Source organism: Haliotis cracherodii, unplaced genomic scaffold (assembly GCF_022045235.1).
Source record: "Haliotis cracherodii isolate W230 unplaced genomic scaffold, xgHalCrac1.p SCAF_3, whole genome shotgun sequence".
Taxonomy (NCBI): Eukaryota; Metazoa; Mollusca; class Gastropoda; order Lepetellida; family Haliotidae; genus Haliotis; species Haliotis cracherodii.
The window spans coordinates 63288105-63416998 of NW_027266286.1; the positions used below are offsets into that span (position 1 = coordinate 63288105).

The window sequence follows — 128894 nt, forward strand, 5'->3', positions numbered from 1 at the left end:
ACAGGCGTTATCATGCTGAAACTCGTGGTTGCGGCGACGTGCCAAATGAGGTATGGCGTGTGGTCTCAAGACTTGATCAATGTACCGAGCTGCTGTGACAAATTTTTTCCCTTCCCTGGACGGATGTTCTGGGAGACCACAGGGCCGACACTCTGTGCATGACCAATTCCATCCCACACCATGATGCTCGGACCACACCACGAGTCTCTCTCAACAATACAAGCTTCCGAATAATGTTCCCCACGGCGTCGCCAGACTCTCTTTCTGCCATCTGCTGTTGAGCTACAGTAACGGCTGTTTTCTGAGAAGAGGACTCTTCTCCACTGCTGGTGGTGCCAATGCTGGTGCTGTGTCCCGGCGATGATGTGGTGTCTGAATGGGTCCTCGGTGTGGCCTGTGACAGTGGAGGTTTCTGCTCGTCAATCGTCGATGCACGGCGTCCGTACTAATGTGTCGCTGGTGTGTCCCCATGGTCTGTCGAGCAGTTTCCGAAGCAGTGACAAAGCGATCTTGAAGATGCTGTCGCACAATATGACGATCCTGACGTCGGATGGTGACCCTTGGTTTTCCACTACGTGGTCGGTCATCTGTAGTGTTGGTGGTCTGGTACCGTTGCTGGAGTCTGTATATGGTCCTTACGTGGACTTAAAATACATTGGCTACTTGCCGGGCGGTTTGTCCAGCTTGCAATCGCCCAAGGGTTTGGTGTCGCTGATTTCTTGTCAATCTTTACATGTGGTAGCAATTCAATAACGAATGAATGAGATCCGACCTGGGTGGATTATTATAGGGCAAGAAATGGGGGAACGCATGTGCATTTCAATTTGCACGGATCACGTGCATCGCCCGTTGACGTGATACATTTTGGTGATTGGTTTTATTGGAAACTGCCTTGTTTTTTATCATCAAATTTCATTTTTCCTTACAAGGTAGTGTTGAATTTGAGAAACTTTGACAAAAATGACACAGATATTTAAATGACAACTTTTCATGCAATGTTACTTGGGGTGACGTTTTTTTTGCGGTTCAGTATACATATTATGTATAACACAGAGCCCTATAATGCTTTCTTTAATATGTACAGTAATAAACACTGTTACTGCAGAAGGTAACCAATGGCATCTTTATAATGGTTACCTTAATGTATATAACTTTCATGTGATTTTAATGAAAATATATACAGATATTCATGACATATCCAGAGTTCAGCATCAGGTACTTCATGCAATGCTGATGAATATCCAGAAGACTTAAAGTCAAACATCTTTGCACACAGCACATTCACAGCTCTGTCAATTTCCGATAGATGCGCTTTCGGGGAGGAGGAAGGGCATCAAAGATCATGTGGGAGATCTTGGTCTTCACAGTTTATGATTTCAACGAATCGGATGACATTCGGATGACGATGGGATAGTGATGCTTTAAGACGACTGTGGAAGCTTTCTGGATCATTGTTTGTCTTTGAACCAAGCGTGTCGTGATGGTTCCAAAGTTGAAGTTGGAATCTGGTATCGTCGTCAACCCAGTTAATCACAACGTGGTCAATGAACTCAACAGCTCCTTGAACAGCATGAGCAGAGTTCATTGACACAATCCATACATATGACTCATTTTAATGAGTTCAATTTCATATCAAAACATAATCAGCTCTCTGGTTTCTTTTAGTGAATCCAATCAATTTTATATCTACACTTTTGAGGTTCCTTTACTGAATCTATTCATTAGAACAATTTGATAACCAGCTCAAACCAAGTTATTATTCGGGGTTAGGCCTGTGCCATTTTGTGAATGGGTAGACCGAAACTCATCACATCCCTTCCTTGTTTTCATGTCTGACCGACCCGTGAAGATCCGGGGTAGAATAGGTCTTCAGCAACCCATGCTTGCCGTAAAAGGCGACTATGCTTGTCGTAAGAGGCGACAACGGGATCGGGTGCTCAGGCTCAAGTTATCTGACAGCATCACTAAGGCGAGGAGAAAGGAAGTGACGAAGAAGAAAGTGGACGCCATTATGTCGAGTGACACGTCGCCAGCTACTCAAATAAAAGCCCCAAAGCAGAGTCGATTGTAATATTCCGACTATACCATTAGCATGCGTTTATGAATGACTATCAAATAGTGATGATACCAGGTGTTCGCAAAAAGGCGAGCGTTGCTTGCTCCATCGGTGACACCCGACGCAAACACTTGTTCCCCTGAAAAATCAAAAGAGGGAATTGCATCGGACACTTTTTTTGTCAGCGATGTCCTTGTTGAAAGCTTTACTGAGGCCATGAATGTTGTTACCATGATCAAACAACTTCGAAGGAAGAGTTGTATGACGTTCGTTGAAATCGTGGAAGAAAGAGCAACCTTGATTGTACCTGAAAAGTTGTGAAATGTAAACACCAAAGGCTGGAGCGTCTGGAATATTACTCGACATAATGAGAAAGGTGACTAATGGAAGGTTCAGATCACCCCTCTTGTCTTTTTGAGAGTCTTTTGTCAATCTAAATCTTTATACATATGTCTAAATATGAAAAAGACAGCCCAGTTTTACTGGTCTCCTTTATTTCTAGTTCAGAAGGGTAAATCAATGGAAGGGTAATTTGCTATTTGACCGTTTTGTAACGATACCAGATCTTCGATAAAACTCACCATACGCACGAGTAAAGCAAAGTTAGATAGGTGACTACAGAAACACTCCGTGTAATTTTCTCCTTGGTTCCTGGTGTAACATCCTCTGGATTCCCATTTACTAAAAACACAAACGTCTTTATCATATAATGGTTAGTGATATCAATGCACTACACTACTCCGATAAACCTGACATCATGAGCCAATAAATAGATTGGAAAGGGAAAGTTGTCTTTACGAAAGTTGAAGTCATCCCTCTTGTCACACAGTCTCATCATCATTTTGAAATCAATAACTGACATTTCAGTATGTTTTCGAGCAATTGGTATCAGTTTTAATTTCCTGATGCTTCTTTTTAAAACAACAGCTTTCTGGGCGTGTATGATCTTGCCTTGTACTATAAACTACGTTTATAACGAACACGCTTATAAAGAACTGACGGATATAACGAACTGTGTTTTGGTTTCCGTCCATTGGCTGTACGAATGCTTATAACAAACTACAGTTATAACGATTTAAACATAGTGGTCCCCTTTAGTTCGTTCAAACCGTAGTTTACTGTATGATGTTAATCCTGATTCGGATCGCCTTTGCGACATCTACATGTACAAAACGCCATGTAGTGACAATTCGCGAGATTTAATATAAATATTCTATCCAGATATTAGTCTAATGACATTTGCTTTTTGAAAACAATATTCCGTGTATTTTCTAACAGCTGACATTTTCACGGCGATATTAGTGTGTGCATGGTTTTAAAAACATCAATTAATGATAAATGCTAATGTGTTGCAAACCATTTCATGGTATCAACTGATAGCTTCCTGGTTGTAATTGTTAAATAGATCGATATAACGCGGTAGAGTTCCAAACATTTCGACGAACCGGATAGGAAAGCCATAAACAATAATTCAACAAGTTACTTGGTACAAGCATATTTTTGTAGAACACTGTTATTACATTCATGTTAAAATGTTTAAATGTGGAATTATGGAAAAATGTAGATTCTCTCCTGAATGACTGGTAAAAGTGATGGATGACCTTTGACGCAGTTTGTATAGAAGTTTGAGGAAATATCATAATGTAATGAACTAGACTGATAATCATTTTGGAGGCTTTGGTAAACACCGCTATCTTGTACATTAAACCCATCGTGTAAACATTTCAGTGTGTGTTTATCTAAAATTGGAGTAAGTCCTTTTATAGGAGCGCTGTATATATACTAGCGCCAAGAATCCTATTCACCATAACAAATCACATTAGATTTATCTCGCATTCATATGATGAAGGGGCAGATAGTAACTTCGGTACAAACAATAGAAACGTTGGTATCCATAAAGGTTTTATATCTATGATACTAAAAGTCTTATGTTTGGTTCCACAAACGCCTGGCAAAAGACGAAATTGTCTTTGGTAATAGGATTTCAATTCTTTTGGATTTATCTGCTGTGGAATGGGTACCCACAATGGCGCATTATTCCGATGGCATATGTGTCTGTATGATGCATGAATATGTTGAGCATGTTGTTCGGATTAAAGCTCAGTAGTTTACCCAGTATGTTTACCATTGTCACCATTGTCACCTGAATGTGACAAGATTACATGTGGTTGTCAGTCAGGACAAATGATGTTTGTATTGTGAAACCCTCGTAGTGCCTTTAGCCAGAGGATGAATTTGTGGATTTTTACGACTCACTTGACACATGGTATTTCGTTCTCGATCATATTTAGCTTCTCTGGGGATGCGATAGATATTACCATGAAACGGGATATCCGCGCACTCTGTTTCCCGTCGAGTGATGAAGCGGTGAGTATGGATATAAAGCCCAACACCATCCTATCCAATCTATTGATACGAGCCGTGCTGTCAAAGACGTCAATCAACAGACCCTGCTTGCTGTCGAACGTTGGCGGAACCAGAGATGAGTATGATTTTGCTGATATTGCTGTTTTCATTTCAAACTCATGTTTGTGGTCAATAATACTGGCAGGAAGTAAGCTTTCAAAAGATATTGATTGTTCATTTCCAATATTTACAGAATAACAGATTCTCTTTGATTAGGTTTCTTGGTTGTCAGCTCGAGGGTTTCACTGAAGTTTTAAAGTCCTGCATAGCTTTGGGCTTTCCTGTCTCAATTATCTGACATATCTCGATACAATTGAAATACTTTCAAGTGAAGCGTTTAATTCGACTTTCTGCATCCTATCCTAACCGTGGAAGCCGTTTTGTACTTAAAACATCTTCATTTTTTTCAATCATTTTGTATCGTTGACATTTAGAGCAACGTCTGTTATATTTAGTAAATATGCTGTCACGATCTGTAAAACAAATTAGACTTTAGTATTTGAACATTCATATGTAGTTATTCATTAAAGTACACTGTTCGAAGAAGACAGAACTAGATGTTAAGGGAAGCTACACTGTGTTAAATATAAATATTTCTATTAGGAGGTCTAATCTGATCTGATTGATTATGGATATTTGAAAAGAGTAGTGGCATATATAATACATCGTGCCTTGATGTAAATGGCAAGGGGTATAGGCCAAGAAGAAATTGGACGCGATTATGTCGATTGACACGTCGCCATCCACTCAAGAAATCCCTACACTCCCTACTTCCCCCAAGACACCGCAACCGAACCAGACAGCTGAAGATATCATCCACCCCGAACGATTCCCCACAAGCCCTCCCATGGGTACTGCCCTGACCGCAGCCCACGGGTTTCAACACAGACCGGATCATCAGCAAGATATTCACTCCACGGAACTTTGATTTTCCCATACAGGTCCCCTCAAGTCCTCCCATGGGTACCTCCCGGACCGCAGCCCACGGGTTTCCACACAGTCCGGATCGTCAGCCAGATATTCACCGCACGGAACTTTGATCTTCCTATACAGGCCCCGTGAAGCCCTTCCATGGGTACCGCCCGGACCGCAGCCCACGGGTTTCAGATATTCATCGCACGGAATCTTGATCTTCCCGCACGGGACCACACGGACTATAATTATGTCTGCGGTCTCAGGTTCAGCTAGACAACCATTGGCTCTCGAACGGGATCTTCAACTGTTATGGGTCCTTCAGGTTACCTACTTGACCCCCGCACAGACTCTTCTCATCACGGGCTTGTAACGGATCACCATTCCCACCGGACTCCCATGATGCACGGATATATGTTACAACCTACTACCGGTAACATTTTACTTGAATCCTGTACACCAACAGAGGACCCACAAGTGAAATTCATGGAACCTTGTGATTATTTGGAACCTCAACACGGGCATGTCACCATTACTCGGACTCGGACTAACATTCTACATCAACATTATCTACCATTAAGAAGTAGTCCATGGACATCGGTGCCTACATAAATTGGTTTGTGGCCGGCGTTCATCACGCCATTCCACCCTCAGATGCCTCTGATGATGACACTCCTTCTGACACCCCATTGTCGATTTGTCTAGGCCACTTTGGCCTTATCCACAGACTACTGCATGTTATAGTATGCATGCAAAAGGAACATGGCATATCTCTGCCCTCTCTTCCCTCTGCCCTCCGGATGATCGATATTTCTCCATGCTCCAAATGATCAGATGATGGATGTTTCTGCTCGGTAAATTAACCTCACTATAGTGTATGACCTCTTCAATCCTGGCACCTGTATCTCGAGACTCTAGTGTCCCTTCAGTATAGCTGGTGTTTGGTGATTATGTGAGGTCGTCATGCAGTCTCCCTCTACCTCCCGGTGCAAGAAGTGTGGCTGATTCATAGCCCTGGGAGATCCTCATGAAACTTGCACGAAGTGCAGAAGCACGGCCTGCAGCAAGAACAAGAGATGTGAAGAGTGCAGCAACACATATGAGAAGATCTTCTCTAAGATGTCCGAAGCCTCGACTAAGAGGCGCGAGGCGGCAAAGAGGAAAGTGGAAAATATCAAGATGGCTGAGAAATCAGTTTCCACTCCAGCGCCTCCCTCTCCAGCCGACCCACCATCTCCTGTACTCACCATGAGTCTGATCCACCAACTGTTCAAAGAACAGCAGGAGTTGGTGAAAGGCATTCCCAAGACGAAGCTCTGCAATGGATATGGACGTAGGAAAGATCAGGAAGATAGCTCTGGCAAAGACTCTCCGATTTTCATCCACGGCGGTAGGCCCGTCAAGGCCACTCGGAGGCGGAGTCAGAGGGTGTTGAAGATCATACTGATAGCTCACCCCAAAGAGATACCTTCGTTGAATTAATTGAAGAACTCTATCATCTTCTGCCTAAGCTTCAACCGCATGTTACATAAAATTCGCCACCCAACGTGCCTCTACATCGTTTCAACATATTCATCAGAAATTACCTTGGCCCAGTTACGCTGGCAAGGTTGTTGACCAGTTGACGGATAACATTCACAAGCTCAAGCATGATGAACGACTACCTTTACCACTTATGAAACGGAAGTTATACAGGACGCACGAGGCTACACTTCCGGAATTCCCAAGTATGGATAAAGACTTTAACAAGACGCAATCATGATACTAATGTTACGTTATCGGCATCGCGGCTCAAGGATTTGACATTGGTCTCCAGATAATCTATGGATATCGGAGCATATATGAATTGGTTTGTTGCCGGAATCAGACACATCACCCCACTATTACAACCATCCTATGAAGGAATAGCGCCAGGAACACCCATGACTATTAGGACCGATCAAGTCGAACGCATCAATAGCCTCCTAGACTCGATTGTCAGGATGCAGGAGAACTTACTCTGATCCCAAGACTGGACTTCTACACAACTTCTAGGCCTACAACGTCAACAACCTTTAGCCCTGTTCAGATCCAGAGCCGTGTCAGACCAAACCAAGAGGTTCTTGATGACAACCTATATCCAGTATCACAACATTTAACGGAAAATTGGGACACGTCATAGACGAAGTTAAACAAGACACCGCAGAACGTTTTCATACTTCAACCATAGACTTAGATGCTAAACCTCATGAATCATCCCATTCACAGAAGTATTCCAGGGATTATAAATCATTAGCGTCCAAACAGCCTCCTAAGAAGAAATTTGTTTCCTCCGGGAAGGATTCGTATCAACCGAAGCAGAGGTACGACAGTCTTCTCAGGATTCCTTTCGCCAGCCAGATTACGAGAAACGGGGATATAATCCCCTATAATCGGGAGGCAGAGGTAAACGCAAGTTCTGACTTCCTTACCACCCCCTCAGACGTTATAGACCCTTTCGACCTGTCTGTGGACAGCGATCTACGCCTACCGTCTTACACCATAATGCCAATTTTAGGCCCAGTGGGAGGGCGTTTTCTGTCATACGCCGAAAATTGGAAGCACGTAACGCCAGACCACTGGATTCTAGACGTCGTGGCTCACAGATTTGGCCGTCAGGAAACTACTAAAGAGGCAAGCCATTCGGGAACCAAAGGAGACCAGGGTTTTTACTCTCCGGTCTTCTTAGTCCCGAAGAATGAACACAACTGAGACGAGGATGATCATAGACCTTAAGACCCTCAACAAGAGATATCTGGTACTTCCGTCAAAAATCTGTGGTACTATCGGCATGGACACCCATGGTGGGGGTTCTAGGATCCGACAATAGCAGCAGAGAGGGTGAGAATACACTCCTTGATTATTCTGTGTATTAAGTGTAGGGTGGATTAGAAGCACCTTAAAATATCAGCTATCAACTATCACCGCCGGAAATGACGTCATTGCCGGAAATAGCAGAACAGGGTCCAGGAAGTGACGTCTTTGGAGTAGTAATAGACCTAGAGAGACGTCATTACCAAAAGAAGAAGAGACATATCGGAAGTGACGTCATAACCGGAAATGGCGTAATCGACGGTTTAAAAGTCACAAATCCAGGGTTATTACGATGAAGATCAGCAGATATAACGGGAAATCTAGTGAAAATATCGCATATTTGACTGATTCTTGACACAGTTCTGATTTTCAAGTCCTCTAGGTGAATTCTGTGGAAATTATCTCAGTAGGGTTAGAATCAGTACATAATGGTTTCCAGAAGAGGAGTGCTGTCAATTACAAAGGGAGTTACTAGAGGCAGATCCCACTGGGGTCCCTCGGGTATATTCTGGCAGATATGTAATAGAGGTATAAGTTTCGTAGGAAATATCGAACAATGGTTATCATTAAGGAAGAGAATTTATGGATGTCAACTTCTTTATTATGAGGAACATAATGTTTCGATGAATATGCTTACTCCTTCATCAGGTGTATTCTTAGAAAACTACATCTATTACATACGAATTACTCCCTCCCACCCCAATTCATCTACCTCTAGTAGTAGATGAGGGGAAAAAGTGATATTGCCGCCATTATGATGTCATGGCGTGGATAGTTATAAAACTACTTGGCGGCAACTAATTGTACAAATGTGTAATAGACAGTGAAGAGGACGTCTGTTGAAAATCTGAAACTTTTAGTTGAGTGAGTGAGTGAGGTAATGCTTTACGTCACATCGGCAATATTTCAGCCATATCGTGACGAGACTTTTAGTTGAAGCCAAAATACAGGCTTTATGGCAGATATGTAATAGAGGTTATTAGAATTATTAACAATGATAAATATTATTGGACTTTTGCTTGAATTGATAAAATCTAAAAACAAGGGAATGTGGCCAAGAAATTGAACTTCAGCTTAATTGTAGGTATATAATCTGATATCGTTCAATAATGGTCAAATAACCAGTTGTCTTACACTTATTTATCCACCTGAATTAGAAATAAAAACGATCAGGGAAACGAACACCTCATCTGTTTCATGTGCGAGGAACAATATTTCATATAGTTTCAAATAGCTAACTTTGTTGCACGAGATACACTTCCTAAAAACGTATAGCAAACTCGCCTATACTTTACACATTGCCACACGTAAAATATGGCGTCGACAGTGAGACATTCTGGTTACTTGCATGTGCCAATATGCATCACTACCAAATGATTCACTGATCGGGTGCAACGAAGGAAAATGTTTCCAGTTAACATGAAAGAAAATGAAAATTGCTTGCAATAAGCAACACTGAAGCTGGCCAATCACAAAATGCAGTTGCCAGACACTTTGATAAATCTCAAAGTGTGATATCCCGATTGATGGAATGGTAAACGGGTGGGGTTAAGAAGGCAGGATCGATATGTAAGTAGAGTTTCGTCGACAAACACATTCATTTCTGCATCAGAACGGAGGGGCACCTTCAGGACTACCAGGAAGCTTCTGGTCTGAAATCAAGACGTCCTTTCAGAGGAATGCTCCTGACTGTGGCAAACAGGGTTCCCAGACATTAGTGGTCACAGCCGTTTGCAGGTCGTCAACAGCGGCATTCAACAGACACCATGTTGTCCGATGACTCAAGGTTATGTTTATGCTTTACATATGGTAGACAGCGTGTTTGGAGGCATCACGTACGGCAACAGGACGGATCTGATGATCATGCAAGGGAATATGACCGGTAAACATTATGTGGACTACATTTACGTCCAGTGGTCATCCCATTTGCCCACTGCGTACGTCAGAACTTTGGGTTCCAGGGAGAAGATGCGCTTCCTCACAAAACTCGTGTTTCGCGTCCTCACAGAGCTGAGATTGCACGGTGCCTCACCATTGCCCTGGCCAGTCAAATCTCTAGTCATGTCACCAATCGAACACCTTCGTGATGTTCTCAGACGAAAGGCTCGCAATCGACCTTAGCGTTTCCAGATTTTGTACCAGCTTGGGCAGGCCTAATATAAGTATATAGAATGGCGAAGGACTCCACGGGAGACAATCCAGCGTTTGATTTCCACTAGGCCCATATGTCTTGCCTGCATCGATGCTCAGGGGGCATGAATCAGATATTGACTTTACTATGAAGGTTGAATTCCACAACGTCATTTCTTTACATATCATTTCTGAATAAGTGGGGGCTTCCCTTAAATATTGTTCAAAGTATATGTAGATCTATACATACAAATTCAGAATGACAAAACACTATTGACAAGACTGTATGACTTTATGTTCAGCTTATATGATATGCTTTTGTTTTATAAATCACTATCAAATAGTAATAATATCAGGTGTTCGTAATGTGATGATACCAGAAGCATCAAGTCCCCTGTTTATAAATTTCACATTCAGGAACAATCGTTTTCTGATTAAATGGTGTATGTTTCCGGTTTGGCATTATCAAGAACTATACTCCCTAGTCGATACAGTGGGATTGTACTGTTTATGGACGTCAGTAAAAATGGCTGAAGTCGTATGATTTCAGAAACGAATACAGAGTATAACTTTGTTCTTAATTTGTACAATCTCAGTGGTTGTTGGAGAACGGGCAACACCTTTTCCAAATCAATATTATCATTTAGCTTGCGTCCTTTGTTGTGACTACGGCGGTGGTGCCCATGGGGTGAAGGGGAAAAGATTACGATTGCCAAAGTATTTAATTAACAACAACAGTTTGGACGCAATCCAAAGTTTTCCCCCGGACAATATAAACTGCATTTTAGGTTATTAGATTGATGGTATATGTTCTCTAATATTCTAACATGCATGCAAAGGATGTATTGAATTTCAGAATGGAAATATTGGTAGAGTGAGTGAGTTGGATTTAACGCCGCTTTTAACAGTATTCCGGTTATATCACGGCGTGTCAGCTTAATGTGGGAGGAAAGCCCGAAGTGATGCAGGTCTCAGAACATAAACATAATCAGGACGAACCTGGATTCGAACCCACAATCATAGGTTTCTGGTGTGCCCAAGAGAAGCAACTTTGCACAGCGAATCACGGCGCCTTAGACGACTGGGCCACCCGTGCCCCCGAAATATTGGTAGAAACAATTGGTACTATCTTTTTTGATGACTGATCTATGCTGGTCCACTAACGTCGACGTTTGTTGCGTCCCTCAGAGATAAATCAACCCACAAAGGGAGTATTCAAATGCCCTAGATGATTAGTTGGACGTGACTAACAGGTTTTTTGCAGTATGTTTTAGCTTTAAAGATTGGAATTCAGGATATATTTTGGGTTATAGGTAAGATATCATTGTTTTCCCAGTACAACGATGTTAAATTTCTCATCAAATGAATTTAGATATTGCTAAATCACAATTGTACTGCCTGATGAAACTCCTGTCTCGCGAATCTATGTGTAGACATTCGTATGAAAGCTCTCATGTATCTGTGTGTAGACATTCGTATGAAAGCTCTCATGAATCTATGTGTAGACATTCGTATGAAAGCTCTCATGAATCTGTGTGTAGACATTCGTATGAAAGCTCTCATGAATCTATGTGTAGACATTCGTATGAAAGCTCTCATGAATCTATGTGTAGACATTCGTATGAAAGATCTCATGAATCTATGTATAGACATTCGTATGAAAGCTCTCATGAATCTATGTGTAGACATTCGTATGAAAGCTCTCATGAATCTGTGTGTAGACATTCGTATGAAAGATCTCATGAATCTATGTGTAGACATTCGTATGAAAGCTCTCATGAATCTATGTATAGACATTCGTATGAAAGCAGTAATGATTTAGAGGTTTTAACTTAAATTGTGTAACGATCGATGTTGCATCTTGAGAAACTGTCTTAACTTGGCCATATATAGGGAATATTTCCATTTTGTCAAAAAACATAATGACTGTATGTCATCTAGTCATCGACGTGACAGAGTTGATATTTTCTCGACCACGAGTGAAAAAGACAAGTCACGATATGAGATAAACATCTTATTTGAAATTGTTTCACTTATCATGTATTTTGTCACTGATCTTCAGGAACTATCTCTGTAAACCTAAGTGTTGTTAATCAGACTGAAAATACAAAGTGCTTTTTCGCTCGGGAGCAGTGGCAGGTTATTTCATTCATTTTTTACATTATCTCGTCACTAAACACTTACTGGATGTTGTTTTGTGTTCCTACGTTGACAAATCAGTGACAGCCAGCAGAGGGACTTCCGGTCCACGTCACGCGGTGATGACTCAGATGGCAGTGATGGTGTTTCTTATTTCCTTTTACAACCTGATAGCCGTCATGTCTTTTACATACTCCAACAATACTGGTATGAGTATAATTTCAACCTATATCGTTATCACTCTTTCATCATCAGCACGTACTTATAACCATATAGCAAAAAACACCAATGCTTTGTATAGATTCGAAAAGCTATACCAACCTGTAAGGGACGAACTATACATTTATCTTTATCCGAAGCTAAACAATTTCATCAACAATAACGTGTACATTGTACATGTATCGTAGTTCAACACAATGTCACTCTAAGTTTAACCGTTATTTTGGCAAGTTTTTAGTTGTAAATAGTTGAGTCATATTTGAATATTTTATGCTATGGCAGTCACATCGAATTCCAGTTTTTAGCCGTTTACATATTCAGTGCCGTGGCAATATTGTTTAAGCCACCTCAGTCCTGCTAGTTATATGAAGACCTGCTTAAGCATATCGCGCATATTGTACATACTGTGCATCAGTGCTTTGATAAATGTTTGGGGGCGGTCGGGTAGCCTAGTGGTTAAAGCGTTCGCTCGTCACGCCGCAGACCCGGGTTCGAATCCCGACATGGGTACAATGTGTGAAGCCCATTTCTGGTGTCCCCCGCCGTGATATTGCTGGAATATTGCTAAAAGCGGCGTAAAACCAAATTCACTCTCTCACTCATAAATGTTTGGATTTTGTAATATACTACTTCAGACAAGAACCGGGCACATTATGATATTAAATTGTCCAAAAATGGTATTTCAAATTTGTATACTAATTATCAAGTTACCAGCAACATATAATTATTAATCAGGATTATATCAGAACTCCACTCGAGCTAAAAACAGATTTTTGATTGTGCTAGGACTTCGAGTTAAGGGGTTTCATTGTATGTCCTTTCCATCGTTATCTCCTTCCAGCTCCGCCAGAACCCCCCTACAACGTGATCGTGCTTCAGTGCAATGCCAAGGATGTCATTCTGAAGTGGCAGTTTGACGAGAAACAGGCAAACCTAACCCCAAAACTAAATTTCATTGTAGAATACAATACATCGTTCTACCCTAACGAATGGGTCTTTGCTGCAAGGCTGCCCGCTGATGCTCGCCAGGCAAAGATAAATGTTTCGATGTGGGTTACATACAATTTTCGTGTAAAAGCCATCAATGAGATGGGTGTTGGGAAGGCAAGTGCAATTAGCAACACAGAATGCAAGACACCCCAAGGGCGTCCAGATCGACATCCACGTAACGTTAGGACTGTAGGCGACAAGACCAACTATTTAGTTGTGGAATGGGAGGTAAGACGACTCTTATATCATTTGCTGAACTGTTTAACTTTCGAAGGTACACTCTTAATCGGCGCATGTGCTTGGCTTTCTTGACGAAATATGTTTGCTTACACAGAAGTGCATGTCAACTTTTTAACCTGCCACTGTCTTACCATATCCCCTCAGGATTCTAGGTTCCACCATAATGAGGCTGAAATTGGTGACTGTACCGGTAACAACAGACCAAGCAAGCAAGTATTTCAGTAGATCACAACCGTAAATAAGCAAATACAAGGATACAACCACTTATATCAATTTCTTGCTTTCCTTTTTTTCTTCGCTGATCCTTTTGAATGAATGTTGACTTTTCGCATGATGCATCACGACTGAGTGCTCTATGAGTGGCCAGAGGATGTGTGGGCAGGTGGGTTTGTGTTGACCATAAATGAATTGGGCAGTCACTGATCCATGTTATTTTGAAGGGCATTTCCTTATTACGTCAAGAGTGAGTGGGTGAGTGAGGTTTAACGCCGCTTTTAACAGTATTCCAGTTATATCACGGCGTGTCAGCTTAATGTGGGGGAAAGCTCGAAGTGATGCAGGTCTCAGACGTTTACCACTTCGGTGAAACCCACGAGCACGGATATGGTGCTGACAAGTCTAGAAACATAATCGAGGCGAACCGGGATTCGAACCCACAATCATAGATTTATAGCGTGCCCAAACTCTGCACAGCGAATCGCGGCGGCTTAGACGAGTGGGCCACCCGTGCCCCTATTGCCTCAAGAACACGCCAGAGGCTGTGTGCGCAGGTGTGATTGTATTGATTTTCAAATGATCATGACAGTCGCTAAACTCATTGTAATGCTGAAGGGTATATCCTTCCCAACCAGTAGCACACCGGAGGAGGATATATAGCACCTTCGGATAGCATCTAAAGAGGTCTTTGAGATCGTGAGTCAGTGCAGGTTCGTTGCTGACCAACTAGAAAACACACCTTTATATATAGCTCCGTCAGTGAAACCAGCAGAGATACACCCAGCGGTGAACACGCCCAGGCCAGCAGGGCAGCCCGGGGGAGCCACCTTATAACACTAATGAACCAAGAAGGCCAACACTCCAGCCAATTAGTGCTCACATCAGTCAAGCCCATTCTCCTCTCATATCACTTTGCAGTCACGGCACTTTTATCATCCATGTGTGGAGAAGTATTAAACGATACTTTAAAAAAAACTAGAACGAGACTAACGAGTCTATGCATAGTCCAATCAAAATTGCTCACTGAAATCGAAATCCGGTTTGTAAACTGTCATACAGAGTTCGGTCGATTGCAGGATTTGCAAAGCATGTGCACGCCAACTCGTTTTCAACAGATATCAAATCTTTTCATGTTTTTAATCAAGGTGCTCACATGATTTGATGCACTTCGCGATGTAAGGCCCGTTTTATCATATTATGGATCTTTATTGTCGATCAGATCGTCTTGTCTGGGCGCCGCCATTTAGTTTGAAGCAAATGCAAGTGATACGAGAGGTGGAATCTGAATGGTCTATATGAGAGGCATAGAAGGGACATAACTCATAACAGCCACTGGTGTTCCACAGGAATTCCAGCCTAGTTCGGCAAGGGTGGAAACTGGACTTTTAAAGTCAGTTAACTCTCTTGCCTCGGGAAGATGTAAAAGGTGTCATGTATTTATGTTCATCCAACTTCTAAATGCCTATCAAAGACTTCAATGATTTATCTTTTTACCAAGTTTAACATTAGATAGTAAAATGCTATTCTGATAACTATTAGCCCCCTATTTTTCTGATTGCAGCCCATGCCTCTGATTGAGCACAATGGACCTGGTTTCGTCTATAATATCACTGTGCGGGAGAAGGACGGGGGGCTCACCATGAACACCTTGGAGACTAACTATGCCGTGGGAAGGAAGGAGATTTGGGTCAATAACATATATCAGCCGTATATGATAACAGTTGGTGCTGAGAACAAGGTCGCCAGGCCAATCGAGAAAGCCAAGGCAATCCTAGGGTATTCCGGAGAGGGAGGTAGGTATCCTTCGACAGATAAAACTTCAATGTTGGTTGAGGATTGGTCATATACGCTAAAATCAGCCATAGTGTAATTTTACCATGACATGTAAATATAATAGACAAAACCATATCCACATCCATGAGAATTCTTTGAGAAAAGTAGAGTCCAGTTTATGATTCCGTCCTTGGTATGAGGATACAATGTGTTAGCGGGAGCACCAATTTATGAATATATGGTAAAAGTCAAAATAGGGAATTGCATTGAACATACTTTTGGTCAATGATGCGTCACGTTAGGACATTTTCTCAATATGTCTACCATGAAACGTTTTGAACGCTTTTATAAGATTTTGACAACTGTAATCGAAAAATCAATTTTGGGTCATGGAAACAAGTGGTGAAAAACATGAGCACCGTCAGGGCAAGGTGTTACACAATGTAATAACCTGATCCTCATAAGCTGCTACGTTAAGCTATTGGGAGGGGTAAGGCAACTGGAAAATCTACCATGACATTATTGGGAGGGGGGAGGGGATGTACTAGGAATTTTACCATGACATTAAAGAATGTGTGATTCTTTTAAACATATGCATTTTCACACAAAAAGTGAATCACACACTACAGTGGGACTACATCAAATTTCAAATTCCAGTCGCTTTATCTGCTAACTATTTTTTTTTCACTGAGGTATCATTACCCTTGACTAATGACCTGTTTATATAAGGAGTATCTAACTGAAAGGCAATATCAACGTTAACAGAATGCTTAAAGTAATGGAACATCCTTCTGCTTACGGCAAGGTTTGCAAGTTTAGGCATAGAGTCGTTTTGCAATGGGGTCCCAAATGACATCCTATAATATTGATGTTGGTTGTACCCACCTGGAATATCCTTAAAGACGATAGGTCAAAAAGTCATTGAAAGCTGTCAAATTTAGAAACATTGAACCTTACGAAATGTGTCATAAGACACAACTAGTGGGAAAGGGTTTGGATGGGTTATCGGGGAACTCGGGTCGGATGGGTAAATAATTTAAATAGGTGGTCGAGTACCCGGATAGTAAATCTTGACTCGTCTCAGCCCTATAAGTCGCGGATCCCTGGTTAGAATAGGGCTGGATATTCCTAGGCAGAAGGGCCCCGAGTGCACCACGAGACGACACTGGATCGTATTGTCCACATTCAATTATTTACAGGCCGACGTCACATAGCTGAAACAGTGTTCAATGCAGCGTTCAATATAAAACAAATACACATTACATATAATGGTCATACGTTTCAGCACCAACTGTTATTCCTGCGAACTTCGAGTTGGACCCGGACGAGAAGGTGACGGCAACAAGTGCAGCATTCCGCTGGGACCCTGTTGATACCAGCCCGAGGGCGATGCAGGGAGAGTTCAAGGGTTACAAGGTGTCCCTTGTCTTAGTGACCGACTTTTTCATAATCAAGGGGCGGCTGGGATTTTATCAAAAAAAATATATAGTCCCCTATTATACTTCAGACTTCTGAGTCTTAGGTAACACATAATCGTATGTCTTTTAGGGCCAGCATAGTCCCAGGATATATGTCATTATAAAGAGTAACTAGAGTACATTAAAATGTGTTCATCTTAGGTTTAATGTTGTAACGATATTCTTGCCATGTAGCGTAAGATCGAGTCTGGACCAGGCAAGCCAGTGATCGTTTGAGCACATAATGCTTCGTGTGCTGGGAACACATTGTGATTTAGATTCCTCAGGGAGGTGATCGCATCAAATATCATTTAATGCACACTTTATACATGTGAGATCTTCATAGCATAGGGATCTTCACTATATGGCAGATATCCTGCTGATGTGACGTTAAATATGAACTCACTCACTCATAAATTGATTATCTTAAAATTGTCAGTCCTGTGTGCAGTACAACATTGTTGACAGGTTCGATACTGGAGGAGAGACGAGAAGGGCGACATGGTCAGCATGCACGAGAAGTTTATCCCTGACACGTCAGATGCCGACGTCACAAGGAAAGGGAGACAATCGGACAAGATCAGGGCTTGGGTGCACTATTTGCCTTCATTCTCTGAGATCGAGGCTGATGTCGTGGCTGTGAACAACTACTTCACTTCTGAAGGCAGCAACATCGTCAGCCCCTCGACACTGGATGAGGGTAGGAAAGGCATTAGACATTTTGTAAATATAAATATGAAACATCAACACCAGAGAATTATCAGTTTTGCCGAAACAAGATGCATTCCTCATTTTGCAGTTTGAGGTGTATATATAGTTATATTTGTTGTTAAATAGCTCACTCAGCAATATTCCAGCATTATGACGGCTATCTGTAAATAATGAAGTCTGGGCGAGACTATCCAGTGATTGATATCATGAACATAGATATACGCAAATGGGATACAACAACATGCATTAACCAAGTCAGTGATCCTGACAAACCGATCCTGATACTCGCCTCTTACGACAATCATTGATTAATGAGGGGGCACGTCCCTTGGGCACGCCAGAAACTTATGATTGTGGGTTCGAATCCCGGTTCGCCCCAATTATGTTTTTAGGTTTGTCAGCACCATACCCTTGCTCATGGGTTTCACGGAAGTGGTAAACGTCTAAGACTTCGGGCTTTCCTCCCATATTAAGCTGACACGCCGTGATATAACTGGAATACTGTTAAAAGCAGCGTTAAACCCAACTCACTCACTCACTCACTGGTTGATGAAGATCAATCCTAACCCTGATCTTCAAGCTGATCCTGATTATGCATTTTACAGTGTACATAGTTATGTAGAGTAAAGAAAATATATCAGAATAATATTTCGGAATCATATTTCAAGTAATGAAAGGTCAAACGACCATTGAGCTTTTAGTTCATCATATCCAAAATGGCTTAAAACATAATATCGAGACTTCCTTTTTTGAATTTCGATCTTTTCTACAGGACCCTTTGATGGGTATAGTTGAAATATGTAATTGTTCCCGTCCAATATGGATAAACGGGATTCTGGATATACAAATGTTTCCGTTTTGTGCTTGTTTTCGACTGCAATAATATTAAACAAGTTTACGTTTAAGCTTGTTTAAGGTATCAGGTTAAAGTATTGGTATGGTCATAAAAGGAGTAAACGTTGATGGTAATAACTATTCGTAGTTTGTTCTCCTCCCGGGCCTCATGTGATGTGAATACCTCGGAGACGATTTGCAAACATTGCATTTTCGCATTTTAGAATTTGCTATATATAAAATGTGGACCTGGCTATTGCCACTATGTGCCGCATACATCAAGTACATCTTAATGTACAGTAAACTATGTTACTGACGGATATAACGAACTTATTTTTATTCCCTACCATTTGTTGTATATATACTGTATGTATGCTTATAACGAACTACGGTTATTACGAACTAAAATTAGTGGTCCCCTCGAGTTCGTTATAACCGTAGTTTACTGTAATCAGTTCAAACATATCTTGAAGATGAAATCAAATTTAGCAAAATAGTTTATTATTTATTATATGTTTGTTTTAGGCATCAGGGTCGAATTGCAAAATATTTCATGCGGTTTACTTTGCGATCATATTTTCTCCTATATAGGCAAACTGCTCATTTGCTGAAGTTGGCGCTATAGGGATTTTCAAATTTGGTTGTCATATCGAGTCAGAAAAATGTAACTTCAACCTCCACTTTTGCTTTCGCAACATAATAAAACTTGAGTCAAGGGCTTGACCACGAACATAAGCAAATACTTTAAGTGATGCTGGTACTCATACTATCATCGAAAGGTCTTGTGGGTAAAGCTCAACCACGTGGTCACTGATTTTGTCATGGCAAATCCGATGCTATGAGTGAGTGGGTGAAAAGGTTGGTTAAACACGTTGTGTTACATCCTGTTAACACTAGTTATTTATCGTCATCAATCAGTAATTAATCAATTAAAGCTTTGAGTGATCGGGAGAGTGAGATGAGTTTGGTGGGGAAGATGACGCTTACTAATATGGTGACCATGAATGTACATACCATGTGTGGTCAAGGTTAAAGATTAGGTCGAATAATGGCTTAAAACCCACGATCTGCGGATCCTAACACGTTCAATGATCCACTGGGCCACCTGTTCCACATTGGAAACTTTGAAATCAATAAATACTAAGGTGATCCACGCCGTGACATAATGTAATCCTCGTCAGTCTCCCTGGGGCCTTTAGCCCGGTAGCCTGTTTAAATGCACGTAGTATGGCTGCAATTGAATCCAAAGAATATTGTTCTATGTATTCACCCAAAGTCTCAAAGTACACACGTCAAGCCTCGTGCTGCAACTAAATATTGAATTAATATTTAATATTTGAAATTGTTTATTCATTGAGTGCTATCATGGGTCTCCTAGGCCCGGGTTTTGGGTGTATTTGGTCTCTGCATGTTTGTTTGTTAGCCTGTTGTTTAACGCCGCACTCAGCAATATTCCAGCTAAATGACGGCGGTCTGTAAATAATCGAGTCTGGACCAGACAATCCAGTAATTGATATCATGAGCATCGATCCACGTAATTGGGATCAATGACATGCATTAACCAAGTCAGCCAGCCTGACCACCCGATACCGTAAGTCGTCTCTTACGACAAGCATAGTCGCCTTTTACGGCAAGCATGGGTTGATGAAGACCTATCCTACCCCGGATTTTCACGGGTCTGTTCTTGCTACAAGAGAACGGAAAGTGACAGTCCAGAACAGGCTAAAATACTAAGTAAGAAAGGGTAGCCTGACGAGGGTTAAGAGAACTCGATTATTACACGTTTATGTCTGTATTAACTAAGTAACACTGACATTCTTTATGTTTAGAAAACGAGGACACCATTCCCGGACATGCCTTAATCCTAGATGCGGAAACAGGTGAGTGCTGCCGAATATATTCGGGACAGTTCTGAAAAGCAGAGAAGCTTAAATTCACGCATCTGTTAACCAAATTACACTAAATGCTAAAGTTGGATGCTTTGCTAGTGTTGCGTGTAATTGAGTATTTCAAAGTAATGCCATATTCATATGTACAGACTCGCCCGTGAAGATCCGGGTTAGAATAGGTCTTCAGCAACCCATGCTTGCCGTAAGAGGCGACTGACGAGATCGGGTGGTCAGACTCGCTGACTTGGTTGATGCATGTCAACGTATTTTAATTGAGTGGAACGATGCTGATGATATCAATCACTGGATTGTCCTGGCCAGACTCGATTATGTACACACCGCCGCCATATAGCTGGGTGCGGCGTATAGCAACCAAGAAACGAACAAAATGTATGCAGACAGTGAAACTCCTTTAATCTGAAAACCACCTTCCAGGACAATCAGTGGATCGTTTGTTTTAGCCTACAAAGGGAGATTACTGTGGATCCATATCAAGAACTTTCTATATCCGGTGTTTCACTCTGAAGATAATATCTGGATTAATATCTGATTAATTAATTGCATCTATGCATAATTGCTAAGTAAAATGCAGTTTGAGGGAACTAAAACCAATAAATCTATTTGGACTGACAATATTGTGTATTTCCATTCAGATAACCGTGATTTGTTGGAATTTGAATATTCAAATACTGACGTAGACAGCACTCCGTTATACACCAAGAACAACACTCGGATACAGCTGACGTGTGCAGGTACTTTCCCAAACCCTGTTGGCAACGTCACGGGGGAATGGAGGATGCTGGACAACAGATTCATAATCCCGCCATCACATCCACGACTTGTCACAAGCCTCACCATTTCACCGGCTCATCACTACACCGGCACTCTCACCATTAATAACGTAATTGTTAGAGATTCAGGTAACCCTTACTATATAAACTGTGTATCTCAAAAAGTAATGAAACCCCATACAACATTTTGAATCTCACATTTGTGTCCATGAATTACATGAATTCAGAAATAGTTTGGATGATACATACTGATATTGTTTTCTGAATGAACGCAGCCATATTGATATAACCATTGTTGTTTTATGGTGTTATAAATCTGATGCATATGTTAATGTGTAATCCAACTGCCAACGTGGTCTAGTGGTAGAGCGTCCACCCGGGATTCGATCCCCGGCCGCGTCATACCAAAAGACGTTAAAATATGATACTTGTTACCCTGTCTGGCGCCCGGCATTAAGGGGCTAAACCAAGGACTGGTCGGCTCGGAGTGGGGCATGCACGTAGCTCTATAATGGCAATAATCTTGAACACGACGTTTAACCCCATTTCACCTCACCTAATGTGCAATCAGTGAGTATGTCTAATATGTATTTTGATATTTTGATTAAAGACCATGTTGTGATCTTATTAACTGTATGGACTTATTGTCATATAAATTGATCTGTGATGCAAATATTCCTAAACACTAATGTGAGCAAATTGGCATTGTTCTGGAGTTCGCCTCTTCATTATATCAGATGGGGGAACAGGACTCACATTATTCCTGAAACCGTGCCAAGAGTGACACCAATGGGTGGTCGTTGATGCATGTCATCGTATCACAGTTGTGTACATCGATGCTCATGGCGTCAACTGCTGGTGTGTTTTTCAGACTCAATTATTTACAGACCGCCGTCATTTAACTGGAATATTGCTGGTTGCTGTGTTAAACAAACAAACCTCACTCATGCTTGTGGGGACCTAATCAGAGTGGTCATTGGCACAGACCTACATCAGGTCAGGCTTTCCTTCACATCAAAGTGGTCATTGGCACAGACCTGCTTCAGGTCAGGCTTTCCTCCACATCAAAGTGGTTATTGGCACAGACCTACATCCGGCCAGGCTTTCCTTCACATCAGTGTCGTCACTGACACGGACCTACATCAGGTCAGGCTTTATTTCACATCAAAGTCGTCATTGGCACTGACCAACGTCAGGCCAGGCTTTCCTTAACACCAATGTGGTCATTGGCACAGACCTGCATCAGGTTAGGCTTTCCTTTACACCGAAGTGGTTATTGGCACGGACCTACATCAGATTAAGCTTTCTTTCACATCAAAGTTGTCATTGGCACGCATCATCATCAGGTCAGGCTTTCCTTCATATCAAAGTGGTCATTGGCACAGAACTGCATCAGGTCAAGCTTTCCTTAACACCAATGTGGTCATTGGCACAGACCTGCATCAGGCCAGGCTTTCCTTCACATCAAAGTGGTCATTGGCACGGACCGACATCAGGTTAAGCTTCCCTTCACACCAAAGTGAAATATCCTGATATAACTGAAATACTATTGAGCCCAACTCTTCCAAGTAACTTGTACATTTCAGGAAACTTTACGTTTAGTCTCCGGGACGAGTCAGGCCAGGAAGTTGGCTGCAGCGGACCAGTGCAAGTATTTGCCACCCCCACCGTGATGGTTCTACCCCTGAAGAACGTATTCATACAGCATCGGGAAATGGCCGTCCTATCCTGTAGAGTGACGCAGCCATTCCCCGACGACACCGTCATCACGTGGTTCAGTAACGGCGTGGAGGAGGAGGATGGAGAATGTGAGCTCACCAGTGAAGGATCTTTTGGGGTTCTTCGCTATATTGTAATCAAAGTTAAACATAGTGCTGTGAAGAAACATATATACCCACCGCCAAAAGAAACGCGAACCATAGAAACATATTGAGAAGTTCAGAAGAGATGTTTCCAACGTGTATCAATTAATGACAAAACAAAAAATCAGTGTTACCACAATGCGTCTATATTCTTATCACAATATGTTGCACGTGATTTCCAAACTTAACACGCTAATCCTGAACGAAACAAATGGTGCATCTCGAGTCTCTTGATCTTTGACGTCACATGTGATGCGTTCATGAGTATCGGTTCACACAACATACCAGTATGTTCGTTTGTGCATCGAACCAATCTAATATCTCTCAAATATAGGTAAGTCTTCGTGTATTAACCAACCTGTATGGTATTCGCGTTTCGTATGGAGGTTAGAATATAAGGTAGCGGTGGTATGTTTTAGAAAATAATATTCTATTTCCGAACATTCTTGAACAAATCAGTTGTACTCAGATTTTACACAAAAATAAATATTTCACTGGACATCCTGGATGGTTGTAGATATAAAACTTGGTGGTCCATCATTTAAGAGAAACATTAATATTAAGAGACACGGGAAATATCCCAAACTGGAAATATCTCTAACCAAGCTGGCACCCAAGACTATAAATTCTTATCATAATGACATAACCCATTCTGCCAATACTGGTGACAGTAGTGTTGTCATACATATAGGTTGTGAATACTGTCTCAGTCTGTACTAGACAATGTCTTAGAGTGTAAATCCATAGTGTTGACATGGCAATGAGGTGTATGAAATTATCTACGTTTCAGCAACAAGTAACCTCATGGAAAATGGCACTAAGGGCTTCAACGCAACGTACTCGTGTTTAGGCGAAAATAGATTTGGCAAAGGCAGGAAAAGTGACGAAACAACGGTGTACATCATACAAGGTTAGTTCTCGGTGTGGTTTTGATTTCAAGGCTTTTACTATGCATAAGAATAAGATTTATGGTCCGTCCCCACGAATTCATGTGAGATACGCGAGAGGTGTGTTTCACGTGATTGTCTGGTTTCTGTACAAGTCTCCGTCGTATGGCAGGGGTACTGGTGACGTCAGGCAACAATCAAACACACACTGTTTCATGCACTGTGTGTGAGTGACGGGTGCGAATGGTAGGGCAGGGCATGCTCATCCTTGTCGCGCAGACCTTGTGTCATCACGGATTTTCAGTGATCCATTCATATAATTATCACCGCTATTTTGTCTTTTATGTCCCCTCCACCCCCCCCCCCCCCCCCCCCCCCCCCCCCCCCATCCCAAAATCTGTTTTGGTGGATAATCGAAATTGTTATTGTAACGAGTTTTGACAATGATCAGTGAACTGATGAACGGGATCGGAACCCTATCGCCCGACCAGTGAACGCTTAAATCACTAAGGTATCTTGAATGTTTGTACTAAAGCGATAACTGATTACAAAGACTGTTGAACGATTAATAATTTAGTTGGTAAGAATTATATTGTCAAGGACTGGGTATGATACGTGTCAGTTGTGGCCCACTGGAAATGTCAGTTTGTCAACTCTCAGGACAATTTGAAATGTTGTTATGAAAAGTGTGTACTTATGACATGACCGAGTACAGAAGAATGGTTAAAACTACTTGAAATAGGCTGAATTTTGGTTGAGCAAGTCCCTGACCCAAGATGTATTTTGGCCATTTGTTTGGATCTATATCTCCAATGATAATTGACCCATGAAAATCCGGGGTAGAATAAGTCTTCAGCATCCCATACTTACCGAAAAAGGCGACTTACGGGATCGTGTGGTCCGGCTCGCTGACTTGGTTGTCGCATGTCATCGATCCCAATTGCGTGGATCGATGCTCATGATATCAATCACTGGATTGTCTTGTCCAGACTCGATTATTTACAGAACGCCGTCATAAAGCTGGAATATTGTTGAGTGCGGCGTTAAACAACAAACAAATCAAATATAATTATCCTGTGTCGAAGATTTTCTAATGTTAAAATTATTAAATGAAATTTCCCGAAAGCCTGTAAAATATTCTTTAGCATTTCGAGACGTTTTAACAAAAGCTCTACATTTGATAAATCCATTCCTTGTAAGTGTTCAGACAAACCATTTCTTATTCTCATTTTTATGAACACATTGAACGTTGTATATATTTCTTAATTTTTGCAGATTTTGTTGGACCTATTTTGTGTTTATCATTCCACATTCTTTTTCAGTTTACATGGCAATATGTTTTTTTTATCAGACAATCTCCATTGATATCGGACGAAGTCCTGAAGTGATCACAATTAACTGGTCGTGTTTTTTCACTTTGTCGGAAACATTTAAACAAGCATCATAAACTGGTTGCGCCATTTACTTTTTGTCACTGCCATATACACAATGAACAATTTTCAAGAACACATGTATTTCGCTGAAACCCCTCAAGGCACATATATTATCAGCTTTCATTCCTGAAAGTTGGGAAGCCAATGATATTTAATTTAGAACGCACTGGAGCACTGGATAACCTCACACTGTAAATACATTCTTTACATTTATTCTTTTTTAGATAACAAAACATTGAGATTTTAAGAGCGCAACGTACCCTCGGAAAGCTAATGGAGACGTCATACAATTTACAGTCACTTTCCTTTGGTATTTACTTTTTACTTTAAAGATATGTGGTAAATAAACCCCATTTTCATATACAGTTCGCCACTAGTGAAACTAGTGAAACTCACAAGGCACAATCTCAATCACAAACTCATGCATTCATATATATTCATTCATGCATTCATTAACTGACGTTGTCTATAACAGAGGTATTAAGGGACTACTGTAAATTGAATAGCTACAACGTATTGACAGTAAGTGAAATGACTTTATACAGATGTACTGTATAGAGCAGTTATAGAAAGGCAATGAAAACGTGATTATACAGAATGATAATGATTCGTCAAAAGTAAATGCACGAGGACTGTCTCAAAGGAATATATCCTAATGTCTGATGCGCACGTAAAATCCCTCTAGGTTTGTTGGTACCTGTTTCATAGTCTGCTAATCACAGCATGCCAACAACACGTAGACGCTCCCCGCTTTGCAGACGTCGCTTCGCCAGTTCGTACACAAAAATGAATGAAGTAAATCATGACTGTATGATAAGCGGAATCAATAAGATTGAAAAGAATAATTATAAGAAATTAATGAATCTTCCTTGAAAGTGAAAAAAATCACGAATAACACACTGCGCACGTGTGTGGCGCTAGTGCGTGAGGCACGTGCAAACTACAGGATATGTTTTTGGTGTTAAGTTTCACAGACATAAACGTTCTTGCATAAAATGTTTATCGTTGTTCTAGCATTCTTATTTCATGATCTCCTATTCTCTGAAGAGTATATAAGGCGTAAAAAGCAAAAGAGCGGTGATAATAACATGAATGGATTACCGGAAGTCAGTGATGACTCCAGCCACTCACACAACTATTGCGTGCCGCCTGACACAGCACAGCAGCTCTCCAGACACTCACACAACTACTGCGTGCCGCCTGACACAGCACAGCAGCTCTCCAGCCACTCACACAACTATTGCGTGCCGCCTGACACAGCACAGCAGCTCTCCAGACACTCACACAACTACTGCGTGCCGCCTGACACAGCACAGCAGCTCTCCAGACACTCACACAACTACTGCGTGCCGCCTGACACAGCACAGCAGCTCTCCAGCCACTCACACAACTATTGCGTGCCGCCTGACACAGCACAGCAGCTCTCCAGACACTCACACAACTACTGCGTGCCGCCTGACACAGCACAGCAGCTCTCCAGACACTCACACAACTATTGTGTTTGCCAACTTACACAGCACAGCAGCTCTCCAGACACTCACACAACTACTGCCTGCCGCCTGACACAGCACAGCAGCTCTCCAGCCACTCACACAACTATTGTGTTTGCCACCTTACACAGCACAGCAGCTCTCCAGACACTCACACAACTACTGCCTGCCGCCTGACACAGCACAGCAGCTCTCCAGACACTCACACAACTATTGTGTTTGCCAACTTACACAGCACAGCAGCTCTCCAGACACTCACACAACTACTGCCTGCCGCCTGACACAGCACAGCAGCTCTCCAGACACTCACATAACTATTGTGTTTGCCACCTTACACAGCACAGCAGCTCTCCAGACACTCACACAACTACTGCCTGCCGCCTGACACAGCACAGCAGCTCTCCAGCCACTCACACAACTATTGCGTGCCGCCTGACACAGCACAGCAGCTCGCCAGACACTCACACAACTATTGCGTGCCGCCTGACACAGCACAGCAGCTCGCCAGACAATCACACAACTACTGCGTGCCGCCTGACACAGCACAGCAGCTCTCCAGACACTCACACAACTATTGCGTGCCGCCTGACACAGCACAGCAGCTCGCCAGACACTCACACAACTATTACGTGCCGCCTGACACAGCACAGCAGCTCTCCAGACACTCACACAACTACTGCCTGCCGCCTGACACAGCACAGCAGCTCTCCAGACACTCACACAACTATTGTGTTTGCCAACTTACACAGCACAGCAGCTCTCCAGACACTCACACAACTACTGCCTGCCGCCTGACACAGCACAGCAGCTCTCCAGCCACTCACACAACTATTGTGTTTGCCACCTTACACAGCACAGCAGCTCTCCAGACACTCACACAACTACTGCCTGCCGCCTGACACAGCACAGCAGCTCTCCAGACACTCACACAACTATTGTGTTTGCCAACTTACACAGCACAGCAGCTCTCCAGACACTCACACAACTATTGCGTGCCGCCTGACACAGCACAGCAGCTCTCCAGACACTCACACAACTATTGTGTTTGCCAACTTACACAGCACAGCAGCTCTCCAGACACTCACACAACTACTGCCTGCCGCCTGACACAGCACAGCAGCTCTCCAGACACTCACACAACTATTGTGTTTGCCACCTTACACAGCACAGCAGCTCTCCAGCCATGCGGCGGCGGCTACCAAACCCGACACCCAAGCGATCCAGTCACACGACAGCATCCACCGACTCTGACGAAACTAACCACAATATATGAATTTTTTTATAATGTTTGCTGTGTACAAGTGCAGAGATTCTATGGCTTAAGTCAAGAAAAAATATTCGTTTTGCAAGTTATCTCTGCTAAAAGTCCACTGTACGATTCCAACTATATCATAAATGTGTGTTTATGAATCTCTATTAAATAGTGATGATACCAGGTGAACGTATAGTGCCCCACCGCTGGCACCCGTCACAAACACATGCAAGGCAAGTGGTAGCCTAGTGGTTGTAGAGTTCGCTCTTTACGCGGGTCAGCTTGCCCACATGGGTACAATGTGTGAAGACCATTTCTTGTCAGCCTAAGAGATGCAGCCCTAAGCGTTCACCACTTTGGTAAAACGCACGGCACGGTGCTGAAACAAAACCAGGGCCAATAATCGAGTCTGGACCAGACAATCCAGTGATTGACATCATGAACATCGATCCATGCGATGACATGCATCAACCAAGTCAGCGAGTCTGACCACCCGATCCCGTAAGTCGCCTTTTACGACAAGCATGGTCGCCTTTTATGGCAAGCATGGGTTGTTGAAGACCTATTCTAACCCGGATCTTCACGGGTCTAAGGACTGAACTGACTGACCATGCAATGTCATAACGTTTGTAACCTTGTCAACCTAAGTTGCCTTCACGTTGGATAGTACTGTTTTACAATGACTTAATTTGTATCACATACTTATATACCATTTCAAAGTATTGATAAAAAGCCAAAATATTAATTGAATGTTATGTCCTGTAACCAGATTAGCTACATATATTAAGTATTTTGTTTATTGCTTGCAACGTTGTTTTATTGTACGTGTTATACAAGTTGTCATACTGAATGTAAATGTGTATTGGAATTTTCAGATGAGGTGAAGCGATGTGACAGTGACAACTCGTGGTTAAGAACACCCGTTAACATCACAGTGGAAAGACCATGCCCCGGGGAAGAGCTGGGTGAGTTGCTGCACACAAATAATTACCATTCGGATTTACACTGTGATCATTACAAATGGTTTAGATATGAGCAATAGGAAGACGTTGACATACATATGCAATATATGTCATCACGAGTGAGTAAATTGGGTTTTACGCAGCTTTTAGCAACAATCCAGCAATATAGAGGCGGGTGACACCAGAAAAGGGCATCAGAAGTTTAACTTAATCTTCAGGTATACTGATGATCTGATGTCGATCAATAACATCACATAGCCAATTCTCTTCCACTGATTTCCTAACCGAAAGAAGCCAATGAGTCGTCCTCGTGTGTTTCATATTTAGATAGGTGCATAAAGATTCAGATTGACTTCCAAAAACCTCTCCCCAAGACTGTATGGCAAGAGGGGATAGATGACTTCAAGTTTCCCTTTATGTCGAGCAATATTCCAGCAGATCTATCCTTTGTATTTACATTTCACAACTTTTGAGGTAAAATCCAGTATGGTCTTTCTACGAAGATTTAAATGAGCCGCATACGAGTCTTCCGCGGACGTTTTGTGATTATGTTCACAACGTTCAAGACCTCAGTAAAGCTTTTTCAAAAAGGTTTTATGGTAGAAACGTGGAGGAAATTTCCATATTAGATGCATCAGTGACAAAAATGATATCCGATGCAGTTTTCTATTTTCACTTATGTTCCCTTGTTGTTTTTTCTGGTGAATAGTTGACTCGCCTTTGTATGTGTTTGTGACAGGTGCCACCAGTGTGGCAGGATACGTTCGGATGTTCGCGAATACCTGGTATCATCACTATTTGATGGTGATTCATTATCATTTCTTATGGCCATTAAAAGGGGTTCTGTCGCTTTTATTCACACTATATTGGACCGAGTGATGACTTGTATTTACCATATAGATGCTTTTATGATGGTATGCTAACCATATCCGTAGATGTCTAGTGTCACTGCAAATTGAAAATGATTGACGAGTTTAGGTTTTAATGAACTTGGAGTTTCATGTTTTTCTGTTCATGTGACAATCTAAGATGTGTTGTTTTGGGATGACCTGCATAACGCTAAAGGGACGTTACATGTTCAGCAAACCTTAATCAAGGATGTAAGAGTACACTGATTGATAGAGGTCACAAAGTGCAATCATCTCAGAGGTATAAACAATGTCAATCAGGGGCGGTTGGGTAGCCTAGTGGTTAAAGTGTTCGCCCGTCACGCCCAGGCCAAGGTTCAATTTCCCATATGTGTACAATTTGTGAAGCCCATATCTGGTGTCCCCCGCCGTGGAATATTGCTAAAAGTGGTGTAAAACCCTACTGAATCATTTATTCACGCATATATTCTATTTTATATTCCATTTGTGTATGGTAAACAGATACGAAGAGATCTTTTTAGCATTAGTAGTCGTAGTAGTAGTTGTTGTTGTAGAAATAGTAGAACATTCTTAAGCATTAGTAGTCGTAGTAGTAATCGTTGTGTCGTCGTCGTCGTAGTAGGTTTGTTTGTTTGTTGTTTAACACCGACTCAGCAATGTTCCAGCTACATGACGGCGTTCTGTAAATAATCGAGTCTGGACCTGATAATCCGGCAGTAGTAGTAGTAGCCGTAGTAGTAGTAGTAGTAGTAGTAGTAGTAGTAGTAGTAGTAGTAGTAGTAGTAGCAGTAGTATAAGTATTAGAAGAAGTAATAGTAGTAGTTTTTGTGTCATAGTTGAGATTTTCCCTTTAAAAGTAAAAATATGGTCCCACATTCTTTTGAAAATTGACTACTTCCCTAGATAAATAGAAACGTTGCTGGAATAGAACACATCGGACAAAAACGAATCATCTCCTATTCATCATGAAACCGTCACTTGTATCATTAGGTTGGTAGGTTGTTTTACGCCGCACTCAGCAATATTCCAGATTTATGACGGCGGTCTGTAAATAATCGAGTCTGGACCAGACAATCCAGTGATTGGTATCACGCAATTGGGATCGATGACATGCATCAACCAAGTCAGCCAATCTGACCACCCGATCCCGTTAGTCGCCTGTTACAACAAGCATAGTCGCGTTTTACAGCAAGCATGGGTTGCTGAAGACCTATTCTAACCCAGACCTTCACTGGTTGTATTAATAGTTACTTCAATTCGAAACGCCAACGCCAAAGAATAATCAGTCTCGATTATCTGTTGAAAGCAAAATAGTGGTGAAAAGTATATGAATGGATTACTGAAAAACAATGATGGCACCATGTGTCAGCGAGAATGCTGAGCACATCCTGCTTTACCGGCAGCCCTTACTTGAGCATCATCACATAGTGGACTTGATTCATTGCATATATGCAGTGTTTCCATCTGTAAGAATACCTTCTTGTAGGCGTGATGACACGAACGTGCGGGTATGAAGGACAATGGCTGGACGAAGACATGAGTCAGTGTGTCAGTAGAGGTATAGCAGACCTCAACGATGAGGTAAGTAACGACTTACTATTGTCATTGTTTATCCACTGGATGCACGTTAGCGACAGTATCCTGACTATATAGCCAGAATGATGCTGACACGAAGTTCCTCATAACACCATATTGCGATGATACTGCGTTCCCTTAACATTCTGAATATCATTCATGTAACAAGTCCGGTACGACATGTCGTATATTGGACGGTTTCCAATTCGCCATTTTTCATTGCACAAAGATGCCAACAATACTATAGACCATTCCCGATATTACCATCGGCTCGTTTTCGTAAATTCACAAGCCGAAGCCGAATAGCGACTCGTGCCCCTCTCGTGGCCATTTTTGCAACTGGGTTCCGTCTAAGCGCAAACGGGCATAGCTAAAAGAATTGTCAACTCGTTGAGTAATGATTCCCCCATATGTCACATATATTCCAGATGCTATTGAAAACTCATTGGGACGTATTGGGACATATTATACAGTTGTTGTTGAACACATTTAAATGTATCTTGCGTATATTTTTATATGCAAGACATATGTAAAATCAAACATTTTCCCGAGGGATTCTTTGACCGAAGTAATTGAAGTCATACGCGCATTCTGATTGGTTTGTCGTATTTACGCACATGACATTCATCGTTCACACAGGTCCCGTTTAACATTACTGTTACAGCGATATTTTTGTTATTTGGTTGATCCTGCCTTCACTGAATGATTCTTCATTGACACTGATTTAAACCCTGTGCAACTAAATGTCAACATTATTGAAAGAAACGCATAATGATTTAACCAAGGCAACCAGAATACATGTTAGCACTGTCGGCAGCTCCTATCTTCACTTTATGGAAAACAATTTGAACAGGAGTAGATTTAAAAATGGATGTGTACTACCACCGCGCGTCGATTACGTTACATTTCCCACATAGTGAGTGATTACTTGACTTATATGGGGCGGTCGGGTAGCCTAGTGGTTAAAGCGTTCGCTCGTCACGCCGAAGACCCGGCTTCGATTCCCGACATGGGTACAATGTGTGAAGCCCGTTTGTGGTGTCCCCCGCCGTGATATTGCTGGAATATTGCTAAAAGCGGCGTAAAACCATACTCAGTCAGTCAGTCACTTGACTTATATATGTGTGTGATCAATTGGTCGTCAGTCAATGTCTTTCATATGGCATTCATATAATTTTCTCCGCTGCTCTGTTGCAGATTATCGAGACTGATTATTCTCTGGTTTTGACGTTTATATTCAATCATTCACAATTTGTTTCAGTGTATTTGAGTGACATGTGAGGGCATAATACGAACTTCTGTTATAGATGGAACGGATGAAGGATGGCCTGCTTCTAAAAAATATCTCAACTCTCTTAAAACACACGAATTCCGGCAGACTTGGAAGCAAAGAGATTGCTGTTTTGACTCGATATCTGGAGCGGTTGTTGAAAACATCCAGGGACAGACACATCGCAGCGGACAAGAGTGAGACTGAAGACTTCGCAAGGGTTTGCAACTGAGAATTTCGAAAAAAAACCAAACAGTTTAAACTGCCGGGAGAAGAAAGTATACACCCAATATTTGATCGTGGCTGAAAAGAAACAAACAAGAAATGGTTCTTCGATGGTGATGTATTTTAGTTGTGTTTTGGACCTGACGTCGACTGTTTTCAGCATAGTTAAGTTTTGATAAAGAATTAACGTTTTGTCAAAACCAATTTTCAGGTGTATACTTACTTCTGCACGGCAGATTAGTTGAATACTTTGTTGTTTTTGGTTAAATACCTTTGTGTGCGTGCGTGTGTATGTGTGTATTATGTGTGTGATTGCTTGCGTTTGTGTGTGCTTACGTGTGTTTGCGTGTGTGCCTGCGTTTGTATGTGTGTGCTTGCGTGCATGTGTGTGTGAGTGAGCGAGTATGTGTACCATAAACATGTGCAAGTTATCAAATCGACTTTAAATAAGGTGTCTTCTCAAACAACGGAAACATGTCACACTTGTCGCCTTATGATAATGTCATTGAGTAAAAATTGAAATACATTGTGAATATTTACAGAATGGTAATGATGCATATTTATAATGCAACAAAGTACGTTGCCTCAAGAACATATTCACGAGCGATGTCTTTATTATTTCTTAAACGTTCAAAAGGATACATGTGGTCACACATTGGTGATTATATGTAGGAATTAGGGACGCGTCCAAAATTACTACCCGGGTATCCGACCCTAACCGCGTATTCACAGCAGGTCTCAGGAATTGGGAACAAAATGTATGGTTGTTTTACCACAGCCCTGGCCAAAACTATTTAGATATATGTATCAAACAATCAGATCATCCGTTCACTGAAGTTGACTGAAGCTTTATCTTTACTCAAACATATACAGGTCAAGAGGAATGTGTGCATCGTCAGAAAGAAATGCGAACATTAGCGACTTGTAGTGTAACCACTGAGCTATAGTGAGGTTTTTTTTGTCATTTAACGATATATCTCGTGACTAACCACGGGTCCGGGTAGTCCTGTGGGTACCCGGGTCCTACTCAGGACCCACCCGACCCGAGTATCCGAGTTACCCGTCTCAGTCCCAGTAGGATTTCCAAGAATAACTAGAAAAGGATTGTCAAAATATACTAGAAATTTTGCTGGAATTTCTAGCGACCTCGACTAGATTTGTAGGAAATAGAAACGACAAATAGAACCCTCCACATGACGAGACAAACACGCATGTCCTTTTTGTCAAGTTACAATTATTCTTCAGCAATGAAAATTGTTTCAGGCATATATTGAGTCCATCAGTAACTTACTGGATTCCAAAACAGCAGAGCTATGGAAGACTTTAGAGGTAGGTACATTTTCACTTATATTCGTGCTTTGGTGTATACGACTGGAAATACGACTTTAGCATTGTTAATATCCATCTTTGCAATGAGTTAGCACTGGTGTTCTGGCCCGACAGTCGCATTTGTGACAGTATTTGATCTCACTTTGAATTTGTTACATTCAGTAACAGATTAACGGCCGAAGTATCTTTGGTGCATTGTGTTTCTCTTTCAGAACCAAACACTTCCAACTAGATGCTTGACTTCGCGGACAGCATGACTGATATATATTCGGAAAGCCTGGATGAAGGAGAATTGAAGACATTAACGTTTCCTAACATTGGTAAACCAAAAGCCAAAGTATCTAGCATGTCCTACTGATTTGCTGGGAGAAGCGAGAACCATTGTTAATCTTATTTAGGCACTACTAGCTTCACACTACAGAATAATGAAACTTGGCACATATTTCGTCATTTCAATTGAGCATCGGCATGTGACTTATATATTTCTTTACAAAGCTATGTTTATTAAAGTTTATGTGTATTCAAATCAATTTCGTTACTTATACCCTCCCGAGAAAATAAGTTATTCAAATATTGTTTTCACGTTTGTCACAGTGTTGAGGCTTTCTGAGGATCACCTTTAGTGTAATTTAGTGTTCTCTATTAGGTTAACAAATGTTTCTTTTCCTTATTGTTACAGTTATTGTTAATTGTCAAACTGAAGTTTTATACTTCACTTTACCATGTGCTTATGGATTCCAGCTATCAATATTTGCGCTAAACTGTCAAGATAAAGATGAATATTCTTAATATTATGTGTATAAATCTATGCTGAAGGAAATGACAATTGGTTATACTATTCACAATACACAACACTCTTAAAGAAAAGGTGGCATTAAGGCGGCACACAATGATATAAGTGACATAATGCTCAAAGCCGTGTCAGTAATGCAAGGTTTACTTCATTGTAAATAGGGGGGCAGGGTGGCCCAGTCGTCTAAGGCGCCGCGATTCGCTGTGCAGAGTTGCGTCCTTTTGGCACGCCAGAAACCTATGATTGTGGGTTCGAATCCCGGTTCGCCCCGATTATGTTTCTAAGTTTAGTGGTAAACGTCTGAGACTCGCATCACTTCGGGCTTTCCTCCCACATTGAGCTGACACGCCGTGATATAACTGTAATACTGTTAAAAGCGGCGTTAAACCCAACTCACTCACTCATTGTAAATAGTGCGATTTTCCCAGTTCTCCAGGTTGGTAAAACAAACCCCATGGACGTAAAGGACATCGTGTTTTCTGAGGATCTGGTTGATGTTTCTCAGGAAATTTACGGCACACTGAAGCTAGACAGTAAAACAGTGGACAACCTGGCAGGTATATGAAACAATTACAATGAGCTTTTTTCGACCATTGCAATTATCATTAGCAGTTCTTCCATCGAAAGTGTATTCATTCGAGATTGATCATACATGTTTAAAATTAAAATTTGTTTGACCGCAAGTGTCTCCAAATAAAATAGACTGATTAATCATCCGGTTCCAAGATGATTCTTTTGTCATTGTTTCTCGGAGTTACAACAGGATATCAAATTTGATGTTTGAATCAAATCAAATGATTTTGATGTTGAGGATATTCAAATTACCAAGACATTTGAGATGACTTATTTGCTGATTTTATTTACTCCAGGAAATGATTCCATAAGGTTTAGTGTGATCTACTACAAGAACGTCTCATCTCTACTCCCCGAGGAATATGATTTGAAGAGCAGTCCTAAGTATATTTCCATCTCTAGAGACGCCATAGACAGTAATAACAAATTACACTGTCAGAGTTCTAGATAAGAAAACACTTTGGAAATATACTGACTTTGAACTGTCCGTGTGTAATTCCATGCAGATATTATACATTCTATTTCCCAATTTTATTTGACATGTAGGTCCTATTCAGTGGTGTAATAAATGATTTCATACTGTTTTTGTGACTCTGGAAAATTCGGAATAAATAACCTGATGTTTGTTCGATTACTTCTCGTTTTTAAGACAGGTTGAAGTGAGCAAGGACATTCTGGCTTTCAACATATTTCCTGCGCCATCAGGGCAATTGGACCCGCCACTCAAGCTGACCTTTTACGATTCGAATGTAAGATTATTTTGACGTTTACGAACCTGCTCTGAAAACCTTGGAACAAGATTATTATTTAAACGTTAACGTAACATGTAACTGTGTTTACCCATGTCTTGAAATACGATGGAAGAAGTTACTTTCCGGTTGCATTTTATGTGTATTAGGTCATATTGTGTAGTGAATGCGTGAGTGCGTTTTCCGCCTTCTTTAGCAATACACCTGACGGGACACCCAAACGGGGTTTCACACACTATACCCGTGTAGCGAATGGATCTTGGGCCTTTTGCGGGAAGAAATAACGCTTTAATCACTAGGCTTCCTCCAATGCTACATCTGAAACTGCAACATGTCGGAGGGGATTGGTACAAAATGTTCCTTTTAATAGTTTACGGTGTGTAATCTTCAACATCTGCAAGGATATAACTTTCTCTCCCAAGCATTTGGTACAAATATGGTTATAGTGAGTCAAAGGCATCATTTGCTTCCTGGACTTAATACGTGTATGACGTTATTATGAAGCAATTTGAGTGAGTGAGTGAGTAAGTCAGCGAGTGAGTGAGTATTGTTTTACACAGCTTTTAGTAATACTCCAGCAATATCACGGTGGGAACATTGGACACAAGCAGCTATGATGCCCAATGGATCGGCTGGTATGGCTCGGTGACCTGGTTGATTGCTTGATATTTTACCCGATGGCGGGGATCTTGCTCGCAATATCAGTCACTGATTTTGTCTTGTCCTGACAATTAGTTACGGGCCGACGCCATATAGTTTGAAGGGCAGCGTTAAACAACAAACACTCAAATCAGTTGAAAATGCACGCCATGCCAATGGTATCGCCATTGTCCCGTGTTGATATTTACGGAGAATGTAAATATTATCAATCGAAGTCATATGGATGTGCATTCTACATTTGTTAATTTTGAAATTACAGAAATCAGCACAACTTGGAGATCCACTTTGTGTACATCTCAACATTTCAGAAAAGTGCGTACAATTTAAAGCATTGAACCAAGACTCAAAGAAATCTTTTCTGGAAATGCTATCTATAATCTAAATTTCGGTTTTGATGTCTTCGAACATTTATCATTATGTTCATAAATTCTGTTCCACAAAACTTCTGTATTCAATAGCCACCAAGCTCAGACCCATATGAAGAACATAAATACAAATTTACATTTTTCCTGCATTTTAATTTGAAAAGAATTTTCAGAAACCTTAATGCTTTTGTTAAAAGTTTCTGATACCTTATTCGAGTACAACATTACGCCTAATGTTTTGATAGGAAATTGATGTTCAGTGTTTCCGGCAAATACAGACAAGAAGCCTACTGTAAATAGAGATTATTAGCTGCGTAATATAAATAACATATTTTAAGACAACATATAGTAATATGTAATAGAAATTGTATTATGTGAGTCTTGTACATACTAATTGTCTACCTAATAGTTGGTATTTACGGCACGGAAACACACGAGAGTAAGAATCTCTTTATCGTATAATTTCCTACATGTGCGTAAAATAATCGTCGTGTAGGACGTAATGTCGCTCAGGAAGCAAAGTTTAGAAACCTTGTATTAATATGGTATTTGCATGAACTGCCCAATGTATGATACAGTGCCAAATAATATGGAGACATGTTAATTTACGCAATCACCCACACATCGGAAAACCCCTATCAAAATGTCTGTTGTGTATTGAGAACGCAGACATGGAATCGATTCCTGCGTATATATTGGCTCATGATGTCAGGTTTATCGTTTAGTGTAGTGCATTGATAACACTAACCATTATATGATAAAGACGTTTGCTTTTTTAGTAAATGGGAATCCAGAGGATGTTACACCAGGAACCAAGGAGAGAATTACACGGAGTGTTTCTGTAGTCACCTGACTAACTTTGCTTTACTGATGCGAGCGGTGAGTTTAATCTGATATTCAATAACGGTCACATAGCCAATTTGCTTTAATTGATTTACCCATCTGAACTAGTAATAAAGTAGTCCAGGCAAGCCTGGTAAGTCTGTTTAACATTTAGTTCTATGTTTAAAGATTCAGATCGACCAAAACAACTCTCAACAAGAGGGGTGATTTAGACCTTCCAGTAGTCATCTTTCTCGTTATGTCGAGAAATATTCCATCAGATCCAGCCTTTGCTGTCTACATTTCACAACTTGAGAGAGGTAGTGGTACAATCGAGTGAAGGCCAAACATTTTATGACCCTCACTCTATGAAGGTTTACACTCCAATGAACTCACACAAAGTGAAAGTCACTTCTTTAGTATAAGTAGCAGATTAACATAACACCGGCAGGAAATAGATAACAATTAACACACTACTAATTGATAACAAACTACAAACAGATAATTGGTAAGATATAAAAAAGTGTCTATTGCTTGATGAGGCAGAGGGGAAGTAACACATTTAATCTCTGTTGATTTTTTAGGCTGATAGAATATGGAATTTATCAAATAGAACCTGATGTTTAGGGAAAGTTTGCAGGTGGTCTGAGCGGGCTGAGGTGCTGTCTGCTTTGGCTGTTGCAGTTTTCTGTTCTTGGATATTTCACAAATATACGAGTTACCACAGTCACGATTAATGTTGTAGATCACTCCTTTTACTGTTAGGGGATTTGCTTGGAGGATGGTTACCCACCTGTCACCAATCAGCCCTCAAAGGACTGATCTATGATACAAGAAACCAGAGATTGTTATCCATACAGTTGCATGTTTTCTGATAGACAACAGCTGTACATACATTTGTCAAGAATTACGCATAAGTAGTGGGTATCCAGTGAGATTAAGCTTATTCTCGTTTCTAAATACGGTAAACTACGTTTAAAACGAACATACCGATATAACGAATATATTTTTAATACCGACCATTTGATGTACATATATGCTGTATGTATGCTTTTAACGAACTACGGTTATTACGAACTAAAGTTAGTGGTCCCATCGAATTATAACTGCAGTTTACTGTAACACCGCCTATAATTGTGATTAAAACCTTTTATTTGCAATTGATGTTTTGGATCTATGATGACCTGGCAATGGCTAAAAGCCTCAAAACCCAAACAGATTTGTGGCATAACAATATACTATTTTTTTGCAAAGAACGTTCGGTTTGATGAATTCGTTTATACAAAAACTGTGATTTATATCGACAACCATTGAAATGTATATCAAGCAGATACTAAACATCATTGCCATTAGAATTTTAAAGAACGTTTCAACAACTAATTACAGTCAATGGTCGAATTGACGCTACCTTTGTCTTTCATGTTTATCAATGATGTAATTAATATATTTCAGAAGGAGGATGACTTGAAACAACCACCGCTGTCATTGTCAGTAATCTCCCTGGTAGGATGCAGTATTTCTGTGATGGCACTGGTTCTAACAGTGGTTATACACATCTGCCTGTGGAGGTAAATTATCTCCCGAGTTTCATTGTCATTGATTACAACCAGTGGTTTCTATATCCGTGACCTCACTGGTTCTGACAATGGCTACAGACATCTGCCTCTGGAGGTAAAGGGTCTCCTTGTTTTCATTGTCATTGATTACAACAGTAGTTTCTATATCCGTGACCTCACTGGTTCTAACATTGGTTAAACAAATCTCATATCTTCAACTGTCAGTGATTACAAAAGTGTCAGAGATCATGAACTTCACATTTAGGAGGTAATTATAAGACACATGTATATAACGAGATTCCTATTTTGTGTTAAAAACCTCGGAACAGGAAAGGCTGTGTTGCACTTGCGACTTAATAAGGGGAAAGAGAGCCCAGCTGTACGGAGTCATATAATCCCACATTCATTGTCGTGCTTGAAGGTTTCACCAACTGGTAGTCTCTTCTCACACACCAACCGGCGTTATACCAAACTCACTCACTCACTCATATAGATGACGATTTGTAATTAACAATCAAAGTAGAGCTAGCTTACCTGTAGATTTAACCACGTTAAAAAATAACATTCGAGGAAAATGATGTTCTATGCAATACATATGTTCCTGTGTGGTCAACCATCTGATGCCTTTGCATGTGTTTGTGACTGGTGCCACCGGTGGGGCAGTATACGCTCACCTTTTTGCGACCACATGGTAGCATCACAATTTGATAGTGATTCATAAACAAATGCTCATTATACAGTCAGCATCGTACTATTGACTATGCTTTTAGCAGACATTCCTTGTGAATATGGAAAGGGAGTTTGTCTCTTTTATTATATATAACGTTGTGTTCCAGATACGTAAAATCGGACCAAGCTACAATCTTGATGCACATTTGTATATGCCTTACTATTGCCATGATCCTGTTTATGGCTGGAGTGGAACAGACAAAATATGAAGTGAGTAATTGACGCGAATTACTTCTGGTCTTCTGGTTGTAACTGCTTATATGTTTCGCGTTTTACCAAAGATGTACATGGAGTGGAAAGATCTCAAAGCATCTAAGTGAAGAAACATACATTCCCCAAACCTGCATATAATGAACCTCATAATCTAATAAAATATTATTTATTTCGTACCGAGGGACCTTATTCCTGTTCTGTACATTGCACTGCGGGACATCCAAACCATTTTTACGAACACCTGGTGTCATCACTGATTTTCAGTGTAAAATGTCATTTCCCTCACAATTTTGACTCTATTTTACACCCAATGGAATAATATATGAGACCGAAGTTTCATAATTATTGTATACAGTGTCCTATGGAAATCTATACACCCAGTTTCATATCTTATTTCATACAATAAAATGCTTTTGATGTAGTCGGAAACGTACAATCAACTCTGTTTTTAGCAGTGTGATCTTCATGGATGTGGAAAGGGTTTTGTCTCTTATATATACATGTATGTAATGTGCATTGCACAGTCACATTGTGTATATCACGACCTGACAAATGTGGTACGTGAAGTACGTTATCAGTGAAGCGTGTTTCAGGCTGTCTGTACGACCATTACTGTGGCCCTCCACTTCTTCTACCTGGCGAGTTTCTTCATGATGTTGGCCTCTGCTCTGGAGACATTGTGGACTATTGTTGTCGTATTCACGACTGGATCCAATCTCAAAGTTCTCTTAATCGGAGCCTGGGGTATGTCTTGCTGCTACTACTACTACTACTACTACTACTACTACTACTATTCCGAGATGGCTGTGACTGGCCTAATATGAAACTGTATGCCGTCAGTAACATCCATTTGGTTTTTCCAACACCCACCTCACAAATTTCACATTAAACTTCTTGTACAGAAATTCGTTATTCGACACTGTTTTGAGTTTTAATATTTTTAATGTTGATGTGCAAGGACATTTATAATTTTTAGATCACGTTGGTGAATTTATACTACATCATAAACTGCTACTACTACGACTACAACTACTACTACTACCACTACTACTACTACTACTACTACTACTACTACTACTACTACTACTACTACTACTACTACTAAATGAACTACTACTTCTACTACTACTACTACTACTACTACTACTACTACTTCTACTACTACTACTACTACTACTACTGCTACAATTTCTCTCCTTAGTACTGCCAACACAGCCAGACGGGTTAGCACTACAGTCTCTTCTGGTGGAAACCTTCGTATAATGTCATTTACTTAAAACTTTAATCTTTTTCAGTTTTCCCCGTGATAATAGTGGCCATTACGACGGTCGTTTCGGAATCGCGAGGACACACAAGACAGTAGTGAGTAATGCTGGCATTGTTGTACCGTTTGACTGGCACCATTCACTTGTGTGACCACATTTTCTACCGCTGAACACGGAAACACGTTTGCTACACGAGGCTCTGATTATAAAATGGCTTACATCATTTGTTTTATCATCTATTCTCCACAGTTGCTGGTTGCCACTGGAGGATAATATGAGATGGGCCTTCATTGGACCGGTCGTTGTCATAGTTGCTGTGAGTAATTGATTGTACAAATAAATGGAAAGCAATTATGAATGATACCAAAGAAGCATGAAAGCTTTTTTCGCAATGAATAACCATAACATGGTGCGATTGACCCGTACATCGATTGTCGTAATACAAATTCATATAACTGGTAAGTTTGTTTAATAGTCTGTCCAGACATTGATGATCTCAGTTACATACATGTATGCATGTCGTAAAAGGCGTCGAAAATGGAACGGTGGTCAGGATCGGTGCCTTGGTTGATTGCTTGTCAACGTACCGCGACTGCTTTGAATGTTTTTCGTGGTCCAGATTCGATTTTGTACAGGCCACGTTAATGAAGCTGGAAAATGTATTATTGCACATAAGTGGTATAATGGGAACGTGTACAACTAAATGTCTGACATATATATACTAGCGGCACAAAGGTAACTGTGCTCCATGTAAAGTGATGTAAATGTGCATTGAAGACTCCAGATGGTTGATAACATCATGGGGGATGTCAACCAAAGATTGGCCCAACTGAGCTAACGTTACCGGCTTCTTCTGGTCCTGTCGTAGGGGTCGTCCAGTTTCATTTCAAACATGTTCTGTAAGGGAGAGGTCTGGAAAAACAGCCGGTCATGGTAGTACAGTAATGTTATGCTGCCTCAAAAGGTCTGTCACAACACGTGCATTATGTGCGCGGGCATTATCCTGCTGCAGCGTGACGTGAAAGCACAACTGGGCGTATCGCAGGACGTCGTGGTCGGTTGTTATGCTCCCTCCTCCGATGGCGTACGTTTCTACCACTAACCGGCCTCATCCCCGGATTTGTCCGACTTGTTGATGAGGCAATTTGGGATCGATTCTGTAGATGCGTCAACCGAATATGGCCATCTTATTGACGTGACGTCACAAATGGATGACCTACCCGTGACAAGTTATGAGTGTTGCCATACTGTGGATAACCTCTCCAAAGAAACAATATCGTGTTTCGATGACCATTAAAATGTCTGGCAACTTCGTGATGCACTATTCTTGTTTGAAGCAGGCTTTGACTTTAAGCAAGCCATGGCATTGCGTAACTCGGTTTCAGGAGCACGTGAGAGCTAAACAATTATTGTGTGCTGTTCACATTAACATTCAGGCGTATGGAAATCATGTTCCCAACAACATAAACATCCAAATTGCGCGCCGTGGTTTAACATGCACGCACTAGTTGCAAATAACGATCTTAAAGTCAAGGTGACATAATCATGTATATGTATTTAAAGATGCATTATTTAAATTCAGCATAAATATATTTTTATTGAACCCTATAGTTACTTTCTTTCTGTAGTTTATGTATATATCATACAAATGTATTGTTTTATTTCAGGTTAATTTTATAGTCATTGGCAAATTAATATACATACTTCTGTCGACCCATGCAGCCCAAACAGAAGACACAAGAACTAAAATCAAGTAAGAATATGCTATAATATAAGGAATATGCTTCAAATCAATTTATAAAATGAGAGTGAGAATGATTATTGGTTGGTCCACGTGATGCTATATGATACTAGAGGGCACGGGTGGCCCAGTCGTCTGAGGCACCGCTATTCGCTGTGCAGAGTTGCGTCCCTTGGACACGCCAGAAACCTATGATTGTGGGTTCGAATCCCGGTTCGCCCCGATTATGTTTCTAGGTTTGTCAGCACCATGCCCGTGCTCGTGGGTTTCACCGAAGTGGTAAACGTCTAAGACCTGCATCACTTCGAACTTTCCTCCCACATTAAGTTGACACGCCAATATCCATCACCAGACTTAATTATATGCATATTCGCTCCTTGTATAGGGCATGGGGGTTTCATCCGTGTCAGGCGCCGCATTTTGCTGTGCAGAGTTGCGTCCCTCGGGCGCGTAAGGAACCTATGAACGTTGGTTTGACTCACAGGTTTGCTCTGATTACAGTCAGTACCATACCCGTGCATCAAATAAAGTAGCAAATATCTACGATCTGCATCACTTCGGGCGTACCTCTAAAATGAAGATGACACACTATCACAGAACAGATATACTTGTCGAAATGGCGTTAAACCCAACTCACACACTCACTCTTGTTACCTGTAATTAAATCTAAACTGAGATATCTAACGAAAACTCAGTGACGATGCCACCAGTTTGTTTTCCAAGGCTACTGCTGCTGTGACACGAAACAACATTAACTCACACGCTTAAAAAGTTATATTGAAGAACACCTATATTTGTTAGTTATCATTTCATTTTAAACCATCTCTTAGAAGTTGAGGGGGGCACGGGTGGCCCAGTCGTCTAAGGCGCCGCGATTCGCTGTGCAGAGTTGCGTCCCTTGGGCACGCCAGAAACCTATGATTGTGGGTTCGAATCCCGGTTCGCCCCAATTATGTTTCTAGGTTTGTCAGCACCATACCCGTGCTCGTGGGTTTCACTGAAGTGGTAAACGTCTGAGACCTGCATCACTTCGGGCTTTCCTCCCACATTAAGCTGACACGCCGTGATATAACTGGAATACTGTTAAAAGCGGCGTTAAACCCAACTCACTCACTCACTTAGAAGTTGAAGCGTACCTTTTGTTGTTGCAGGAAAGCACTCCGTGGGATGTGTATGCTTACGCCCGTACTTGGCGTCACGTGGGTATTAGGTGTTCTGGTGGGGAGGGACGACCATTATGTGTTTGATCATATATTTTCTGCAGTCAACTCTATTCAAGGATTGTTCATATTCATAACACAGTGTGTGCTTAACAGAAAGGTGAGTGCACATAATCGGTTATCAATAAAGTATTGTAATTACGCCGTGTGGTATATTACACGCGATTTTTTGAGGCTTAATGACGCTTGTAAAATAGTTCACAACATATACATTTTATAGACGGCGACAATTGTGTCGTGAAATAGATTCACAGTCCCGGCAATACCTGGCCTGAACAGGTTCCAACTATCCCAGACAAATGAAGTCTTCTGATGTTGATTAGGTGGTAACAGTGTCTCAACTGACTTACTCAACAAGCTAACCCCGACAGCATGGCCTAAACTGCATTGTATACAGGCCACCGGCATAACGGCGTGACTGCAGCGTACACCACCATTCACTCACCCACTCATCCATTAACTTACAATTCTGAAATTAATTTCAGATATATTCGGGACTTACCAACCACTGGCGTCGTTTCCGGTTGGAACGGTGGAAGCTGACTATTAAAAGGCGTAAACAGAGCGTCATGCGGGTATCAATTCTTAAAACTATTTCCACTCTCCTAATCGTGTGCACATTCAATTTGTTTCAAGTTTGGACTCTGAATATAGAAATCTTAATATATCTTTCCTCTTGACAGGTTCAAATTAAACTTGAGAGAATGAGTGCACCAGCTAAGGAGGAAAAGCGATCAGATGACAACGGTAAATGCATTGTTGAGCGTTTAATATTTCTTAATAATAGGTAAAAGCGACAAAACCCATTCAATATCATGAGAAATGTATCTTGAAAGCACAGTACTTTATATAAGTGAATGGCTGCATGCATGGTTTCAGCTTTGTATTTTGTTTAGAGCTATCGGGAAGAACATGTAAAGTCATAACTATGTTTAAGTCATGACTAAAAGAATGTTGAAAACATCAGGGATAATCATGGATGCCACTTTTATGCCCAATTTCTTAAGTGAGACTGTCACTGGGTACAAATATATCATGATGTAAACACTAAAGCAAGTGACGAATGATGTGAACACTAAAGCAAGTGACGAATGATGTGAACACTAAAGCAAGTGACGAATGATGTAAACACTAAAGCAAGTGACGAATGTCGTGAACACTGAAGCAAGTGAAGAATGATGTAACACTAAAGCAAGTGAAGAATGATGTAACACTGAAGCAAGCGAAGAATGATGTAACACTAAAGCAAGTGACGAATGATCTAAACACAAAAACAGTGAAGAATAATGTAAACACAAAAGCAAGTGACGAATGATGTAAACACTAAAGCAAGTGACGAATGATGTAAACACTAAAGCAAGTATAAGAATGATGTGGACAGTAATGCAGGTATAAGAATGATGTTGACAACAAAATAAGGATAAGAATAATGCTGACAATAAAACAAGTATAAGAATGATGCTGACAATAAAACAAGTATAAGAATGATGTGAATAGTAAAGCAAGTATAAGAATGATGAGAACAATAAATCAATTGTAAGAATGATCTGTGCAATTAAACAAGTATAGGAAGTATGAGAACTATAAATCAAATGCAAGAACGATGTCAACATTAAAGTGAGTATAAGAATGATACGGACAATAACGCAAGTATGAAAATAATGTGAACAACAAAGCATGTACAGGAAAGATGTGAACAATAGTAAAGTAAACAGTAAAGCAGGTAAAAGAATGATGGGGACAATAAAACAAGTATCAGAATGATATGGACAATTAAGCGAGTATAGAAATAATGGGAAAAATAAAACGAATATCAGAATGACGTGAGAGAATATAGCGAGTATAAGAATAATAGGAAAAATAAAGCAATTTAAATATGATATGAACAATAAAACAAGTATAAGAGTGATTTGAAAAATAAAGCAATTATTAGAATGATGTGAACAATAAAGCAGGTATACGAACAATGTGAACAAAAATGCAAGTGTAGGGGTCATGTGAACAATAAATAAAGTGTACGAAATTTTGAAAGTTAGTATTATTAATCATCGTCAGCGTAAGCTGCCCTCACTAAGTCTTTTCAAATCATATGTTAGGTAATGACACCAGTCAAGATCTCAGTGGGGATATCGAAGACGTCAACGATGATGTGAGTATATAGACAAAAGTTCCCTCTGACGTGTTTGAATCTCTTCATACACAGTTCAGCTTGTCATGTTCTAGCTATTTTTCAATGTCAAAAATGTTTGCGGCATTGTTTGGATGTTTAAATCTTATTGACGCACTTGACTTGTGCACTGGTTTGGCTGGTCCTGACAGGAATATTTACAAGCCCTCGCGATATAGCTAACATATTGCTGCAAGCCGCGTCGAACAAAATTCTACTGAAATGGCACTAAAGAATGCATCCTTGGCCAAAATAAGATCAAAATCGGGTATCTAATTCCATTCGAATCTCACAATTAACATAACACTTACATTTGAAACTTTGCGCTTCAAAGGTATCTAATATACAGTTTGACTACCTCAAAGTTAAAAACACAGGTGTATCTCCTAAATCAATCACAATACATGGACTGACTGATACAAATGAATTCATTGCCTGGTCTGACGTTTACTGATGTTATAATTTCAGTGGAGTGGGAAGGGACAGCAAATCAGCACAAGTGTGGTTGAAATTTTGTCTACCAAGGACGAACCCAGTGAATGTCAGATGAAGGGTGGTCCTCGGGTGGTCATGTGTTTGGATCAGCTGTCGGTCATTTCGAAGGGAAGCTACAGGGATGACACAAAGGCGACAAAACAGTTTATAGAGGTTTGGCAATTGAAGTTAAAACAACATAGTTGTATTGACCAGGAAAATACAGAATGTCAAATATTGAATAACCACATACAAAGAGTGAAAGCTATTGGGATGAGTTCCCCCAATATTCTCACCATAATTGATGGTGGTGATGCGGTTTTGAAAAAATCGATCTATCACCGTAAATGTTTGAAAAATGGTTGTTCTCAGATTGAAAAGAAATTATGTCACTGACACGCTTTGTGTTCTGAAAAATAATGTGTTGTGGGTTGAAATAAAGGTTTTGGCGCCTTTCCAAATGGGTGTAATGTATGAAGCCAATTAATGGTGTTTCGGGCGAAAAGTGGCGTAAAACCATCCTCACTGTTATTATTTAACGTTTCAGATATCTCGGTCTACCAGTAACTTACAAATTTCACAGACTGTACAGAAACAGAAGAGTCCAGATAGACTTCGTGCTTCGCAGGTATACTAATTTTTAGGTTTCTGAATCTAATTGTCAATATGTTGTAATACTGGTTCATTTCGTTATTTTTGTATTGGCCTTTACTACGACCCTCAGTTGTATTCCATCCATATGACGGCGACCTCTAAATAATTGAGTCTCGATCAGACAATCCAGTTGATAATTAAATTTGGTGTTTGTCTATTTCATGAACCCAACACGCTTGCAATGGTAAGACAGTTTACGATTAACTTCAAGCATAAATTACAATTGCAGCGGTACAATCAGTAACGTGATCCTACTGCAATAGTTGTACCATTCTTCGGAAACTATTCCCACAGTATGATGTGTAAGTTTGTCGCCTCACAAAGCTGGTATTCGACCTTAGGTCATTGGCTGTATCGATTGTTGGCTCGTACAAGACATGTGGTATTTACCAACATTACGTATTTCTTCCGTGTCGCACCTTCATCATTGCCAACTGACTATCATCTACTTGCCGCACATCCCTGACAAGCTGATTACAGGGGACGTCGGTACGACATGATAGTTAGATTTCCCTTCTTGTTACAAACATTGGTAATCTCCCAAAAGAGACATCATTCGTGTTGGTTACCCTATAGTTAGATTCCCCTTCTTGCTGAATCTCAATCTTGGAGACATTACTCGTGTTGGTTTACCCACCCCCCACCCCAAAGAGACAGCTTTCACTTTGATTACTCTATAGTTAGATTCCCCTTCTTGTTGAAACACTACTCGAGTTGTGTACCCAAGAGGTTGAATCCTCTTCTTGTTACAAACATTATTCGTGTTGGTTACCGCCCACCCCCCATAAAAGAGACATTATCCGTGTTGGTTACCCAGTCCCCCTGCCCCGCCAAGGAAACGTTATTCCTTGTTAGTTACCCTGTAGTTAGATTCCCCTTCTTGTTAAAACACTACTGGCGTTGTGTACCCTATATTTTGATTCTCCTTCTTGCTACAAACATTATTCGTCTTTGTTACCTCCCAAAAGAGACATTATTGTTGGTTACCCTATAGTTAGATCCCCCTTCTTGTAGAAACACTACTCGAGTTGTGTACCCCAGAATTTGATTCTCCTTCTTGGAGTCATTACTCGTGTTGGTAATCCCCAAAAGAGAAATTCATCGTTCGGTTACCCCATAGTCTGATTACACCTCTTGTTACAAACACTATTCGTGTTGGTTACCAAACAAAGGATCCATTATCCGTCTTGGTGAGGCTCTCAAAGAGACATTTTTCGTAGATCATAGCCTAATAAAGAGACATTTTTCGTGTTGGTTACTTCATCGTGAGATTCAACTTCTTGTTACAAAATATTATTCGTGTTAGTAACACATGACAATACTTTAGTCATTTGTCAACAGTCAGGTAAATGTTAATGAATTACGCTAATATAAACCACATATATGAAATAAGTAAATAACACCTTATAACATTATGTGTATTTACTTTATTGATAAGTTTAATTGTTGTGACATTTTAAAATGTTTCGCCATTGTGTGCACCATTGAAATTGAAACTCCTCACGGAATATCCAAGAATAGTACACACGTGCAATAAATATGTGTTCAAATATAGACCATATCCATTCTGCAATGATTCGGCGTCAGAATAAGTCTCCAGTTCAAATGCATACTATCTGCACTCTGCAATGATTCTTCGTCAATAAGGTCCCCAGATTAAGTACATGCTATCTGCACTCTGCGTGGATTTAGCGTCAGAATACGTCCCCAGTTCAAATGCATGCTATCTGCACTCTGCGTGGATTCGGCGTCAGAATAGGTCCCCAGTTCAAATGCATGCTATCTGCACTCTGCAATGATTCGGCGTCAATAAGGTCCCCAGATTAAGTATATTCTATCTGCACTCTGCGTTGATTTGGCGTCAGAATAGGTCTCCAGTGCAAAAAGTGCTATCTTCACTCTGCAATGATTCGGCGTCAGAATAGGTCCCCAGTATGTCATGATTGTCTCCGGAATATATTTGGATTGCGTCCATACGTTCACCGACGGTATGAGACGTTGGTCATGACATCAACCACTGTTTCAACCCTCGTGATAGCAGAGATGTTGAACAAAAATAAACAACAGGCATAGATAGAGGACAGATCACCAATGCGCTGCTTCAGAACATACATTGAGAGAGTACATCCGAGACACCATGTGTAAAAGGTTGTGCGTACAATGACATTCAAGCTGTAATGTAAATGGTTGTATAACTGCACGAATACGATTTAATCTATTATTCTATATCCTAGAAACTTATGGGATTGTATCCGTGGGGATATCTTTGAGCCGATTCGCAGATTGTTATGTGCTGTTCTGATTTATAATGTTTGATTTAGTCCTTTCATCATTGTGAAACATTTTTCACGTCCCTTTGATAAAAAGAACCCTTCGCTTGCCAGATCTTATCTGATTGTGCCAGAGGGAAGGAGGCTGGTGATCAAAATCTTACGACAGAAAAGGTAAATATGCCATGATTACCCAACGCCTTATCTTGGATATTGATGACATTCAGACAGGTGAAGTGAAATGGGGTTTAACGTCGCGGTCAAGGTTATTACAGTTAAATAGCGACATGTATCCATATGTGTGTAAATAGCGACATGTATCCATATGTGTGTTTGTGCGTGTGTTAGAGTGAGTGAGTTAGTTGGGTTTAACGCCGCTTTTAACAGTATTCCAGTCATATCACTGCGTGTCAGCTTAATGTGGGAGGAAAGTCCGAAGTGATGCAGGTCTCAGACGTTTACCACTTCGGTCAAACCCACGAGCACGGGTATGATGCTGACAAACCTAGAAACATAATCGGGGCGAACCGGGATTCGAACCCACAATCATAGGTTTCTGGCGTGCCCAAGGGACGCAACTCTGCACAGCAAATCGCGGCGCCTCAGACGACTGGGCCACCCGTGCCCCCTGTGTGTGTTAGAGCGTGCGCGCTCGGGTGTGTGTCCGGATTAATGCCGGTTTTATAGTGCAAACCCACTGAGATTACCTTGATATCAGTTTCACATGGATACCTCAATCACACATAGTATACTGACTCCGAGCCGACCAGACCTTGTTTTAGCCCCTAGATATCATCTCTAAACGTCTTTGTCCTGGAATCGAATCACTAACCTTCCGTTCTCAGGACAGACGCTATATCCACCAGTCCTTAGAGGCGCTTTCACATTCAGACTGAGAGCAGAAAGAATGAAAGTATGGTTGAACTGATATATATGAATAACATAGAATTAAACATGAGGCTGACAATGCTTGTATTTTATACACAAACCGTGAATTATAGGGCACAACAGAAACCCCATACGCCCATTGGTCGTGCTCTGATGCTGTTTATGGGTCAATCCAAGTTTCAACCGATTATGAATCTTGCTAGCACCATATGTGTTGATTGAACGATCAGCATCACTGTGAACGTTGCTTCCACATTAAACAGCAACACAGTTATTTTACTTTAATTTTCAAAGCGGTTTCGCTCACACAGGTAAATAAATCAAATTAGTGGACGAGTCATTCGATGCTTCAGAGGAAGTTGTGTCAGTCTAAGTCATGAGGTGGTAATTGATAAAGTGATCGAGTTCTCTGATATTCCTCGTGACTGCCTTCATCTGTGCAGTTGTGCATTATTTCTATGTACATGTATATATGCATTAGATTTGTAGTTTATGTTGTGAAGTATGTCATGGCTACATGGTGTATATAAGTCATAATAACTGCCTTAGAAGTATTTGATTGCAATCGTGTTGAAAAAGATTTAAATCCACTTCATATATTATTCATTGTCACTTTGTGTAAAATATGTGAAAAGTAAAAAACTGCTGTGTGTAGGAATGCCTATATTTCATTCATTAACTCGATTTCCCGGTTGTTTCAGTTTTATATTGATGGCTTGAGTTTACGGCTGACATTAGGGGGCTGTTCAGAATTGTAATGTTGGACAGGAAAATATACAATCTATATGATATCAAATATACTGTCAGAAGCCAATAAAAATGTAATTCTCATTTTGCTAAATCTGCTGTCGAAATCAGTTTTGGATGATACTTGAACCAATTATGTTTTCAGGCCCCCCCCCTGCCCCCCCCCCCCCCCCCCCCCCCCCCCCCCACACACACACACATACACACACACACACACCTCCTCACACAATAATATAATTATTCAAAATATTAGTATTTAGAAAGCAAAATACACATATAATATTTAATTGACACAGAATACATAATAAACTAAAAAAATGTTTTAACAGAGATTCGTACTTAGGTCATCAGCATATAGTTTCAGTCTTCAATGCTTCATTAACTAGGTTTGAAGGACAACTGGTTTAAGACTAAAAATAATCTAACGATTAGAGTTTAAGATTATTTGCTGTTCTTAATTCATGTGATTGTCGGTGGATTGGAGTTAAGATTTCTTCAACTGTTCTTCAGTCGGAGAGCACGGAGGCCACGGAGCTTGAAAAACTGGAGCCCCTGGACCTTGCGAGCACAGAGGAAACAAGTCCACCTTACCAGCAAACAAAAAGCCAGGCGAGCTAGTTACCAGTGGTTGGAAAATGAAACTGAAAACCCCCACGTATTTACCTTATATAAACTGGGAACTTACGACGCACTTTCATGCCATCAACCTTGGTATATTTTCAGCCAAAGAATCAATTTCATTCTGAACTTTTCTTAAGAGTGCGCATTTCTGAAATGTGAGTGCAAGCATTTAGATACATAGACGTGAAATGAATGTGGACACATATATGTAGGAACCCACTGAAATGTGCGATTTTTCTCATTTATTTATCATTAAGAAACTAATTTGGTAAGTTCTTTAATTTGTAATTACACATATTGCTGTCATAAAGTTTTGATGCCTGAAGAATATGCTAACCCATCTTGGAACTCATGATGTGGTTATTGATAAAGTGATCGAGTTCTCTGACATTTCTCTCTGATTAGGTCCATTGTGAGATTCAGAAAGTGATTTTGATGAAATAAACTTCCAAACAGCCACCGTGGATATGGTAGTGAAACCTGATTGTCTTTCACTGACATGCATTGTTGCTGTGCAGATTTTGAACTGAATATTGAAAACTGGGAAGTATGTAATCAGGCATCACATTGCAAATCATGCATAATCATATCATTTTGAACTTAACTTGACCATTTTGTCGGCGATTTATTAGTGTTTATTGATGTATTTGTAAGAGGTGTCTACAGTAGTGGCTTATCTTGACTGGGGCCAACTGTCACAGTGTCAAACATGGACACATCCACATTGCCTTATAATGATCAATTATAACATTTCATTACTGTTTTGTTTGCTTGGCAGATAAGAAACTATTGTAGTTTAGAAATACTTATATGCAAGAGATTTGCTGTTAATTGTGCACAGGATTGGTAACACTAAAACCTTTATGTAATACTTTCCATATCCAGAAGTACACTGCTTTAATTGGATTCGCACTTTGTAATAGCATTGCGTCATGTTATAATGGCCACTGTACATCAATATGATGAAATTGCCGTGATTCCCCATGATCATCAAGTAAAAGCGACACGTCGTTTTAGATAATCATAGCAATTCCATTTTACTTTTCAGACGCTATCATAAGCTTATGTTTAGGAAACATAAAACAGTGATGGTACCAGATGTTCACGAGGAGGTGGCATCCATCACAAAACACATAAAAAGGCAAGACAAATGTTCACGCAACGCAAGCAACTCATTTCCTACTGTTTGGCTAAACATATAAATACTCCAAATTATTGAATACATATCAACCGTTGACGTGGTTGTAAGATCTGAGTGAAACTAGACAATTTACTACGTTGCAAATTTACAAATACATATACGTAATTGTATGTAAGTTTCGACATTTGCAAATATGTTTGCTTGGTGCTTGTAAATATGTAACTTTGAGACTGATCATTCGATATTCGGGTGGAGGGTGGGGTAAGATTTTACCGAAAACATCATATTGTCCCCGAAAATTCTTGACACAAATCCTAAGATGATTATTCTCCGGACTGTTGAAAAAAAGAAATTGTCTGCCACAAAAATTGCATTGTTGAAAGGTGTCTTTTTAAAAAGCCATCAGGCTCATATTTGTAAATATTTTTTTTATCTGGTTTCGTAGCTGTTGCTGAAAAAGGTATCTAATCTCGATTCAAAATCCCAGGCTCCCCTCCGAATATAACATGCTTGGTCAATTGTTTATGCATGTAAATATTCCTACGATTCATACAAATATTAAAGTAATACTATACATAATTACTTCCAATGCATTTCAACTGCACATTTGGTTCCAATTACGTTGCCATAATAAATGCACATACATTGGTCCAGAAAGGCCGCTCTATCTATATTGTCTGCGTGTTTCAGTAGTGTTTTCATTTTTTAACTTTTGTCCACTTTATGCTTTGTTGTGGAGAAATTGCCTTAAACTAGTTGTATCATTAAATATAAAAACTAGCTACAAAAATGTTGAATGATTTCAATGTCCATATTTGTAATGTCTAATATTGTATTATATGTATGTATTATATAACACAGCTGTCACTGCCTTTCGAAGGTTTGCACGTACGTTTATGCTTGGATGAAGTTTTACTGTAATTTATTTGTCCTGAAAAGAATAAATCACTTGATTTCACATTGTCCCTTATTTTTCAGAAACAACTTACTGGAATTCCAATGGATAGTTGCCATGCTAAATATTAATTGTGATTTTAACTGGTGTTTAGAAGATTTTTAATTATCTTCTGGTCATTTACATGTAGGTGTACACACCGCTGCGACCTAGCATATGTGAAGCCGTTTCCTGGCATAGCTTATTGATCATGACTCATTATATTAAAATACACACTAATGCTCCACCAACCACAAAGTTTCAAAATTGAATATTACTAACAGGAATGTAAAATCTTGCAGTCACGTGAATCCATCTGTTCCCTGTATTATGGACTTCTGTTAGATAGTTCGTTATTTGTGTAGTTTGCGATAATGCACGTTTTCTATAACATTAACATTGCATTGATACTTAATAAGGTTTTGAATCATTTCACTTTAGGTATCATGACGTTATGCCAGCCTTACAAAACATCCTCTGTCCATCAGTAATGGAAAAAATATATTATCACCTGACTATCTTGTTTTGGTGTAAAGAAACACATTTTGCGAACAGGTAATGAAGGAGTTAATTATAATTATGCAGTTATTGTAGCGATCTTAACACAACGTAAAACAATGTCAACGTATATATTTAAATGGTGTCCCGAGCACCCTACCCTATTTCCAGTGCGCCGTGCCCCGCCAAGAAACTACTGGGATTAGGGTCGGGTGCTCACCGGGATCAACATTAAATAGGTATTGTTCGCGTAACCAAAGAAACAAGTTTGCCTTACTATTATGAACAACTGCCCCCAAAAAACAATTTCACGCTTTTCACCATGTTCACAACGTGTATGGTTAACACATAAACATGCGTTTATTTAGGAGATAAACCTACCGTGTTTAAAAATTGATGATGACCCACTGTAGATTAGATACTCCTTATTTGCACTTGAAACCGACCACTTTAGCGAGAGGTTTCAAATGTATATATAAGAGGCGTGTCAGCCTGACGATGGAGGAAATCCCGAAGTGGTGTAGGTTTTAAAAGTTTTCTACTTTGGTGAAATTCACGAGTACAGGTTGACAAACCTTGGTCTTAGGTTCACGGCCATCAGCCAGAGACTAAACAATAGCCAAAGCATAGGAATCATTCTAACGTCCCATCCAAAGAAGTCTGTTCCATCACCTGTCAAGGTTATGTTTGATATTAGTCTGATCATTATGTCATCAAGTATAGAGTGTCCTCTGTTGAAACCTTCACACACCAGTATATGATACTCTATAAAAAAACGCTTGTTATTGTCTCACTCGGTGTTCAGGAGGAATGGATTTCACAACTGCTTACACCACATGACTACATGGCAGATCATTACACTGACCACTTAATCCACATAGTTCCTTCGACAAACCTTAACCCCTATTACATCATAGCCAATATTCTTGCAATTTGGTAAATCACTATACTAAAAAATCTTTAGATTTTGAAGTGACGTCCTCATCACTATCCACCATCCTCATCAGTTCTAAGGAATATCGCTTATCGTACCAAATGCCTCAGCACATGTGTGTGCGCAGCTTTAAATACGTTATTGAGCATACATATTTGTGTTAAAATTCAGTACTAAAGTATCTTAGGTTATCATCTAACTATGTATATGTTAGAATAGCATAGAATTTTTAAAGGTAGAATATACTAAGCGTATTTGTGACCATAGACTCGGAGATCTAATATGGTCACCACGAGAGCAAACCACAGGTCGACACAAAGAAGCCATGGTTAATTGAGAAATCCTTGTGGTAGAGCTACATATATGGAACTCTGAGCCAGCTCACCCAGAGATACCAGCTCCTATCACAGGTCCGATCTCGGGTATCTGAACCCAAAAGGTCTGTGCTCACACAGCCCATCATAACTCTGGTTCTCTTCTATAAGAATTATTACAATTTTATCTATGAGGTGCTACAATAACTTTACGTCATGCCCTCTCCGGACAACAAAGACTATGTATGTTGGAGTAATCTCAAGGTCAAGGTCATGCTGGTGAATATGTCGCCTATGCGTGATGTTGTCATGTGTCACGACGTAACTAAGATTTACTCTCACTCACCAAACCCAACCAACCACCCACATACCCCACCCCACATACCCAAGAGATCCAAACCACCCTACCACGCACGCACCCATACACGCCCTCGCCGACTCACTGACGCACTCACTCACTCACTCAGAGAAACAAACCAGAAATAATGCACAGCTGTAAAATGTAAAACTTTCAGACATTACGTCTGACCTTAATGCACATCCAGCATCACTTCTATGTAATCTGCGGTAACATGGATCACTGGATCATCCACTGGTTTTGCTTGTCCAAATTATATTGTTTACAGGATACTATGTAGCAAACCATACCGCACTATAGCAGTGACAACCTTCACTCAATCGCTGAACTCATACCATAAGCCCTATAAGCAAGCATTTCAGCCCAAGCTTCAGCATTATAAATCTGAAGACGCTTGCGAAATCAGCTTAGTTGAAGTCAGGTTTATAGTTTCCACTTGTGCACATACATTAGATCGTTTGCTTGCATCGTTTCTAAAACTTGCTACTGAGAATACTCTTCAGTGGATGAAGGGGGCAGGAATATAGGTAAGCCCCTTTGGGTTTATAGCAAACTTATGTTATCGCCGTGTAAAGCAATCACTCGTGTAGTTACAGGGATAGATAGGAAAATACTACCAGCCAGAATGGCTGCCATTTCAACAGCGGTAACTTTTTTCTCCTTTAAGATAGGACTGTTGTTATCATATGTTGTTAGATATGTTGCTGTGATCTGGGTGAAGGTCAGTCTCGGCTGATGTGGTGTGGTGGTAAGCTTTGTTCTGTAGGTAGAGATATCTGCTCCTGACAAACAATAAAGTAACATGCACGAATAAGAATTCTGACGACTGTATTGTCTTTTTTTAGTTTTCGGTTTCAATTTAGTAATAGTATTGTGTTCTTGTCCGTTAAAGATTGTAAAGGAACATCCTTCGGAAAGTCAGTAAATGTAATGTGCACTAAGGTTTAATAAAGCATTTTTTCTATTCTTCCAATTTATCCTGTTGGCTGAAGAAAGGTCTCAAATTATTTCTGCAAGGTGCCTAACTAATAAAAATAAAGGTTTGCAATGTGCAATGAAGGCAGCATATTTTTTCTTAAAATTCTTTATTTATACTTAACATCTTTCCTTAAAGTCACATTTGAACTTGTTACCTAAAGATTCTGTGTTTCTCTACTCTATTATCTTTTTTCACCATTTTCATAAAAGGCAAACAACAAGCACAAGCAACTTTGTATTTGCATACTTACTTGTACAGCTTACTTTTCTATAAACCAAAAGAAAAGGTGTGCACCATTTGCGTATGTCTGCTTGGAACATTTACACAGTATGCACACTGGTTTTAACGTTTTACCTCCATAAGCGCAAAAACATAATGAAATCTATTCTTAAACGAATGGTAACAACAAGTACAATCTTTTGTCTTTTGGTAGGACGCGGCCGGGGATCGAACCTCCGACCTTCTGCATTCCGGGCACATGCTCTACCACTAGACGACGGTCCGAAATAAATTCTAATTTTCTAAACGTAAACAAGCAAAATATAACCAATGTGATTGTATTCCTTGTCTCCAATATGACTATGGGTCATAATTTGCTCACACCCTGCTAACAGGGTTGGCACATTTGGTGATGTCTTAAAGAGCTGTCCGAGGTTGACATGTGTAGCAGGGCATGGAGTCAGCCCACACTTTGCTGACAGGGCCATGTCTACAAGATCAGAATGTTTGTGGTTCAAATCCCATCCCATGAATGGGCAATTTTATTTCCGCCACACATGTATGGCATATTCAGTAACACGTACCCTTTATACTTGAGTTAACACCATGGATATCAAGGGATATAATCCCTGCACCCGTACTCCTGGTCATGTGTAGTCATGTCAGGTTTCAAAAGATTTAAATATTCTTTTTCTTGAATTGTTTATCAATCAAACCAGATAGAGTGATCATAATGTTTATATATGTCCAGTATTTTTTATAATCAGAGTTACTTTCACACAAAAAAGGTTAATGACATTATGATGGTCACCTCACTGTTAGCCAATCGTGGCATTGTAAAAGTCCATCTAATTAATGTTCATCCATTTATTTCATTGTCACTGTCATCCTGTTATCAACCATTTGTGTCATTTTGAAGGTCACGCACATTAATCGTCAACAGGGTATGCCACTGTGAATGTCCATTCCATTGCCAAGCATCAGTGTCATTGTTAAGGCCCATCTTTTTTTTAAACGTTTGTGTTATTGTGAAAACCCATCACATTGTCAACCAATTGTGTCATTGTGAAGGCCCATCCATTTAATTGTCAGCCATTTATGCAGTTGTGAAGCCCAATTCCATTGTCAACTTTTTGTGTGTGTAATTTTGAAGGCCAATTCTAAAATCAACAATTTATGGCATTATTAAGGTCCATTCCATCGTCAACCGTCCTTGCAAAGACCTGTATTGTCAACCAGTTATGTCAGTGCGAAGACCCATCCCCACTGACATGGCATCTCGTTGACAGTGATGGGAGGGATTGTGATACTGATTCCTTTGGGTGAAGCATACTGCCAGGAGAAGCTTCCAGTGTACCCAAGGAGGCTGACTTGTGTTCCATTATTAGGCAAAGCTGACCCGAGGTGGAGTTGACCAGGTTGTGGCCAGTTCAGCAAGATGGCATACACGATCCCAGCTCTCTGCGTGTACCTGAAGAAAGATCACGCAAAGTAGTATAGTGGAGTACTGAATCTGTGGGATATCTCAACCTAAGATTTTCCCAGTAGTGACTGTAAAAGGTCAGCAAAACAAGCAGTTTAATCAGGAAAATCACTTTTAAACATAATTGATATAACATTATAAACATAAAGGCGAGAAAGGATTCAAGTCAGGGAGATTTAAATCATACCCAAATTATCTGCTCTTGTATCGTATTCATTGTTTTTTAATATTAAAATATCCTAAATTTACACAGGTGAGCAAGCTAGTTTACAGCAGCCATTTTTGACATATTTATTGGTTCACCAGTCATTGCTCAAGGTGTGGAATATATAAAGTACCTGCCAAACTCCTGTGTGACTGACATTCTGGTCCAGCCAAGGTGTGGAGTCTGTAAGGTACTTTCCAAATTCATGTGTAAAAGCGTAGTTCTTTGCTAACAAAGGTGATGAATGTATAATGTACCTACCAAACTCCTGGTGTGACTGTGTCATGCTGGGCCAGCCACGGTTTGGAGGCGTAGATGGCCTCCCCATTCACCTTCAGCCATTTCCCCATCTGGCGCAGTCTCTCCTCAAAGATTGGACTAATCATGCCATATTTGGTTGGCCCCACATTTATCAGCAGGTTGCCTCCACAGCTGTAAAAGGAAAAACAAATCAGTGTGAATGTTATTTGATAGCTTCTATAATTAAGATGCAAATTGACACGTGGCCTATTCGTCTAAGCTGCCGCAATTCACTGTCCTGACCTGCGTCCCGTAAGTGTGCCAGAAAGGTATGTTGAAACACGATAAAGATCGTCCGAGACCCCGACTCCGAAAGTGAAAAACCCGGCCGTACCTATGTATCTTCTAGAATACATTGTAGCTGTTTTCAACTAAGACAGAAGACAGATGCAGGGTAAATTTTTGTTCACAACACGGCCGTACAGCTGTCCCAGGAAGCTCACAGCTTGTCCCCTGTCAACCAGCGAGTTAAAAGCCAGTCAGTTTTACCTGCTCAAGAACCACGACCACCACCTCACCTCACGGGAGGCAGGACCGTATTAAGTGAAGCCAACCGTCCAACCACCTACTTCCCGCACGGATCAGACGAGCACCAAGGCGTCTTATGACGGTAGATCTCCACGGTCACCGTGCGATAACCACACGAACCTGGCAGGAGCCATGTCGGCGTCCGTTACCAGATCGTCACGGTCATTGCATGGATTCCATACACATTCTTCTAGCCACAATTCCACGGATTCACCGGTGTCTCAAAAACACCCAGCTACTGTTACCAGTTGGGACAATCAGGACAAAGCCGACCGTCCGGGAGCCTCATACTCCATGGACCCTGACGTGGACCCCCGTGATTGATATGGCGTCATATTTTGTCACCCCTAGCGTCCTCAACATCGTATCAAAGGGGCATACAAGATTTACTTCCACCAATATCCTCCAGTCGTATCCAGGCCAAAAGGCCAGAGATTCTATCTGAAAGAAGTCAAGCTACTGGCAGCAGATCTAGCCACAGAAGACCCTGCAGGAACTTTAAGACACAGAAGTCAGGAAAGCATCCCACTCCCCCGTATTCCTCCTGCCAAAGAATAATTTCCCTTCCCCATGAAGTCTTTTCTCGTACCACCACCCTAATTCAAAATATAATTACTATGGAAGTTGCTTTCAAGCCTCTGAACGGAGCTTTGCTCATTGAGTTCCAATCTGCTAGACGCATATCTCCATGTACATTTATCACCCCAAAATATCTATGTTTAGCCGACAATGAAAGGCTACCTTGACAACTTCCTCATCCAATTAATGGCCTAACTAGGTTTCCTGATACATCCAAAGAAGTCGGAGACCGTCCCAACACAAGACATAGTACACATTGAGGCCAGATTCCAGCTACCACACAGACGTCCCCTCGAGGGTCGATATAACAAACCTTTGATGATGATAGACACAGTGTCATCTCGTCTCATGTGATCCCTCCATTGGTGGATGTCTCTATTTGGGAATCTAACATCCTTTCAAATAATGACGTAGAGAGGGAGATTGTCATTACGACCTCTCCAGGATTGGATTAACACAGATCCCAACCCCTTGACTCCTTCATACAGATACCAGGAGAATTGAATCAGAATCTATATTGGTGGAACCACAGAGGTCATGTTATAAATGGCACTCCCCTTGTGAATCCAATACCCGAGCATAACATGTTCACGCACACATTCAACTCGGGATATGGACAATCTCAATGTCTTTGGAACGCTTCCAAAAGAACCTTCACATAAACCGACCGTGTCATACCAAAAGACGTTAAAAGGTGGTACTTGTTGTTACCCTGCCTGGCGATGGGCATGAAGGGGCAAAATCAATGACTGGTCGGCCGGATACGGTAAACTGTATCTGAGTGGGGCAGTCATGTTAAAGTAGGGCGTGGTATCTCAGTGGGCTGGCACTATTAAATCGCCATTAGTCCAAAGTACAAGCAGCCACACACACACACACACACACGCGTGCATGCGCGTCGCGATATAAATACAATGATCTTGAACGCGACGTTTAACCCCATTTCACCAGCAGCAGCTTACAGTATCTGCTGACTTACATTACCACCTCACAGTTTGGTGTCCGGGCACATTTTGTGCCATTGTACCATTGTGGGACCTTGCTCATACTATCAACCACATGCTACGTGTTGCACATTTCATATATATTTCTATCACTACAGTTTCAGTGTACTCACCTGACAGTTTCAACAAGGATGGCTATAATCTCTTCCATCGTCAGATAATCATTAAGGACAGCCTCTCGGCGGAATCCCCAGGATTTCTTGTCAATTGTCATCGAATTCTCCCACTTTCTTGGTTGAAGTACTCCTTTGACATGTAAGAAGGATTTGCTGCATGCGTGTCGTTATTTCACATCTTAATTCGAAATAGTGATATTATTCTGACTTTAACGTGATTTGATCAAACATTTCACTGGAAGGTAGCCCAGTGTTCATTCAACACACTGAAGACCCGTGTTCGATCTCCTTCATAGATACAATGAGCAAAGCCCATTTCTGATGGCATCCACGAATATATGTGCGGGATCATTGCTAAAAGCAGTGTAAAACCATACTTACTGAATATTTTAGGTTAGTACCTGGATTGTACCTGTCATGGCATGTCAAGTATCCCCCATGTTGACACGGGTCCCCCTTTCCCCATCTGTCACTGGTGACAACCGTATCCTTCACTGGGCTGCAAAGAGAAAATATTCAAGAGAGTGGACGAGACTATGCCATTCACAATTGCATCTGTTAAAATATCAATGTAATGATGTGAATTCTTTTGTTAGCCATTTGTGGTCTGAATGGTTAGCTACCAACCTCTCCTATATTTACACAATGCCAATGTAAATGAATACAATGAATTAGAGCATAATAGCTGAGTACCTCTCATTGTAGAGCCAGGTCAGAAACTCCTTGGACCCCCAGTATGTGTCTGAGGCCTCCCCGCCTGCGTCAGACCAAACAATGTCGGGCTTGTAGTTGTTCACAAGCTCATAGAGCTCAGGAGTAATCTGTGCCTGAAATTGATTTGGCTTTCATGGTACATGATGTGATATGTTCATAATACACAGGACCGGTTCCAGATAGGTTTCATGACAGGAATAATCAACTCAACTTCTGAACCAGGTCAAGTGACTAAACGAATTGCAGACACTGTTCTATTTCGTCGGTGCATGAAGAACATGATGATGCTCGATCAGTCAGTGTTGCTAACAACTCTATCAGTAACAGCTTTTGCAGCAGGATGTCTAGTATGTTCTACAGACTTTGGGGGAGGCAAGTTTTACCTGCCGTGAAGGAGTGAGTTAGGTTTTACGCCACTGGCTATAACATGGAGGTTAACACCCGAAATGGACTTCTCAAACTGTACCCAACCCATCACTGATGAACTGAATTAACCTACCAACTCACCACTTCATTTTCACCAACCTACTCACCAGCCCAAATCCCCTGCCTAATCACCAACTGACCCACTCATCCACTCACCCTACCTCGTTAACCCTTACACCATCTCACCTTCACGTTCACCAACTCCCTTAATATCAAATCACAGCATGTTGGTTGTTGGTCGGTTGGTTTGTTGTTTAACGCCGAACTCAGCAATATTCCAGCTATGTGACGGCGGTCTGTAAATCATCGAGTCTGGACAAGACAATCCAGTGATTGACATCATGAGCATCGATCAACGCAATTGGGATCGATGACATGCATCAACCAAGTCAGCGAGCCTGACCACCCGATCTCGTTAGTCGCCTTTTACGACAAGCATAGTCGTCTTTTACGGCAAGCATGGGTTGCTGAAGATCTATTCCTCCCCGGATGTTCACGGGCAAAATCACAACATGTAGACAGTGGGGTAACCCAGTGGTTTAGGCGTTCGTTCTGAAGACCAAGGTTTGGGCAGAATGTGTAACCCATTTCTGGTATGCTGCTCACTCACGCCATTAATCTTACCTAAGCTAAAGCACACTTTCCCCACTGACAATCCATCAATGACATATTTAGTTAAGCTGACCTCAACAAACTTGGTGGTGGTGAAGTTGTTGGCCTTGTCCTGTAGATAAAGAGGGTGGAACCATCCTACCAGGCAGTGGTAAAGGCCAAGGTGGAGATCCGTTTTTGATTTCAGTGCTTGAGCCATCTCACCTTATGATAACACAAGGCCTCATTATTAATAGTTGGCTTACAGATTTCCCATATTCATACTTGCCGAAATATACATTTATTTTTCAAATACTTTTCAGATAGATTCTTTTCTGTTGGAACTGAAATGACCAAAACATGCTCCTTGGAGTACACCGTTTCCTTATTATATTGATTTACTTTGATTTGTTAAAATTCTACAGGCAAGATCATTTTAATTTTATTCTACATTGGAGATCTAGAAACTAGAATTTATTAATTAAGTGTAATCTGAAATAATGTGCATAGTTACCAACAAGATCTCTCTTGGGGCCGACCATCATTGAGTTCCAGTTAAAACTGACATTCGTCGCCCAGTTACAAAACCCATCACAATATTTTGATATATACACAATGTATCTGAAAAACAACATAAACTGATGTGACATATTGGATTCATATTTGAATTGCGAATAGAGTTCAAGGTGAAACTATAAAACAAAATGTCACTTCAAGCAATACTACTTGTTTTAATTTTGAATCATTAGACATCCTGAAATGGTACGTTCCAGGTATGCAAAATGTTCAATATACGGCCTTTGTTTGAATGGCTTAATGACGTGCTTGTACTGAAAGTGTTTGATCACATATAGTCTAAAATTATTTGTCATGCAAATATGTCCCTTTGTGTGTGTCAAATTATTCATCCTGATCCCATGACCCTATGTTTTGTTAGCATTATATCCGTGCCAGTTTCATGCACTCACTCACTCACCCAAATACCGTCCACCCACTCACCCACCCACCCACCCACCCACCCACCCACTCACTCACTCACTCACTGAGCTCGAACACTGACTGCAGCATTCACTCACTCACTCACTCACTCACTCACTCACTCACTCACTCACTCACTCACTCACTCACTCACTCACTCACTCACTCACTCACTCACTCACTCGGCTCGAGCACTGACTGCAGCATTCATTCACCCACTCACTCACTCACTCACTCACTCACTCACTCACTCACTCACTCACTCACTCACTCACTCACTCACTCGGCTCGAGCACTGACTGCAGCATTCATTCACCCACTCATTTAATAACGTCATACTTAGCCCCAGAAGCAGCAAACAATTCAGCCCAAGATTCAGCATCATAAAACTCTGCCGTGAAGTCACTTGCAAAGTCAGCATAGGTGAAGTCAGGTCTATAGTTGTCCATACATTGGATTCTTGTCTCCCCAAAACCACTCGTTTCCAAAGCTTGGCACTGAAAACATTCCCAACGACACAAAGATTCCCACTTTAGCTTCGTCATACCATGTCGGTAATGGCCTGGAATCTAGGGACTCCCATGTGGGGTCGTAACGAGTCTCAATCTTCTTGGTTCTTGCTGAACATCCATCTGCTTGTATTAAAGCTAGGAATACTATAACAATTATCTTAGCGTCCATTGTCGCAGGTACAGGTGTGTTGTGATCCTGCATCAATGTTTGATGATAACTTCAGGCGATTCTCTTTATAGACAGATGGAGGTTGAGAATAGCTGATTACATTAGGTGTCTAAATGTTCAAGGTTAAAGATAAGCTAGATGATAACGGTTGTACTTATAATGTTTCTATTGTGTCTGTCTTTCAACAACACCATCAGATGAGTAGACGTGTATTGACAGCGATTTGTTCAAGAGGTTACAATATGGTCGTTATTTATGGGCATTATTCAGTTGTAATCTAGTCTGGTTTGCATAGTTGTTCTTCAAGAAGTCTTGTAATCAGCTTCCTATTTCCCTACCCAGCGCTCCTAGAACCACTCAGAACCCAAACTTGGTACCGATAACACAGCTCAGTGGATGGAGATTCCCAATGTAGATAAATCGTTCCACGACAGAATGTGTTCGACAATTTAGGGAAGCCCATTTGGGTTCAAAGTGAATCAGGGGCGGTCGGGTAGCCTAGTGGTTAAAGCGTTCGCTCGTAACGCCGAAGACCCGGGTTCGATTCCCGACATGGGTACAATGTGTGAAGCCCATTTCTGGTGTCCCCAGCCGTGATATTGCTGGAATATTGCTAAAAGCGGCGTAAAACCATACTCATCCACTCACTCACACAAAGTGAATCATGTCTTAAAAACTTTACCTCCAGTACATCATAGCCAGAATACTTGAGGGTTTGGTGGGTCCTAGCTTTTAGTTATCAATGATAACAGTTAAGGACATGTTAAGGACATCCACAATGTCTTGACAACTGCAAATACCGTTCTATTTGCATTCCTATGACGTCACTCCCAGTCCATGACATCACTTCTGGGTCTTGTGACGTCACACCTGGTTGTCTTGACGCCACTACCATTGCTTGGAATGACCTCATTCGGTTCTGAAGACCTCACGTCCGGTAACCTGACGTCATTTCCCTCAATGACATCACATCACATCATCCAGTGAATAATTCTGAGAATACTACCTATATTACAACAGGAGGTAGCCCCTCCCACCTCCCCAATATATCTAGTGGAAGCAGTTATTGAAAAGAAGTGACGTTTTTCCCTACTCGCGCATGCGCTGAGACATTGACACGATATGCGGTATTAATAACATCTGATTAGAAGGGTGACAGTAAAGATAACGTCTGTTGAAAATCTAAAGATGTTAATCAAAGTCCAAGAATATTGGCTGTGTTGTTATAGAGGTAGTATCCATACACTATGTTAAATGTTGTTTGATTTCTGGATTTGTGTAAAGCAACCTCACGGATAGTCACAAAGAAAATAGCACCAGCTCGAAAATAGAGTGAAACAAATTTATTGCTGTTAAGATAGGACTTTGATTGTTATCATTTCTAGATATGTTGGTGCAATCTTTGACAGGGTCATGGTGGTGATTAATTTGCCTGTACGTGATGTGTTAAAACCTACAGGCTAAACTGCAAACACATGCTCTATTTAAAGTTACATGCCCAAAATAACAATGACGACAACTGGAACATACATTCCAAAAGTGGATTGTCAATTTGGTGTAAGCATTAATTGCCGCATCTTAAAACTCTATAAATAATCTACTCTGCTACAGGTTTCGAAGAAGACTGCCTTTCTGCTTGTCATGGCAACTGCAGCTGGAGTGTCAGAGCTACATACACTCACCTTCTCCTCCCTCACACAAGTATCAGAATGGAGTAGAATCACTCTGCAAGCAGTACCAGGGTTGACTGCCAAGAATGAGTCTATGGAGAGGTCCGCTAGGAAACTGGCAGTCCTCCATCCCTGTCCTAAGTGGGACTGTGAACCACACTGACACGCTATTGTTTCCAGTGCGAGCAAGGGAATATTCTCTCACCCCTACGCGGTTACATAGTCGACACTAGAAACGACTCTACAGTTGCAGGCTGCTTAAACACCATCATCTCCGAAAGATGCGATTATGCAGAACTACATTGTGTCTGATTTAGATATTTCTCTGACACAGAGGGCTTATACATGTACTCATTTGGGACTTAAGTGACAGCAACCTAATAAGGTAGGTTGACCTCTTGATCCATGGAGCGTCAGACCATAGGTTAACTGGTTTTTGCACTAGACTATCTGGAAGGTCAACATCGAGGTCATAAGCACAGGATGTGACGTAAATGCAACCGGGAGTGACATGATCGAAACGGGAAGGGATCATCCATGGAAATGGAAGTGACATCATAGGAATGCCAACATAACGGTATGCCAACATACCGGTATTTACTATGCAAGTATCAAGGTATTGTGCATTTTCTTAACTTTTCAATGTGTTCATGAATCATTAACCGTCAGCTATCATGAATACTAAAATGCTGGATCCAACCATACCGTCTGGTGAATTCTGGCTATAGTGTGATAGAGGTAAGGAAGCAATTATCAAACAATAGTTATCATTGTGTATAATTCTAAGAATACCACCTATATTACAGCGGGAAGTAGTCTCTCGGTGCAAGGTCTGCAAAATATCTGAATGTGATGTATAACACACCTTGGTGACGTGTTTACTAGGGTGATGAGTCATCCCACACCTTACTGACAGGGTTAACCGATTTGATCATGCCTACAAGGTGTCCGAGAATGACATGTGTAGGTAGGCATAGAGTGAGCCCACACGTTATTGATGGGGTTAACCTATTTGGTCATGTCTACAAGATAACAGACTTTGGATGAGAAGACTTCTTTTTGTAATCCCATCACATCATTATGTTATTTCCGCCATACATGTATGTAAACACTGCTTAGTATTATTTATAAATTCATCATCTAATATGTGTCATGCATGTTTAGCATTTCCTGTTTACACCGTGTACATTCAAGGGCGATAACCCATGCACTTGCACAAGACCATGTTTTGTCAGGAATCTGAAGATTTAACATATATATCTTGAACAAACAAACAAAGCAAGTATAGTGATCATAATGTTTATATATATATGTAGTCAAGGAAACATTCATTTCATTATCAGAACAAAACTTTTATTTGTAAATGTAAGTTAAATACCGAATATATATGTTTATTTGGACTCATCCCATTGTCACCCATTTTATTGTGAAGGTCAGTCCCATTAATTGTGGCCCTTTCATGTGATTGTGAAGGTTCATTGTCAGCCAATTATGACTTTGAGGAGTCTAATTCTATTGTCAACGAATTATAACAGTATGAAGATACATCAAATTGCCAACTATTCATGTCATTGTAAAGTTCCTTCCCATTGTCAGCTATTCGTGTCATTATAAAGTTCCTTCCCATCGTCAACTATTCATGTCATTGCTCTTACAGGGACCCGTCTTATTATCAACCATTTATGTCAGTGAGAAGACCCATCCCCACTGACATGGCATCTGGTTGACAGGGATGGGAGGGATCGTGATACTGATTCCTTTGGGTGAAGCATGCTTCCAGGAGAAGTTTCCAGTGTACCCAAGGAGGCTGACTTGTGTTCCATTAGTTGGCAAAGCTGATCCAAGGTGGAGTTGACCTGGCTGTGGCCAGTTCAGCACTATGGCGTACACGATCCCAGCTCTCTGTGTGTACCTGAAGAAAGAACACGCAGTGTAGTATGAAGGAGCACTGATACTGTGGGATTTATCAACCTAAGACCAAAGTGGTGACTTTGAAAAGTTTACAAAGCAAGAAATGTAATCCTGAAATCCAAGCCAAGCATAATTTCAACAATAAAGCTGATTAAGGATTCCGGTCAGGCAGGGTTAAAGAATGACAAGATTTGCAAGTAATAACTATCTGATCTTGTACCTACCACACTCCTGGTGTAACTGTGTCATTTTGGGCAAGCCAAGGTCTAGTGGCGTAGATGGCGTCCCCATTCACCTTCAGCCATTCTCCCAAATTACGGAGTCTCTCCTCAAAGATTGGACTAATCATGCCATATTTGGTTGGCCCCACATTGATCAGCATGTTCCCTCCACAGCTGTAAATAAAAATAACAAAATCAGACAGTATTTGATATGTTCTGTAATTATGATATGCAAAAACGTGATGGCTCGGTCAACCCTCCACAATTCACTGAGACCTAAAACCGTGGGCTCAAGTACCAGTCCATATTATATTTCCAGGTCTCATAGTTCCAATTTATGCTTGTAGTGGTAAACGTCTTAGACCCACATCACCTTGGACTTTCGTCACGCAACACACTCACTGATGTATGTTTACGTTACTATTGGCGAAATGCAACTAAGGTGGTAATTCTCATCTAAACTGAAGATATATTTACACTTGTTCATGTGGATATGTTGATGTGAGATGCTGATGATCAGGGCTATATACAACACTCGACAGGTGTTTGCTTCATCTCTACATCGTTTGTGCAACATTGTCCCGTTTAGGTTGTGTCGACAAAATCATTTTTTGCCTTTATTTTTCCAGATCATAAATATTCTAGTTTTGAGTGGAAATATTGTGAACCTTACAGTTTCTTCAGTTATATCTTAGAGCCTCAGTATACTCATCTTACATTCTCAAAAGACAAACCCTACAGACATACCTTACATTCTGAGCGTGAGTACGGGTGGCCCAGTTGCCTAAGGCGTCGCAATTCGCTGTGCAGTTCGTTGGTTCAAATCCCGGTTCACACCGATCATGTTTGTAGGTTTGTCAGCACCATACATATGCTCGAGGGTTTCACCAAAGTGATACACGTCTGAAACCTACACCACTTCGTGCTTTCCTCCCACATGAAGCCGACATGCCATGTTATAACTGGAATATTGTTCAAAGTGACGTTCAATTCATTCACTCACTCACATTCTCAGCAGTCACTCTTTACATTGTCAATGGGTACGCCTTACATTCTCAACAGACACCTTACATTCTCAGCAGGCACACCTTACAGTCACAGCACACACACCTCACGGTCTTGTTAAAGGATGGAAGACCAAACATGTAATAACTGCCTTAAAAGTACTAGTATATTGGGAAGCTATCTGTAGCACCCAACTCCAAACTATTAAGTAAATACTGTTTCCTGTGTTTTTTGTTTCGGAAAGCAATGAGCAAGTCATGTTTGGGCTACTCTGAGGTTTCTGCTGAAAGTCATATTCACAATGCATTTGGTGGCAAGTATCTATCACATTTTTTCAAATGTTACACTGTTCCATCAACTTTGCTCCAGTGGGGACCTGGGTTAAGGGTCATGAACAGTGGTGACTTGATCTAAGGGTTAGCACACTATGTTTCTGTTATAGGAAACGACCAAATTGATAGTGCAGAAAATGTCTCCTAATATCAACCATTTGTTCCGTGTGGCCCAAGACACATACATTTCTATCACCTGACAGTTTTAGTGTTCATACCTGACAGTTTCAGCTAGCTCTGTTATAATATCGTCCATGGTCAGAAAATCATCAAGAGCAGCCTCTCGACGGAATCCCCAGGATCTCTTGTCAATTGTCATCGCATTCTCCCACTTTCTGGGCTGAAGAACTCCTTTAGCATGTAAGAACAATCCGCTGTAGTTATAATTTTTTGAATCTATGACGATTTGATACATTATTTTTACTTCAGAGTTAAATGATTCTATTCATCAACCACAATTCTATAATCACAATCTACATACAATAATACATTTGAAACTGCATTGTATGAAAAACGTCATGGCAAAGAACAATTAATCTAGTTTATCCGACGAAATAGATTTCATTGGGCGGAAAAGGCAAAATAGAGGTGATACTGATAGGAAAGGATCACTGAAAATCAGAGATAACATCAAGTTTTCGTGTAGAAGATATGCATGTGTTGCCCTATCTGTAGCACCCAACCTTGTCTGTATCAGTTCTTCATGTGAGAGGGTAGCCCAGTAGTTAATGCGCTCTCTCATCACACAGAATGCCTGTGTTCGAGACCCCACATGGGCACAGTGAGCTTAGTAGGTTATCAGTGATGGGTTGGGTACAGTGAGTAAGGACCATTTCTATATCCCCCGCCATGTTATTACTGGATCGTCCCTTAATTCAGGTTTAAAGTCACTCACTGAAAATATGGTAATTAAGTACCTGGATTGTACCTGTCATGGCATGTCAGGAACCCTCCATGATGACACGAGTCTCCGTTTCCCCATCTGTCATTGGTGACAACTGTATCCTTCACTGGGCTGCAAAGAGAAAATATTCAGAATGGATTGTAAACCATTGTACACAGGGACTAGAGCATGTACTGTGCTGTGCTGTGCTGTGCTGTGCTGTGCTGAGCTGTGTAGTGTTTAGTCGATTTATAATTATTAAGTATAGGCCCAAATATATGAATATCATTGCCTATACAAGAACCCTAAATACCAAAAATATGAAATATTTGTGCAAAAGTGACAATTCTAGCGTGGCGTAGAAAAGATTTGTTCGCCCTAGTTTCATTTCCCCACCTAAATGCTTTGCAGTTACCCATGGAATTCAATAAGGCACACTCCACAGGTACACTGGCTGAAATATGCTGAAAGAACTGTATAATATGATTTTGTCAACTGGTGTTTATCCCACTCAGTGGACAATGGGTGTCATTATTCCTATCCATAAAAAAGGACCGTGTAATAATCCAGGAAACTTCAGACCAATCACTTTACTCGAAGTCTCGGGTAAAATCTTTTCTGAAATTCTGTGCACTAGACTTTCTAAATGGGCTCAAAATTTTATTATTCCTGAACAGTCAGGGTTTAGAAAAGGTTTTCAAACGGTAGATACTGTTTTTGAAATTGATACTATCATACAGAAATACTTATCATTATATAAAGGTATACTTTATTGTGCTTTCATAGATTTGAAAGCAGCCTTCGACTCTGTTCATAGACCATCTTTATTTTATAAATTGTGGATTGGTAATGTAAAGGGGAAAATGTTTAGACTTTTGAATAATATGTATCAAAATGTGAAGTTATGTGTTTTGGTTAACAATAGATGTACTCCCTTCTTTGTTCTTTTGGTGTACGACAAGGTTGCCAGTTGTCACCTTTCCTATTTTCATTTTTTGTAAATGATATAGTACAGTTTTTGAGTGTGGATAAGCAATACTGTGTTAATTTAGACTTGCTGGATCTCTTCATACTCTTATTTGCAGATGACATTATCCTATTTGATAGCACTGTTCTCGGGTTACAAAAACGTTTAGATAAGTTGGTGGATTATTGCAATTAGTGCTAATTAAGAGTTAATTCTACCAAGAATAACATTATTATTTTTCGTAAGGCAGGTAGGCTTAAATGCTATGAAAAGTTTTTCATTAATGGCAGCCCTCTTGAAATAGTCCCCAGTTATAAATATCTTGGAGTACATATTTCTAGCTCGGGTTCCTGGTATAAAACCCAAAAGATATTATCCCAACAAGCTTGAAAGGTGATATTAATGTTACAATCACATATGTACAATTTTCACAAACTTCCCCTGAAAATGTTACTTCGTATTTTTTATGTTAAAGTACTGCCCATATTATTATATGGCTCAGAGATAAGTGGATTTCATCCCTCTAAAGATATTTTAAATGTTCATGATAAATTATGCAAGCTTATTTTGAAACTGAGAAGAACTGTTCCTAATATAGTAGCAAGAGCTGAACTTGGGAGATACTCGTTAAAAGTAAACCAACATCTGAAAATTATTAAGTACTGGCTGCGTTTGTTAACTCAGAACGAAAACAGTATATTATATCACACGTATGTGTACCAGTATGACCGGACAGAAAAGGGTCTAGATTACTGGGCACTGAAAGTTAAAAATCTGTTATTTTCCTTTGGATATGGTGAAATTTGGAATAGACAATCAGTTTCTCGTATACATTCATTTATATCCGCTTTTAGAACAAGATGTATTGATATTGATAACCAGTGTCTCTTTGAATCTTTTGACAAATTATCTTCATTACATTTGTATAAAACAATTAAGTTATCAAATGAATATGAAAATTATTTAAGTGTTGTGAGTAATGCTGCATTTAGGATTACTCTCTCACAGTTGTTTCGCACGTCGAGCAGTGATCTTATGGTATTACAGGGTAGAAAGTTAGGTATTCCAAAATGTGAAAGACTTTATCCATTTTGTATCATTCCAAATGTAGAAAAAGAATACCATGTTTGTTTAGTTTGTCCGTTTTATGACGATCTTAGAAGAAACTTTCTGCCAAGTTATTATTATACATCTCCATCAGAGCATAAATGCATTTCCATCACAACCGCTGTATACCTGTCATTGTAGAGCCAGGCCAGAAACTCCTTGGACCCCCAGTAGGTGTCTGGGGCTTGCGAGTCTCCGTCAGACCAAACTACGTCGGGCTTGTAGTTGTTCACAAGCTCATACAGCTCAGGAATAGTCTTTTCCTGAAATTGTACATGATGTCTTATTTTCATGGTACACCCTGTACGACCCCAATAACAGATGGACTAAACTAACCCCCCAACTAACCATTTCACTCACCTCTTTCTAATCTGGCCAATATTCTTACAATTTGGTTAATTCATCACACTAAAAGGTCTTTAGATTGTCAACGGACGTCTTCGTCAATGTCGGGCATCCTAATCAGTCATTTTTTTGAGAGGCATTTAGAAGTTGGAGTACTAAGTAAGGATAAAATATATGGATCTACAACTTCTTTATTGCAACTAGGAGCGACGTTTCGGTGTAGGTTCTAACACCGTTTTCAACCTCGTGTCTCGCGAGAAACGTTCCAAGGCACCTAGTCATGCTCGAGATCCACCCAAGAGGGTCCTAATGTTGCTTCGGGACGGGGTTCTTTATTTGCTTCTCTTTGTTTGTCATGCCCTCTCCCCTCGGTCGTTTATCATGCGCCTACCCACCAGCGCGATCGACAGGGAAGAAGGACTGCCCCTATATGTAGAGGAGGATACCGCTCATGTCTTCATTTCAAGGGGCATATCTACATCACCCAAACCATATCGATCATGTTTTGTCTCTCGATCTTGACTATCAGCTATCAGAGTTTACTTGAGATAACATTGGCAAATGAAATGTTGTCTCGCCCAAACGCTGGATTCTCGAACTGGATACAAGCAGCACTTCCTTCAGCGTCCAACCATTTTATCTCATCCTACATGTCGTCGATATCACCTGGCGGAACCAAGTTGGCGTATGCAAACTTTACCATCCAGGCGCTACTAGAACCTGGAGCAATTCGTGCAGATGCCAACTAAAATACTAGAGGGATTTCCTATTCTCTGGTATTCCTAATGCTAAAAAGAATACGTCAGAGATGTTTATGATCATCGACCTCCTCAACAACAAATACCTAGTACGTCCGCCCATGTTCCAGATGGAGTCGATCAGGAAGGTATGAACCTCTCTCAAGAAGAGATACTGGTTTGTCAGCAACAACCCAGCGCAGTGGCAGACAGGAAAGGAGATCACAGGTACACAACTGGTCAGCACTAACATGTCTGGAGGTGATATATGATGCAACAGAAGTGATGACAGCATAAGAGTTCATCGGCCAAGGAGATGATGTCACTGTAACCGGACGTGACGTCATAGAAAGAAGTCACTTCAGGTTATCGTAAGTGACGTCACTGGAACAGAACGAGATCACTCATAGCAACGGAAGTGACATTACAAGACCCAGAAATGATAGACCGCCAAAGTGACGCGAGATATAATCATATTAATAACAGTGCAAGTTTCAAGGTATTGTGCATTTTTTTACGTTTCTATGTGTTCATATTTCATTACATGTCACCTGTTCTGGAGTACCTTATGCTAGGTCCCACCAAACCCTCTGGTGAATTCTGCTTATGATGTAATGGAGATAAGGTATTCGAAGGAATTATCCAACAATAAATAGGAATAAAACCTTTTGAAGTAGTTGAATTGTAAACCCGTTTCTCCCGTGTAAACATGCGTCTCCCGCCCGCGCATGCGCTGAGGAATTTCGCACGATGTGCAGTATCCTAACTAATTCCTTATTAGGATGACTGACAGTGAAGAAGATGTCTGATGAAAATCGAAATGTTTTTAGAGTGATGATTAACCAAATAGCAGGAATATCGGCAGTGATGTATTAGGGGTAAGATATTTGAAGAATTATCCACATTACGAACTTTTGTTTGATTTCTGGTGTCCTCTATCGTGATAGTAATGGATTATTGCCAAAAGTCGCATACATCACCCTCATTCACTCACACCACCTTCATTCAACCACACTTAAACACACTTACCCCACTGACAATTCATCAATGACATATTCAGTTAAGCTGACCTCAACAAACTTGGTGGTGGTGTAGTTGTTGGCCTTGTCCTGTAGATAGAGAGGGTTGAACCACTCAAACAGAGAGTGATACAGGCCGAAGTGGAGGTCTGTCTTGCTGCGTATAGCCTGCTCCAGCTCACCTGACAACACATGTATTCATCAGTGACTTAGTTTCTATGTTGTTTAATGTCACACTAATCAATATTCGAACTATAATCAAATCTTGACCAGGCAATCCAGTGACTGATATTGTGAGCAATCATCCATGCTAATGGATCACCGAGTCTGACTGAATCCGATTATCCGATCCATTATGTCGCCGCTTACCGACCATCCTATGTTGTTGGGAACCTATCCTCTCAGGTGAGTGACTTAGTGTCTGAAAAGCAAACAGGAAATTCTGCCATATATATGATACTCCCTATGAACTCCGCCTGTTATCGCCTCATTCGTTATTCAGGAAAAAATAATTTCACAACTATTTATCCACATGTTGTGTTGACTACAAAGCAGATCATTACACTGACCAAGCACTGTATCCAGTGCAATATACAGCATGTACGTTCTTACCCACAATGTCACGTTTTGGTCCAACCATCTGGGAGTTCCAGTTGAAGGAGACATTCGTTGGCCAGTTGCAGAAACCTTCATGGTGCTTGCTTACAAATACAATGTACCTATAACAAACAATCAATTTACCTACAACAAACAATCATGGTGTTAAATGAGGGCATGTTCAGGACAGTCGTCTACTGTACTGTATAGGAATAGTAGCAATAATCTCATACTTAGCTCCTGAGTCTGCAAATAGTTCCGCCCATGTGTTTGCATCATAGAATTCAGCTGTAAAATCTTTAGCAAAATCTGCATATGTCCAGTCTGGTCTGTAGTTGTCCTTCATGAAGTCTATGTAGTTAGATGCCTTCGTCCCCTCCCAGCGTTCCCAGAACCATTCTGAACCATAACTTGGTACCGAGAACACTCCCCAGTGGATGAAGATTCCCAGTTTAGCTTCATCGTACCACGACGGAAGTGGGCGGGAATCTAGGGAATCCCAGCTGGGTTCATAGCGAACTTCTGGACTTTCTTCATTGTGTAAAGCATTTGCTTGGATAGTTACAAGGATGGCTAGGAAAAGAGCACCAGCTAGACGGGAAGCCATTTCAAAAGTGGTGACATGTATCGCTGTTAAGATATGACTGTGATATCATTCCGAGATGTGATTGGGTGAAGATCACGAGGCTTATACTATCTGGTGATGCTAAATGTGTGCTGTGCAAATGATATTGGTTGGCCTTGTCGTGTAGATACAGAGAGTGGAAATATACAGACTAAAATTTAGATCTTAATTTTTTTTCATCTCCCATCGTACCTGAGTAATCAGAGTCAAGATAAAGCTGGTGCCTATGCGTAATGTGGACATGTGTTACAGCCGGCTGAGATAACTGTGATGCAACCCCCCCCCCCCCCCCCAGTTAATCCAAACCCAACCAATCACCCACATATCCCCCCCCCCCCCCCAAACACACACACACACACTCACACCACAGATCCGACCACCCAGCCCCACCCCGCCCCACGCACCCACGCACGCTCGTACGCTCGCTTGCACTCACTCACTCACTCACTCACTCACTCAGCCAATACTTTTGCTTGCCCAAATTATATTGTCTACAGGATGCCATGATAGAGCAATGTAGCAGTGACAGCCCCAACTCTCTCTCTCAACTAATACCATAATACTTAGCCCCAGAAACAAGCAATTCCGCCCAAGCTTCAGCATTATAAAACCCTGCCGTGAAATCGCTTGCGAAGACAGCTCAGGTTTATAGATGTTATATGTGCACATACATTGGATTATATTTTGCCCTTGCCATCGTGTCCAGAACTTGGTTGAACTTTAGCTTCATCATACCACAACGAAAAGTTGCGATGATCTAGGGAAGCCCAGTTGGAGTTCATAGCGAACTTCTAGATTTCTTTCGTTTTGTAAAGCAGTCACACAGTAGTTACCAGGATAGATAGGAAAAAAGTACCAGCCAGAATGGCTGCCATTTCAACAGCGGTAACGTTGTTTGCTTTTAAGATAGGACTGTGATTGTTACCATATATTGTTAGATATGTTGGTGTTATCTGGGTGTAGGTCAGTCATGTGTGGTGCTTAGATTTGTTCTGTAGGTAGAGATATCTGCTTGAGACAATCAATAAACTAACATGCACCTTTTCACCTTTTCGCAAATACCTAGCATCATCACTATTTGATAATGATTCATAAACACATGCTCATGATATAGTTGGAGTCGTACGGTCAACTCTGCTTTTGGCAGAGATTTTTATTGAATATGAAAGGGTTGCATTGTTCAATGAAACACGGTTTTTTCAATTCTTTATTTATGCATAACCACGTTTCGTAGTCATATTTCAACTTGCTACCTAAACAGCCCGTGTCTCTCTATTCTCTCAACTTTTATTCACCATTTTCATAAAAAGCAAACAAGCACAAGCACCTTTGTAGTCACATACTTTCTTGTACAGGTTAGTGTTCTTCTACAAGTTTCACCCTGTAATATTTCCATACCAAATCACTTATAAATTCTAAAATACAAATTGCAAGAGTTAATGTGTCATTTGTCCAGTCTGGTTTGTGGTTGTTCATGAAGTCTCACAGCCTCACAGCGGTACCAGAACCATCAGAGTGTCTCATACTCCATCGGACGATGACACGCGTGATGATCACGTAATTGATATGGCTACCATGCGTCAGGATTTGTCACCCCCAAGGGTTAACTCTGACCCTACAAAGTGGTTGAAGAAGCTTGTGATGGATCTATCAGGGATCGGATAGAACTGTTATACAATTTCATGCCATTAATACAACCGATGTTGGAACGATATGAATTCCAACAGATGCCAGAATATGTGAGATCCCAGACCCCAGTTCCATCCATTAGAGTACACCATACTCTGCCATGGCCAAGTTACGGCCACAAGATCATTGATCATGCATCAATTTATTGATGTTGATGTTGAAGTTGAGATATGATGACCGCCTTCCCTCTCTGGTTTTGGACGAAGAGTTTATGAAACTGGTCCAGTCTCCACACACCAGAGTTGACCTAACTTCAGCTAGAATGAAAGATTCCGCCGTATATTAATTGGTTTGTTGCCGTAATCCACCATGCCATGTCACCATTACCGGATTCCTATGAAGGAGTTTCTGTTGACACACCATGCTCCATCATGATGGATCAGGTTAAGATAATCCATAACCTGCTAGATACGTGTGTTCACACGCAGGAGGACCCTTTACCCACACACGTCAGGCCTACCCAGTAAGGGATAGAACGCATCCAAGCCAACCTGGCTATAAATGTCGCAGAAAAGGCGTCAGAACCTGGTGGTCGCCGCAACCACAGGTTCTGACTCAGCAACCAACTATCCTGTTATTACCGATCCTATCGACCTGACTTAGTCAGTCCGGCATTCGAGCATAACCTGTTCACGGACACATCCAACATGGAAAGGTGAGCACATATGGACAATCTCAAGTTCAATGTTTTTGGGCGGTTCCAAAAAGGAACTCTATATAAACTGCCTAGAAATGAATGTAATATTCCATTCTCAGGAACTGGACAGCTCAACCATGTCACTCCTCAGTCCTCAAAGCAACGGACAACAGCACAGTGTGGCTTACATACAGAAACAAGGCGATACCAAATGCTGCTCCTTCATGACAATCGATGCAATAGGTTCATCTGATGGAGATGATGGCATGATGTGGGAGACAGAACTGTGACTATCCCCATGGTAGCTAACTCTTAACTATAGTCCTTCATCGTGATGGATTGTATATAAGTGACCATCCTACTGTCAATAGACTAAAGAATTATTTTTTTATGGAAGATATCAGAGCTCCAAGAATCTTCCCGAAACCAAACCAAGTCCGGCGGTCCTAAATCTTCAGTCTCAAAAGGTAAGTGCACCTTTCTTCATTCTACCTACTCACCACAGGATACATAGAGGCAGTTAAACCTGTTAAAAGACGTCAATGTAGATTAAGACCTAAATCGTGATGCCATGTTGGAGCAAAGCCGGAAGTTACGCCATAATCAAATATGAAGGTAGTTCTAGTGAGGGTACAATATATTTCTGTTTTTATACATAAAGTTTTGTTTTTCACTTTCAGGATTGCAAAGAACTATTATGGGATGAATTCACGAATCATTATATCGTCAAATATACAGGTAATACGCTATGGCCAGAACTCTCCGGTATAATGTACAATAGAGGTACAATAGACATCACTGAAGAGCTGGAAGAGCTCATTGGTGACATTTTTATGTTGACAACCAGGTGTGTGTAGTTTACAGTGAAGAGGGCTTTTGTTGAGAATTTTGAAGATAAGTTTTGGTGCGATTGCAGCCAAACTACAGGATTTATGTCAATGATCCTATCATTGTGGGTTCAAGTCCCAGCCTTGATTATGTTTCAAGATTTATGAGAACAAATTCATGCTTGTAGGTTTCACCAAAGGGATAAATGTCTAAGACCCACATTAACTTTAACTTTCCTCCAACATCACTATGATGTATACATATATGTGGTTCAAAGCTTTATTGACAAAATGCAAATAAAGAGCTATGGCTCTGAAGATCTATTTTACAATTACTGATGTGGATATGTTAATGTGAGATGCTGGTGCTAAGGGTTCATTACAGCACCGGAGCTTGCTTCATTCCTACTTTACCTGTGCAATATTGTTTCTTTCAGGTTGTGTCTACAAAATCATTCATTGACTTCATTTTTCCAAATCATTAAGATTCTAATCTTGAAGGGACGTACATGTATGGTGCATCTTACAGTTTCTTCAGTCTTACAACCTCGGGATATTCATCTTACATTCTCAGGAGACATACCTTTTATTCTCAACAGACACACATCACATTCTCAGGAGACACTCCTCACATACTCCACAAAGACACCTCACAGTCTCTACAGACACGCTTAACCTTCTCCACAGATACTACTTACAGTCTCCACAGACACACCTTACAGCATTATCAGTCACGGCTTACAGTCTGCTCGCCTCCGTGGTTTAGTGGGAGAAGCGTCTGCCTGGAGAGCGGAAAGTCGTTGGTTCGATCCCCGACCGTGTCATACCAAAGTATGTTAAAAGATGGCGATTGTTGTTACTCTACTCTGTCGCTCGGCATGAAGTGGCTAAAACGAGGACTGGTCGGCTCGGAGTCAGTATACTGTGCCTGAGTGGGGCATTCATGCTAAACTGCGGCTTGGTATCTCAGTGGGCTAGCACTATAAATCGCACATTCGTCCGGACTGACACAAGCAGCCACACACAGACACAGGCACGCGTGTATGCACATAGCTTCAACACGACGTTAAACCCTATTTTATCACCACTACCTTACAGTCACACTTTACAGCAGAAACACCAAACAGTATCAGTGGACACAATTTGCGTCGAGGCACATTTTGTGCCATTTTACAATTGACAATGTGGGACCTTGCTCATACTATCAACCACATGCTACGTGTTGCACATGTCATATAAAATTCTATCACAACAGTTTCAGTTTACTCACCTGAGAGTTTCAACAAGGATGGCTATAATCTCTTTCATGGTCAAATAATCATCCAGGACAGGAAGCAAAGTCTATGAAATATATGAGCAAGGGAAACCTAGAGTGAGACGGAAGAGATTGATTTGATTTCTGAAACCAATTCTTCATATTTTCAGACAGGCCTAAAATCAGGAAATTATTATTTAATGAAAAGTAATTTTATAGGTGGTAGCCAGAGTAACCAGTCGACATGTAAAGTGCTCGTCCAGCCATTAACAAAATTGACAGAATATACATTTGTTGAATAGTATCAATGTGATGATGTGATGATGTGATACTTAATCGTTTATATTTTTGGCATTTGTGAGCTTAATGGTTAGCTACCAACCTTCCAATGTCGGGTTTCTGTATATTGAATCATTGTGTATGTCCAAATGTAAATAAGTGCACTGAATTTCAAGCACAATCGCTGTAAACCTGTCATTATAGACCCAGGCCAGAAACTCCTTGGATCCCCTGTAGGTGTCTGGGACCTCCTGATCTCCGTCAGACCAAACAATGTCGGGCTTGTAGTTGTTCACAAGCTCATACAGCTCAGGGGTAATCTGTGCCTGAAATTGATTGATGCCCTGTTTCTTGGGTACATAAAGAACATAATGATGCTCGACCAGTCAGAGTGACTTTCATGGCACATGATGTGATATGTTCATAGTACACACTGAAACAACATTACATTTAATGCTGTGGACCAGTTTCAGATAAGCTCCACATGACAGAAATAATGAATTCGACTGATGAACCAGGTCAAGTGACTATAAGAATTACAAAAATTTGTTCGATTTCTTGGAGAACATGACAATGACCGATGAGTCAGTGTGGCTTATAACTCTATCAGTATCAGTTGTTGCAGATTGATGTCTAGTATGTACTACAGTCTTTTGGGGAGGTGAGCTTTACCTTTCGTGAAGGAGTGAGTATGGTGTTACGCCACTGGCTATATCATGGAAGACAACACTCGAAATGGCCTTCGCACATTGTACGAAGTTGTTGGCCTTGTCCTGTAGATAGAGAGGGTGAAACCAGCCTTCCAGGCAATGGTACAGGCCAAGGTGCAGGTCCGTTTTTGATTTGAGTGCTTGAGTCATCTCTCCTAGTGATTACATAAGGCCTCATTATTAATACTTGGCTTACAGATTATTCATATTCAAACTTGTCAGAATATAAATTAAATTTTCAAATACTTTTTCAGATTGATTCTTTTATGATGAAACTGAAAATATGCTGCTTGGAGTACACAGTTTCCTTCCCATACTGATTTTCTTTGGAGATTTCTTTCTTTGAATTCTTTGAAATCTTCCCAACATTTTAATTTGTTTGCACATTTCAGAAACTTTGTTTCAGCAAACTAGAGGAGATCTAGCATCTTAAAATGATTTGAAAAATAGAATTAATTACTTCAGTGTAATCTGAAATATTATTGTGTATAGTAACAAACAAGATCTCTCTTTGGGCCGACCATCATTGAGTTCCAGTTAAAACTGACATTGGTCGCCCATGTAGAAAACCCATCACAATATTTTGATATATAAACAATGTATCTGAAAACAGCATAAACTGAGGTAACATATTGGATTCATATTTGAATATGCAAATAGAGTTCAAGGTGCAACTATGAACAAAGTGTCACTTAAGCCAATACAACTTGTTTTCATTTAGAATCATTGGACATCCTGAAATGATCAGTTCCAGACGTGCTTTAGGCACGGCCTTTGTTGTAATGGGTTAATGTGTATGTACTGGAAGTGTTTTATCACATATATTCTTAAAAAAGTCAAACATTATGTCCAATAATTTAATAAAATTAATTGTCATACAAATGTGTCCCTTTGTGCGTGTGTCAAATCAGTCATCCCAATCCCATGACCCTAGGTTTTAGCACCATATGCCTGTCAATGTGTGTGAATGCACTCATTCACTCACTGAATTTTTCACTCACTGAATTGTTCACGCACTGAATTATTCACGCACTGAATTATTAACATCATAATATTACTTAGCCCCAGAAGCAGCAAACAATTCAGCCTAAGCCCCGGCATCATAAAACTCTGCCGTGAAGTCACTTGCGAAGTCAGCATAGGTGAAGTCAGGTTTATAGTTGTCCTGCATGTACTGCACATACTTTGGATTCGTGACTACTTGCCAGCGTTCCCAAACCACTCGTTTCCAAAGCTTGGTACTGAAAACATTAGAATGGACACAAAGATTCCCACTTTAGCTTCATCATACCATGTCGGTAATGGCCTGGAATCTAGGGACTTCCATGTGGGGTCGTAGCGAGTCTCAACCTTCTTGGTTCTTGCTGATGAGTAGACGTGTATTGACAGCGATTTGTTCAAGAGGTTATAATCTTACTTTCAATATGGCCGTTATTTATGGGCATTATTCAGTTGTAATCTAGTCTGGTTTGCATAGTTGTTCTCCAAGAAGTCTTGTAATCAGCTTCCTATTTCCCCACCCAGCGCTCCTAGAACCACTCCGAACCCAAACTTGGTTCCGATAACACAGCTCGGTGGATGGAGATTCCCAATGTAGATAAATCGCTCCACGACAAAATGTGTTAATTTAGGGAAGCCCATTTGGGTTCAAAGTGAATCAGGGACGGTCGTGTAGCCCAGTGGTTAAAGAGTTCGCTCGTCACGCCAAAGACCTGGGTTTGATTCCCGACATGGGTACAGTGTGTGAAGCCCATTTCTGGTGTCCCCAGCCGTGATATTGCTGGAATATTGCTAAAAGCGGCGTAAAACCATACTTACTCACTCACTCACTCATTCAAAGTGAATCATTTCTTCGAAAACCTTACCTCCAGTACATCATAGCCAGAATACTGGAGGGTTTGGTGGGTCCTAGCTTTTAGTTATCAATGATAACTGTCAGTAAAAGGGGAAGTGTACACGCAAAAATCACTTTCTTTCTTGTTTTAGGGGCGGTCGGGTAGCCTAGTGGTTAAAGCGTTCGCTCGTCACGCCGAAGACCCGGGTTCGATTCCCGACATGGGTACAATGTGTGAAGCCCATTTCTGGTGACCCCCGCCGTGATATTGCTGGAATATTGCTAAAAACGGCGTAAAACCATACTCACTCACTCACTCTTTCTTGTTTTAAACAAAACGCAATTTTAGAATTAGTAATTACCAGTGTTTGAAAATATACACTAATTTTTCTCACAATCAATGTAGCGAGCTCACAATAAGTGTGAAAATGTCATGACGTTATGAGCCCTTCGTTTACCGAGCTATTTAATAGATAATTGGTTGTATCAGATCTAAACTTTTATATGTCATTCACAGTAAACTTTCATTTGTCTTCCACACTACACTTTTACAACAAAAGACAACAATATAGAATATAATAGATACACAAAATAGTTCAATACAGAAATTATTTGCATAAAGTATACTAGCCACATAAAGAAACTGTGCACGGAGAAAATATAGATATCAGGGCACACCGTCCATATATGAAATATAGGTTTGAACACAGCAATTATTGGAGACATTCAAACGCTCATGCACGTGCCATGCGATGTGACGTCATTAATGTGTTACTGCACGTGCATCCTGTGCAGCTGTACACAGCATGTGCAACTCAAAATTCGCTGTCACTTTGAAAAGCATGATCTGTGGTCATTCAAAAATTCAAAACTTCTCAGGCGCAGACACAAGCATATCACAAGCAAATCATGGCAAGATTGACAGCTGCACAGCGTCATGAAGCCATTGGAATGATCCGAGCGGGAATGAGGCAACAACAGGTGGCAACACATTTCCAATGCCATCGTAACACGATATCGGCATTGGTGAGGCGTTATCAGAACACAAATGACGTTGCCGACCACCCACGTTCAGGACGTCCCCGAATAACGACGCCAAGACAGGACAGATGCATTCGAGTTACACATCTCCGACACAGGTTCCATACGGCAGTAACGACGTCCCAGACAATTCCTGGACTGCGCCGTATCCATCCAAACACTGTCAGGAATCGTTTACGTCAGTACGGGATTCGACCACGACGCCCTGCCATACGTCCCATCCTGACACACCGTCATCGAGTCAACCGTCTAAGATGGTGACGAAATCATGTTCGCCAACCTCGAATATGGTGGAGAAATGTTGTCTTTACAGATGAATCGAGGTTCAACATTTCCCACAGTGACGGCGCAAACGTGTCTACCGGCGTTTGGGAGAACGTTATGCACGCAACTGTATTGTGGAGAGGAATCTTTTTGGAGGTGGCTCTGTGATGATTTGGGGTGGGATAACAGCACGGCAGCGAACCCCTTTGGTGGTTGTTCAGGGCAATCTCACCGGTGTTGGCTACAGAGATCAGATTCTGAGGCCTGTGGTCATTCCTTTCCTGCAACGACATGGCCCGGGATTGAAATTTCAACAGGACAACGTTCGTCCTCACACGGCTAGGGTCGCAATGAATTTCCTTCACCATAACAATGTCATGTTACTGCCATGGCCTGCAAATTCTCCAGATCTCTCCCAAATAGAGCATGTGTGGGATGAAATGGAGCGCCGTCTGCGTCGTCTTCCACATCCTCCAGATAACGTCCGTGACTTGGCACAGGATTTGAGGAGGATATGGCAGGCCATTCCCCAGGCCTTCCATGCCCATTTGGTGGACTCCATGCGTCGCCGATGCACTGCTGTGATTCACGCACAGGGTGGTCATACCCGTTATTGACTTTGTGACTTTGTCGTTTGACCCCCCACTCCATTTTGATCTTCTGACGTCATCGTAACAGATGTTGTTCAGGTCCCGTTGACATTTTATTATGGTCCGATCAGTCAGCTGCTACAGCGTCTGCATCATTTTGTTCTTGCTGTGTTGTATTTCAATCCAGAATATATTTTCTCCGTGCACAGTTTCTTTATGTGGCTAGTATATTTACATTGTGTGATTATTTATTGTCAAAATGTTATTTTGTACCTCATACTGTGAAGCACGGTGTGCCATGCTTCTGGTGTACATTGGACAGTGAATGTACACCATGATGGACTGGGGACCTGTCCTTTTTGGGCATCGGTGTCTGGCATGACTTGGCTCGAAACTTCATATTTGAAAGATACAACATAGAAACATTAACACTTTTGTCATCTATATCTCACTATCACAAAATCAAAAATGGTAACTTGATTTTTTTTCATGTATACATATGCTAGTATAAATTGTATATGTGTGTAAATTGCATTGAACATGGAATCTGAATACTTTTGGGTGGTCGGTGGGCGATGATTTTGGATAGTGACTGAATATTTTGTCAGCTACAAACCAGCAAAACCAGATATATTTTTAAATAAAAACATTTATAAAGCCTAAATAAAAGAAATAAACAACGATGTATTTTTGCGGCTGTTTGATTCAACAGTCTGAATCTTAATGATTGTACATGATTATTGAAAGATTAGATACACACACAAACACACACATACATAATTTCATTGAGTTTAAATATAAAAAAAAATAATAATTTGTTTTCCTGTGTTATTATAAAGTTTATTAATTACCGAAATGAGATGATTTGTTTTAATTCCAGACGGGAATGGCTGTAAAACTAAAACATTACGTAACACAACTTACTCCATCAACAGGAGTTTGCTGCATACTGCAAAGATCAGCTGATCAGGAGTATCGACATAACCAGGCTGGAAGTGAACATATGAACGAGACAACATCGCGGATGATCATGATTATCAAGTGAAACTATGTACAAATATCACCCTACCCCTGCTAAAATACATTTCTTAAATACTGCTATGGTTAGAATAAACAAAACAGCAAATTTACCTGATCAAGTTACTTCAACTTTATGGCGTTTGTTTACAAAATCATCCCAGTCAGGGTCTTCATGCGAGTGCTGTCCCTTTAGCCCGTTTCCATATAAGGATCGTAGACCATCCACTTCAGATCAATTTCAGCACAGGACCATCTAAATAATAATAGTAACAAAAACGGCCTTCGGCCTCGTCTATATTTTTTTGGCGAATGTTTTTATTGTTATTATTAGTTACATATGGTCCTGTGGTTTCAGAACCAGCAGGTATCTCAACTCTCACGGAAGACGACAGCAACTCAGCAAGAGCCAATATGCGCAACACAAATGAATGAATAAGCGCAATTCATACAACGGAACCTTCCAACAATAATCGCGAATCTTACAGTATGTTATCCATGCATTGTTGTCTTCTCAGTCGCGATTTTGGAAAACGAAATAATTTTATAGTAATTGTGCTTAGAGTTGTATCTTGGACAGCTCGGCACCGAACAAAACAATAGGCTGCGCATCTGAGAAGATAGAGCCACACACCTCTACATACACCACGTGAAACGCGTCTAATAAAGTCTTATGACGTCATTCCTTTATCAATTGGCACCAATGACGTCATATTGCAAGGGGCATAAGCCATGGTGTGTTTATTATGGGAATAGAGCTCTCTGTAAATGTGAAAAATATGAACCGATTTTATGAATAAAATAAATTAGATACATGTAATATTTTTATTGTTTTGCCTCGAAACTACTGTGTAAATACTGTTCATGATGAAAAAGTACAAGAAAAATAGGTTTATTTTCGTGTGAACTTGCCCTTTAAGGACATGTTAAGGACATCCACAATGTCTTGACAACTGCAAATACTGTTCTATTGGCATTCCTATGACGTCACTCCCACTCCATGACATCACTTCTGGTTGTCTTGACGCCACTACCATTGCTTGGAATGACCTCATTCGGTTTTGAAGACCTCACTTCCGTTAACCTGACGTCATTTCCCTCAATCACATCACATCACATCATCCAGTGAATAATTCTGAGAATTCTGCCTATATTACAACAGGAGGTAGCCCCTGCCACCTCCCCAATATATCTAGTGGAAGCAGTTTTTGAAAAGAAGTGACATTTTTCCCTATTCGCGCATGCGCTGAGACATTGACACGATATGCGGTATTAATAACAACTGATTAGAATGGGTGACAGTAAAGATAACGTATGTTGAAAATCTAAAGATGTGCATCAAAGTCCAAGAATATTGGCTGTGTTGTTATAGAGGTAGTATCCATACACTATGTTAACTGTTGTTCGATTTCTGGATTTGTGTAAAGCAACCACACGGATAGTCACAAAGAAAATAGCACCAGCTATAGTGAAACAAATTTATTGCTGCTACATACACTCACCTTCTCCCCCCCTCACACAAGTATTAGAATGCGGTAGAACCAGTCTGCGAGCAGTACCAGGGTTGACTGCCAAGAATGAGTCTATGGGGAGGTCCGCTAGGATACTGCCAGTCCTCCACCTCTGTCCTAAGTGGGACTGTGAACCACACTGACACGCTATTGTTTCCAGTGCGAGCAAGGGAATATTCTCTCACACCTACGCGGCAACATAGTCGACACTAGAAACGACTCTACAGTTGCAGGCCGCTTAAACACCATCATCTCCGAAAGATGCGGTCATGCAGAACTACATTGTGTCTGCGTTAGATATTTCCTGACACAGAGGGCAGTGTCATTTTGGACTTAATCGACAACAACCTAATTAGGTAGGTTGACCTCTTGATCCATGGTGCGTCAGACCATAGGTTAACTGGTTTTTGCACTAGGCTATCTGGAAGGTCAACATCGAGGTCATATGCACAGGATGTGACGTCAATGCAACCGGGAGTGACGTGATCGAAACGGGAAGGGATCATCCATGGAAACGGAAGTGACATCATAGGAATGCCAACATAACGGTATGCCAACATACCGGTATTTACAGTGCAAGTGCATTTTCTTAACTTTTCAGCTATCCTGAATACTATATGCTGGATCCAACCAAACCGTCTGGTGAATTCTGGCTATGATGTGATAGATGTAAAGATGGAATTATCAAACAATAGTTATCATTGTGTATCATTCTAAGAATACCACCTATATTACAGCAGGAAGTAGTCCCCCGCTGCAAGGTCTGCAAAGTATCAGAATGTGATGTATAACACACCTTGCTGATATGGTGACGTGTTTACTAGGGTGATGAGTCATCCCACACCTTACTGATCATGCCTATTAGATCATGCCTACAAGGTGTTCGAGAATGACATGTGTAGGTAGGCATAGAGTGAGCAGACAAGTTACTGATGGGGTGAACCTATTTGGTCATGTCTACAAGATACATGTAACGGACTTCGGATGAGAAGAGTTCTTTTTGAAATCCCATCACATCATTATGTTATTTCCGCCACACATGTATGTAAACACTGCTTAGTATTATTTTAGCTTCATCATCTAATAAGTGTCATGCATGTTTAGCATTTTCTGTTACACCGTGTACATTCAAGGGCGATAACCAATGCACTTGCACCAGACCATGTTTTTGTCAGGAATCTGAAGATTTAACATATATATATTGAACAAACAAACAAAGCAAGTATGGTTATCATAATGTTTATATATATATGTAGTCAAGGAAACATTCATTTCATTATCAGAGCAAAACTTTTATTTGTAAATGTAAGTTAAATACCAAATATATATGTTTATTTGGACTCATCCCATTGTCACCCATTTTATTGTGAATGTCAGTCCCATTAATTGTGGCCCTTTCATGTGATTGTGAAGGTTCATTGTCAGCCAATTATGACTTTGAGGAATCTAATTCTATTGTTAACGAATTATAACAGTATGAAGATACATCAAATTGCCAACTATTCATGTCATTGTAAAGTTCCTTCCCATTGTCAGCTATTCATGTCATTATAAAGTTCCTTCCCATTGTCAACTATTCATGTCATTGCTCTTACAGGGACCCGTCATATTATCAACCATTTATGTCAGTGAGAAGACCCATCCCCACTGACATGGCATCTGGTTGACAGGGATGGGAGGGATTGTGATACTGATTCCTTTGGGTGAAGCATGCTTCCAGGAGAAGTTTCCAGTGTACCCAAGGAGGCTGACTTGTGTTCCATTAGTTGGCAGAGCTGATCCAAGGTGGAGTTGACCTGGCTGTGGCCAGTTCAGCACAATGGCATACACTATCCCAGCTCTCTGTGTGTACCTGAAGAAAGAACACGCAGTGTAGTATGAAGGAGCACTGATACTGTGGGATTTATCAACCTAAGACCAAAGTTGTTACTTTGAAAAGTTTACAAAGCAAGAAATGTAATCCTGAAATCCAAGCCAAGCATAATTTCAACAATAAAGTTGATTAAGGATTTCGGTCAGTCAGAGTTAAAGAATGACAACATTTGCAAATAATAACTATCTGATCTTGAATGTACCTACCACACTCCTGGTGTGACTGTGTCATTCTGGGCAAGCCAAGGTCTGGTGGCGTAGATGGCGTCCCCATTCACCTTCAGCCATTCTCCCAAATTACGGAGTCTCTCCTCAAAGATTGGACCAATCATGCCATATTTGGTTGGCCCCACATTGATCAGCATGTTACCTCCACAGCTGTTAATAAAATTAACAAAATCAGACAGTATTTCATATGTTCTGTAATTATGATATGCAAAAACGTGGTAACTCGGTCAACCCTCCACAATTCACTGAGACCTAAGACCGTGGGTTCAAGTACCAGTCCATATTATGTTTCAAGGTCTCATAGTTCCAATTTATGCTTGTAGTGGTAAACGTCTTAGACCCACATCACCACATCACCTTGGACTTTCACGCAACTCACTCACTCATGTATGTTTACGTTACTATTGGCGAAATGCAACTAAGGTGGTAATTCTCATCTAAACTGAAGATATATTTACACTTGCTGATGTGGATAAGTTGATGTGAGATGCTGATGATCATGGCTATATACAACACTCGACAGGTGTTTGCTTCATCTCTACATCGTTTGTGCAATAATGTCCCGTTTAGGTTGTGTCGACAAAATAATTCTTTGTCTTTAATTTTCCAGATCATTAAGATTCTAGTTTTGAGTGGAAATATTGTGAACCTTACAGTTTCTTCAATTATATCTTACAGCCTCAGTATACTCATCTTACATTCTCAAAAGACAAACCTTACAGTCTCCACACATACCTTACATTCTGAGCGTGAGTACGGGTGGCCCAGTTGCCTAAGGCGTCGCAATTCGCTGTGCAGAGTTGCGTCCCTTTGGCACGCCAGAAACCTGGGTTTCTTGTCGTTGGTTCGAATCCCGGTTCGCTCCGATCATGTTTCTAGGTTTGTCAGCACCATACACATGCTCGAGGGTTTCATCAAAGTGATACACGTTTTAAACCTATATCACTTCGTGCTTTCCTCCCACATGAAGCCGACATGTCATGTTATAACTGGAATATTGTTCAAAGTGACGTTCAATTCATTCACTCACTCATTAACTCACATTCTCAGCAGACACACTTTACATTGTCAATGGGTACGCCTTACATTCTCAACAGACACCTTACATTCTCAGCAGGCACACCTTACAGTCACAGCACACACGTCCTACGGACTTTTTAAAGGATGGAAGACCAAACATGTAATAACTGCCTTAAAAAAATATTGCTGTCTGTAGCACCCACCTCCCACTTTATTAAGTATATACTGTTTCCTGTGTTTTTTGTTTCAGAAAGCAATGAGCAAGTCATGTTTGGGCTATTCTGCAGTTTCTACTGAAAGTCATATTCACAATGCATTTGGTGGCAAGTATCTATCACACTTTTTCCAGTGTCACACTGTTCCATCAACTTTACTCCAGTGGGGACCTGGGTTAAGGGTCATGAACAGTGGTGACTTGATTTAAGGGTTGCCACACTGTTTTTCTTTTGTAGGAAACGACCAAATTGATAGTATTGAAAATGTCTCCTAATATCAACCATTTGTTCCGTGTGGCCCAAGACACATACACTTCTATCACCTGACAGTTTTAGTGTTCATACCTGACAGTTTCAGCTAGCTCTGTTATAATATCGTCCATGGTCAGAAAATCATCAAGAGCAGCCTCTCGACGGAATCCCCAGGATCTCTTGTCAATTGTCATCGCATTCTCCCACTTTCTGGGCTGAAGAACTCCTTTAGCATGTAAGAACAATCAGCTGTAGTTTCGCTGAACAGATAATATTTTGAATCTATGACGATTTGATCCATTATTTTTACTTCAGAGTAGAATCTATTCATGAACCACAAATCTATAATTACAATCTACATACAATAATACATTTGAAACTGCATTGTATGAAAAACGTCATTGCAAAGAACAATTAATCTAGTTTATCCGACGAAATAGATTTCATTGGGCGTAAAAGGCAAAATGGAGGAGATACTGATAGGAAAGGATCACTGAAAATCAGTGATAACAACAAGTTTTCGTGAAAAAGATAAACATGCGTTGCCCTATCTGTAGCACCCAACCTTGTCTGTATAAGTTCTTCATGTAAGAGGGTAGCCCAGTAGTTAATGCACTCTCGCATCACACGGAAGGCCTGTAGTTCGAGACCCCACATGGGTATAGTGAGCTTAGTAGGTTATCAGTGAGGGGTTGGGTACAGTCTGTAAGGTCCATTTCTAGAATCCCCCGCCATGTTATTACTGGATCGTCTCTAAATTCAGGTTTAAAGTCACTCACTGAAAATATGGTAATTAAGTACCTGGATTGTACCTATCTGAGCATGTCAGGAACCCCCCATGATGACACGAGTCTCCGTTTCCCCATCTGTCATTGGTGACAACCGTATCCTTCACTGGGCTGCAAAGAGAAAATATTCAGAATGGATTGTAAACCATTGTACACAGGGACTAGAGCATGTGCTGTGCTGTGTAGTGTTTAGTCGATTTATAGTCATTTGTCCCAAAGTATAGGCCAAAATATATGAATATCATTCCCTATACAAGAGCCCCTAAATACCAAAAATATGACAGATTTGTGCAAAAGTGACAATTCTAGCGTGGCGTAGAATAGATTTGTTCGTCCTAGTTTCATTTCCCAACCTAAATGCTTTGCAGTTACCCATGGAATTCAATAAAGCACACTCCACTGGTACACTGGCCCACTAGACTAATGCCAGTAAAATAGTATTCAAGGCAAGTAAGCTTGTGGCCAATAGATTTCTTTGCTTGAGTTGAAAGAACATGAATCTGTTGAATAATATCAATGTAATGCTGTAAAAACTTAATCCGTTATTGTTTTGTCTGTTTGTGCACTGAATGGTCAGCCACCAACCCTGCTTTGTCAGCGCTCTGTATATGTATGCAATGCCACAACGTTAATGGGCACAATGCATTTCCATCACAACCGCTGTATACCTGTCATTGTAGAGCCAGGTCAGAAACTCCTTGGATCCCCAGTAGGTGTCTGGGGCTTCCCAGTCTCCGTCAGACCAAACAACGTCGGGCTTGTAGTTGTTCACAAGCTCATACAGCTCAGGAATAGTCTTTTCCTGAAATTGTACATGATGTCTTATTTTCATGGTTCGCCCTGTACAACCCCCCATCACAGATGAACTGATCTAACCTCCCAGCTCACCCTTTCACTCACCTCTTACCAATCTGGCCAATATGCTTACAAATTTACAACCTCTATATTACAATTAGGAGCGACGTTTCGGTGTAGGTTCTAACACCAAATATCAAGCAAGTGATTATCACTTGGTTGATAACAGTGTTAGAACATACACCGAAACATCGCTCCTAATTGTAATAAAGAAATTGTTCATCCATATATCTTATCCTTACTTATCCTAATCTATTGTTATAAATACTGCAATGTCATGGCGGTCGGGTAGCCTAGTGGTTAAAGCTTTCGCTCGTCACGCCGAAGACCCCGGTTCGATTCCCGACATGGGTACAATGTGTGAAGCCCATTTCTGGTGTCCCCCGCCGTGATGTTGCTGGAATATTGCTTAAGCGGCGTAAAGCCATACTCAGTCAGTCCGACAAACACGTCACTTCTTTCTTGTGTATGCTAAACATAACACGTGATATCAAGATGTTCTGTGTGTAGAGACGTTTCTGACTCATCGTTCATCATTCTCGGACAGCCTGGGACTATATTCAATCACCCGAATCCTTATCAAAACATCTGGTAAATGGGTCATCAGGGAAATCATCTACAGACTTGAAGACACACGGGGAACAGGGTTGGCGAGCAACACTGATCCATCTCCCAACTTGCTAGGAAGTAAAGGTGTCGCATTTGGGCGGGTTGTCGAACAACTCCTCATCATTACCCCGTGATGATTTTTACATGAGATGACACTGACAAATGGAATTTTGTCTCGCCCCAACTCGTTGGGACCTGGCGGAACCAACTTGGCGTTTGCAAACTTTAACATCCAGGCGTTGCTTGAGAATGGAGCATTCGTGAAGAAGCCAACGAAAATACTAGCGGAGGTTTCTATTCTCTAGTATTTCGAGTGCCAAAAACGTATTCGTCAGAGATGTGTATGATCATCAACCTGAAGCTCCTCAGCAAAACATATCTTGTACGTCCGCCCAGGTTCCAGATGGAGTCGATCAAGAAGGTATGAACCTCTCTCAAGAAGAACTACTGGTTAGTCAGCTAAAACCCAGTGCAAGGGCGGTCAGTGGCAGACAGGAAAGGATATCATAGGTACACTAAAATGTCTGGAGATGATCTCTGATCCAACAGAAGTGATGACAGCAATGGAGATGATGTCACTGCAACCGGACGTGACGTCATAGAAAGAAGATCTCTTCCGGTTATCGAAAGTGACATCATAGCAATGAGAGTGACGTCAATACAACCGTAAGTGACATTACAAGACCCAGAAGTGACATCACAGACCGCCAAAGTGACGCGAAATATAATCATATTAGCAGTGTAAGTTTCAAGTTATTGTGCTTTTTTGGACGTTTCTATGTGTTCATATTTCATCATATGTCAGCTGTCCTGGAGTACCTTATGCTAGGTCCCACCAAACCCTCTGTTGAATTCCGGTTATCATGTAATGGAGATATGGTATTCGAAGGAATTAACCAACAATAAATAGGAATAAAACCTCAATTACATCAGGAAGTAGTCCCTACCACCTCCGCTTTATGTCTGCATCTTGTTGGAGTAGTTTAATTGTGAAGAAGTGATGAGTCTCCCGCCCGCGCATGCTCCGAGGCATTTCGCACGATATGGAGTATCTAATTCCTGATTAGGAGGACTGACAGTGAAGAAGACGTCTGATGAAAATCTAAATGTCTTTAGAGTGATTAACCAAATTGCAAGAATATTGGCAGTGATGTATTAGGGGTAAGATATTCGAAGGAAGTATCCACATTGAGAACCTTTGTTTGATTTCTGGTGTCCTCTGTCGTGATTGTAATGGAACATTGCCAAAGGTGGCATACATCACCCTCATTCACTCACACCACCTTCATTCAACCACACTTAAAGACACTTACCCAACTGACAATCCATCAATGACATATTTAGTTAAGCTGACCTCAACAAACTTGGCGGTGGTGTAGTTGTTGGCCTTGTCCTGTAGATAGAGAGGGTGGAACCACTCAAACAGAGAGTGATACAGGCCGAAGTGAAGGTCAGTATTGCTGCGTATGGCCTGTGCCAGCTCACCTGACAACACATGTATTCATCAGTGACTTAGTTTCTATGTTGTTTAATGTCACACTAATCAATATTCGAACTATAATCAAATCTTGACCAGACAATCCAGTGCCTGATATTGTGAGCAATCATCCATGCTAACGGATCACCGAGCCTGACTGAATCCTATTATCCGATCCATTATGTCGCCGCTTACCGACCATCCTATGTTGCTTGGAACCTATCCTCACAGGTGAGCAACGTAGTGTCTGGAAAGCAAACAGGAACATCTGCCATATATATGATACTCCCTAACTCCGCCTGTTATCGCCTCATTCGTTATTCAGGAAAAGTGAATTTCACAACTGCTTATCCACATGTTGGGCTGACTACATAGCAGATCATTACACTGACCAAGCACTGTATCCTTAGCACTATAAAGCATGTACGTTCTTACCCACAATGTCACGTTTTGGTCCAACCATCTGGGAGTTCCAGTTGAAGGAGACATTCGTTGGCCAGTTGCAGAAACCTTCATGATGCTTGCTTACAAAGACAATGTACCTAAAACAAACAATCATGGTGTTAAATCGGGGCATGTTCAGGACAGCCATCTACTGCAATGTATAGGAATAGTAGCAATCATCTCATACTTAGCTCCTGAGTCTGCAAATAGCTCCGCCCATGTGTTTGCATCATAGAATTCAGCTGTAAAATCTTTAGCAAAATCTGCATATGTCCAGTCTGGTCTGTAGTTGTCCTTCATGAAGTCTATGTAGTTAGCTGACTTCGTTCCCTCCCAGCGTTCCCAGAACCATTCTGAACCAAAACTTGGTACCGCGAACACTCCCCAGTGGATGAAGATTCCGAGTTTAGCTTCATCGTACCACGACGGAAATGGGCGGGAATCTAGGGAAGCCCAGTTGGGTTCAAAGCGAATTTCTGGACTTCCTTCATAGTGTAAAGCATTTGCTTGGATAGTTACAAGGATAGCTAGGAAAAGAGCACCAGCTAGACGGGAAGCCATTTCAAAAGTGGTGACATGTATTGCTGTTAAGATATGACTGTGATATCATTCCGAGATGTATATGTAGGTGTGATTTGAGTGAAGATCACGAGGGTGATACTATCTGGTCATGCTATATGTGTGCTGTGCCAATGACATTGGTTGACCTTGTCGTGTAGATACAGAGAGTGGAAAAGTACAGACTAAAATGTGGATCTTAATTTTTTTCAGCGCTTATCGTCCCTGAGTATGTTGGAGTAATCTGAGGCAAGGTCATGCTGGTGACTATTTCGCCTATGCGTAATGTGGACATGTGTAACAGCCGGCTGAAATAACTGTGATGCACCCCCCACTCACTAAACCCAACCAATCACCCACATATCCCCCCCCTCCAAACACACACACACATACACACACACACACACTCACACCACTGATCTAACCACCCAGCCCCACCCTGCCCCACGCACCCACGCACGCCCGCACGCTCGCTCGCACTCACTCACTCACTCAGCCAATAGTTTTGCTTGCCCAAATGATATTGTCTACAGGATGCCATGATAGAGCAATGTAGCAGTGACAGCCTCAACTCACTCTCTCAACTAATACCATAACCCCAGAAACAAGCAATTCCGCCCAAGCTTCGGCATTATAAAACCCTGCCGTGAAATCGCTTGCGAAGACAGCTCAGGTTTATAGATGTTATATGTGCACATACATTGGATTATATTTTGCCCTTGCCATCGTGTCCAGAACTTGGTTGAACTTTAGCCTCATCATACCACAACGAAAAGTGGCGAGAATCTAGGGAAGCCCATTTGGAGTTCATAGCGAACTTCTGGATTTGTTTCGTTTTGTAAAGCAGTCACACAGTAGTTACCAGGATAGATAGGAAAATAGTACCAGCCAGAATAGCTGCCATTTAAACAGCGGTAACGTTTTTTGCTTTTAAGATAGGACTGTGATTGTTATCACATATTGTTAGATATGTTGGTGTGATCTGGGTGAAGGTCAGTCTCGGCTGATGTGGTGTGGTGGTAAGCTTTGTTCTGCTCCTGACACAAAAGAAAGTAACATGCACGAACAAATATTCTGACGACCGTATTGTCTTTTTTTCAATTTTCGGTTTCAATTATGTTTTAAGTAAAAGTATTTTGTTCTGTGAAGAACATATTTTGAAATTAATATGGATTTCTTGCCCGTTAAAGTTGGAAAGTCAGGCAATGTCATGTCCAAGTTTAATAAAGCATTTTTTCGATACTTATTATTTACCCTGTTACGTTATTTGAAGAAAGGTTTCAAATTATTCTGAAAGCTACCTCATCATTAAATGGTTTCGTTGCAATTCCCGATGCTGATTGTCCCCTGTTTTTTAGGTGAACCATTGACTTACCTGTGTATGTGTTTGTGACGGTTGCCACCGATGGTACAGGATACCTAGCATCATCTCTATTTGATTCATAAACACATCTTCATGATATAGTCGGAGTCGTACGGTCGACTCTGCTTTTGGCAGAGATTTTTATTGAATATGAAAGGGTTGCAATGTTCAATGAATCATGTTTTTTTCAATTCTTTATCTATGCATAACCACTTTTCGTAAGGTCACATTTCAACAAACCTAAACAGCCTGTGTCTCTCTATTCTCTCAACTTTTATACATAAAAAGCAAACAAGCACAAGCACCTTTGTAATCACATACTTTCTTGTACAGGTTAGTGTTCTTCTACAATTTTCATCCTGTAATATTTCCATACCAAATCACTTATAAATTCTAATATAAAAATTGCAAGAGTTAATGTGTCATTTCTCCAGTCTGGTTTGTGGTAGTTCATGACGTTTTTGCAATCAACTTCCTTCTTCCCCTCACAGCGGTACCAGAACCACTCGGAACTAAAACTTGGTACCGAAAACACTCCCCAATGGATGAAGATTCCCAGTTTAGCTTAACGATACCACGAATGAAGGGGGCGGGAGTCTAGGGAAGCCTAGTTGGGTTCATAGTGAACTTCTGGAGTTTCCTCGTTTTGAAAATCAGCTTCTCGGATAGTACCAAGGACGGTTATGAAAATTTAATGAGTACCAGCTAGAAGGGCAGCCATTTCAACAGTGGTGACGTTTATTGCTGTTACGGTGTATAACTGTAATCGTTATCATTTCTGTGTATGTATGTGTAATCTGGGACAAGGTCATGATGCTGATTATTTTGTCTGTGCATATGTAGTGTTGCCTTGTTCCGAAGATGATATCTGCCCATGACACACAATAAAGTAAAATGTACGAATAACTATGCTGTTTCAACTATTGTTATTTTCTTCTGTTAAAAGGTTAATAGTTTGACATTTATATGGATCACTAGCCCATTGCAGATGGTCTACAAGATATCAAACCTTGGATTAGAATGAATGAGGTTCAAATCCCATCGCATAACTAAAAAATGTTTTTTCCGCCACACATGCATGTCAAAATTGTGTAGAAATATTCGTAACTTTCATCATGTGATTTCCGTCAGGCATATTTACCCTTCATCCTTGAGTTAACACCATGTATATTCAAGAGAGATAATCCTTGCACTTACTACAGGTCATGTTTTGTCATGTCATTTTGCTGAAGATGTAATGTATATATTTTTCTTGAACAAAAGAAAAAGCCAACCAGATATAGTAATGTTTATATATACGAAATCTAGGCATCATTTATTGTATTATCAGAACAATGTTCACACAAGAAAAGCTTAATGACATACATATCTATTTGGACTCAATTATAATGTCAACCATTGAATTGTATTAATGGTCTATCATTTATGTCATTGTGATGGTCATCCCATTGTCAACCAATTATGGCATTGCAAAGGTCCATCTCATTAATTGTCAACCATTTATGCCATTGTGATGGTCATCCCATTATCAACCATTTGTGTCATTGTAAAGGTCACGCTCATTAATTGTCAACCAGGTATGTCACTATGTAGGCCCATTCATTGCCAAGCATTTGTCTCATTGTGAAGGCCCACCTTACTATTAACCGTTTGTGTTATTGTGAAGACCCATCACATTTTCAACCTATTATGTAATTGTAAAGGCCCATCCATTTAATTGTCAGCCATTGTGAAGCCCAATTCCATTGTCAACCATTTGTCATTTTGAAGGCCAATCATTTATGTCAGCGCGAAGACCCATCCCCACCGACACGGCATCTTGTTGACAGGGATGGGAGGGATTGTGATACTGATTCCTTTGGGTGAAGCATACTGCCAGGAGAAGCTTCCAGTGTACCCAAGGAGGCTGACTTGTGTTCCATTATTAGGCAAAGCTGACTCCTGGCGTGACTGTGTCATTCTGGGCCAGCCAAGGACTGGAGGCGTACATGGCCTCCCCATTTACCTTCAGCCATTCTCCATACTGGCGCAGTCTCTCTTCGAAGATTGGACTTATCATGCCATATTTGGTTGACCCAACATTGATCAGCAGGTTCCCTCCACAGCTGTAAAAGAAAACAATCAGTATACACGTTATTTGATATCTTCGATACTTATGCTGCAAATTGACACGTGGGGTCACAGGTGGTCCTTTTATCTAAGCTACCACAATTCACTGTTCTGGCTTTCGTCCCTTCAGTGTGTGAGAAATCTATAATTCTTGTGAATACTCCACCTCTGTTACATCATTGCTATAAATCCCGCTCCTGGCTGAAATCACAACGAAACTAATCTTCAAAATTGAAAGTCCTCTTCACTGTCAACTACACACAACTAGTTGTCAACATGATAGTACCACCAATCAGTATCAAGCTCTTCAGTTTGCTAAGGCTGGAAACCCCACTTCTTTCCCGTGTGTGCTTGAGTCAACATTAGCTTTTCAAATGAGTCTAGTCTCCAGCACTTAGGTTATATTGTCATAATGGATAACTACATATCAGTAATTAGGAGTTTTCTATTGTTTAACTTATTCAGCACATAAGAAGTCCGGATTGATAGGGGTCCCTCATATCCGATACTCACATTAGTATTGGTGCTGTTGGTATTTGTGCGGGTCCTTGGTCACTCCTACAGTCTTTAAATCGTTAAATGTTCATGATTGCAGGGTATCCTCATCCGGTTTGCTGGAAATGTAGAGACGCTTCCTGCACAGAAGAGACTCGCACACCCTTGGACCCTCGTCATGCACATCCTTATCAGCAAGCTATCTGACTCCACCAAAAAACGCTAGGAGGAATGAGGCATCCAAGAAAATGGCGAATGTTATTCCATCTTCCATCACCCATACATCGGAAAACCCCTATCAAAATGTATGGGGAACGTTAGTCTGTTGTGTATTGAGAACGCAGACATTTAGTCGATGTATGGAGATTAAAAGTTGTTCCTGCGTATATATTTGATCATGATGTTAGGTTTATCGGAGTAGTGTAGTGCATTGATAACACCAACCATTATATGATACAAAGGTTTGCTTTTTTAGTAAATGGGAATCCAGAGGATGTTACACCAGGAACCAAGGAGAAAATTACACGGAGTGATTCTGTAGTCACCTATCTAACTTTGCTTTACTCGTGCGTCAGGTCAGCTCGTATCAGCAGGTTGCCTCCACAGCTGTAAAAGGAAAAAAAATCAGTGTGAACGTTATTTGAGCTGTTCGAGGAAGCTCACAGTTTGTCCCCTGCCGACCAGCGAGTTAGAAGCCAGTAAGTTTTACCTGCTCAAGAACCACGGCCGCCACCTCACCTCTCGGGAGGCAGGACCAGTGAAGCCAACCGTCCAACCACCTATTTCCCGCACGGATCAGACGAGCACCTAGGCGTCAAATCACGGTAGATCTCCACGGTCACCGTGCGATAACCACACGAACCTGGCATGGGCCATGTCGGCGTCCGTTACCAGATCTTCACGGTCACAGCATGGATCCCATACATATTCTTCTAGTCACAGTTCCACGGATTCACCCAGCTACTGTTACCAGTCTGGACAATCATTACAAAGCCGACCGTCCGGTAGTCTCACACTCCATGGACCCTAACGTGGACCCCCATGATTGACATGGCGTCATATGTTGTCACCCCAAGCGTCCTCAACATCGTATCAAAGGGGTATACAACCTTTACTTCCACAAATATCCTCTAGTCGTATCCAGGCCAAAAGGCCAGAGATTCCATCTGGAAGAAGTCAAGCTACTGGCAGCAGATCTAGCCACAGAAGACCTTTCAGGAATTTTAAGACACAGAAGTCAGCAAAGTATCCCACTCCCAGTTTTCCTTGTGCCAAAGATCATTCTTCCCCGCCGTTAAGGCTGGGAAGTTTACGGGAAACGTTTATTTTGTGGCATGTATGTCGACATGTTGGTTTATTTGAAATTTCAAGCCACACATTTACGGAAACAAAACATACAAATCATGTGCGTGGAATGTTGATGCTATTCTTTACCAGCAATAAGATATACTTCAAAATCGTCTTTATGTAGTTAATTGATGCATCTGACCGTTTCTGGTCATTAGCTGACATTATTAAACCATTCATGTGTAATCCGATGTCCTTTTTTCCTCAAGGACTAATTTTCTGATGTTCACGGTGTATACAAAAGAAGAACTGTTCTCCGGAGATTGTAAATAAAAGCATGATAAAAATAATGTTCTGAATATGCTTATTCATGAACAACGACGACATCTCAATTTAAATGTAATATGGCTGAATTCCATATTCTATATATTCTGATTGTTTGGATGTTCATGCTCACTGGAAATATTTGGAATAGTTATATTCCGTATTTTGAATTAACCCAGTCCCCCGTGTTTTGTTTAATCAGTGCACCGCACATAGCCACATGTGAAACGTTTGGTAGCAAAGTCAAAGCAAAATCGGAGTAGTGTGTCAGCGAATTTGCATCAAGGCTGTAGTATGTTTCAACCGTTTAATGGAATTCAATGTACAGCCGTAGCTCTGGTCACTCATATATTTTGTGTCCCATGGCTCAAATCTGTTTGCGTCTGTAGCGTGTTACACTGACCTCGATAATCTGTTTGATGAAGGCACAGCTCTCTACAGTCACATAGTTAACGCCGAAGGCTATGAGGGGTATTTAGGTCACAATCAGCTCCCAGCAGCCACAGCCTCAAGCGATATTGTCTACATGACAGATCAGTTTTTTGGCTCCGTCACAGGTGCTCCAAATATTGAAGCAGGGAAAACAAATTTCATAGAATCATTTCAACAAGCAATATTGATATCCCCGTCACTTTTGGTAACTTTTGATGATGTCTCAACTGCAATTTTTACGGATTTCGATTCGTATGCAATATTTGACTCTCATCAGCGGAATGGTTTGGGTCAGATTGATCCGAAAGGACAAGCGGTTTTACTTCTGTTTAGTATTATGGATAAATGTTATGTTACATCTTAACAGTATATCAGGCGACTATGCTTGTCGTAAGAGGCGACAAACGGGATCGGATGGTCAGGCTTTCGTTGATGCATGGCATCGATCCCAAATGCGTGGATCGATGCTCATGATATTAGGCACTGGATTGTCTGGTCCAGACTCGATTATTTACAGAACACCGTCATATAGCTGGGATATTGCTGAGTGCGGCGTTAAACGACAAACCAATTAATCATCATCATATGAACTCAAACCAGTCATTGTTACAAGTAAATTACATTCCACAACAGTTACTGACACTGGATAAAAAACAGTACATAGAAAAAAACCAAGTAACTCAACTCATCATGATCACAATTACTATTCTTTGAAAGAAAGAAATACAAAAAAGAAACTGACCAACAAACGTAAAACAAGAGACGAGGAATCTCCGTTATTGATTAGTCCCGGTATTGAAATGTTCTCCAACTACGTGATAATATTTTGAGTATGTGCATCTGTGGTTGTGACAAAAAGACCTTATCTAGTATGACTTTTTTTGCCATATGGAGCCCTTATTATTTTCATTTACATTATTATAACCAAGTGTAAAAAGAATGTGATCTATTATTTGAGTATGTGCATCTGCCAATGTTGTTGGCAGTTTTGATACTATTTCCACATGTTTACATTTGTGCCAGAAATTGCTTCCATTTCCTTCGATCTACTTTTTAAATAAAGACCCAAGTAAGAATAGGTCTTTAGCAACCTATGCTTGCCGTAAGAGGCGACGAACAGGATTGGGTAGTCATACTCGCCGATTTGGTCGATGCATAACATCATATTCCAATTGCGTAGTTCGATGCTCTTGGTGTCAATCACTGGATGATCTGGTCCAGACTGGATTATTTACAGACCGCCGTCATATGGCTGGAATACTGCTGAGTGCGGCGTTAAACAAGAAACTATTTTTAAATAGACCTACCCAATGCAAATGTATCAACTGTATTGCCCAATACTCAAAATAAATAATATATTTTTCCACAACAGCGTTGTGTTATTTGTGGTTAATATAATTATGCTCCATCATCCCTTTCAGTAACATCATAATTATGCGTTTCTGAGGCATCACATATGGCGGGGAACTTTGATGCTCTGCATCAATGTTTTCTTGTAACATGTTCACGCACACATTCAACTCGGGATATGGACAATCTCAATGTCTTTCGAACGCTTCCAAAAGAACCTTCACATTAACCGACCGTGTCATACCAAAAGACGTTTAAAGGTGGTACTTGTTGTTACCCTGCCTGGCGCTGGGCATGAAGGGGCAAAATCAAGGACTCGACGGCCGGATACGGTAAACTGTATCTGAGTGGGGCAGTCATGTTAACGTAGGGCATGGTATCTCAGTGGGCTGGCACTATTAAATCGCCATTAGTCCAAAGTACAAGCAGATAAGCAGATAGATACAATGTGCAAAGCCCATTTCCGATGGCCCCCACGAATATATGTGCGGCAGCATTGCTAAAAGCATTGTTAAACCATACTTACTGAATATTTTAGGTTTGTACCTGGATTATACCTGTCAGGGCATGTCAAGTATCCCCCATGTTGGCACGGGTCCCCCTTTCCCCATCTGTCATTGGTGACAACCGTATCCTTCACTGGGCTGCAAAGAGAAAATATTCAGGATACTGGATTAGACTATGACATTCACAATTGCATGTTGTTTTGATGGGTAGTGTTGTCTTGAATATCGGGCATTTGTCAAAAGGTATTGGTGTATGAATACCACTGCCTATACAAAAAAGACTATGAAATAAAGTGAGGCTGAAGAGATTGATTTGATTTCTAGAAGCAATTTATCATAATTTCAGATTGGTCTAACACCTGGAATGTATTATTCTAGACAAGAAATGCTATAGGTGGTGGTAAGGGTAAAAGTTTTGATTTTGATTTGACTTTCATGGTACATGATGTGATATGTTCATAATACACAGGACCGGTTCCAGATAGGTTTCATGACAGGAATAATCAACTCGATTTCTGAACCAGGTCAAGTGACTAAACGAATTGCAGACACTGTTCTATTTCGTCAGTGCATGAAGAACATGATGATGCTCGATCAGTCAGTGTTGCTAACAACTCTATCAGTTACAGCTTTTTCAGCAGGATGTCTAGTATGTACTGCAGAAGGTTTTACGTCACTGGCTATAACATGGAGGATAACACCCGAAATTGACTTCTCACACTGTTCCCACCCCATCACTGGTGGACTGAATTAACCTACCAACACACCACTTCACTTTCACCAACCTACTCACCAGCCCAAATCCCCTGCCTAATCACCAACTGACCCACTCATCCACTCACCCTCCCTCAGTAACCCTTACACCATCTCACCTTCACGTTCACTAACTCCCTTAATATCAAATCACAACATGTTGGTTGTTGGTTGGTTGGTTTGTTGTTAAACGCCGCACTCAGCAATATTTCAGCTATATGACGGCGGTCTGTAAATAATCGAGTCTGGACCAGACAATCCAGTGATTGACATCATGAGCATCGATCCACGCAATTGGGATCGATGACATGCATCCAAGTCAGCGAGCCTGACCACCCGATCCCGTAAGTCGGCTTTTACGACAAGCATAGTCGCCTTTTATGGCAAGCATGGGTTGCTGAAGATCTATTCTTCCCCGGATGTTCACAGGCAAAATTGCAACATGTAGACAGTGGGGTAACCCAGTGGTTAAAGCGTTCGTTCTGAAGGTTTGGGCAGAATGTGTAACCCTTTTCTGGTATGCTGCCATGATGGAATGAAATATTGCCAAAACTGGCATCAAACCATACTCCCTCACTCATGCCATTAATCTTACCTACGCTAAAGCACACTTTCTCCACTGACAATCCATCAAGGACATATTTAGTTAAGCTGACCTCAACAAACTTGGTGGTGGTGAAGTTGTTGGCCTTGTCCTGTAGATAAAGAGGGTGGAACCATCCTACCAGGCAGTGGTGCAGGCCAAGGTGGAGATCCGTTTTTGATTTCAGTGCTTGAGCCATCTCACCTTATGATAGCACAAGGCCTCATTATTAATAGTTGGCTTACAGATTATCCATATTCATACTTGCCGAAATATACATTTAATTTTCAAATACTTTTTCAGATAGATTCTTTTCTGTTGAAACTGAAATGACCAAAACATGCTCCTTTGAGTACACCGTTTCCTTATTATACTTATGATTTACTTTGATTTGTTAGAATTCTACAGGAGAGAACATTTTAATTTTATTCTACATTGGAGATCTAGAAACTAGAATTTATTAATTAAGGGTAATCTGAAATAATGTGCATAGTTACCAACAAGATCTCTCTTGGGGCCGACCATCATTGAGTTCCAGTTAAAACTGACATTCATCGCCCTGTTACAAAACCCATCACAATATTTTGATATATACACAATGTATCTGAAAAACAACATAAACTGATGTGACATATTGGATTCATATTTGAATTGCGAATAGAGTTCAAGGTGAAACTATGAAACAAAATGTCACTTCAAGCAAAACTACTTGTTTTAATTTTGAATCATTAGACATCCTGAAATGGTACGTTCCAGGTATGCGAAATGTTCAATATACGGCCTTTGTTTGAATGGCTTAATGATGTGCTTGTACTGGAAGTGTTTGATCACATATAGTCTAAAATTATTTGTCATGCAAATATGTCCCTTTGTGTGTGTCAAATTATTCATCCTGATCCCATGAACCTATGTTTTGTTAGCATTATATCCGTGCCAGTCTGTTTCATGCACTCACTCACTCAGCTCGAACACTGACTGCAGCATTCACTCACTCACTCACTCACTCAGCTCGAACACTGACTGCAGCATTCATTCACTCACTCAATTAATAACGTCATACTTAGCCCCAGAAGCAGCAAACAATTCAGCCCAAGATTCAGCATCATAAAACTCTGCCGTGAAGTCACTTGCAAAGTCAGAATAGGTGAAGTCAGGTCTATAGTTGTCCTGCATGTACTGCACATACATTGGATTCTTGTCTCCTTGCCAGCGTTCCCAAAACCACTCGTTTCCAAAGCTTGGTACTGAAAACATTCCCAACGACACAAAGATTCCCACTTTAGCTTCATCATACCATGTTGGTAATGGCCTGGAATCTAGGGACATTCATCTGGGGTCGTAGCGAGTCTCAATCTTATTGGGTCTTGCTGAACGTCCACATGATTTTGTTGTTAAAGCTAGCAATATCAGGACAATTATCTTAGCGTTCATTGTTGATGTCGGACGGGTGTGTTGTGATCCTTCGTAGCGAGTCTCAGTCTTATTGGGTCTTGCTGAACATCCTTCTGCTTGTATTAAAGCTAGGAATGCTATAACAATTATCTTAGCGTCCATTGTCGCAGGGACGGGTATGTTGTGATCCTGCATCAATGTTTGATGATAACTTCAGGCGATTCTCTTTATAGACAAATTCAGGTTGAGGACAGCTGATTACATTAGGTGTCTATATGTTCAAGGTTAAAGATAGGCTAGATGATAACGGTTGTACTTATAATGTTTCTATTGTGTTTGTTTTACATCAACACCATCAGATGAGTAGACCTGTATTGACAGCGATTTGTTCAAGAGGTTACAATCTTACTTTCAATATGGCCGTTATTTATGGGCATTATTCAGTTGAAATCTAGTCCAGTTTGATTTGCATAGTTGTTCTTCAAGAAGTCTTAAAATCAGGTTCCTATTTCCTCACCAAGCGCTCCCAGAACCATTCCGAACCCAAACTTGGCACTTGGTACACTCCTCAGCGGATGGAGATTCCCAATGTAGCTAAATCGTTCCACGACAGAATGTGTTCGACAATTTAGAGAAGCCCATTTGGGTTCAAAGTGAATCATTTCTTCGAAAACCTTACCTCAAGTACATCATAGCCAGAATACTGGAGGATTTGGTGGGTCCTATCTTTTAGTTATCAATGATAACTGACAGTTAAGGACATGTTAAGGACATCCACGATGTCTTGACAACTGCACTCTAAATACAGTTATATTCGCATTCCTATGACGTCGCTCCCTCTCCATGCCATCACTTCTGGGTCTTCTGGGTGCTGTGTTGTTATAGAGGTAGTGTCCATACACTATGTTAACTGTTGTTTGATTTCTGGATTTGTTTTACGCAACCACACGGATAGTCACAAAGAAAATAGCACCAGCTCGAAAATACAGTGACACAAATTTATTGCTGTTAAGATAGGACTTTGATTGTTATCATTTCTAGATATGTTGGTGCAATCTTTGACAGGGTCATGGTGGTGATTAATTTGCCTGTACGTGATGTGTTAAAACCTACAGGCTAAATTGCAAACACATGCTCTATTTAAAGTTACATGCCCAAAATAACAATGCCGATAACTGGAACATACATTCCAAAAGTGGATTGTCAATTTGGTGTAAGCATTAATTGCCGCATATTAAAACTCTATAAATAATCTACTCTGCTACAGGTTTCGAAAAAGACTGCCTTTCTGCTTGTCATGACAACTGCAGCTGGAGTGTCAGAGCTACATACACTCACCTTCTCCTCCCTCACACAAGTATCAGAATGGAGTAGAACCACTCTGCAAGCAGTACCAGGGTTGACTGCCAAGAATGAGTCTCGACACTAGAAACGACTCGACAGTTGCAGGCTGCTTAAACAGCATCATCTCCGAAAGATGCGTTTATGCAGAACTACATTGTGTCTGCGTTAGATATTTCCTGACACAGAGGGCTTATACATGTACTCATTTGGGACTTAAGTGACAGCAACCTAATAAGGTAGGTTGACCTCTTGATTCATGGTGCGTCAGACCATAGGTTAACTGTTTTTTGCATTAGACTATCTGGAAGGTAAACATCGAGGTCATGAGCACAGGATGTGACGTAAATGCAACCGGGAGTGACTTGATCGAAACGGGAAGGGATCATCCATGGAAACGGAAGTGACATCATAGGAATGCCAACATAACGGTATGCCAACATACCGGTATTTACTATGCAAGTATCAAGGTATTGTGCATTTTCTTAACTTTTCAATGTGTTCATGAATCATTAACCGTCAGCTATCCTGAATACTAAAATGCTGGATCCAACCATACCGTCTGGTGAATTCTGGCTATGATGTGATAGAGGTAAGAAAGCGATTATCAAACAATAGTTATCATTTTGTATAATTCTAAGAATACCACCTATGTTACAGCAGAAGAAGTCCCTCGCTGCAAGGTCTGCAAAGTATCTGAATGTGATGTATAACACACCTCGCTGATATGTTGACGTGTTTACTAAGGTGATGAGTCATCCCACACCTTACTGATCATGCCTATTTCATCATTCCTACAAGGTGTTCGAGAATGGCATGTGTAGGTAGGCATAGAGTGATCCCACACGTTATTGATGGGGTTAACCTATTTGGTCATGTCTACAAAATAACAGACTTTGGATGAGAAGAGTTCTTTTTGAAATCCCATCACATCATTATGTTATTTCCGCCACACATGTATGTAAACACTGCTTAGTATTCTTTTTAGCTTCATCATCTAATATGTGTCATGCATGTTTAGCATTTTCTGTTACACCGTGTACATTCAAGGTCGATAACCCATGCACTTGCACCAGTACATGTTTTGTCAGGAATCTGAAGATTTAACATATATATCTTGAACAAACAAACAAAGCAAGTATGGTTATCATAATGTTTATATATATATGTAGTCAAGGAAACATTCATTTCATCATCAGAACAAATCTTTTATTTGTAAATGTAAGTTAAATACCGAACATATATGTTTATTTGGACTCATCCCATTGTCACCCATTTTATTGTGAAGGTCAGTCCCATTAATTGTGGCCCTTTCATGTGATTGTGAAGGTCCATTGTCAGCCAATTATGACTTTGAGGAGTCTAATTCTATTGTCAACGAATTATATCAGTATGAAGATACAACAAATTGCCAACTATTCATGTCATTGTAAAGTTCCTTCCCATTGTCAACTATTCATGTCATCATAAAGTTCCTTCCCATTGTCAACTATTCATGTCATTGCTCTTACAGGGACCCGTCTTATTATCAACCATTTATGTCAGTGAGAAGACCCATCCCCACTGACATGGCATCTGGTTGACAGGGATGGGAGGGATTGTGATACTGATTCCTTTGGGTGATGCATACTGCCAGGAGAAGCTTCCAGTGTACCCAAGGAGGCTGACTTGTGTTCCATTAGTTGGCAAAGCTGACCCAAGGTGGAGTTGACCTGGCTGTGGCCAGTTCAGCACAATGGCATACACGATCCCAGCTCTCTGCGTGTACCTGAAGAAAGAAGACGCAGTGTAGTATGAAGGAGCACTGAATCTGTGGAATTGATCAACCTAAGACCAAAGTGGTGACTTTGAAAAGTTTACAAAGCAAGAAATGTAATCCTGAAATCCCAACGAAGCATAATTTCTATAACAATAAAGCTGATTAAGGATTTAGGTCAGGCAGCGTTAAAGTATGACAATATTTGCAAATAATAACTATCTGATCTTGTATTACTTTTGGTGAATTTTGAAATATGAAATATGTCAAGTACCTGCCAAACACCTGGCGTGGCTGAACGTCATTTCGTACCGACCAAAGTATGAAGTACCTACCGCACTCCTGGTGTGACTGTGTCATTCTGTGCCAGCCAAGTTGTGGAATACATCAAGTACCTACCACACGCCTTGTGTGACTGTGTCATTCTGTGCCAGCCAAGGTCTGGAATACATCAAGTACCTATCACACGCCTTGTGTGACTGTGTCATTCTGTGCCAGCCAAGGTCTGGAATACATCAAGTACCTACCACACGCCTTGTGTGACTGTGTCATTCTGTGCCAGACAAGATGTGGAATACATCAAGTACCTACCACACTCCTGGTGTGACTGTGTCATTCTGGGCCAGCCAAGGTCTGGAGGCGTAGATGGCGTCCCCATTCACCTTCAGCCATTGTCCCAAATGACGGAGTCTCTCCTCAAAGATTGGACTAATCATGCCATATTTGGTTGGCCCCACATTGATCAGCATGTTCCCTCCACAGCTGTAAATAAAAATAACAAAATCAGACAGTATTTGATATGTTCTGTAATTATGATATGCAAAAACGTGATGGCTCGGTCAGGATACTCATCTTACGTTCTCAATAGACAAACCTTATATTCTCAGCGCGAGTACGGGTGGCCCAGTTGCCTAAGACGTCGTAATTCGCTGTGCAGAGTTACGTCCCTTGGGCACGCCAGAAACCTGGGTTTCTTGTCGTTGGTTCGAATCCCGGTTCGCTCCGATCATGTTTCTAGGTTTGTCAGCACTTTACACATGCTCGAGGGTTTCACCAAAGTGATACACGTCTGAAACCTACATCACTTCGTGCTTTCCTCCCACATGAAGCCGACATGCCATGTTGTAACTGGAATATTGTTCAAAGTGACGTTCAATTCATTTACGCACTCACTAACTCACATTCTCAGCAGTCACTCTTTACATTGTCAATGGGCACGCCTTACATTCTCAACAGACACCTTACATTCTCAGCAGGCACACCTTACAGTCACAGCACACACACCTCACGGTCTTGTTAAAGGATGGAAGACCAAACATGTAATAACTGCCTTAAAAGTACTAGTATATTGGTAAGCTATCTGTAGCACCCACCTCCAAATTTATTAGGTAAATACTGTTTCCTGTGTTTTTTGTTTCGGAAAGCAATGAGCAAGTCATGTTTGGGCTACTCTGCAGTTTCTACTGAAAGTCATATTCACAATGCATTTGGTGGCAAGTATCTATCACACTTTTTCCAGTGTCACACTGTTCCATCAACTTTACTCCAGTGGGGACCTGGGTTAAGGGTCATGAACAGTGGTCACTTGATTTAAGGGTTACAACACTATTTTTCTGTTGTAGGTAACGACCAAATTAATAGTGCGGAAAATGTCTCCTAATATCAACCATTTGTTCCGTGTGGCCCAAGACACATACACGTTTATCACCTGACAGTTTTAGTGTTCATACCTGACAGTTTCAGCTAGCACTGTTATAATATCGTCCATGGTCAGAAAATCATCAAGAGCAGCCTCTCGACGGAATCCCCAGGATCTCTTGTCAATTGTCATTGCATTCTCCCACTTTCTGGGCTGAAGTACTCCTTTAGCATGTAAGAACAATCAGCTGTAGTTTCGCTGAACAGATAATCATTTGAATCTATGACGATTTGATACATTATTTTTACTTTAGAGTTTAATGAATCTATCCATCAACCACAATTCTATAATCACAATCTACATACAATAATACATTTGAAACTGCATTGTATGAAAAACGTCATGGCAAAGAATTATTAATCTAGTTTATCTGACGAAACAGATTTCATTTGGCGTAAAAGGCAAAATGGAGGTGATACTGATAGGAAAGGATCACTGAAAATCAGTGACAACAACACGTTTTCGTGAAAAAGATACATATGTGGTGCCCTACCAGTAGCACCCACCTTGTCTGTATCAGTTCTTCATGTAAGAGGGTAGCCCAGTAGTTAATGCGCTCTCTCATCACACGGAATGCCTGTGTTCGAGACCCCACATGGGCACAGTGAGTTTAGTAGGTTATAAGTGATGGGTTGGGTACAGCGAGTAAGGCCCATTTCAAGAATCCCCCTCCATGTTATTACTGGATCGTCCCTTAATTCACGTTTAAAGTCACTCACTCAAAAAATATGGTAATTAAGTACCTGGATTGTACCTGTCATGGCATGTCAGGAACCCTCCATGAAGACACAAGTCTCCTTTTCCCCATCTGTCATTGGTGACAACCGTATCCTTCACTGGGCTGCAAAGAGAAAATATTCAAAATGGATTGTAAACCATTGTACACAGGGACTAGAGCATGTGCTGTACTGTGCTGTGCTGTGCTGTGCTGTGCTGTGTAGTGTTTAGTCGATTTATAGTTATTAAGTATAGGCCAAAATATATGAATATCATTGCCCATACAAGAACCCCTAAATACCAAAAATATGAAGTATTTGTGCAAAAGTGACAATTCTAGCGTGGCGTAGAATAGATTTGTTCGTCCTAGTTTCATTTCCCCACCTAAATGCTTTGCAGTTACCAATGGAATTCAATAAGGCACACTCCACAGGTACACTGGCTGAAATATGCTGAAAGAACTGTATAATATGATTTTGTCAACTGGTGTTTATCCCACTCAGTGGACAGTTGGTGTCATTATTCCTATCCATAAAAAAAGGACCGTGTAATAATCCAGGAAACTTCAGACCAATCACTTTACTCGAAGTCTCGGGTAAAATCTTTTCTGAAATTCTGTGCACTAGACTTTCTAAATGGGCTGAAAATCTAAATTTTATTATTCCTGAACAGTCAGGGTTTAGAAAAGGTTTTCAAACGGTAGATACTGTATTTGAAATTGATACTATCATACAGAAATACTTATCATTATATAAAGGTATATTTTATTGTGCTTTCATTGATTTGAAAGCAGCCTTCGACTCATAGACCATCTTTATTTTATAAATTGTTGATTGGTAATGTAAAGGGGAAAATGTTTAGACTTTTGAATAATATGTATCAAAATGTGAAGTCATGTGTATTGGTTAACAATAGATGTACTCCCTTCTTTGACTGTCCTTTTGGTGTACGACAAGGTTGCCAGTTGTCACAATTCCTATTTTCATTTTTTGTAAATGATATAGTACAGTTTTTGAGTGTGGATAAGCAATACTGTGTTAATTTAGACTTGCTGGATCTCTTCATACTCTTATTTGCAGATGACTATTTGAAAGCACTGTTCTCGGGTTACAAAAACGTTTAGATAAGTTGGTTGATTATTGCAATAAGTGGCAATTAAGAGTTAATTCTACCAAGAGTAAAATCATTATTTTTCGTAATACAGGTAGGCTTAAAAACTATGAAATTGTTTTTTTAATGGCAGCCCTCTTGAGATAGTCCCCAGTTATAAATATCTTGGAGTACATTTTTCTAGCTCGGGTTCCTGGTATAAAACTCAAAAGATATTATCCCAACAAGCATGGAAGGTAATATTATTGTTACAATCACATATGTACAATTTTCACAAACTTCACCTGAAAATGTTACTTCGTATTTTTGATGTTAAAGTACTGCCCATATTATTATATGGCTCAGAGATAAGTGGATTTCATCCCTCTAAAGATATTTTAAATGTTCATGATAAATTCTGCAAGCTTATTTTGAAACTGAGAAGAACTGTTCCTAATATTGTAGCAAGAGCTGAACTTGGGAGATACTCGTTAAAAGTAAACCAACATCTGAAAATTATTAGGTACTGGCTGCGTTTATTAACTCAGAACGAAAACGGTATATTATATCACACGTATGTGTACCAGTATGACCGGGCAGAAAAGGGTCTAGATTGCTGGGCACAGAAAGTTAAAAATCTGATATTTTCCTTTGGATATGGTGAAATTTGGAATAGACAATCAGTTTCTTGTATACATTCATTTATATCCGCTTTTAGAACAAAATGCATTGACATTGATAACCAGTGTCTCTTTGAATCTTTTGACAAATTATCTTCATTATATTTGTATAAAACAATTAAGCTATCAAATGAATATGAAAATTATTTAAGTGTTGTGAATAATGCTGCATTTAGGATTACTCTCTCACAGTTTCGCACGTCGAGCAGTGATCTTATGGTAACACAGGGTAGAAAGTTAGGTATTCCAAAATGTGAAAGACTTTATCCATTTTGTATCATTCCAAATGTAGAAAAAGAATACCATGTTTGTTTAGTTTGTCTGTTTTATGACGATCTTAGAAGAAACTTTCTGCCCAGTTATTATTATACATCTCCATCAGAGCATAAATGTAAAGTTTTATTTACCACCAGTAATGCTTTCACAATCAATAATCTTGCCAAGTTAACATTCTTTGCTCTTAAAATGAGGAGCAAGCAGTTGTCCATTATATAAACTACTAATTCTACCACCATATGTATATGGTCTCACATACCCTTGTACTGATTAGTATTGATATTACTTCATGCACTTGTGGCGCAACATGCTTGAATATATATATTGTAAAATGGCCCTGTGGCCTGATTTTCTGAAATAAACCACTACTACTGGTACACTGGCCCACTAGACTTATGCCAGTAAAATAGTATTCAAGGCAAGTAAGCTTGTGGCCAGTAGATTTCTCTGCTTGAGTTGAAAGAATATGAATCTGTTGAATAATATCAATGTAATGCTGTAAAAACCTAATCCGTTATTGTTTTGTCTGTTTTTGCACTGAATGGTCAGCCACCAACCCTGCTTTGTCAGCGCTCTGTATATGTATGCAATGCCACAACGTTAATGGGCACAATGCATTTCCATCACAACCGCTGTATACCTGTCATTGTAGAGCCAGGCCAGAAACTCCTTGGACCCCCAGTAGGTGTCTGGGGCTTGCGAGTCTCCGTCAGACCAAACAACATCGGGCTTGTAGTTGTTCACAAGCTCATACAGCTCAGGAATAGTCTTTTCCTGAAATTGAACATGATGTCTTATTTTCATGGTACACCCTGTACAACCCTCCATCACAGATGAACTGAACTAACCTTCCAGCTCACCCTTTCACTCACCTCTTACCAATCTGTCCAATATTCTTACAATTTGGTTTATTCATCACACTAAAAGTCTTCAGATTGTCAACGGACGTCTTCTTCAATGTCAGCCAACCTAATCAGTTACTTCTTTGGGAGGCATTTAGAAGTTGAATACTTAGTAAGGATAAGATAAATGGATGAACAACTTCTATATTACAATTAGCTATATATATAAATATATAGGAGCGACGTTTCGGTGTACATTGTAGGTTCTAACACCGATATCAAGCAAGTGATTATCACTTGGTTGGTAACAGTGTTAGAACACACACCGAAACATCGCTCCTAATTGTAATAAAGAAATTGTTCATCTATATATCTTATCCTTACTTACCCCAATCTGTTGTTATAGATACTGCAATTTCATGGCGGTCGGGTAGCCTAGTGGTTAAAGCGTTCGCTCGTCACGCCGAAGACCCGTGTTTGATTCCCGACATGGGTACAATGTGTGAAGCCCATTTCAGGTGTCAACCTGAAGCTCCTCAGTAAAAAATATCTACTACGTCCGCCCAGGTTCCAGATGGAGTCGATCAAGAAGGTATGAACCTCTCTCAAGAAGAGCTACTGGTTAGTCAGCTAAAACCCAGTGCAAGGTCGGTAAGTGGCAGACAGGAAGGGATGTCATAGGTACACAACTGGTCAGCACTAAAATGTCTGGAGGTGATCTTTGATCCAACAGAAGTGATGACAGCATAAGAGGTCATCAGCAATGGAGATGATGTCACTGCAACCGGATGTGACGTCATAGAAAGAGGTCTCTTCCGGTTATCGAAGTGACATCATTCGAAGAGAACGAGATCACTCATAGCAATGGAAGTGACATTACAAGACCCAGAAGTGACATCACAGACCGCCAAAGAGACGCGAAATCAACTGACGTCTCAAAGAAACTTTACCAACTGAAAATATAAATTTCAGACAAAGTATAATTTTGTTTTTTCGATGAAGTCTATCTAAAACACATAACCTAAATACAACAATAGTGTATGCAGAAAATGTTCATCGTCTGTTACATGTTTGCGAGATAACACGCGAAAAAGTGAAAAATACGAGCACCACGGACAACTGCAAAAGGCACGTGCAGGTAAGGGTATAAAACGATTGCAACGGCAAGTCAGACATCCACAGTGACACAAAAACACAAAAGAAATGCCACGACTCACAGTCGAACAACGTGAACGAGCCTTGGGTATGGTACAGATGGGAGCCACCCACACCCATATTGCACGAACCTTCGGTTGCTCCCGTGTTGCCGTTACCAACTTGATGCAACGTTACAGACAGACAGGGCGGACCGCTGACAGGCCAAGAACAGGCAGACCCAGGGTGACCACGCCCCATGATGACTGGTACTTGCGTTCCTTGCACCTCCGAAATCGCTTCCTGACAGTGACGTCATCGGCGACAAATGCCTTAGGTCACAGGGTTAGTCGACAGACAGTGGCCGGGAGACTCAGGGCTCATGGAATCAGGGCTTTTAGACCATACAGAGGACAGCTATTGACAGCGCAACATCGTCGTCTGCGATTGAGATGGGCCCGGACTGTGCGACGTTGGCAACGACGTGACTGGCAGAGGGTTGTCTTTGCTGACGAATGTCGATTCTGTATGTTTAGGGCTGATGGAAGACAACGTGTTTACCGGCGAAGGGGTGAACGAACGGCGGCGTGTTGCGTGCAGCAGTTCGTACCATATGGTGGAGGGAGTGTCATGGTGTGGGGAGGGATCTGTGTGCAGGAGAGGACACCGCTGGTCATCGTTGACGGAAACTTGACAGCTCAGCGTTACATGGATAACATTCTTCGTCCAGTACCTTCGTACCATTTCTCCAACAGCAGCCACGTGGTGGCATTTATCAGCATGACAACGCTAGAGCCCATACAGCCCGAATTATCACTAACTTCCTCGCAGCCAACAACGTCAACGCCCTGCCGTGGCCTGCACGCACACCCGACATGTCCCCCATAGAACACCTCTGGGGCTTGATGGATCGTCGTGTTCGACAACGACCACACTCTCCAGCCAACCGGCAAGAACTGATCTTGGCCCTCCAAGAAGAATGGCGTCAAATCCCATGTGACCTCATCAGACGACTGACTTTTTCTGTGGGTCGAAGAGTTTTTGCGTGTATTGAGGCGTTTGGTGGTCACACACGCTACTAATGACTTGTTATTGAACGTGAGCGATTGTTTATGTACTCTGCCTATTGTCCATGATTCTGAAAGCTCGAGTTTTGTACCACACCCAAATTTTGGGGGCTCTGACGTCATTCTCGGTCGAGGTATGATTGTCATTTTCAGTGTTGATTATGTTGATATATTGATCTTCTCAATACACTTTACTTCATGCATGTATGTTCTTTTGTTTTTGAGCAAGAGTGATTTCAAACTCTGGTAAAGTTTCTCTTCGACGTCAGTTTATAATCATATTAGCAGTGCAGGTTTCAGGGTATCGTGCCTTTTTTGACGTTTCTATGTGTTCATATTTCATTATATGTCAGCTGTCCTGGAGTACCATATGCTAGTTCCCACCAAACCCTCTGGTGAATTCTGGCTATGATGTAATGGAGATAAAGTAATCGAAGGAATTTTCAAAAAATAAATAGGAATAAAATCCCAGTTACATCAGGAAGTAGTCCCTACCACCTCCGCTTTATGTCTGTAAACCCGTTTCTCCCGTGTAAACATGCGTCTCCCGCCCGCGCATGCTATGAGGCATTTCGCACGATATGCAGTATCTTACTAACTCCTTATTTAGATGACTGACAGTGGAGAAGACGTCTGATGAAAATCTAAGTGTTTTTAGAGTGATGATTAACCAAATTGCAGGAATATTGGCAGTGATGTATTAGGGGTAAGATATTCGAAGGAAGTATCCACATTGAGATCCTTTGTTTGATTTCTGGTGTCCTCTGTCGTGATAGTAATGGAATATTGCCAAAGGTGGCATACACCACCCTCATTCACTCACACCACCTTCGCTCAACCACACTTAAACACACTTACAGTTAAGCTGACCTCAACAAACTTGGTGGTGGTGTAGTTGTTGGCCTTGTCCTGTAGATAGAGAGGGTGGAACCCCTCAAACAGAGAGTGATACAGGCCGAAGTGGAGGTCTGTCTTGCTGCGTATGGCCTCTGCAAGCTCACCTGGCAACATATGTATTCATCAGTGACTTAGTTAACTTTGTATGTTTAATGTTACACTAATCAATATTCGAACTATAATCAAATCTTAACGAGACAATCCAATGACTGATATTGTGAGCAATCACCCACGCTAATGGATCACCGAGCCTGACTAAATCCGATTATCCGATCCATTATGTCGCCGCTTACTGACCAACCTATGTTGCTGGCAACCTATCCTCACAGGTGAGCAACGTAGTGTCTGGAAAGCAAACAGGAAATTCTGCCATATCTGCCACTGTACCCAACCCATCACTGATAATCAGTTTATTCATATATAACTGTAAGGCCACAGGCCCATAGTACAGAATACATGACAATGTGGAAGCGGTTAGGAATGTTACAAGGATTCATTTCTTAATAACATGGCATGATATATAAAGAGAGAGAGATTTTGTATAGCCGTTTTGCTCACATGTGAAATTAAAGAGATAAACTTGTATTTATTTGGATGTACATAGTATTTCTGTTCAATATATTTTTTCCTTAAATTGTCATATTTACAACATACAAGTAGAAAATGAAATTCATCTTCGACAACATTTAAAGAACATTGTTTACATAATCTTAAACAGTGATAACCTACTAAGCTCACTGTGCCCATGTAGGGTCTTGAACAGAGGCCTTCCATGTGATGAGAGAGCTGGGCTATGAAGACCTGATACAGACAAGATGGGTGCTACAGATAGGGCAACACATGCTTATCATGTTCACGAAAACTCCGCCTGTTTCGCCTCATTCGTTATTCAGGAAAAATGAATTTCACAACTGCTTATCCACATGTTGGGTCGACTAAATAGCAGATCATTACACTGACCAAGGACTGTATCCAGTGCAATATACAGCATGTACGTTCTTACCCACAATGTCACGTTTTGGTCCAACCATCTGAGAGTTCCAGTTGAAGGAGACATTCGTTGGCCAGTTGCAGAAACCTTCATGATGCTTGCTTACAAATACAATGTACCTACAACAAACAATCATGGTGTTAAATGAGGGCATGGTCAGGCCGGTCATCTACTGTAGTGTATAGGAATAGTAGCAATCATCTCATACTTAGCTCCTGAGTCTGCAAATAGCTCCGCCCATGTATTGGCATCATAGAATTCAGCCGTAAAATCTTTAGCAAAATCTGCATATGTCCAGCCTGGTCTGTAGTTGTCCTTCATGAAGTCTATGTAATCAGCTTCCTTCCTCCCCTCCCAGCGTTCCCAGAACCAGTCTGAACCAAAACTTGGTACCGAGAACACTCCCCAGTGGATGAAGATTCCCAGTTTAGCTTCATCGTACCACGACGGAAGTGGGCGGGAATCTAGGGATGCCCAGTTGGGTTCATAGCGAATTTCTGGACTTTCTTCATTGTGTAAAGCATTTGCTTGGATAGTTACAAGGATGGCTAGGAAAAGAGTTCCATATAGACGGGAAGCCATTTCAAAAGTGGTGACATGTATTGCTGTTAAGATATGACTGTGATATCATTCCGAGATGTATATGTAGGTGTGATTTGAGTGAAGTTCACGAGGTTAATACTATCTGGTCATGCTAAATGTGTGATGTGCAAATGACATTGGTTGGCCTTGTCGTGTAGATACAGAGAGTGGAAATGTACAGACTAAAATGTAGATCTTATTTTTTTTACATGCTTATCGTTCCTGAGTATGTTGGAGTAATCAGAGTCAAGATAAAGCTGGTGACTATTTCGCCTATGCGTAATGTGGACATGTGTAACAGCCGGCCGAGATAACTGTGATGCGAGGGGCGAGAATCTAGGGAAGCCCATTTGGAGTTCATGGCGACCTTCTAGATTTCTTTCGTTTTGTAAAGCAGTCAAACGGGTAGTTACCAGGATGGATAGGAAAATAGTACCAGCCAGAATAGCTGCCATTTCAACAGCACAGAGATTTTTTATTGAATATGAAAAGGTTGCAATGTTCAATAAAGCATGTTTTTTTCAATTTCTTTATTTATGCATAACCACTTTTCGTAAAGTCACATTTCAACTTGTTACCTAAACAGCCCGCGTCTCTCTATTCTCTCAACCTTTATTCACCATTTTCATGAAATGCAAACAAGCACAAGCACCTTTGTAATCACATACTTTCTTGTTCTGCTACAAGTTTCATCCTGTAATATTTCCATACCAAATCACTTATAAATTCTAATATAAAAATTGCAAGAGTAAATGTGTCATTTGTCCAGTCTGGTTTGTGGTTGTTCATGAAGTCCATGCAATCAGCTTCCTTCTTCCCCTCACAGCGGTGCCAGAACCACTCGGAACTAAAACACTCCCCAATGGATGAAGATTCCCAGGTTAGCTTTACGATACCACGAAGGAAGGTAGTCCAGGGGAGCCTAGTTGTGTTCATAGTGAACTTCTGGAGTTTCCTCGTTTTGAAAATCAGCTTCTCGGATAGTACCAAGGACGGTTATGAAAATTTAATGAGTACCAGCTAATGAGCTAGAAGGGCAGCCATTTCAACAGCGGTGAAATTTATTGCTGTTACGATGTATAACTGTAATTGTTATCATTTCTGTGTATGTATGTGTAATCTGGGACAAGGTCATGATGCTGATTATTTTGTCTGTGCATATGTAGTGTTGCCTTGTTCCGAAGGTGATATCTGCCCATGACACACAATAAAGTAAAATGTACGAATAACTATGCTGTTTCAACTATTGTTATTTTGTTCTGTAAAAAGGTTAATAGTTTGACATTTATATGGATCACTAGCCCATTGCAGATGGTCTACAAAATATCAAACCTTGGATAAGAATATTTGATGTTCAAATCCTATTGCATAACTAAAAAATGTTTTTCCGCCACACATGCATGTCAAAAGTGTGTATAAATATTCGTAACTTTCATCATGTGATTTCCGTCAGGCATATTTAGTCACACGCACCCTTCATCCTTGAGTTAACACCATATATATTCAAGAGCGATAACCCCTGCACTTACTACAGGTCATGTTTTGTCATGTCAGGTTTCTGAAGATGTAATTTATATATTTTCTTGAACCAAAAAAAGCCAACCAGATATAGTATTGTTTATATATACGCAGTCTAGGCAACATTTTTTGTATTATCAGAACAATTTTCACACAAGAAAAGCTTAATGACATACATATTTATTTGGAGTCTTTTTATTGAATTTTATTAATGGTCTATCATTTATATCATTGTGATGATCATCCCATTGTCAACCAATTATGGCATTGCAAAGGTCCATCTAATTAGTTGTCAACCATTTAGGCCATTGTGATGGTCATCCCATTATCAACCATCTGTGTCATTGTGAAGGTCACACTCATTAATTGTCAACCAGGTATGTCACTATGTAGGTCCATTCATTGTCAAGCATTTGTCTCACTGTGAAGGCCCACCTTACTATATCTACCGTTTGTGTTATTGTGAAGACCCATCACATTGTCTACCAATTATGTCATTGTAAAGGCCCATCCATTTAAGTGTCAGTCATTGTGAAGCCCAATTCCATTGTCAACCTTTTGTCATTTTGAAGGCCAATTATTTATGTCAGCGCGAAGATCCATCCCCACTGACATGGCATCTTGTTGACAGGGATGGGAGGGATTGTGATACTGATTCCTTTGGGTGAAGCATACTGCCAGGAGAAGCTTCCTGTGTACCCAAGGAGGCTGACTTGTGTTCCATTATTAGACAAAGCTGTCCCCAGGTGGAGTTGACCAGGTTGTGGCCAGTTCAGCAAGATGGCATACACGATCCCAGCTCTCTGCTTGTACCTGAAGAAAGATAACGCAAAGTAGTGAAATGGAGTACTGAATCTGTGGAATATCTCAACCTAAGGCTTTGACAGTATTGGCTTTGAAAAGTTAACAAAACAAGCAATTATATCAGGAAAATCACATTTAAACATATCTAAACCAATATAAACATAAAACTGAAAAAGCATTCAAGTCAGGGAGATTTAAAACATACCCAACTTATTTGATTACAATAACCTAAATTTACACAGGAGAGCTAGCTCGTGTACAGCAGCCAAGTACTCGAAAGACAACTAAGAACATTTTTGATTTTTTTTTATAAATAAAGTATCCACCAAACGTCTGCGGTGACTGTATTTCTGTGCCAGCCAAGGTGTGGAATATATAATTTACATCCAAACTCATGTGTAACAGTGTCGTTCCTGGCTCCTGGCGTGACTGTGTCATTCTGGGCCAGCCAAGGACTGGAGGCGTAGACGGCCTCCCCATTCACCTTCAGCCATTCTCCCATCTGACGCAGTCTCTCTTCAAAGATTGGACTAATCATGCTATATTTGGTTGGCCGCACATTGATCAGCAGGTTCCCTACACAGCTGTAAGAGATAACAATCAGTGATTGATATCTTCTATATTTATGGTGCAAATTGACACGTGGGGTCACAGGTGGCCCTTTCATCTAAGCTGCCACAATCCACTGTCCTGAATTAAGTCCCTTAAGTGAGCCAGAAATCTATAATTCTTGTGAATACTCCACCTCTGTTATATCATTGCTATAAATCCTGCTCCTGGCTGAAATCACAACCAAACTAATCTTCAGAATTAAAAGTCCTCTTCACAGTCAACTACACACAACTAGTTGTCAACATGATAGTACCACCAATCAGTATCCGGCTCTTCAGTTTGCTAAGGCTGGAAACCCCACTTCTAATCCATAACCTGCTAGATACGTGTGTTCACATGCAGGAGGACCCTTTATCCACACACTTCACAGCGTTTTTTTGCTTTTCAAGCCTATCGAGGAAGGGATAGAACGCAACCAACTGTGGAGTCATCAAGCCAACCTGGCTATAAATGTCGCAGAAAAGGCGTTAGAACCTGGGGGTCGCCGCAACCACAGGTTCTGACTCAGCAACCAACTATCCTGTTATTTCCGATCCTATCGACCTGACCAAGTCAGTCCGGCATTCGACCATAACCTGTTCAAGATGGAAGCGACATAATCTCGGGAAACCGAATACAAGTATCCTGGTGGATATCCTTTCTTACCGAGGGAAGATACTGACAACAGAATGATCATTGCGTCCAGAAGTATTTAACAGGATAACGTCACTATCGGACTTCCCACATCTGGATCTCTTTGCAACTTGTCTACACAAACATTCCGGTCTATGTAAGCCCAGTAAATGACATAATTGCTCTTCAAGTTGATGCCATATAGATGGATTGGTCCAGTCTGTTCACCTACTCGTTCCCCCAATGGACTCTTCTAGACAAAGTGAAGATCGGGAAGATAGAGATGACAAATTGCATCATCATCTTGATAGCTCTTATGGTCAAGCAGCGCATGGTTCAAAGATTGTTGACACTACTCATGGAAGAAACGATCCATCTTCCAAAAGATGTGATCTCCTGCCTCAAACTCAAATCAGACATATTTCACAACAATCAACCTATGATTCATCTGACCGCTTCTGGCAGAAGATGCATGACGCAGGTTCTAAATCCGTCTCTGCAGCCCTTGCTAAGTCACAGAGACCATCCTCATCCCTCCTTCGTGACAATCGAAGCAATGGGTTAATCTGATGGAGATGAGGGCACGATCTGGGAGACAGAACTGTGTTATTCCTATGGTAGCTGACTCTTAACTATAGTCCTACATCGTGATGGATTGTATATAAGTGATCATCCTACTGCCAATAGACTAAAGAATTCATTTTTTTATGGAAGATATCAGAGATCCAAGAATCTTCCCGAAACCAAACCATGTCCGGCGGTCCTGAATCTGGAGTCTCAAAAGGTAAGTGCAGCTTATATCATTCTACCTACTCAGCACAAGATACATAGAGGCAGATAAACTGGCAATGACGTCAATGTAGATTAAGACCTAAATCGCGATGCCATGTTGGAGCAAAGCCGGAAGTGACGTCATAATCAAATATGAAGGTAGTTCTAGTGAGGGTACCATATATTTCTGTTTTTATACATAAAGTTTTGAAGTCCTCTTGTGGTGATTCGCTGGTTTGTTTTTCACTTTCAGGATTGCAAAGAACTATTATGGGATGAAATCACGAGAATGTTATCATATTGTCAAATACACTGGTAATATGCTATAGCAGAACTCTCCGGTATATTCTGGCAATAATGTACAATAGAGGTACAAGAGACATCACTGAAGAGCTGGAAGAGCTCATTGGTGGTATTTTTGTGTTGACAACTAGCTGTGTGTCGCTGACAGTGACGAGTCCTTTTGTTGAGAATTCTGAAGATAAGTTTTGGTGCGATTGCAGCCAAACTACAGGATTTATGTCAATGATCCTATCATTGTGGGTTCAAGTCCCAGCCTTGATTATGTTTCAAGATTTATGAGAGCAAATTCATGCTTGTGGGTTTCACCAAAGGGATAAATGTCTAAGACCCACATTACCTTCAACTTTCCTCCAACATCACTATGATGTATACATAAATATGGTTCAAAGCTTTATTGACAAAATGCAAATAAAGAGGTAAGGCTCAGCTATACTGAAGATCTATTTTACAATTACTGATGTGGATGTGTTAATGTGAGATGCTGGTGCTAGGGTTTCTTTACAGAACCCCACAGGAGCTTGCTTGATCCCTACTTTACCTGTGCAATATTGTTTCTTTCAGGTTGTGTCTACAAAATCATTCTTTGACTTCATTTTTCCAAATCATTAAGATTCTGATATTGAAGGGACGTATGGTGCATCATACAGTTTCTTCAGTCTTACAGCCTCATGATACTCATTCTCAGGAGACATACCTAAGGGCATACATTCTCAACAGACACACATCACATTCTCGGGAGACACTCCTCACATTCTCCTCAAAGACACCTAACAGTCTCTACAGACACACTTAACCTTCTCCACAGAGACTACTTACAGTCTCCACAGACACACTTTACATTTTCAGCAGACACAAGTTGCAACCTCAGCAGACACACCTTACAGCATCAGCAGTCACGGCTTACAGTCTGCTCGCCTCCGTGGTTTAGTGGGAGGAGCGTCTGCCTGGAGAGCGGAAAGTCGTGGGTTCCATCCCCAGCCGTGCCATACCAAAATATGTTAAAAGATGGTGCTTGTTGTTACTCAACCTGGCGCTCGGCATGAAGTGGCTAAAACAAGAACAGGTAGGCTCGGAGTCAGTACACTGTGTCTGAGTGGGGCATTCGTGCTAAACTGCGGCTTGGTATCTCAGTGGGCTAGCACTATAAATCGCACATTTGTCCGGACTGGCACAAGCAGCCACACACACAGACACAGGCACGCGTGTATGCACATAGCTTCAACACGACGTTAAACCCTCTTTCACCACCACTACCTTACACTCATACTTTACAGCAGAAACACCAAACAGTATCAGTAGACACAATTTGCGGTCGAGGCACATTTTGTGCCATTGTACCATTGACAATGTGGGACCTTGCTCATACTATCAACCACATGCTACGTGTTGCACATTTCATATATATTTCTATCACAACAGTTTCAGTGTACTCACCTGACAGTTTCAACAAGGATGTCTATAATCTCTTTCATGGTCAGATAATCATCCAGGACAGCCTCTCGGCGGAATCCCCAGGATTTCCTATCAATTGTCATCGAATTCTCTTTCTTGGCTGAAGTACTCCTTTAGCATGTTAGAAGGAAAAGCTTCATGCATGCCGTTATTTCACTTCGGTATTTGAAATAGTGACATTATTCTGAATTTAATGTGATTTGATCAAATATTTCAGTTGAGGGTAGCCCAGTGGTTAAAGTGTTCATTCATCGTACTGAAGGCCCGTGTTCGATTCCCCTCACATCTACAATGTGAAAAGCCCATTTCTGGTGGCCCACACGAATATACGTGCTGGATATGTACAGTGTAAAACCATACTCACGTTCTTGTAAAATATTTTAGGTTCGTACCTGGATTGTACCTGTCATAGCATGTCCAGTATTCCCCATGTTGACAATGGTTTCCTTCTCCTCATCTGTCATTGGTGACAACCGAATCCTTCACTGGGCTGCAAAGAGAAAATATTCAGGAGTCTGAACTAAACTATAACATGTACAAGAGCATATTTTTTTATGGGTAGTGTTGTCTTGAATACCAGTCATTTGTCCTTAGGTATTAGTATATGACTACCACTGGCAATACCCAAAACCCTGAAATGCAATCAAAGTCTATGAAATATATGTGCAAGGGAAACCTAGAGTGAGACGGAAGAGATTGATGTGATTTCTGAAACCAATTCTTCATAATTTCAGACAGGCCTAAAATCAGGAAATCATTATTCAATGACAAGTTATTTTATAGGTGGTAGCCAGAGTAACCAGTCGACATGTAAAGTGCTCGTCCAGCCATTAACAGAGTTGACAGAACATACATTTGTTACATAGTATCAATGTAATGATGTGAATACTTAATCTTTTATTGTTTTGGCATTTGTGAACTTAATGGTTGGCTACCAACCCTACAATGTCGGGTTTCTGTATATTTAACCATTGTGTATGTCAAAAAGTAAATAAGTGCAATGAATTTCAAGCATAATCGCTTTAAACCTGTCATTATAGAGCCAGGCCAGAAACTCCTTGGATCCCCAGTAGGTGTCTGGGGCCTCCTGATCTCCGTCGGACCAAACAATGTCGGGCTTGTAGTTGTTCACAAGCTCATACAGCTCAGGGGTAATCTGTGCCTGAAATTGATTTGATTTTCATGGTAGATTTTTCAAAAAATTTTGGCTTATAACTCTGTCAGTATCAGCTGTTGCAGCTGGATGTCTAGTATGTACTACAGCCTCTTGGGGAGGTAAGCTTTACCTTTCGTGAAGGAGTGAGTATGGTGTTACGCCACTGGCTATATCATGGAAGACAACACTCGAAATGGACTTCTCACACTGTACACAATCCATCACAGATGAACTGAACTAACCTACCAACTCACCATTTCACTTTCACCAACCAACTGACCAACTTACTCACCAGTCCAAATGCCCAGCCTAATAACCAACTGATCCACTCACCCTCACTCATTAACCCTTACACCATCTCAATTTCAATTC

The 128894-nt window shown here is 40.8% G+C and overlaps 3 protein-coding genes and 4 pseudogenes across 3 annotated transcripts; 1 reads left to right on the plus strand and 6 right to left on the minus strand.

Moving 5' to 3' along the window:
* The first annotated feature begins 12591 nt into the window (after positions 1-12591).
* LOC139474680 (uncharacterized) lies at positions 12592-54043 on the plus strand (annotated as a pseudogene).
* Positions 54044-59872: 5829 nt separating this feature from the next.
* Positions 59873-66238, minus strand: LOC139473693 (alpha-L-fucosidase-like; annotated as a pseudogene).
* Positions 66239-69231: 2993 nt separating this feature from the next.
* Positions 69232-77654, minus strand: LOC139476089 (alpha-L-fucosidase-like). The gene is made up of 8 exons (XM_071259341.1): positions 77266-77654; positions 77048-77154; positions 76487-76617; positions 74464-74597; positions 72295-72392; positions 71596-71728; positions 70044-70214; positions 69232-69820 (listed from the first exon to the last, which is right to left on the minus strand). The coding sequence occupies exons 1-8, from the start codon at positions 77637-77639 to the stop codon at positions 69589-69591; spliced, it is 1380 nt and encodes a 459-aa protein (XP_071115442.1). The 5' UTR covers positions 77640-77654; the 3' UTR covers positions 69232-69588.
* A 13008-nt stretch (positions 77655-90662) lies between these two features.
* LOC139473560 (alpha-L-fucosidase-like) lies at positions 90663-97644 on the minus strand. Its single transcript, XM_071256210.1, has 8 exons — positions 97259-97644; positions 97063-97169; positions 96505-96635; positions 94355-94488; positions 93700-93797; positions 92992-93124; positions 91391-91561; positions 90663-91163 (listed from the first exon to the last, which is right to left on the minus strand). The coding sequence occupies exons 1-8, from the start codon at positions 97630-97632 to the stop codon at positions 90932-90934; spliced, it is 1380 nt and encodes a 459-aa protein (XP_071112311.1). The 5' UTR covers positions 97633-97644; the 3' UTR covers positions 90663-90931.
* A 3272-nt stretch (positions 97645-100916) lies between these two features.
* Positions 100917-108262, minus strand: LOC139475597 (plasma alpha-L-fucosidase-like; annotated as a pseudogene).
* A 2542-nt stretch (positions 108263-110804) lies between these two features.
* Positions 110805-121309, minus strand: LOC139473599 (alpha-L-fucosidase-like). Its single transcript, XM_071256272.1, has 8 exons — positions 120921-121309; positions 120725-120831; positions 119695-119825; positions 116422-116555; positions 113763-113860; positions 113051-113183; positions 111912-112082; positions 110805-111332 (listed from the first exon to the last, which is right to left on the minus strand). The coding sequence occupies exons 1-8, from the start codon at positions 121292-121294 to the stop codon at positions 111101-111103; spliced, it is 1380 nt and encodes a 459-aa protein (XP_071112373.1). The 5' UTR covers positions 121295-121309; the 3' UTR covers positions 110805-111100.
* Positions 121310-123393: 2084 nt separating this feature from the next.
* The window catches only part of LOC139475598 (alpha-L-fucosidase-like), a 6620-nt pseudogene continuing 1119 nt past the window's right edge, over positions 123394-128894 (minus strand).

Coding starts and splice junctions, on each gene's coding strand:
- LOC139473599 (XM_071256272.1), bottom strand. CDS start 121,294: ATGGCTTCCCGTCTATATGGAACTCTTTTCCTAGCCATCCTTGTAACT. Junction 113,861..116,421: donor GCCTGGCTCTACAATGACAG/GTATACAGCGGT, acceptor TTCTCTTTGCAG/CCCAGTGAAGGATACGGTTG. Junction 113,184..113,762: donor CCATGACAGGTACAATCCAG/GTACTTAATTAC, acceptor TACATGCTAAAG/GAGTACTTCAGCCCAGAAAG.
- LOC139473560 (XM_071256210.1), bottom strand. CDS start 97,632: ATGGCTTCCCGTCTAGCTGGTGCTCTTTTCCTAGCTATCCTTGTAACT. Junction 91,562..92,991: donor GAGCTAGCTGAAACTGTCAG/GTATGAACACTA, acceptor TTTTATTAACAG/CTGTGGAGGTAACATGCTGA. Junction 91,164..91,390: donor ACAGTCACACCAGGAGTGTG/GTAGGTACATTC, acceptor TTCTTTCTTCAG/GTACACACAGAGAGCTGGGA.
- LOC139476089 (XM_071259341.1), bottom strand. CDS start 77,639: ATGGCTTCCCGTCTAGCTGGTGCTCTTTTCCTAGCCATCCTTGTAACT. Junction 72,393..74,463: donor GCCTGGCTCTACAATGACAG/GTATACAGCGGT, acceptor TTCTCTTTGCAG/CCCAGTGAAGGATACAGTTG. Junction 70,215..71,595: donor GAGCTAGCTGAAACTGTCAG/GTATGAACACTA, acceptor TTTTATTTACAG/CTGTGGAGGGAACATGCTGA.